Here is a 144,179-nt window from a genome sequence, read left to right as displayed (position 1 = left end):
GCCAATTTGTATGACTCATTTTGCAGATTCAGATGTTAATCTCATCCAGAATTATCTTACATATGCACACACAGAATAACATTTAACCAAATACCTGGGCACCCCGTAACCCAGTCAAGTTGACATATAACATTAACCATCACATTGATCTCAAGTACAAGAGCAACCAAACAAATTTTTAGGGAGACCCAACCACAGCCCAGACTACAACATGAAAAGACTTCAGATACTATTGCCGTCTATTATAAATGTGGTTAACAAAAGCAGTCAAGAAGGCTTTTTTGATATCGTTCTTCTCTACCAAGAACAAACTAAATCAATAAAAAAACTATGAGCTGTTTCTTAGATTTTATTCCAAAATACAAATAAAAATGTATTCTTTTTATATTCCTTAAGCTATGTATTGAATGTCTATCAAGAATACGTTGCATGTGTTATCTCACTGGGTGAAGTAAATATTTGTGTTACCAAACTGTACTTCATGGAAGGTAATGATAACACACTCTCATAGAGTGCTTCCTATAAGCCAGGTGCTATGCCAGCCTCTTTACATGTATTAATTTATTTGTCCTTTCCAAAACCTTATAAGATTATTTTATATAATAATATAACATAATATATATAATATATAATAATACAATATAATATATATTCATATATATAATTATATATAGGTATTCAAATTATATATAATATAATATCCCAATATTATATTATATATATATATATAATATCTATTATATATATATATAAAATACTTTAAGTTCTAGGGTACACGTGCACAACACATGTGAAAAAGCTGACTCCTTTACTTGGAATCACTTGGACTTCAGATGTCTATTTTGCTGTGTTCATGCACTCTCTCACTCTCTCTGCCTGTCTCTCTCTGTCTCTCTCTCTGTCTCTCTCTCAGTCACACCACACACTTGGGCACTCCTGCAATAAAGTTAATTCTACTAAAAATACCAGAATTTGGTTTCAATATGAATATGCTTCTCTTTCAAAATAAAAAAAAACTAAATTAACTTGGAAAAAAAAGAATACGTTGCAATGTCTGCCTTGCAATGAATACATTGCAATTTCTGCCTTGCAACTCTTTTCGCAAAGAGTTGGTTTTTAAAAATTTGTTGTAAGTTTACTTCTGAAGGCATTATGATAGCTTAGGGCATTGCACAATATTTACCTTGGCACAAGTTGTCTAATTTTTGCAAAAATGTGAGTATAATACTATAACCCATCATATTATAAGTTGAAAAAACTGGAAGCTTTTGAAGGAATTGTTTTTTCTTTCACTACTGCTCTGATTCTAAAATGAGATTAAGAGTGATTCTAGAAAAGTATCTAATGTTTGGCCACTTAAGAATATACCTATCAGCGATTTTACGGTATTTGATAGTCTTCTCATTTATCTATGAGTCACAGACACCAGAATTTGGTTAACTGACAGTTGTCTACACATAAGAAGAAATAATTTTAGTGGCAGAAATAATGTGTAACTATCAAGAACTTAAATCATGCCCTATTTGATTTTAGATATTCTGTATGTTTCAGTTTTGTTTTTTCACGTCAAACTTTGCCATGTTCTGCTGATACTCATCACAACTGTCTTCATGATTACATATCAACTGCATAATGGGAGGAAATTCAGACCTTAAAGCCGTACCTAATATTATTGGGATATTAAATTTCAAAGGACTTTTAGATAATCCATAAAGTAAATACATCTGTGCAGTTAATTGAAAATTGAATATACACAGTAAATCCAGCTTAAGAAAAACACTGATGGTAACGTTAGTGAATTAAGGCTTGTAGGAACACAGGGGAGCACAAATGTTCTCATCCTCTCTACTATAGGTTTCCTTGCTAACATCTGCCCGGTATAACTCTAATGCCCTCGGTCCTTCATCATGTAAGACTTTAACGGCAAAAGAGAAGAGGACAAGATTTGATTTTTATTTTTTACTTTTATTCTTGCATATTCCATTTTATTCTATTGGTTAGCCAAAAATAAAAAGATAAAACTTCAAAACAACCATGATAATTTGGTAAGCTACAATAATTATTTTGAAGATGAATTAAACACATATCAAATGGTTATTAACTTGAACTTCCCAGATTTGAATTATTATTTCAAAAATAGTTCATCTTTTTCTCTGAATCATCTTCAGTTATCTTTTATACTTGATCTTCTCTAGGACTTTTAAATATTATTTAGCCAAGTAATTACTTGCTAGAAAAAGTGTAGGGCAGAAAAAATGTAAGGATCAAAGGATTTTGTTTTGTTTTTTGTTTGTTTGTTTGTTTGTTTTGAAAGAGAGTCTCGCTCTGTCACCCAGGCTGGAGTGCAGTGGCACGATCTCGGCCCACTGCAGCCTCCGCCTCCTGGGTTCACACCATTCTTCTGCCTCAGCCTCCCGAGTAGCTGGGACTACAGGCATCCGCCACCACGCCCGGCTAATTTTTTATATTTTTTGTAGAGACAGGGTTTCACCGTGTTAGCCAGGATGGTCTCGATCTCCTGACCTCATGATTTGCCCACCTCGGCCTCCCAAAGTGCTAGGATTACAGGCGTGAACTACCGTGCCTGGCCAGATTTGTTTTTTTTAATAATGATTTAAGAAAAAAATTATCCGAGTCTCTTTTCCATGATGCCCTGAAAACTGGATGAGTAGGAGGGAAAGGATTTTCATATCTAATAACAAAATTTATTCTGTGAGTGTTCCTAATATGTCTTTATAGATAATTTAATTATTATTGGAAATGCCTCTACTTTGAATGCTGGTTAAATTACAAAAAAAGTTCAGGTATGGGGAAAGCATTAGTATATACTCTGGGTTAGGGAGATCTTGAAATGGTTTCTAATGAAAGCTTCTTAAGCATACTCCTGCTTTCCTTCCCAACCTCTTGATTTCTCTATTACCTGTTCCCAACTAGTTCTTCCTCCTTCTTTTCTTTCTCAGCCTGACTCCCATTGATTTTTCTGCTGTGATGTTTTCTTTCCCAGGTGACACCCATGCTGCCTCCCTTTGTCAGGATCATGATACTCTTTGAGGAAATCCTTTATGTCCCAAGTTTTCTTTCTCAATATCTCCTTCTTCCTAATTATCTCTCTCTAATTTCCACATATTTTGAGGTCCATGCTCCTTCAAGCTTCCTGTCAGTGGGAACTTCTTTCATTCCACCTCAGTCATGGGCCCAAAAGACAAATTAATGGCAAGTTTATTCAATACTGGCTGTGCATTTCACAGCAGGGGAGCTGGTAATAGGTCACAACATCCAGAAATCACTTTAATAGTGGAACATCTATCATGACCGAGGGCCAGGCCCTGTCTGTGCTTGGCGCCAGGCCTCCAGCATCGATTTATAACTCCCTTTAAGGCCCCTGGCTTCTGATATAATCACTGATATAGGGTGCGCAGTGTCAACCGCAATTAATACCCAAGTTCACCTTCCATTCCCAGGAAACAGACTATTGACTAACAGAATTTTTCCCCCAAAATATTAAAAACAACTATGCTTAAGGAATATTATCTATAAAACCCTCACTGTTAGGGCTAGCAAAAGGCCAATATGAATTGGATTATTTTTAAACTGATGACAACAATTTGAGACAAAAGGTAATTTGAATCTTCCCAGAAGTGCCTCTATCTTTAAACTGAAAAGCTCAAGGAGTAGAAAAAAAAATTCAGAGCTGTCAAAAGACTACGGATTGTGAAATTTTTATTCATGAATCACTGTCACTGAGTGTGGTTTTGTATTTCTTAGTCTGAAGAGAATTTTGAAGAATAAAGCAGCAACTAAGAAAAAACTGAGATTGCAAAGCAGGCATTGCATCAACGGCGGAATTCCAGGGTGATAGTGGAAAACAGTACACACTGCTTACAAAGTCAGATTATTTTTCCATCAAAATTCCCTTTTAGGAGATCTGTCAATCAAGTAAACTCCATTCATTTTTTTAAAGATAGTTAGATGCCATCTAAAAGTGCAGTCTCTCCAACTTTACCCATCTTTTTTATTGCAATCCAATAGTTGTCTTACATATCTGGATAAAATTTAACCCCCCCCCAATATCAAAGGGTATATAACATTATGTAAAATAACTTCAAACAAAATAACCCTAAATTTAAGGAAATTTTAAAAACATTAACTTACAGGATGTATAGGTGCCATATTCATTCATATTTATAGAATGGATCCTCATAAATGTAAGGCATTCCAAAGATAGAATATAACATGACTAACCTGAGGGTCCTCAAGTTTTCGGGACTTTGGAGTTGGCCTTTTCTTTAATTTCAAAATAAAAATCATTCAGCTCTCCATCCTGCATGACTGCAGTCATGCATGCCTCCTTTCACATTCCGCTTCCTTAATTTTACTAAGAACCCTGGAGAACGCTTTTATATTCCACTCGCCCACCTTGGGTGTCACTACTCACTTCTTTCAAGCCACTTTCTTTGTTGCTGGCCAACTCAAAGAATTCAAGTACTGGTGGCATCTCTTGACAACATGCTGCTACTGCCTTCCTGTCAGACTCAGAAGAGAAAACAGCTACACTCATCATGAGCTGAGTACAACTGTGGTTAAAAAACCGCCTAAAAATTTTTTTCTTCAGCAAAGTTTAAAGCAGCCTTCAATGATTAATAAGGCTTACTTATAAATTTAAGTATCAATAAGGGAATCACAACAAAGAAAAAAAATTTAAGGTCAGATATTATTAGTACTAATAAAGGTCACATGCCATGCCTTTTTTTTTTCAGAAGTTCCCTGGTTGTCATCTCCCTCTTTCTCCTGGACCCCAAGGCTGAATCCCAGACCTCAGCAAATCAGGGTATTTTACTCTGTCTCTTACCATACCCCAGTGACCTTGTCTTTTGCCCCTGTCAGCCACCACCCAGGGGAAGCAGAGTTAGCTTAACAATCTCTCAGAACCACCTGCTTAGCCAATGGATGCTGTCCTTTTTACTACTGAGCAGAGCAATTTCTTTTTCTTTGTGTAAACCTCTTTCATTAGACATACTCTGAACTTTACCTTTTCATAAGCAATATCCATGTTAAGGCTTTTTTTCCCAAATAAAAAGTGTCTTCACTCTACTCAAAACTGAATTCTGCTTTACCCAACCTCCTCTCACCACAGAATTCACAAATAGTTAAAATGTTTTCCTACTGCACGTGCATGAAATCACTACAATCTATAGAAATGTGTTCTTGGGGCTCAGCAGTATTAGACATGTCTAATTTTTGAAGGAGATAAAATGAAAGGGAGGTATGGACAGAGGAAGAAAGAGAGGGCAAGAGTTCCAGAGCTTGAAAAGAAAAGAAAACATAGCTAAGAAGGGACAAAATTGTGCAAAATACAACTGGGACTTTGCTATCCTATATACCATTAGGAAATATCCATGTAGTGTTAATATGTGTGTGTGTGTGTGAGTATAATATAACAGGCTGTGCTGAATTCAGTAGGGTATTATACATAACAATAAAACGACACTTTTATGTCATTAACTGTAAGTTTAAATAAATGTAAAAATTCTCATGGGGTTCTACTTATATCTGTCAAATTATTCACTTTTTGTAATGATAAGTTTAAATGTTTGTCTGTCACTAGACTGGACTTTTTGGGATTATAATCATATCAACTGCCAAAAAAAAACAGAAAAAAGAAATTCTCATGAATTATTAGACAGTGAAATACCAAAAACACAGCAAATCCTCCTGTATTAGTCCATTATCACATTGCTATAAAGAAACACCCGAGACTGGGTATTTTATAAAGAAGCTTAATTTCTTTATAATTGGCTTACAGTTCAGCAAGCTATACAGGAAGCATGACACCAGCTTCTGAGGAGGCCTCAGGAAGCCTTTATTCATGGCAGAAGGCAAAGTGGGAGCAGGCACTTCAAATAGCCAAAGCAAGAGAAAGAGATGAAGAGAGGGGGTGCCTCACACTTTTAAACAACCAGATCTCATGAGAACTCACCCACTACAGTGAGGACAGTACCAAGGGCACGGTACTAAACCATCCATGAGAAATGCCCACCCCCACCATGATCCAGTCACTTCCTAACAGGTCCCACCCAACACTGGGGATTACATTTCAACATGAGATTTTGACAGGGACACATATTCAAACTATATCACCTCCTTCTTCCTTTTTTTCTTTTCTAGGTTAGAGGCAGAGCAAAAGCCAGAAGAGGAGAGAATCTCTGTCCTGATATTTTCCAGCCACTTGCTCCAGCTTTCTTACATTAGGGTGTGACTCCAAGGTCATTTCACCAGGCTGATCCTTGATCACTGGGTTGTCAATGGATGGGGAATCTGGCCCAGAGTCCCAGAACAGGAGCAAAGCAAGCCTCCACAACAAAAACAAAAATATACAAATGAGACTTAATTAAACTAAGAAGCTTCTGCACAGCAAAAGAAATAGTTAACAGAGTAAACAGAAAACCTACAGAATAGAAGAAAATACTTGCAAATTATACCTCCAACAAAGGACTAATATCCAGAATCTATAAGGAACTCATGCAACTCAATAAGAAAGAACAAACAAATCCCATTAAAAACTGGGCAAAGGACATGAACAGACACTTCTCAAAAGAAAAAATACAAGCAACCAACTAACATATGAAAAAATAGAATTTATTTATGTTTACAGGTCTCTCTCTCTTCCCTGTGTCTCCTCCACTAGTCCCATCTCCTGCTTCCGCCATTTTACAGACACTGAACATCCAAATATTTACACAATAGGAAGAAACAGGAGACATTTTTATAATTGCTGTGTTTTTGCCACCCTAGCAATGGTTCTCCCCATGACCCACACCCATGATATTAGCACAGAAACTCCCTCAGTAATAAGCACCTGAGGGTTTGATTAGCTCAGACAAAGAACGTTTGAAATTTATGTATACTTCAGTAAACACAACTTCATTGAAGCCTTCCTTTTATTTGGTAGGACCAGGCATAAATATAAATATGATAATGAGATTGACCTGGAGAAAAAGTTCTTCAGAGAATCCTCAAAGGAAATGACTCTGAGAGAATAAGCAATTTGTCCAAGGCCACATAAATGGTGAGCATCAGGACTAAAACTCAGGCCCCCAGATTCCCAAGTTTTAACATGAGCCAGTGACCCTTAAATGCTGACGTGCAAAAGAATCATCAACAGTGATAGTGAGATCCCATCTCCACAAAAAAAGTTAAAATTTATTCAGGCATGATGTTGTGCAACTGTAGTCCCAGTTGCTCAGGAGGCTGAGGCAGGAGGATTGCTTGAGCTCAGGAGATCAAAGCTAAAGTGGGCTATGATTGTGCCACTGCACCCCAACCTGGGTGATAAAGCAAGACCTTGTCTCAAAAAAAAAAAAAAAATTACCAATTGGGCTCTCTAAAACCTGCAAGCTTCTTTGTCTCCTCCTCAGAGAATCCTGTTTGGGAGGGTGGGACCTGGGAATCTGTACTGCTATTGAGTTCCCAGTGATTCGAGCAACACTTGGGAAGTGGAAAGGGCATCTGGCTGCTGAAGAGGGCATCAATTTTGCTCCTGGTATTTATAGACATTTTTATTCTATCCTTGGTTATTCTCTCACATTTTCCCCTTTATCAACAAGCTCATAATTAAGATTAACTTATCAACAAATAGAAATCATGTTTAAACCAGAGGCATGATAAACTCTTATGTAGTATTTTGGGTGAGGGTAAGTGTGGAAAAGACAGTCTCCCTCCTAAGAAGATGCCATGTCTTTCAAAGAATTACACAAGCAATGCCTAAATATATGCCCATTTAAAAATTCAAACATTAAACAGTACAGAAGAAGATAAATTAAAAGTGAATTTCTCCCTTCAACCCTCCCCTAATCTCACCCTCTACCCAGAGTTACTCCTGCTAACTGTTGGTTATGGACCCTTCAGTCTTTTATATACAATGACATACACAAGTGTTTGTGCCTTTTTTGCCCTTTTGCTTTTGAAAAGTTATGTTTATGAAAGGATCAAGGCATTTTTTTATTATATAGGTGACAGAAGATGACCTCACCACCACAGTATCAAACTTAAATTAAGGGCACTTCAAGATGCATGATTGTTACTGGTAATTGCAGCATTAACTTTTGACCTTTTTAGAAATGAAGCCTTCCTGGACCTTACTCACCTCCTCAAATATATGTTGGTAAGTAAGTGATATTCATCAGTCATATAAAAAATACCTGTGAGGATGCTAAAGGAAGAGGAAAAGGCTGACAGACACATCGTGTAAACTCGTGAACACCATTATAGTCTTCGCTTGAGCACAAGGTGCTAAATTAATTCACCTCATTGCAAACTCTGCAGGACTGAGAATGTTTCCATGAGAAGGGTTGGAGGGGTGGGGCCGAGGGCACAATGGAGGATGCTTCTATGCATTCATATAAAGTGTACAGCATTCACCCTGCTTTCTCACCCTCAGCATTCCACTGAAATGGCTCTTGCAAAGATTACCAAGAAATTCTAGTTGCTTAACTTTATCCTCTTGACTTTGGCGGCATTTGCTGGTTGACCATTTCTTCCTTCTGCAAAGATTCCTCCTCCCTTCCTTCTCCTCTGGTTCTGATGAAAGTGAGTATTCAACCTCTGTTTTACAGATTTCTCTTTAATATTCACATCTCTCAGGGTTCCATCCTGGAAACCTAGGATGCTTTTATGCTTGTTTTGTATCCTCTATCTAACAGAGCTGATAAAATCCTATACTCTCAGCAATGACACCCAAATCTGCATCAACAGCCCCACGTTTGCACTGAGCTCAAGGCCCCCCTTCTGCATAGCCACCAGCATCTCAAGCATGGCATGTCTAACAGGAAATGGAAGTCTTCCTCCTCACTTTCCCACCAACCCTGTTCCTGCCACCCCATGTATTACTCATATCAGTTAAGGATAAACTAGTATATCAGTTCTTCACATTAGAAATGGCATTGTCATTCCTCACTCCTCCTCTTAACTTATTCTTTACATCAGTCAATCATCAACTCCTATGAAGTCCACCTCCCAAATATTTATTTACTCTTTCATCTCCTCTCTCCTCCCATTGCTGTTATCCTAGTCCTTGTCATTGTCACTTGGAGCAAAGGATGCCCTAGGAGGCATCCCTATGTGGAATCTCTGTCCTTCTCCAATCCCAAACATTTTGCACCAAAATGCCAGAATATTCCTCAAATGCTAGAATCTTCCTTATCTATGCTTTTGACCATTCATTTCCTTCAGCCGGAGTGTCCTTCTCTGCCAAAATACTCCTTCAGAATGTAAAGTAAACAGTTTCTCTTCTATAAATCCATGCCTGGCATCATCTCTTCACACCTCCTCATAAGCAGTGAGACCTTCCTCTGTGCTGCCACTGTGCATCTACCTCTATCAGGACGCATTCTAACCTCATCTGGCCAACATGTTAGCAAGCGCTCATAACAATATATTGTGATAACACACATCATTCAAAACCCTACTCACGCTAGCAAACCTACTAAACTGAGAACTCTGGTGCTACAAAGACACATTTTTGAACCCTAGTAACAGGTCTAAACCCTATCCTCCAAAATCTGTTCATTTATTCTTTATATATTTATGTATCCAGTAACTATCAAGTACCTACTGTGTGCCAGACATGGCTCTAGGTGTTAGGGATAGAGCAATGAGCAAGATAGATAAAAACCCGACCTCCTACTGCTTACATTCTAGTGATAAAAACAAACAATAGACAAATATTTAAGTAGAATATATCATATTCCAGGCAGCAATGGATATTAGGGAGGAAAATCAAGCAGAAAGGGGAATCGTGTTGGGACATGGTTAAGGGTGGGAGTATTCTAAATAAAGCAGTCAAGGAAGAGCTTAAGATATCATAATTCTAGTTTGTACTCTAGGGACAGCTTCCTATAAAATCCAGGGAAAGTAAGACACTGAGCCTCTGTTTCAGTTCCTTAGAAAAAACAGTGGGAGGAATAAATGGTATATAATGGTTTGGAACCCAAAGTGCCCTTCATCTTGCCACCATTTCCTGTGGATTCATGAGAAGTACGAATAGACAGAAATGTTTTCAACAAGAGAATACAGTTATGGGTCATATGTCTCTTGGGAGAACTTTGGACTTTATAATGAAGGGAAACCTTGCAGCCCTAGGGCCTTATGGGGAACTTCAGAGACGTTATGTTAGTGAGAGAGCGTGGTGTCCAGAAAGAGACCAAGGCACCAAGCTAGCGTGAGTGGGATCATCAGAAGAACCAATCCTATATCCTGACTAATGTTAAGTAGTAGAATCTGACAAAAGCAGCAGTAGTACCCAGCACAGCTGGCAAAGCCCAGCAGACACTACAGTTTCTAGTAGAAAAAGCCTGGAACAAAAGAGGGAAGAAATGGTAAATGCCCACAGGAAGCAATGAATAAAATTGGCACATAAGCACATGTGAGATACCTCTTGGGTTTCCAGAGAATTTTTAGAAGGGTGCTTTAGAGAGATTTTGTGTCCTTTGTCATTAGGAAGTGGAGGTGGGGTGGAACCAATCAAAGCATGTTATCAAGAACAAGCTTGGACCTGAATGCTCCAGTCAGGCTGAAGAAGGCTTGGTAGCCTGAAAAAGCAGAGGTAGCCCAGTTCTCAAACAAGAAAATAAATGGGTAGTAGTCTTGGGGAGGGTGTCTCTTAAATTAATATTTTTATTTTTTATTTATTTATTTCTTTTTTCTCTACACAGGAGACATGGAGCCCACTTACAAACTAGTTCCAATTCCATGAAATCCAATGTTTTTACACAATTAATTTTATGTATATTATTTTTTCAAATGTGCCAACAATTTTTATGGTATCAGGCTGATGCGTAGCTTTAGAAAACACTAATTCCAGAATTATACATATAATGTTGCATTACAACAAACAAAAGTCATTTTTAAATAGGAATATTCTAATGAAGAAGTGTTTTGTTTCATTCTCTAACAAAATTTAGATCCTTTAAATACCATATTCAACTATTTCATTGACATTCTGGTGGGCTTCCCTGAGCTTCTCTTACCTAATAATCAATCATCAAGGATTATTAAAACAAGTGTCATTACTCAAGCTGTATCCAAAGGCCAGACTTATAAAGAAATTGGCACCCTAGGGATAGTTATTTTGAAGAGATTTATTTAGTAACTGATGAAAGCTACAGTCATCATGTAATTTTGAATTTTTTTACTATTATTTAGAACTTAAATTTCTTTCAGGAAATAAAATGATATAAAGCAAGGGTTGTATGACAAATTCACAAATGTAAACACTGACACTTCCTATCCTATCATTCTAGACTATGAACTAAGGAATATCCTTGCAATAGTATATTATATTTGTAAATGATGTCATTTGGAATGATAGATTGCTCCAAAGAAGGCAGAACATTTATTGGGGGCAGGGAGGAAGGAGAGAAAGAGAGATAGAGAGAGTGAGAGAGAAGATTGGAAGACGTTTTCTGTACAAATTATTTCATTCTTGAAGTTAGTTAGAAGCAGGCAACGTACTACCCTGCTGTACAAAGTGCTTTCCTTCAGCAACTATCTTTACCTGTTCTGTATCTATCTAGGTGCAGGTTTGAGAATGAAGCTTCAGATCAAAGAGAAGAACCAAGCCCCTGCCAATGATCCAGAAACCCAGCATATCACCCAGGAGAAACAAAACGGGACTGCCATATAGTGTCTCTTAGGCCCCGTGTTTTCCACTCTGGCAGATACTCCAACTTGCCTCTACCTGCCTCTGATCAATCTTCACATAGACTAGTTCTAACCTTTAACAGAAAGAGCAGAGAGGCCATGACTCAAGACAATTTTTAGTAACAGCTTGCTTTTTTGTGTGGAGGACAAAAGAACATACCAATTGGATGCTTTGCTTGAATTCATACAACTTCTCACCCAGTCTCTTTGACCAAGTCCCTGATCCGTGACCCATTATTCCTGCCTGAGTTATGCACCTCAGTGGTTGTACTTGTAGTGTGCTGGAGCTGATTCACACTGGCTCACAAGAATGGATTGTTAAAACTTCAAAAAATATGTGAGCCTGTTCATCTCGCTGTGGTAGCTTGAAACTGGTCACAGCAGGAGTATTTACACCAGAGAAATTGGCACAAGATTTAAATCAAGGTGTTCTTCCTCTTCCTACCCTTACCTACCATCCTCCCCAAACCATATTCCTATTCTCCTGCCCAAGAGAGTTCATTGTTAAACATATACCAGAAAACCACTGCTGACCCAACATGGAAAACTCGCATGCTGATGCTTTATCTAATTTCCATGGATATATTATCTAACACACTTGACTCCTTGTCTGGCAGGATCTTAGTCCTGCTCCTTTTAACTTACTCTTCCCTGCTGATGTCCATCTCTTAGTATGGGAGTATATTCTGCCAAAAGCTGCTTCAGTAATGGTGATAAATATCTATCTTGTCTCAAGTATCATCTAGTTTCAGAGTCTGAGTAAACCTCAACTTACAAGTGGATTGTACATTCACTAGATTTTCAGGCACCCTATTCTATTTCTAATAAATGATTGCTCTTTCTTGGCATCCCTAATAAACACAACATGTTATCTTCTTAATAAAGATTCTTTTGGCAATGTAGGTGACCATTTCAAGGAGGAAAAACCATTTGGTGAAAAAAATACGTATAATTTACTGATTCTTAAAAATTTCACAGTATTTATAGGGGTAGCAAGGGACCGAAATTAAGCCTGAGTTTTAACCCTGGTCAGATTTAGTTTTGTATGCACATGTTTAATGAATCAGTGGGGTGACCTACTAGAAGTCTCTGCATAAGAAATCCTAAGTAGCCTCCTAGGATGCAACTGGCTCTAAGGAAAACGATAGTGAGGAACTATGGCTTTCCCAATACCAAAACTCCCTTACTATAGAAGAAGGGTAATTGTGAAGTGAATTCAATTCAGAGGTCAGGTAGAGTCACCTTGCTTTATAGAAACTAGATAAGAATGCATTAGCCCAGTCACTTCATAGATTTACGCCCTACGTCATTCTAAAGATTTCTGAAAAAAATTACGGTGTTTATGTTTCCGTGGTTCTATCTCAGATTTTATGCTACTGCCTTCATCAAATTAGTTCAATGTGAGGGTCATTTTGCATCATAGCTGTATTGTTCCTATTCTATATCATGTTAATTCAATTACCAGATTATTCTGTTTCCCTAATCCCACATTTCAGATGGGGAGATGGGAGCAGCAACAACAAGAGCCAAGACAGTCTTGTGCAGAAGACTTTACTGGGGAGACTCTGGGATTTATAACATAGCAACATGTTATGGTTTGCACATTTGTTCCCTCCAAAATTCATATGTTGAAAACCTAGTCACTAATATGGTGGACTAGGAGATGGGGCCTTGGTGCCTGATTAGATCATAAGGTTGGAGGCCTCATGAATGGGATTAGTGTCCTTATAAAAGATACTCCAGAAAGTTGTTTTGCTCCTTTCGGTATGTGAGAACACAGCTAGAATGCATCATCAGTGAACCAGAAGGCAGGCCCTCACCAAACACTAAATATGCCAGCACCTTGATCTTGCACTTCCAAGCCTCCAGATCTGAAAAATCAATTTCTGTTTATAAGCAACAAGTCTATAGTATTTTGTTATAGCAGCCCAAACAGACCAACAGAGAACCCAAATCAAAATTTCTAAAAACACTTTTAGGTATTACCAAAGTAATGCTTTCCTTTTACATCTGTTCTCTCTTGCACCATCTCTCTCTCTCTCTCTCTCTGTCTTTCTCTCTATCTCTGATACCAGCTCTAGAAAGGCTTAATCCAAAAGAGAAGCAGGTTCTCTGCTTTGCAAAGGAATAACATTCAACTCCAGCACCCAGGCGATTGCAGGGCACACTAGGTAGCAGAAGACAGCTGAATTTAGTGGGACAGCATGGTGCCCAGAAAGAGAATAAGGCACCAAGCTAATGTGAGTGGGATCATCAGAAGAACCAATCCTATATCCTGACCAATGTTAAGTGGTAGAATCTGACAAAAGCAGCAGTAGTGCCCAGCACAGCTGGCAAAGCCCAGCAGGCACCACAGTTCCTAGTAGAAAAAGCCTGGAATAAAAGAGGGAAGAAATGGCAAATGCCCACAGGAAGCAACGAATAAAGTTGGCACATAAGCACACGTGAGATGCCTCTTGGGTTTCCAGAGAATTTTTAGAAGGGTACTTTAGAGAGATTTTGTGTTCTTTATCATTAGGAAGTGGAGGTAGGGGTGGAACCAACCAAATGTAAGTATAGGTGGAAAATAAACGTGATAAAATTTGATCATTATTTTCAATATTCTAGAGTTACGAGTACTAAACCAGGTTTAAATAAACAGGTAAAATTTAACATTATTTATCATTTTAATCATTCACCAAGCATTTATTAATTTTTTAAATCCCATCACCAGTTAGGGCTCAGAATTTATGAGTATGGTATTGAGTTTTGTTTCTGCAGATACTATTAGTGTATGAATTTCTGCTTATCAAATTTTGCAGCAAAATTTCTGGGTCTACATAGTAAAAAGTCTTTAAGAATAATAAATCATTTGCAAGTATCATTAAGACACAAAATTCATATTTACCTAATAGGCAAAAATAATGAAGTAAAATTAAAACTTTAGGTAAGATACTAGAATGAAAGGAGAAAAGGGGCCCTATATAAGATAACAGAGGATCTGTTATGGCCATGAGTGAAATATACACACTATCTTAAAAAATGATTGTTGTGGTTTTGTTTTTATATTGGTCATAATTTTCAGTGACAGTCAGTGGGGTATGTACCACAGAATCCATATGAAACTCAATGGATTCCTTTATGATCATATGTGATGTAGTAGTTAATTTTATGTGTCAATTTGGCTGGGAGATGGGGTGCTTAAATTAAAAACTTTGGGGTATGTCTGTGAGGGGGTTCCCAGGTTACATCAGCATTGAGTCAGCAGACTCAGTAAAATAGATTGCCTTCTCCAATGTTGGTGGGTGTATTAGTCTGTTCTCACATTGCTATAAATAAATACCTGAGACTAGCTAATTTATGAAGAAAAGAGCTTTAATTGACTCATGGTTCTGTAGGCTGTACAGGAAGCATAGCACATTCTGCTTTTGGAGAGGCCGAGGAAACTTACAATAACGGTGGAAGGCAAAGGGGATGCAGGCATGTCACATGGCCACAGAAAGAGCAAGAGTGAGAGGAGGGAGGTGCTACACACATTTAAATAACCAGATCTCATGAGAACTCTATCACTGTACAATACCAAGGGGGGATGGTGCTAAACCATCCATGAGAACTCTGCTCCCACGATCCAATCACCTCCCACCAGGCCCCACCTCCAGCACTAGGGATTTCAATTCTACATGAGACTTGGTGAGAACACAGATCCAAACCACGTCATTGGTCATCATCCAATCCAATGAGAGCCTGAATAGAATAAAAAGCAGAGGGAAGAATAATTCATCTCCCTCCTTTCTGCCTGCTTGAGCTGGGACATCTGTCTTCTGGTTTGCTTAGACTGGAATGTATACCATTGGCTTCCCTGGTTCTCAGGCCCTTGGACTTGAACTGAAATTACATCACAAGCTTTTTTTGGGTCTCCAGCTTGTAGATCATGTAACTTCTTAGCATCTACAACTGTGTGTGCCAATTCTTACTTATCTATCTTTCTATCTATCTGTCTATCCTATTGGTTCTGTTTCTCTGGAGAAGACTGATTAATACATGAGTGTTCCCCAGCTGAGCCAAAAAAAAGTTAAATGAATTCTCATAAATCAATAATTTAGGCATGGTAATTCTATTTTTTGTTTTTGGAGAAAACTCCAAACTGCTTTGCACAGGGAATGAACTAATTTACATTCCCACCAAGAGTGTAGAAGCAAGCATTCCCTTTTCTCTGCAACCTCACCAATATCTATTATTTTTTGACTTTTTAATAATGGCCATTACTAAATGCTATCCCTCCCCTAGCCCCCAACACCTAACAGACCCTGGGGTGTGATGTTCCCCTCCCCTGTGTCCATATGTTCTCATTGTTCAACTCCCACTTATGAGTGAGAACATGTGGTGTTTAGTTTTCTGTTCCTGTATTAGTTTGCTGAGAATGATGGTTTCCAGCTTCATCCATGTCCCAGCAAAGGTCATAAACTCATCCTTTTTTATGACTGCATAGTATTCCATGGTATATATGTGCTGCATTTTCTTTATGCAGTCTATCATTGATGGGCATTTGGGTTGGTTCCAAGTCTTTGCTGTTGTGAACATTGCTGCAATAAACATACATGTGCATGTGTCTTTATAGTAGAATAATTTATAATCCTTTGGGTATATATCCAGTATGGGATTGCTGAGTCAAACGGTATTTCTAGTTCTAGATCCTTGAGGAATTGCCACACTGTCTTCCACAATGCTTGAACTAATGTACACTTCCACCAACAGTGTAAAACCATTCTCGACTGGTGTGAGATGGTATCTAATATAGTTTGGATGTTTGTCCTTTCCAAATCTCATACTGAAATATCATCCCAAGGCCAGGTGCAGTAGTTCATGCCGGTAATCCCAGCACTTTGGGAGGACAAGGTAGGCAGATCATGAGGTCAAGAGTTCGAGACCAGCCTTTCCAACATAGTGAAACCCCATCTCTCCTAAAAATGCAAAAATTAGCTGGGCATGGTGGTGCGTGCTTGTAGTCCCAGCTACTTGGGAGGCTGAGGCAGGAGAATCATTTGAACCTGGGAGGCAGAGGTTGTGGTGAGCCAAGATCAGGCCACTGTGCTCTAGCCTGGGCAATAGAGCAAGACTCCATCTCAAAACAAACAAACAAACAAACAAATATCATCCCCAGTATTGGTGGTGGGCCTGGTGGGAGATGTTTAGGTCATGGGGGTGGATCCCTCGTGAATGCTTTGGTGCCCTCCTTAGGGCATGAATGAGTTTTCACTCTATTAGTTCACACAGGAACCAGTTGTTTAAAAAAGTCTGGAATCTTCTCCTTTCTCTCTTACTCCCTCTCTTGCCATATAATGTGCTTGTTCCCCCTTTGCTTTCTGCCATAAGTAAAATCTTTCTGAGGTCTCACCAAAAGCTGAGTAGGTGCTGTTACTAAGTATGTACAGCCTGCAGAACTGTGAGCCAAATAAACCTCTTTTCTCTATAAATTATCCAGCCTCAAATATTCCTTTACAGCCACTCAAAATGAACTAATACAATACATCATTGTGGTTTTAATTAGCATTTATCTAATAATTAGTGTTGTTGAGAATGTTTTTCTTTTATAAAGAAAAGAGGCTTAATTGGCCTCTGTGGGCTATAAAGAAAGCATGGCAGCATCTGTTTCTGGGGAGGCCTCAAGAGCTTTTACTGATGCAGGAAGGCAAAGTGGGAACAAGCATGTTCCCGCTTACATGGCATGAACAGGACCAAGAGAGACAGGGGGTGGGGATGCCACACACATTTTTTTTCTTTTTTTAAATTTTTTTTTTTTTTTTTTTTTTGATTCGGAGTCTCGCTCTGTCGCCCAGGCTGGAGTGCAGTGGCGCAGTCTCGGCTCACTGCAAGCTCCACCTCCCGGGTTCACGCCATTCTCCTGCCTTAGCCTCTCCGAGTAGCTGGGACTACAGGCGCCCGCCACCACCCCCGGCTAATTTTTTGTATTTTTTAGTAGAGACTGGGTTTCACCGTGATCTCGATCTCCTGACCTCGTGATCTGCCCGCCTCGGCCCCCCAAAGTGCTGGGATTACAAGTGTGAGCCACCGCGCCCGGCCTAAATTTTTTATCCTAGGAATTTTTTATTATTTTTATACTTTAAGTTCTGGGATACATGTGCAGAACATGAAGGTTTGTTCCACAGGTATACATGTTCCACAGTGGTTTGCTGTAACCGTCAACCCATCATCTACATGAGATACTTCTCCTAATGCTATCCCTCCCTTAGCCCCCCAACACCTGACAGACCCTGGGGTGTGATGTTCCCTTCCCCTATGTCCATATGTTCTCATTGTTCAACTCCCAATTATGAGTGAGAACATGTGGTGTTTGGTTTACTGTTCCTGTATTAGTTTGCTGAGAATGATGGTTTCCGGCGTCATCCATGTCCCAGCAAAGGTCATAAACTCATCCTTTTTTATGACTGCATAGTATTCCATGGTATGTACGTGCCACATTTTCTTTATGCAGTCTATCATTGATGGGCATTTGGGTTGGTTCCAAGTCTTTGCTATTGGGAACATTGCTGCAATAAACACACATGTGCATGTGTCTTTACAGTAGAATAATTTATAATCCTTTGGGTATATATCCAGTATGGGATTGCTGAGTCAAATGGTATTTCTAGTTCTAGATCTTTGAGGAATTGCCACACTGTCTTCCACAATGCTTGAACTAATTTACACTTCCACCAACAGTGTAAAACCATTCCTATTTCCCCACATCCTCTCCAGCATCTGTTGTTTCCTGACTTTCTACTGATCACCATTCTAACTGGTGTGAGGTGCTATCTCATTATGGTTTTGAATTGCGTTTCTCTAATGACCAGTAATAATGAGCTTTTTTTCATATATTTGTTGGCTATGTAAGTGTCTCCTTTTGAGAAGTGTCTGTTTATATCCTTCACCTATTTTCTGATGAGGTTGTTTGGTTTTTTCTTGTAAATTTGTTTAAGTCCCTTGTAGATTCTGGATATTAGCCCTTTGTCAGATGGATAGGTTGCAAAATTTTTCTCCCATTCCATAGGTTGCCTGTTGACTCTGATGATAGTTTCTTTTGCTGTGCAGAGGCTCTTTAGTTTAATTAGATTCCATTTGTCAATTGTGGCTTTTGTTGCCAGTGCTTTTGGTGTTTTAGTCATGAAGTCTTTGCCCATGTGTATGACCTGAATGGTACTGCCTAGGTTTTCTTCTTGGGTTTTTATGATTTTAGGTGTTACGTTTAAGTCTTTAATCCATCTTGAGTTAATTTTTGTATAAAGTGTAAGGAAGGGGTCCAGTTTCAGTTTTCTGCATATGGCTAGCCAGTTTTCCCAACACCATTAATTAAATAGAAAATCCTTTCCCCATTGCTTGTTTTTGTCAGGTTTGTCAAAGATCAGATGGTTGTAGATGTGTGGTGTTATTTCTGAGTCCTCTCTTCTGTACCATTGGTCTATATATCTGTTTTGGTAGCAGTACCATGCTATTTTGGTTACTGTAGCCTTGTAGTATAGTTTGAAGTCAGGTAGTGCGATGCCTCCAGCTTTGTTCTTTTTGCTTAGAATTGTCTTGTCTATATGGGCTCTTTTTTGGTTCCATATAAAATTTAAAGTAGTTTTTTTTTCTAATTCTGTGAAGAAAGTCAACAGTAGCTTGATGGGGATAGCATTGAATCGATAAATTACTTTGGGCAGTATGGCCATTTTCAAGATACTGATTCTTCCTATCCATGAGCATAAAATGTTTTTCCATTTGTTTTTGTCCTCTCTTATTTCTTGAGCAGTGGTTTGTAGTTCTCCTTGAAGAAGTCCTTCACAACCCTTGTAAGTTGTATTCTTAGGTATTTAATTCCCTTTTGTAGTAATGGTGAATGGGAGTTCACTCATGATTTGGCCCTCTGTTTGTCTATTATTGTTGTATAGGAATGCTTGTGATTTTCGCACATTGATTTTGTACACTGAGACTTTGCTGAAGTGCTCATCAGCTTAAGGAGATTTGGGGCTGAGATGATGGGGTTTTCTAAATATACAATCATGTCATCTGCAAACCGAGACAATTTGACTTCCTCTCTTCCTGTCTGAATACCCTTTATTTCTTTGTCTTGCCTGATTGTCCTGGCTAGAACTTCCAATGCTATGTTGAATAGGAGTGGTAAAAGAGGGCATCCCTGTCTAGTGCTGGTTTTCAAAGGGAATGTTTCCAGCTTTTGCCCATTATGATATTGGCTGTGGGTTTGTCATAAATAACTATTATTGTTTTGAGATATGTTCCATCAATACCTAGTTTATTGAGAGTTTTTAGCATGAACAGGTGTTGAATTTTATTGACGGCCTTTCTGCATCTATTGAGAAAATCACGTGGTTTTTGTCATAAAATGAGTTAGGGAGGAGTCCTTCTTTTTTATTGTTTGGAATAGTTTCAGAAGGAATCGTACCAGCTCCTCTTTATACCTCTGATAGAATTTGGCTGTGAATCCGTCTGGTCCTGTGCTTATTTTGGTTGGTAGGCTATTAATTCCTTTCTCAATTTCAGAACCTGTTATTAGTCTATTCAAGGATTTGACTTCTTCCTGGTTTAGTCTTGCAAGAGTGTATGCGTCCAGGAATTTATTCATTTCTTCTAGATTTTCTAGTTTATTTGCGTGAGGTGTTTACAGTATTCTCTGATGGTAGTTTGTATTTCTGTGGGATCAGTGGTGATATCACCTTTATGATTTTTCATTGTGTCTGTTTGATTCTTCTCTCTTTTCTTCTTTATTAGTCTAGGCTAGCGGTTGATCTATTTTGTTAATCTTTTCAAAAAACCAGCTCTTAGATTCATTAATTTTTTGAAGGGATTTTCATGTCTCTATCCCCTTCAGTTCTGCTCTGATCTTAATTATTTCTTGTCTTCTAGTTTTTTAATTTGTTTGCTCCTGCTTCTCTAGTTCTTTTAATTGTGATATCAGGGCATCGATTTTAGATGTTTCCTGCTTTCTCCTGCGGGCATTTAGTGCTACAAATTTCCCTCTAAACATGGCTTCAGCTGTGTCCCAGAGATTCTGGTATGTTGTGTCCTTGTTCTCATTGTTTTCAATGAACTTATTTATTTCTGCCTTAATTTCGTTATTTACCCAGTAGTCATTCAGGAGCAGGTTGTTCAGTTTCCTTGTAGTTGGGCAGTTTTGAGTGAGGTTCTTAATCCTGACTTCTAATTTGATTACACTGTGGTCTGAGAGACTGTTTGTTATGATTTCTGTTCTTTTACGTTTGCTGAGGAGTGTTTTACATCCAATTATGTGGTCAATTTTAGAATAAGTGTTATGTGGTGCTGAGAAGAACGTATATTCTGTTGATTTGGGGTGGAGGGTTCTGTAGATGTTTATTAGGTCCGCTTAGTCCAGAGCTGAGTTCAAGCCCTGAATATCCTTGTTAATTTTCTGTCTCAGTGATCTGCCTAATATTGACAGTGGGGTGTTAAAGTCTCCCACTATTATTGTGTGGGAGTCTAAGTCTCTTTGTAGGTCTCTAAGAACGTGCTTTATGAATCTGGATGCTCCTATATTGGGTGCATATCTATTTAGGATATTTAGCTCTTCTTGTTGCATTGAAACCTTTACCATTATGTAATGCCCTTCTTTGTCTTTTTCTATTTTTGATGGTTTAAAGTGTGTTTTATCAGAGACTAGGATTGTAACCCCTGCTTTTTTTTTTTTCTTTCCATTTGCTTGGTAAATATTCCTCCATACCTTTATTTTGAACCTATGTGTGTCTTTGCACATGAGATGGGTCTCCTGAATACAGCACACTGATGGATCTTGACTCTTTATCCAGTTTGCCAGTCTGTGTCTTTTAATTGGGGCATTTAGCCCATTTACATTTAAGGTTAATATTGTGATGTATCAATTTTATCCTGTCATTATGATGCTAGCTGGTTATTTTGCCCGTTAGTTGATGCAGTTTCTTCATAGCATCGATAGTCTTTACAATTTGGTATGTTTTTGCAAGGGCTGGTACTGGTTGTTCATTTCCATGTTTAGAGCTTCCTTCAGGAGGTCTTGTAAGACAGGCCTGGTGGTGACAAAATCTGTCAGCATTTGCTTGTCTGTAAAGGATTTTATTTCTCCTTCACTTATGAAGCTTAGTTTGGCTGGATATGAAATTCTAGGTTGAAAATTCTTTTTTTTAAGAATGTCGAATATTTGCACCAACTCTCTTCTGGCCTGTAGGGTTTCTGCAGATAAATCTGCTGTTAGTCTCATGGGCTTCCCTTTGGGGGTAACTGGACCTTTCTCTCTGGCTGCCTTTAACATTGTTTCCTTCACTTCAACCATGGTGAATCTGACAATTATGTGTCTTCAGGTTGCTCTTCTCAAAGAGTATGTTTGTGGTGTTCTCTGTATTTCCTTAATTTGAATGTCTTGCTAGGTTTGAGAAGTTCTCCTGGATAATATCCTGAAGAGTGTTTTCCAACTTGGTTCCACTCTCCCTGTCACTTTCAGGTACCCCAATCAAATGTAGGTTTGGTCTTTTCACATAGTCCCATATTTCTTGGAGGCTTTGTTCTTTCCTTTTCATTCTTTTTTCTCTAATCTTGTTTTTACCCTTTATTTCACTAAGTTAATCTTCAATCTCTGATATCCTTTTCTCAGCTTGATCGATTCGGCTATTGATACTTGTGTATGCTTCAGGAAGTTCTTGTACTATGTTTTTCAGCTCCATCAGGTCATTTATGTTCTTCTCTATAATGGTTATTCTAGTTAGCAATTCCTCTAACCTTTTTTTCAAGGTTCTTAGCTCCCTTGCATTGGCTTAGAACATGTTTCTTTAGCTCAGAGGAGTTTGTTATTATTCACTTTCTGAAGCCTACTTCTGTAAATTCATCTAACTCATTCTCCCTCCAGTTTTGTTCCCATGCTCACAAGGAGTTGCGATACTTTGGAGGAGAACAAGCCTTCTGGCTTTTGGAATTTTCAGCCTTTTTGCACTGGTTTTTCCTCATCATCGTGGATTTATGTACCTTTGTGCTTTGCTGTTGGTGACCTTCTGATGCGGATTTTGTGTGGACGTCCTTGTTGTTGATGTTGATACTATTCCTTTCTGTTTATTAGCTTTCCCTCTAACAGTCAGGCCCCTCTGCTGCTGGTCTGCTGGATTTTGCTGAAGGTCCACTCCAGACCCTGTTTGCCTGGGTATCACCAGGAGAGGCTGCAGATCAGTAAAAATTGCTGCCTGTTTCTTCCTCTGGAAACTTCATCCCACAGGGGCATCCATCAAATACCAGCTGGAGCTCTCCTGTATGAGGTGTCTGTCAACCCCTGCTTAATTACAGCACCAAGGGTAATGGTGTAACTGTACATAATTGATAAAGATTTTGCAATTAAATCTAATTATTATATCTGCATGAAAAAGGATTATTTGTTTTCTAATTTGGAACATATGCCTATAGACCAAATAATGTAAAACCCATTTGGAATCCAAAAATGTAACATCTGGGATTTATTCATTTTTTTGAGTTAACATCCTGTTCTCATTATTGATGATGTTTCTGAATTAACTGTAATTCTTAGTCTGTAATCTTCCAGTTTTAAACAATTGCACAAGAAATTACGCCAAAACTTGCTTAACCATCGGAGTCCTATCAGATTCTTTTTAAAAAAATAAATAAGACTCCTGAGCACTTCTCCAAACCTACTGATTCAGGAACTCCACAAAGAGGGACTTAAGGCTTACAACATACCATTTTAGGTAATTTCATGGCCACTTAGTCTGGAAAATGTGATTTGGAATAACCTCTCCTTTTTGTTAAAGAAAATAAGGAAATTTATCTAGGAGTGAAATATACATGGCTAAAACAGAGACTGTTAATAAACTTTTCACTGTATTATGTTGGCTTCTGCTATAGTTTAAGAAAATAGAGCAGTTTAAGATTTGTAAGATATCATCTTCACAATAATAACAGATGGCTATTCTTTACAGAATGGCAAATAGATGTATTGCATGAGAATACCAAATATTTATTGTATGTATCATTTTCAGGAAGTAAAATTATAAACTACAGACAGCATAAAGGTAACATGTTTGTAGAACAGACCTAAAATTAGTCAACTAAGCAAAAGAAAAATAACTATACAAATGTTTTCTACTCTATAAGTACATGAAGTCATGTAATATAATACTATAATAAGATTATAAAATAAAGTTATTTTACATAATAAATGTGTTTAACCTTATATTATTATATCGGTCCTCACACCAAATACCAAGTGCTTCCATATCAAAAGATGTAGAAATATGTAGTATACAACAACACCTTTAAAAATTTTCCTCAGTAAGTTTAACTCCTGGTGCAAATTATTCCTCTCAGATCAGCTATTATTCTCAGATTTTTTTCATACTGACTTCACTGGCTCAGCTTTGTAATTGATTTTAATTCTCTGATTCTTTTCTCTCCTTATTTTCAAAGTAACTAAGTCCACTCCTACTCTAAAATACTTAGAAGAAAAAACAAAACAAAACAAAACAAACATAAAACTTCTCCTAAACAGCTACTGGGTCTAAGAAGAAACAGTAAGTAAAATAGCAGACTACTTAGAAGGGAATTGCATTTCATATCAAAATCTGTGAGATATATCAAAGCAGAACACCAAAGCAACTTCATAGTCTTATGTAGTTTTGATGTTTAAAAGAAATAGAGAAAACAGATGAATTAAGAACTTAACATAAGAAAAAATAAAAGCAATGTGTAACTAAGGAAAGTAGAAAGGAATAAACTAAAAGAAATTTAAATAAATGGTAGAGCATTTTAAAACAATGACAAATTAACTACTATCAAGTACTCTGACTGGGAGTGAACAAAACAGGCAAACTTTTAGGAAAAGTTTCACACGTGTTGACCATCTACTCGGGCGGCTAAAAAGGAAAGAGTGCTTGAGGCTTGGAGTTTGAGACCAGCCTATGCAATATAGTGAGACCCTGTCTCTAAAAAAATAAAACAATAAAAGAAATAAAAGCAAAAATCAAATAAAGTTCCAGCAAAACATCAGAAATTAAATATGTACATTCAAGGAAAATTAAAATGTTGTATGAATAAAATGTACAATAGAACACTAATAAACATGTAAATCCATTTCATATAGTTGATTTTGGTGAAATAAATGAATTACCAAAACTGAGTTAGGAAAAAGCAAAAACAAAGAAAGAAAAAAAAGCAATTATTAATTAAGAGAGAAATAGAAAAAATTAATAAATTTTTTAGAAACCTTCAAGCTTAGCTATTTTAATGGATTAGCTCTTTAACAGTATAGAAATATTTGAAAATAAATATAATTAATTTGTAAAATTAGCATAAACCTGATAGAGTAAACTTGTATCAACTGAACAAGGGCAAACACTATAAACAATCTCATTTCTAGAGGGAAGCATTATAAGTGGTTAAGAAGCTTGAAATCTGGAACTACTTGGGCACAATTTTATGCTCCGCTGTGCTAACCATTTGATCTTGGACAAGCTATTAATATTTAACCTTCCTAAATCTTGCTCATCTACAAAAGAGAGATAATAATAATAAATACCACATAGGGCTATTGTGAGGATGAAATTCGTTAACAAGGATGTTTTATATTTATGTGAGGCATAACACATTATAAAGTTACCACAAATATGTATTTTAAAACATAGCATTAAAAAAAGCCAAAATTGACAAATGGGATCTAATTAAATGAAAGAGCTTCTGCACAGCAAAAGAAACTACCATCCGAGTGAACATGCAACCTACAGAATGGGAGTAAATTTTTACAATCTACCCGTCTGACAATGGGCTAATATCCAGAATCTACAAAGAACTTAAACCTACAGAATGGGAGAAAATTTTTACAATCTACCCATCTGACAATGGGCTAATATCCAGAATCTACAAAGAACTTAAACAAATTTACAAGAAAAAAACAAACAATCCCATCAAAAAGTGGGCAAAGGATATGAATAGACACTTCTCAAAAGAAGACATTTATGCAGCCAACAGACACATGAAAAAATGCTCATTATCACTGGCCATCACAGAAATGCAAATCGAAATCACAATGAGATACCATCTCATACCAGTTAGAATGGTGATCATTAAAAAGTCAGGAAACAACGGTGCCAGAGAGGATGTGGAGAAATAGGAACGCCTTTACATATTGGTGGGACTGTAAACTAGTTCAACCATTGTGGAAGACAGTGTGGCAATTCCTCAAGGATCTAGAACTAGAAATACCATTTGACCCAGGCATCCCATTACTGGGCATATACCCAAAGGATTATAAACCATGCTGCTATAAAGACACATGCACATGTATGTTTATTGCGGCACTATTCACAATAGCAAAGACTTGGAATCAACCCAAATGTCCATCAATGATAGACTGGATTAAGAAAATGTGGCATATATACACCATGGAATACTATATAGCCATAAAAAAGATGAGTTCATGTCCTTTACAGGGACATGGCTGAAGCTGGAAACCATCATTCTCAGCAAACTATCGCAAGGACAGAAATCCAAACACCACATGTTCTCACTCATAGGTGGGAACTGAACAAGAAGAACACATGGACACAGGGTGGGGAACATCACACACCGGGGCCTGCAGGGGGGTGGGGGGAGGGGGAAGGGATAGCATTAGGAGATATACCTAATGTAAATGACGATTTAACGAGTGCAGCACACCAGCATGGCACATGTATAGATATGTAACAAACCTGCACGTTGTGCACATGTACCCTAGAACTTAAAGTAAAATAAAAAAAATAATAATAATAAAAAAGAAGAGTGCTCATCCCATTCATGAGGATTCCAGCCTCAAATTAATTACCTTCCAATATTCCCACCTCCTAATACCATCAAATTGGGGGTTAGAATTTCAACATACAAATTTTGGAGTGCATGAACATTCAGTCCATTGTAACTACTCTGCAATAAAAAGGAATAAAATTGATTCATGGAAAGGAAAAATAAATAAAAGGAAATAAATTGATTCATGAAACAAATTAAATGAATCTTGAAAACATAAGTGAAAGAAACCATACACTATATAGAATCATATCAATCAATTTACATAAAATTCTAGAAAAAAGTATAGGTATTGTGCTAGAAAACTATGGTTGACAGGTCCTAAGGGTTAGGGGAGGAGATTGACTGCAAGGAAACATAATAAAACTTTCTGAGGTAATGAAAATGTTTTGGTCAGGTTCAGATGTTGCGGTTAAATTATACATTTTTCAAACTGTACTGAAGCATGTACTTAAAATTGGTAAATTTTTATACATAAATTATGCTTCAATAAAGCTGATTGTATCTACATAAGCATGTGCAATAAAAACTGTTAAAACAGAAGTGGGAAGAAACAGAATGTTGATGGGAGTTTTAACATGCTACCTTTATTCTCAATAGATTCACAGATATATTTATTTTATCCAAAAATACTTGTATGCCTTGGGATTTTTAAAATGATAACATAAACTTGAATTTATTTGTGAAAAACAGAATACCCGTTAGGGTGAAAAGACTCCAAGGAAACAATGTAAGTCACTGACAGTGGCAGGCCTGGAATTCCCTGATTGTAGCTCTGTCGGGGCAGCCCCCGCTCTCCATCCCAGAATCTTCGTCTAAGTATAGACAATATTGCACTTTTGTAAAGACAAAGACATTCTGCATTTACCATCACATGCCATTTATTCTTATCCTAGTCATCCTACATACTCTTAATCCTTATCTCTTCCCAAACAATGTCTATTGTTATTGTTCATCTATAAAGCAATACATTTCATGCCATATCCACTATGTGCTCTGCACTCCTCTGGATGCTACAGGTAGGGCCATGGACAAGCAGAAGTTTCTAAACTGTGTATGTCATCATCAGAAAAAGTAAATAAGTAAATAACTAATATAGTTAAATAAACAATAAAAAATATTTTGAAAAAAATTAAGAAAGTAAGGAAATAAAGAGTAACTGGGAAAGAGGAGTTTGTATTTCTCTAGAATAAACATGAAGATGTGGCATGGCTGGGTCATATGATAAGATTATTGTTTGATCAAGTAACTGGGGACTATAGCCTAGTGAAGCTGATACATAAAATTAGCCATCACGTTAATCCCTTAGGAAATGTAACTAAAGTCATATTGAGATGCCATTGGACAACTATTAGAATGGCTAAGAGAAAAATACAATATCAAGTGTTAATGCTTCGTATGGCTAACACTGATGCAAAGCAACAGGAACTCTCAGATATTGCTGGTCAAAATGCACATTTCTTAATGTCCCCTATGTGGAAAAGGAAGTCAAAAGGGAAGTTAGTAAATATTTTGAAGTAAATAAATATAAAAACATAGCATATCAAAATATGTAGGAGGCAGTTAAAGCAGTACTTAGAAGATAAGCTGTAGCATTGAATGCTCACATTAGAAAAGAAGAAATATCTCAGATTGATTATCTGTTTCCACCTTAAGAAACAGTAAAAATAAAAAAACTAAACCTGAAGAAAGCCAAAAAAGGAAGTAATAAAGACAAGAACAGACATCAATGAAAAAGAAAACAAACAATAGTAGAAAAAAGTATTAATATCAAAATCTGGATTCTTTGAAAATATCAGTAAAATTAATAAACCACCAGCCAGAGCTACCAAGAGAAAAGAGAAGACACAAATTACTAGTATCAGGAGTGAGAGTAATAACATCACTACAGATCTTGTAGATATCTAGAGACTAGTGAAGAAATATTGAGAAGAAACTTATGCCTATAAATTCGACAATTTGAATGAACCAGACACGTTCCTTAACAAACACAAACTCCCAATGTATATTCTAAAAGAGATAGACAACCTGAATTATCTGAATTATCTTGTTGATATAGAGATATTTGTATATGTCTATAGTTGTATAGATACAAAATTCAATTAAGAATTGAATTTAGAGTTTGAAACTTTTCCAGAAAGAAAATTCTAGGCACAGATGGTTTCACTGAGAAATGCTACCAAACATTTAAGGAAAACAGCAATCATTTATTCTCTTTCATGGTTTCTATGGGTCAGGAGTTCAGGAGCAGCTCCACTGCATAGTTCTGGTTGAAAGTCTCTCACGTGGTTGCAGTTAGACGTTGAGTAAGGCTAGAGTCACCATCAAGTCTTCTTTGTTTATATATCTGGCCCTTGGCCTAGGAAGACTCAAATAGCTGAAAGACAGAACAGCTGAGTTTCCTAAAGCATTTCTCTATGTATCTTCATGGTATGTCCGTGTGGTCCCTCCAGCATGGTGGCATCATGGCAGCCAGACTTCTTACATAGTTGCTCAGGGTTCCAGAATGAGAGATAGAGAAAAAGAAAGGAGAGAGAGAGAAAGAGACTATATATTTTTTATGACATGTTCTCCAAAGTCCCATAATATCACTTCTGCTGCATTCTATTTGTTCAAGCATTCACAAAGGTCCATCAAGTTTGAAAAACTGTGTCTAGAGGAGAGATAAACTACCTCTTGGCTGGAAAGTTACAAGGGTCTGTCGGACTAGGAATATTGTTGTAGCCATTTTTGGAAAATACAATCCACAACAATGGGAGGTCTTAATTAACGTACTTGAGATTACTTTGAACTCACAGTACAACTACAAATAATTTATTTTAGTCTATTCAAATGTTTCCAAAAATGAAGTTGAATGTAGAAATAAAATCGTAGGTTAATCTAAAAGAGAAACTTAGTCAAGTGCATTTTTAAAAGGAAAGATTTCAGCATGATGAAAATGTACTATTTTGGTTATTCATTTGGCCATATCTAATCAGTCAATAAATAAACCTATACTTTCGGTTGTAAATGTGTGGGTGAATAACACGTAGCCATAACCATACCTGCCTTTCTGTCTCTCCAATACTCTGACATATATGTTTAGTGTATGTATGCATGTATATATACTCAAATATGTACACACGTGTGTATATTGTCCTATAAAGCTAATTCAGGAATGTCATTTTAATTAATAAATGCATTTTATTAGCAAATTAGATCATGGCTAATTTATATAGAGTGAAAATTTTGAAGAAGTTGCACTAGATTCTAGATTTAAAGGAACTCTAAGCTCTTTGCAATTAAAGTCACTTCTATAGGCTGAATTGCGTCCCCTCATCCAGATTCATGTGTTTAAACCCTAACACCCAGTAACTCAGAATGTGACTGTATTTGGAGATGGGGCATGAGGTAATAAGTTAAAATGAGGTCATTGAGGAAGACTTTATTCCATTCTGACTGGTTTTCTTATAGGAAGTGGAAATTTAGATACATGGAGAGCCACCAGGTGTGCACAGAGACACTGTGATGAGGCAGCAAGAGGATGGCCATCTACAAACCAAGGAAGACAAAACCACTCTGCTGGCACTTTGATCTTGGACTTCCATCCTCCAGAATGTGAGAAAATAAATTTCTGTTACTTAAGCCACCCAGTCTGCATTACTTTGTTATAGAAGCCCTAGCAAATTTAGAATACAATCACTCCATTTACTATTTAAATGCATGAATGAGGCCAAGCATGGTGGCTTTCACCTGTAATCTCAGCACTTTGGGAGGAAAAGGCACGCAGATCATTTGAGTCCAGGAGTTTGAGACCAGCCTGGCGAAACCCCATCTCTACAAAGAAATAAAAAGTTAGTCAGACATGGTGGCACATGCCTGTAGTCCCAGCTACTTGGGAGGTTGAGGCTTGAGAATCATCTGAGACCAGGATGCAGAGGTTGCAGTGAGCCATGATTAGGCCATTGCACTCCAGCCTGGGCGACAGAACAAGATTCTGTCTCAAAAATAAATGAATAAATAAATAAGGATGAAATTATGTATCTCTAATATTTTTCTAAATATTCTATTGTAAGTTTTCGCTCTCAAAAATTTAAATAAAAGGGGGGAAGTCTATTATTTTTAAAGTACTATGTCTTCACTAATTTCTCTCCTACATTTGTGCCCTTCATACACTCTTGTCTAAGGTCTTCTGGCATTGTGTGTTTGTGATCCTTTTATAAAATACAGTTCTGAGTATATTCAAAGCATTTCTTATTACTTCAGTTTCCTAGAAAAAGCACAAGATAGAGTTAAGATGAGAAGTTTTATTATCTTTAATAAACTTTAGGTTGACTTAAAGATCTTTAATGACCTTAAAACATTAAAAATAATTAAAGACCTTTAAGTCAACCTAAAGTTTAAATATAATTTTGGTTATAATCTTTTTTTTAAGAAAAATCAAGACTATAGGGTCAAGGTCAGAGCATTTGAGATTTGAGTTACTAGCCATGATGGACTTTTGTACCCCTCTATGATTATTAATGCATTGCCTTCTCTGCACAACGGCGACGCTACTATCACATAATCAATGTTGAAGCATAACCTGTAGGCAGAAACAACAATTACAGCACCTTTGTTCCCACTGAAGGAAAAGTATACTTAGATCTACTTAAAGCTGCAAGCAATTTTGTTTGCATTTTGTGTATATATGTTGCTATGTGTCTCTATATTTGTGTTGGCATATCAATTAAGAATAGTGTATTAGTCCGTTTTCATGCCGCTGATAAAGACATACCTGAGACTGGGAAGAAAAAGAGGTTTAATTGGACTTACAGTTTCACATGGCTGGGGAGGCCTCAGAATCATGGCAGGAGGCGAAATGCACTTCTTACATGGTGGCAGCATGATAAAATGAGGAGGAAGAAAAAGCAGAAACCCCTGATAAGCCCATCAGATCTCGTGAGACTTATTCACTATCACAAGAATAGCATGAGAAAGACCAGCCCCCATGATTCAATTACCTCCCTCTGGGTCCCTCTCACAACACGTGGGAATTCTGACAGCTACAATTCAAGCTGAGATTTGGGTGGAGACACAGCCAAACCATATCAGATAGATTAAACCACTGATGAGGTGAGTATCTCAGGGTAAGTTCCTTATTCTAAGCCACTGTTCCCTCATCTATAAACTGGGTTAATAAAACACTGTCTCCAGAACCTTGGACAATGGGATTAAATCAGAAAACATGTACAAAACTCTTGGTAGAGTGGCTCATACATTGCAAGAGGTTAATGAATGATAGCAACTATAAGCTTTTATTGCCATAAAGCTCAGACATTGGATTCCTCAAAGGCAGACTGTAGTTATCTAGGGAAAGCATCATGCCTGGTGGTGTAGACTCTTAATGATAGTGTAGGTTAAATTCAACTGGACTGAAATAAAATAAATAAATATTATATTTACACAATGCTGTAAATTTCTGTTACTTTCTAAAAATATTTTGATATTGCAAAGAAAAAAATTTATCAAATATTAAAGTACTTAACTGGGTAGGTAAAATAAACTATATTGAGGAATCAAAGTCAGTTCAGGCTTAATTCTATAATCCCAACACTTTTAAACAATATAGAGTAAGTAACCAATTACTCTATTCTAAATAGACATGTTTCACAGAATATTTAATAATTTTGTTGATATTCCAATTTGTTTTATTGATCAAAATATTTATCTTTCTGTAGTTACTTAGAGTAGATAAATTTGATTTGTGATTTTTTAAAATTTCAGTCTTTTTTTGAAAAAAGCAAGCATTTTGTTAATTTTCAACTTTCATGGGTCTGAAATTAGTTCAAAGCTCAAAACTGATAATGGCACAAGTCCACTCAATTTAGCACAAGTGTGTTTTCTCTGTTCCTCTCTGAATGTTACAGAGAATTTATCTTCTTTCACATTCAAAAAACTGAAACAATAAACTCAGGATAGCAATGCATCATAAACTCATAAGATGAAAGGCCATTTAATTGCATATTTCTTCTTCTTATAGTTTACTCTAACAAAGGATTTCTAGAAAAGTATGCCAGACCTATAGAACAGCAAAATAAATAAATAAATAAAAATAAAAATAAAAATAAATGGAGTAATGGGAAGATCACTAAGACAGGATTCAGGAATTCAGACTCCAGCCCTGACTTCCCTACTTAAAATTACATCATCTCTGGTTAATATCACTAAAGTTCTTTGGATCTCATCCTCCTTTTCTGGAAGGTTAGAATTATGTATGCATGACCTTCTCCATTAGAATGTGATTATGCTTTGAACAATCATGAGCACAATTCAGATATGAGATGATATTCCTGTATGTTGTCTGCTGTGGCATATATTTTTCTCTATAAAAGTAAGTACTAAGTTAATGCCACCAATAGATCTTGCATGAATTTAATAATGTAGCTCTAATATTTACTGCATGCTTATTATGTAGCATTTATTGTCTGCTTAAGAATTAGGGACCTTAAATACACTAATGCTTAACCTTCAAAATGCCACTATTGGTAGTCATCATTATTATCCTCATTTGAGAGAACAAAAACCACTAGGAACATTAGTTCTGTATGTTTTGTCCCCATGCACAGGAAGAAGTTCTAGAATGGAGCGATAAAGCATTATTATTCCCATTTAAGAGATGAAGCCTCTGAGGCATTGGGGTTAAGTTGGCCAAAGTCAAACAGAAGGTTACTGTCACACACAGGCCCCAATACTACTGTGAGGCAAGTACTGGGAGTTAAGAAGCTGCTATGAATTTCCCAGGCAGAAAGTGGTGGAGCCAGGCCTTAAACTGAGGTCTGTGTATCACAAAGCTGATGTTATTTCTACTATGGCACAGTGTAAAATGATCTATGTTTGATAAGCAAAGTGCTACCACCTTTCATTTAATAAACCATTGTAAAATAATCGTATTGTGTTTTACAACTTCCTTGTTCACTTTCTCCTCCCTCCTTGGCTAGAAAGCTCTTTCTCTGTTCTTCTAACTGATTTAACTGGACTCCAAAAGTCAAACTGGCTTTATTTATTTATTTTTCCAGAGAGGAAGATTGATGTACCATTATCTTTTTTTTTTTTTTTTTTTTTTTGCCAGCCCTGCTTAGAGTTCAAGGATTTCTTCCTTAACAGTGCCAGATCTTTGATGCATTAGATTTAAGCAGACAGTTTCAGTGCAAGGATAAATTGACAAAAAACTTTTCATTGAAGTTCAAATAGAAAAACTGTACCACTGCAAATAATCCAGATTTTAGCCAACTCTCTTTGTTCACAATGTCCTACAGTGTAGGCTATTTTTTAGTGAAACTTCTCTCCAGGAATCCTTCTTTCTTCAAATACCTTTTTTAGGTTCACTGTTAGTGCTTTAATACCTTGACTACCTATTTCTGCTCAACGCAAACTTTTTAGTTTCTCTTATTCTAGTTAACACCATTGGAAACCAGATGAAAGGCAGCTTCTCACTTTGCACTGACAGTTGATCAAGATACACCAACACAAAGGTTACAGAGATGATATCGTACAAGCTATACTAAGGTCAGTAACCAGAAACCCAATAATGGGGATTAGGGGGAAAATCAGTACAGATAATCTTCAGCTTCCAATGTCTGTACCGAAAAGGTCTAGTGCTAGCCTAACTATTTCCTTTACTCTACATAAAGGAACCTTGTTCCGCTTTCGGAGCCCTTTATTGTCATGAAATCAGTCATTGAATCAAAGTCCTTAAGGACATTTTCCAAGCTGTGAGTACTGCTTTGAAAGCTGTCTAATTATCCTGTAGTCTGGGTAGCTATCCAGCATGCCCTAGGACAAGACAAGTTACTTTTTCACCTTTTGACTACATAAGGAAACTGCAATGTAAATACTATGTTGTCTTATCAGAAATGTTTAACTCACTTCCTAGCCCATAAATGTTCCTATTTAACAACAAATTATTATTAAGGGATACACTAAAATATCATGGTTAAAAGAGTGGATTTTTAGAGTCAGTCAAACACCAGTTGAATCCAAAATTGGCCACTTTCTAGCTCTGTGACCTAGAGTAGTCACTTAACTACCCCTGTGACTTAGTTTCCTCATCTGCAAAACAGGGTATTTATACCCATCTCATAGATGGATTTGATCGTCTTTTTTCCCTTTCTCTAAATAATGACAATGAGAAGCACCACATTATTCACAGTGAGCTTACCAAAAACCAACACCAAAACAAACAACAATAGCATTCTTAAGAGTGTTGTGAGGACTATTGTAGAGAACATAGTAAAGATTAAACAATATATGGAAAGTACTTAGTGCTTGGTAAATGCTCCCTAAACAATTATGAACTGATCTTAAGTCTATTTAGTATGCATAAGTCTTAGGTTATTTATAGTAGATTATTTGGCTACCAGATCATAGAGAAAGTAAATCACAGATCAAATTCTCTCACAAATGTAGATATGACTAACCAATACATTAACAAGTGGACACAAGTCAGGTCACACAAAATATTATTTAATGCTTGAGTAAGTCCTAGTTCTTGGTACAGTTAAGTGCTTCCTTTAACATCCTAAGTGAAAAATTCACTGAATACAAACATATCATTAGAGTTTCTCTCAGTCAATGGCTAGAACCAGTTTGTTCAGGGCTCATGTCCTTAGCATCATTTCTACTGCTACAAGCTTCAGGCCTCCCTGGACTCTTATACCCTGATCATGTTTATGTCTCTAAAAGAAGTTTAACCAATCCACATGTTCTCAAGAACTTTAATCTTACCAATTAGAGCTCTCTTTTTACATTAATGATGCTGATCAGTCAGCCACTATTTTCACCTCTAAAAAACCATTTTTCCATATAGTATGCTATTCATGAATAATATCTATTAATAACATTCTTATTTTGAACATATTTGCAACATCTATGGATAAGCTACATATGGGTAATACAAGTGCTTGTATCAGTACCTGCTAAAGTTTGGATCTCTAAATTCCATAACCCTTTCTTATGCTGCTAATAAAGACATACCCAAGACTGGCAATTTATAAAGGAAAGAGGTTTAATTGACTCACAGTTCAGCATGGCTGGGGAGGCTTCAGGAAACTTACAATCATGGTGGGAGGGGAAGCAAACATGTCATTCTTCACATGATGGCAGCAAGGAGAAGTGCCCAGCAAAAGGGAAAAAGCCCCTAATAAAACCATCAGGTCTCGTGAGAAGTCACTCACTATCATGGTAATAGCAGCATGGGGATAACTGACCCCATGGCTCAATTACCTCCCACTGGGTCCCTCCCACAACACGTGAGGATTATGGGAACTACAATTCAACATGAGATTTGAGTGGGAACCCAGCCAAACCATATCAAGCATGGAACTCCTCATTAGAAAGCCTGCTGGTCAGCTATCCCATTACTGGGTATATACCCAAAGGATTATAAATCATGCTGCTATAAAGACTCATGCACACGTATGATTATTGCATCACTATTCACAATAGCAAAGACTTGGAACCAACCCAAATGTCCAACAATGATAGACCGGATTAAGAAAATGTGGCACATATACACCATGGAATACTATGCAGCCATAAAAAATGATGAGTTCATGTCCTTTGTAGGGACATGGATGAAGCTGGGAACCATCATTCTCAGCAAACTATCACAAGGACAAAAAACCAAACACCGCATGTTCTTACTCATAGGTGGGAATTGAACAATGAGAACACATGGACACAGGGAGGGGAACATCACACACTGGGGCCTGTTGTAGGGTCGGGGGACAGGGCAGGGATAGCATTAGGAGATATACCTAATATTAAATGACGAGTTAACGGGTGCAGCACACCAACATGGCACATGTATAGATATGTAACAAACCTGCATGTTGTGCACATGTACCCTAAAACTTAAAGTATAATTAAAAAAAAGAAAAGAAAGAAAGCCTGCTGGTCAGCTGTGGATTGAAATTCTTGAATAGAATGCTCTTAGCATGTGGGATGTAGCCTCACTCAAATAGCAAACACACAATACCACACTGCATATTTTAAGGTAAATGAAAGCTATCATGGCATTAATCAATCCAATTTAAGAATGCATTTTTGCTTTTTTTTTTTTTTTTTTTTGAGATGGAGTCTTGCTCTGTCACCCAGGCTGGAGTGCAGTGGCACAATCTCGGCTCACTGCAACCTCTGCCTCCCAGGTTCAAGTGATTTTCCTGCCTCAGCTTCCCGAGTAGCTGGGACTACAGGTGCATGCCACCACTCCCAGCTAATTTTTTTTTTTTTTTTTTGGATTTTTAGTAGAGACGGGGTTTCGCCATGTTAGCAAGGATGGTCTTGATCTCCTGACCTTGTAATCCACCTGCCTTGGCCTCCCAAAGTGCTGAGATTACAGGCATAAGCCACTGTGCCTGGCCAAGAATGCATTTTTTTATAAACAATAAAGGAAACATATTTAAAAATTCAGAGGTTATGACAATGAACATCTTCTTTAATCTGTGTCTCACCTTGGGCATAGTTTTCAGAATAAGAAAATTAGTTTCTGGCATTTGCCAAGAAAAATAAAGAAAAAAACAAATACGTGAGGGGAGGTAGTGTATGTGGCCAATGATGACAATGCCTGAGGCTTACTAACCAGTCTACGTTTGGAACTATAAATTCCAAAAGCCATCTCTACCCTCAAGGCCTCTGGAAAATAGGTTGAAAACTGATTAAGATCCCCATAACCTGTGAAGATGGGGGTCACTGCAGTCAGCTTCTAGCTGAGAGAAAACTCAGACAACGAGGTACATTGTTAACAGATGTATTTTATGCAAACTTGATAAGTGGTCTGATGACATTGAAAGGAGACGTGAAAAATCTACAACTTGTCTAAGTTGCACATCCACAAAAAGAAAAAAGAAAAGAAATATTACAATGCCTGTTTTGGACTGTGGAACCCAAAATGGTAAAAGTTGTCTGTTACCTAGTTGACTTAATGTCAAATTCATTCCCTATCCACCCCAACCCCCAAAAAGACAGAAAGAAGAAAGTCCCAAATGTTTGATAGCTTCTCAGTATTCCCGGTTTATAGTTTTCATAGGAAAATACACCATGGGAGTTGCATTGCAGCTTGTGACAGAACTTTCCAAAACATTGCTTTTGTCTATATACCTACACCCTTTATTAACTCTGTCGTTTCAAGAGTGATGCAAAATGAACTTGTCAATTAAGAAATAAGCCATACTCTAGGAACTTCTCATTTAAATGATTCACTAGAGGACACATGCTTCAGAAGTAGAATATGAAAAACAACATTGCCACAGTTGAAGCCACAAATCTTTTTTAAGATCAAAGAACCAAAAAGAATAACATTGCTGCCAAAACCACCAACCTAAACTAATTTATCTAGTACAAATAAAAGTTATGAGACATAGAAAAAGTCATAAACTGAAATGATGCCGAAATGTACAATTATATGATAGATTTTAAGTGGTTATGAAGAAGAGGGACCTGTGGTAAAATTTATCAAAATTGTGGTATTACATTACATTTGAGCATCTAAAATGCATGCATTCAACAGTCTCCTATATTCTGGGAATATAGAATATAAAAAAGTATATTGATAGAAATACATATCATTTAGAAAATCAATTCCACATTTTCTTCTTCTCTAGAAATTACTTTCTGAATAATCTTAAAACCACTGTCTCCTTAACAATAAGTCACTCTTTACTATAAACAACACTAGAATATTTACTCTTTGATCTTGATTCCTTGGAAGTACTGCTTCTGGACTAACCAGAAGGTTTTGCATAAGTCAAGTCTGAAGATGTGGGTTCTACTCCTCATTCTATCATAAATTAGCCTCTCTGTAACCTCAGTTTCATCATCTGCACATTAATTGTATAAACTACATTTTAGCAAAATTTCCTCCTAGTTTTAAAATCTGTGTTCATGAAATAACTCACAAACTCATAGTTCCTAAAAATCTCTAAATTTTCTCTAGATTCTAAATTCTGAGTCACAAATATTTATGTTAATAAAACTTTTAATTGCAAAAAAAGAATACACATATAGGACTTTTATCAAGTCCTATATGTGTATTCTCTCTCTAGAATGTTCCCATCACATTTCTACAACTCATTTTACTCTTTTACTCAGCACGTTTTGAGCAACAGCTTCTCCTTCACTGAGTGGAGGCTCATGTACTACAAATTAGTTTTCCCGTTAACAGTAAACCTAAGATTGTAAGAAATGAGCAACCACTCTACTTCAAAGAGAAAGTGATATTTGAACCAGGCTTTGAATGATGAAAAGGAGATTTCGGGCAGAAAATGGAGGAAAAGCTACTCCATGTTAAAGGAACAATGTAGCAGAGGAATAAAGGTGTCAAAGAGAAAATGTTGAGAAGTTCGATATCGTTATTTGGAAGGAGGTGGATAACAGATGAGCATAGAGAATGATAAATATTGTGGCCAAATTGTAAGGAGCCCTGGATTTTATTCTCTAGGTACCAAGGGTGAAAATACTATGACAGACAGAAAAGTGGCATGACCAGATTTTTACATGTGCAGCTGTAACTTTGCAGCACTGTTGAAATGGACTGTAGTAATAGAAGACCAAGGATAGGAAGACCATTGGTGAATGGTTTAGGTAAGATTCAGGAGACTCTAAAGTAGGGCAGTGACAAAAGAAATAAATAATATGTTTTGGATGAAATTATTAAACAATAAAATAAGTTAGCGAAAATCAGTTATTATTTAAATATTAATTATTAATCATGTGCTTTGAAGGAAATAGTATCATCTGGAAGTATTAACAAATATTTGCCGAACAAGGGGACTAATGAATAAATAATTGAAGTTCTCTCTGCAAAGCTGAATTTGTACTTTTGAAATATACCAGGAAATCCTATCTCTAAGATCCACTGGATTTATTTTCCCTCAAGTTGCTACTAGAATGTGTAAATAAGTTTATTCCTTTAGATGTTCTTGGTAATCTTGTTCTCTCATTGGATCGTATTCTTATTGGATCTCATTGGATCATATTGTTCTCTCATTGGATCATATATCTCATTGGATATAGCCAATACTGTAATGAGCACTTTAGCTTCAAAATACGTTAAAATTTTTCTTTTCTTTTCTTTTTAAATTTCAATAGTTTTAGGGGAACAAGTGTTTTTTGGTTACATGGATAAGTTCTTTGGTGATAATTTCTGAGATTTTGGTGCACCTGCCCCCGAGCTGTGTACACTATACCCAATGTGTAGTCTTTTATTTTTCACTCCCCCCACTCTTGTCTTCAAGTCCCCAAAGTTTATTATATCATTGTGTGCCTTTGCATTCTCATAGCTTAGATCACACTTGTAAGTGAGAACATACAATACTTGGTTTTCCATTCTTGAGTTACTTCACTTAGAATAATGGTCTCCAACTATATCCAGGTTGCTGCAAATTCCATTATTTCATTTTTTTAAGGCTGAGCAGTATTCCATGATGTATATATAACACATTTTCTTTATCTACTCATTGGTTGATGGGCATTTAGGCTGGTTCCATATTTTTGTAATTGCTAATTGTGCTGCTATAAACATGCATATGCAAGTGTCCTGTGGGTAGATACCCAGTAGTGAGATTGCTGGATCAAATGGTAATTCTGCTCTTCATTCTTTAAGGAAATTCCATACTGTTTTCCATAGTGGTTGTACTACTTTACATTTCCACCAGCAGTGTGGTGTTCCCTTTTCACGACATCCACATCAACATCTATTATGTTTTGATTTTTTTAACTATGGCCATTCTTGCAGGAGTAAGGTGGTATCTCACTGTGGCTTTAATTTTCATTTCCATGTTAATTAGTGATGTTGAGCATTTTTCATATGTTTGTTGGCAATTTTTATCTCTTCTTTTGAGAATTGTCTTTTTCTTCTTTCCTTTTTCTCCTTTCCCCCTAGTCTCCACATGTAACCTTGAAGCAAACTGCAGAAACCTTCTTTTTTTCTCCTTAGTCTTAAAATATAGTCTTGAAGTGTTCTTTGGAATGCTATGTCCCTCTCTCACTACGCACTTCCTTGATACTATGAACATTTATCTAATTGTATACTTGTTAAACTTACACTACGCACACTTAGAAGTTGTGCTTACTTAGAAGTTCCAGAAGCTAATTTTGAGACAGACCAGGCATGAAGACCCAGACACAAAATTCCAGAGATTACTTCAAGGTGGTTAGTCAACAACCCCACCATTGTTGAGATGATGCCAGACCGCACTCTAGGAGAACCGTAACTCAAGATAGCCACTAGTACAAGACACACAGACCTTGTACCCAGTGCCACTCCAGCATGCCTCCCATTCCAAGTTCCCTTTTTAAGCCCCTCTCCCCAGCCTAAAGTTTGAAATGGTTTCTTTAAGGCACTAGCCTTGGCCGTTTCCTCACTGCAAGCCCTGGAATAAAGTAATTTTCCTTCCACTGCACTTCATGCTTGTTACAAGCAGTGAGCAGCTGAGCTTGCTTCTTGATTATTTGATAGATATGGAGTATAATTACTTATCCATATCATAATTATCTGCAGGGACACTCATGCTTTTTTTATTTTTTGTCAAACAAATTCCATTTAATATGTAATTAATGTTTATTGATAAGACTAAACAGAACATTCTGAGTTAATATGAATATTTCTAGAGGTTCACAAGAGAGGTAAAAAAATAAAAATTTCTAAGATGAGTTATTATACAAGCTCAACTTTTTTCAGGAATGTAATTATTTACTGCTGATTTTTAAATCGATCATACAATTAATTTTTAGGCATAGTATAAAGGGGGAAAAAAGCCAACCACCAACAATGTAGGTATTTACTATCTGATGTGGTTTGGATGTATTGTCCCTTGTAAATCTCATGTTGAACTATGATTCCCAGTGTTGGAGGTGGGGTCTGGTGGGAGGTGATTAGATCATCTGGGTGGATCCCAAATGATCTGGGTGGATCCCGGCTTAAAAATCATATTAAGATTTTTAGCAGCATCTCCTTGGTGATGAGTGAGTTCTTGCTCAATTAATTCATGCAAGATCTGGTTGTTTAAAAGTCTGGAACCTCCTTCTACTTCCATGGTTGCTCTGTCTTGCTATGTGATACATCTGTTTCCCTTAATCTTTCACCATGATTGTAAGCTTCCTGGGTCCTCACCAGAAGCAGATTTCAGTACCACACTTCCTGTACATTCTGCAGAACTCTGAGCCAATTAAACCTCTTTTTATTTATAGAAGCTACCCAGTATCAGGTATTCCTTTATAGTAACACAGACTAACACAGAAAATTTGTACTAGGGAGTGGGATTTTGCTATAAAGGTACTTGAAAATGTGGAAGTAGCTTTGGAACTGGTAACAGGCAGAGGCTGGAAGAATTTGGAGCACTCAGAAGAAGACAGGAAGACAAGGGAAAATATGGAACTTCTTTGAGAATGGTTAAACAGTAGTGACCAAAACGCTAATAGAAATATGAATAGTGAAGGCCAGGCTGAGGAGGTCTCAGGTGGAAATGAGGAAATTATTGGGAACTGGAGTGAAGGCACCCGTATTATGTCCTATCAAAGAACTTGGTTGCTTTGTGTTCATGCCCTAGAGATTTGTAGAATTTTGAATTGAAGAGTCATAACTTAGGATATATGGTGGAGGAAATTTCTAAGCAAGTGTTCAAGATTTGGCCTGGCTGCTTCTTTTTTTTTTTTTTTTTTTTTTTTTTTCTTTTTTTTTTTTTATTATACTTTAGGGTTTTAGGGTACATGTGCACAATGTGCAGTTTTGTTACATATGTATCCATGTGCCATGTTGATTTCCTGCACCCATTAACTCGTCATTTAGCATTAGGTGTATCTCCTAATGCTGTCCCTCCCCCCTCCCCCCACCCCACAACAGTCCCCGGAGTGTGATGTTCCCCTTCCTGTGTCCATGAGTTCTCATTGTTCAATTCCCACCTATGAGTGAGAACATGCGGTGTTTGGTTTTTTGTCCTTGCGATAGTTTACTGAGAATGATGTTTTCCAGTTTCATCCATGTCCCTACAAAGGACACGAACTCATCATTTTTTATGGCTGCATAGTATTCCATGGTGTATATGTGCCACATTTTCTTAATCCAGTCTATCATTGTTGGACATTTGGGTTGGTTCCATGGCCTGGCTGCTTCTAACAATCTATACTCAGATGCAGGAGCAAAGAAAGAACTTAAAGTTAGAACTCACATTTAAAAGGGAAGCAGAGTCAAAAAAGTTTGGACATTTTGCAGCTTGTCCATGTGATAGAACAGGAAAAGTCATTTTCAGGACACAACACAAGCAGGCTTTGGAGTGGCCACCTGCTAGAGAGATTAGCATAACTAAAAAGGAGCCAAGAGCTAATATCCAAGATAATGAGAAAAAAGCCTCAAAGTCATTTCAGAAGTCTCTGAGGGACTCCCTCCCATCATAAGCCCAGAAACCTAAGAAAAACAAATGGATTTGGAGGCCAAGCCACACTGCCCTGTGCAGCCTCAGGTCACTGCTCCCCACATTCTGGTTGCTCTGGCTGTGGACTCAGCTCAAAGGGCCCCAGATACTGCTTTGGAGACCATAAGGCACTGTAAGCCTTGGTCACTTCCACATGGTGTTAAGCCTGCAGGTGCACGGAATGCAAGAGTGAAGGAGGCTTGGCAGCTTCTCCTAGATTTCAGAGAACATGTAAGAAAGCCTGGGTGACCAGGCAGAAGCCTCCAGCAAGGGTGGAGCCCTCACGGGAAGCCTTTACTAGGGCAGTGTAGAGTAAAAATGTAGGGTTGAAGACCCTAAACAGATCCCCCACTAGGTCACTGCCTAGTGGAGCTGTGGGAAGGAGGCCACCATCCTCCAGACCCAAGAATGGTAGATCTACAAGCAGCTTGCATCCTGAACCTGCAAAGCCTCAGGCACTCAACTCCAACCCATGAGAGCATGCACAGGGGCTGCACCCACAAAGCTACAAGGGCAGAACTGCCCAAGACCTTGGGAGCCCTTGCACCAGTGTGCCCTGGATGTGGGTCCTAAGGAGTCAAAGAAGATCATTTGGAGCCTTCAGATTGAATTACTGCCCTGCTGGATTTCAAACTTGCATTGGGCCTGTAGCACCTTTCTTTTGGCCAATTTTTCCCTGTTGGAATGGGAACATATACCCAATGCCTGTACTATTTATTGTTATATCTTGGGAGTAAATTACTTATTTTTTATCTTACAGGCTGATAGGTGGAAGGAACTCATCTCCAGATAAGATGGTGGACTTGGGACTTGAAACTTATGAGTTTACACTTTGGGGGACTATTGTGAAAGCATGACTATGTTTTGAAATGGGAGAAGGACATGAGATTTGGGTGGCCGAAAGCAGAAGTTTATGGTTTCTCATAATCTACCTCCAAATCTCATATTGAAATGTAATTCCCATTGTTGGAGGTGGGGCCTGATAGGAGGTGATTGGATCATGGGGGTGGTCCCCTCATGAATGGTTTAGCACCATGCCTTTGGTAATGAGCGAGTTCTTGCTCAGGTAGTTCACGAAAGATCTGTTTGTTTAAGATCTGGGACTTCCTCCCCCACTCACTCTGTTGTGCTCTCTCCTGCCATCTGACACACCTGCTTCTGCTTTACCCTCTTCCAGGATTGTAAGCTTCCTAAGGCCTCACCAGAAGCAAATGTCAGCACCATCCTTCCTGTACATCCTGCAGAACTGTGAATCAAATAAACCTCTTTTCTTAAAAATTACCCAGTCTTAGGCATCCCTTTATAGTAATGGAAGTGGACTAATACACTATCCTTCACAATATTGTTAACCCTTGTTACATAATTAAGAAAAACCCTGAACTAGACAAAAGAGTTTGATGTTGTTTTCTGAATACTAGAAAAATTATATTATTCAAAGAATACTCTGTGAACTTATTATGTATTTCATCATTTTCAAGGCTGGTAAAATCACATGCCTTCACATAGGCAAAGAGAACTTCACATTCTTACAGTTTGGAAACTCCATAGGAAGGAGATACTGTTCCCCATTAGCTCTAGCAGAAAAGTCCCACAGTGGATTCTGATTGGCCCACCTCATGTGATGTACCCATTCCTCAACCAATCAGGACTGGACAGATCAGGGTACTAAGCCTATCTCCGATAGTGGAGGGAGGTGGTAAAACAGAACCATGTGAATGACAGTCTTTCCTGAAAGATAAGGAACAGTCTGAATTCTCTAAGTGAAAGTGAGTGCTAATAATGGAAGAAGAGTGACAGGAAAGTGTGCTAAGCAAATTAAAAAAAAAAAAAATCCAAGCTGGGCATGGTGGCTCACACATGTAATTCTAGCACTTTGGGAGGCCAAGGCGGGTGGATCACCTGAGGTCAGGAGTTCGAGACCAGCCTGAGCAACATGGAGAAACCCCATCTCTACTAAAAATACAAAACTTAGTCAGGCATGGTGGCACATGCCTGTAATCCCAGCTACTCTGGAGGCTGAGGCAAGAGAATTGCTTGAACCCGGGAGGCGGAGGTTGCATGAGCCAAGATCATGCCATTGCACTCCAGATTGGGCAACAAGAGTGAAGCTCTGTCCCCCCAACCAAAAAAAAATTCCTAACCACAGTCCATATGTCTAGGTTAGATCATGGTTTTCCCACTTACCAACTGAGGGATCTTGAGCAAATCACCGTACTTCATTGATCCTCAGTTTCCTTATTTATCAAGTAGAAAAGTTAAAAATTACCTCTCTTACATGATTGTCATAAGAAGTTATTGACAGAATATAAACTAAGGGCTTAGACCAATTCCTGGCTTATATGGGCCACAGCAACCTAATTGACCAATATTTAAGGGATTCGCTCTGTTCTTTTCCCTGTGATAGATATTGACAATAAAATAATGAGCAAGTGCAGTCATAATTACTTTAACCAAATAGTCAAACAAACAAATATAAAACTGCAGTTGTTTTGTAAAAAATAGGTAATTCATGCTTGACTTTATAGTAAGAGGAAAATTGAACAAAGCAAAGAGATTAGGGAAAGCCTCCCTGCGGAAGAAAATATAGGGAATAGTGAGTTGAGATCTACATGATAAATGCATACTTACTAGGCACAATGATAGGGCGAAACAAAGTGGTCCAAACAGAGGCAGAAAGAAGGGTATTTGCAAATGGTCTGAGGTGAGAATTATGAGGACAGAAGGGCCTTGGCCCTGGAAAAAAGGGAGCACATAATGAATTGACCTTGGAGAAGGAGGGAGAGGCGAGATCCTGGAGGCCTTGAAGGCTGTGCTAAGGTGCTGACTTCTTTATTCCAAGAGCAATGGCAAGCCACCAAAGAGCTTTCAGCAGAGGAAATTTCATGATCAAAGAGGCATTCTTCTCCTTTCCCCCCTCCTCTAGTCACTCAAAGACAGATATAGACAGCCTGTCTCCGGTCTGGCTTGGTCAGGTAATAAGTTTCAGTTTGTGAGAATCATTTTTTAAAAGAAAAATATTGAAAACAATATGTGTGTCTAAAAGAAGATATCCACAAAATAGTGAATGAACAAGAGATATTTCACATGCACAAAGCAAGATAAGACTTATTTGGTAAATTACAACTGCCTCTTAACAACAAAAACGATAAAGCTCAGGAAAAAAGCTTTTCAAAATTGGATTAATCAATAATAGCATGACTGACGAATAGTATTGAAAGTATTCAAGTAAAAATTAGATAATTATGAAATAACTTTCTACCCAGTGTGTTAAATGTTTAACTCTCTGAGTTGTATAATGGTAGCTTGCTACTTCCATAAGAAAACATCCCCCATGCCTCCTGTCCACCTGGGACACAGCCTTGCCTCTTGTTCAGTTTAAAGGAACTCCCTGTTTTTTCTTCTGCAAATCAACTGAATGCTGGCCTGCATCCCCTATCAAATGCCAGTCTTAAGGAGAGATCTCAGTCATTCTGACCCATTTGTGACTTCCATATAAGCCTACCCAAAATCTTTCATTTGCATATTAGCTCTTTCTAATCCCTTGGATATTTGCTTTGACATTCTCTTGATTTAATTTCAAGTAACATCATTACACAACAAAACTGTAATGCAGCAGTATGAGGGAAACAAAAGATACAGTTATGGATGAGAAAGTCAGTGATATTAACAAAGCTAGAACAAGGGAATGATGGAGGTGGGAGGAGGAGACAGAGAGAACTGAGAGGGAAAAACATGGAAAGAGGGAGAAAAGAGAGAGGAGAATGAGAATACATTGTAGGAGATGAACGTAGCATGTATTATTGAGTTGAATGAAAAGAAATAGAACTGAATTTCTGTTAGGAACACTGCCTGGTTTCTTCAAACCTGGTCCAACAAATTAGGCCATTCCTTTCTATTGGTCTCATAAAATCTGTATGGTTAGATCTATGATTCCCAGGCTTCAGTAATTCTCATACCATTTTGATTATTTTTGTTGTATCTGTCCTCCTTTAGTACTACTTGTTATTTACTTAATGTTATACATTAAACTGAATTTATATTGACACTAAATATTTCTTTTTTGGGGGAGAAAACCGTGGTAAAGGGGTACAAAGTTTTAGTTAGACAGGATGAATAAGTTCTGGAGATTTACTGTACAGCATGATAACTACAGTTAATGTACTGTATACAGTTAACCCTTGAACAACACAGGTTTGAACTGTATGGGTCTACTTATATGCAACTTTTTTTCAAACTCAGAAAATACAGTATTCTAGAGACGTAAAACCCATGTATAAGCAGGGCTGACTTTTGTGTCTGCAGGTTCTGCAGGGTTGACTGTGGGACTTGAATATATGTAGATTTTGGTATACCTGAAAGGTCTAGGAATCAATCTCCTGAATATACTGAGGTACTTCAAAACTACAAAGAGTAGATGTTAAATACTCTCATTTCTCAAAAATGATGAGTATGTGAGGTGATGTATATATTATTTAGCCTGATTTAATAATTTCACAATGTATACATAAGCAGAACATCACATTGCACGTGGTAAATAGATACTATTTTTGTCAGATATAACTTAATAAAGCTGGAGAAAAAAATAAAATTCTTGACTTCAAAAAAGCCTTAAAGAGGCCGGGCGCAGTGGCTCATGCCTGTAATCCCAGCACTTTGGAAGGCTGAGGCAGGTGGATCACCTGAGGTCAGGAGATTGAGACCAGCCTGGCCAAAATGGTAAAACCCCGTCTCTACTAAAAAAAAATACAACAACAACAAAAAATACCTGGGCGTGGTGGTGGGCGCCTGTAATCCCAGCTACTTGTGAGGCTGAGGCGGGAGAATCGCTTAAACCTGGGAGGCGGAGGTTGCATTGAGCCGAGATTGCGTCATTGCACTTCAGCCTGGGAGACAGAGCAAGACTCCATCTAAAAAATAAAAAATAAAAATAAAAATAAATCTTGAAGAAAAAGAAAACAATCATTTGCTATGCCTCCAGTATCCAAATTAAGCAGCTCATTTTGATATTTGATGTTCCATATATTTGTACTAACAGTACCTAATGTATAAAAATCTTTCTAAGCAACTATCAACTTGGAATCATGATTGATGTGCTGTCTCTACATATTTTTTCTAACATGAGAAAGTGAGAACGCAGTCCCCCACTAAATTATGCAGTCGAATTTCCCACATTTGGGGAAATCACAGAGGTCAGCACATCTGGAGTGAAATAAACAAGCTTCGCTCTGATTACAGGTTTGGCATATTCATGTTTAACAAACGCACCAGAACTAATTAAAGCAAATTTGGAATTCTACTCTATTATTAAAATAACTAATTCCTAAATTCATACATTACTCTTTCTTTTAAAGATCACTGATGTTAATGTTCAGCTAATATTTTCTTTTAAAAAAATTAATGAAATGCTTTGGAATGTTCTCCAGTTATACAAACAAAAACAGACACATTTTGGAGAATCAATAAAATATTTGAAGTATTTTTTTAAGACTGTACAGCTGGAGCTCCAGGTTTAAATTAGAGCTCTGCCATTTACAAGATATGGTTGGTCAAGAAAATTAACCTTGTATTTCATCGTCCATAAAATGGGAATAAAATAATAAGATCTATACTAATAGATTTGATGAAAGAATTTAATGAGATAATCTATGCGAAGTTCTTAGTCTGGCACCTGGCACATGAATAAGCGCATCACATAATGATGTTAGCTATTATTACTGTGGTTGCATTATCTGTCCGTTCAAAAAAGTACAACTTTCAAAGCCTTGCTGTGTTGGCGACCTATAGTTTAATTATCTATCGCTTCTCTTTCAATCTTAATTTCTAAAGACACGGTAACAAACCATTCCAAATGAAGCATCTCCCCTTGCAATACTTAACCTTGAGTCAACAATTCTTGTAATTATTAAATATTCATTCACCAAAGTAATTGTTTTTTTAAAAAAATAGAGGTGATAGGACAATGGCCTAACTACAGATCGCAATTAAACTTTATTTCTCTAAGGCAGGCTGGGTGAATTCTTTGCTCCGAACCTCCCGGACTCCTCTCCCTCTCCGACTTTTTATAACAGAGGTAGCTCAGAGCCCTCTCTGGCGCGCGAGGTATTTCGTCTGTCCCCGGGGGCAGGTGAGCCCCAGCGGATCCGGGAGGGTAAGCTGGGACTCGTCGCGAGCAGTAGCTGCAGGGCACCAAGCTTCGCCCTCTGCGTCCCCGCGCCTTGGCGGTCTCCCGCCAGTGCAGGTCCGGGGCCCCCAGGCGAGGGGACGAGGTTGGCCTAATCTGCCCAACTTCTGGGGCTTTTACCGTGCTCTGGCCGCCCTCCCGAGTCTTCCCTCAGCGCCCTTGCCTGCTTCTCGCCTACCCCGGGCTCCGGAAGGGAAGGAGGCGTGTCCGGAGCAGGCGGGAGGGAACTGTATAAAAGCGCCGGCGGCTCAGCAGCCGGGCTTCGCTCGCCGCCTCGCGCCGAGACTAGAAGCGCTGCGGGAAGCACGGACAGTGGAGAGGGCGCTGCGCTCGGGCTACCCAATGCGTGGACTATCTGCCGCCGCTGTTCGTGCAATATGCTGGAGCTCCAGAACAGCTAAACGGAGTCGCCACACCACTGTTTGTGCTGGATCGCAGCTCTGCCTTTCCTTATGAAGAAGACACAAGTGAGTAGGGCGCGCCCGGGAGCTCCCAGGCTCTCCAAGAAAAATCGCGCCCGGTGCCCTGGGGAAGCCGGCGCTCCCTGGGACCTGCAGCTGGGGCGTGCAGGGCTGTGCCTGCCGGGTGAGCCAAGAGGATGCGGGGGAGGCCGGCGTGGTGTGCTATCCCGAGCCGGGAGAGCCAGGGAGAAAAGGAGTGGGAGTGCTGAGAGGGAGCCGGTGTCAAGTTTGGAGCCTCAGCAGTTAAGTTTTGAGCTGTCAGTCGGAAACCGCAATTCCCGTCTGGTGGAAAGATTGGCTTTTGGGCCATGGAATCTTAAATTATCACGGGAAGGCATGTCTTTACATAGGAGACGGTTTCCCCGTGTATTCCAGGAGATTATGAAACAGCACCCCACGCGCCACCCTCACTGACTCTCTCACTCAGATTTATTTGTGTAGCCCTGAGGTGGGCGCCGGGCACCGGGAGCGGCGCGAACGCGGGTGCAGCCGCGGGAGCGAAGCCAACGCGGAGCTCCTAAGCAGCAGCTCTCGGCGGGGCGGGAAACTGCCCGCCTGCCCGGGAAACTTGGCTCTCGGCGGTGTCTGCCTAGTTTGCGGCTCTGTGTGGGCTCTAAAGAGCTCTAGTACCTCCGCAATGCATGCAGCTTTTCCCATTTCAAAAGGGATAGAGGCTTTTTATAAAATAGGCACCTCTAAATGATAGTGATTGAGATAATTCCCAGTGCTGCTAAATTCTGCATTATACATAAAGCACTTTGGGTAAAGCGCTGCCCGGGGGGACAATTAGATTTTTTTTTCCCTTGAAGAAAATACCTGGTTCGTCGTTTAGAAAGGGCCGCCACGGTGCCCCTATCCACAGTTCTCTTCACCATTGTTGATTCTTACCTCCTCTCACTTCTCCCCCTTAGAAATTGTTATGTGTTATCTGCCGCGGATTGGGTAAGGGTTGCCCTTTCACCCCTCAGAGGTTCTGTTGGAGATTGCAGTTCCTGAAATGTGTGGAAGGGGTGGAAGTGGTGGGGAAAAAGGAAATCGGGGTGTTTGTACACATCGTTTGTCTAGAATGAAAGCATCAATGTGCTCAAAATGCTTTATCAAATGACCTGCTTAGCATCATATTTTAAACAGATATCTAGGCCTGCAAAAGTTGCAAGGCTCTAGCCCCTTGTACCGGTGTGGTAAAAGGCAGGGGAAAGGGACATTGCCTGGCTAAAAGAAGCTTGCATAGTCTCTAGAGCACTCTCTAAGAGAAAAGAAGTGATGTGCCTCTCCCCTCTCTTACAAGCAGGTTAGCTTTCAGGCAAGGCATTGAGCACCACACCTGGAATCACCACAGCGTGCTGTCGAAATGCAAATGTTAAAGATTCTTGCAACAAAATAAAAGTTTTGTTGTAATCTCTTGATTTAGACAAGCTTTCTGCGGAATTATAAGGAAGGGTAGAGACCTATTCCTTTTTATAGTAGCATCTGCTCCCATGAATGGTGGTGAGATCTGGGGGAAGAAGCTGCTACCTTCTAGTTCAGGAAAAGAGCCTAAACCTTCCTATTTAAACAAGAACACAAGAGACAGATAAGGTTAATGTCCAACACTCCAAAGCCAGGGGATGTACTATCAAGTCACTTTGAGAGGCAGTAGGATTGATGATCCTTGCACCCTTGCTTTGCAAAACAAATGTGAGCTCTGTAATCTCCTTTCTCGCTTTGATTAAATGGCTGTGTAAATCGGATTACATGGAATAATTCCATTGAAAACTAGAAAGAGGTCAATCTAGTCTGAAACATTGTGACTGTGGCATTAGTGACTCAGTGCTGCCGACCAGAGACATTTGAGAAAGCTAAGTATTTTAGATATGTGACCTGTTCAGTCACACATCACACAAGTTAAAGTGCAGGCCCTTTGGGGGAACTTGCTGATGTTCAACGGCTTGTAGGCAAAGGAGGGCAGTACTCTTGTTGAATGAAGGCATTCATTGCCTAGGATCTAATGACCTTCAAGGTTTTTTTTAAGAATACTTCTGGGGTTTCCACAGTCACTGAAAAAGGGGACACTGGAAATAGCCCAAAATCAATAAAATAATCTGCAGAAATGGAGGAGGGGACTAGATCTTCTTTCATATTGTTAAATTTTCTAATCCAAAAATTACAAAGACATTTTCTGTGCAATGCTGCATGGATAGAAAGTAGCCTATGTAAATTGGACACTAAGAAATAGGATCAATTGTTCCGAATCTAATGTTATCCTCACCAGGGAAGAATATCTCTTAATATTTAGTAGTTTAAATAGTCATTTATAAACATGGCATCAATACCATGGTTCTATTATAAAGCAACTGGTTCTGTACTCTCCTACTACCCCACATATAAAAAAAAAATAATATTTTAAAATGGGCTTTGATTTGAATTACACAGCTCTCCAAGAATCATGGGGACTCCAGGTATTCTGGCCTTTCCGTCAAGCTAAATAAGTGTGAAAATTCCATCAACAACCACTTGGGGTTTGATGAATGATTCATTCATTTAGCATGTGTGGTACACTTCAGTATTTCCAAATAATGACACAGGCAATAAGTTTAGTCACAGTTCTACAGAAATGATTGTCTTTTGAATTTTTCAGATTTCTGTTTGATTTTATTTTATTCAGATTGTATGGTTTTACAGTTTCTAGAGGTTTTTGTGGCTTGGGCTTAGAAAAAACATCTCTTTCAATGTGTAACTATTTTTTAAACATAATATTCTGATACATCATATTGGATAACAATCAAGGCACCATATTTTGCAACACTGATTAAGATTTGGTTAAAAGTGCCATTAGCTTAATGTGCCGGGTGTTACATTTATCAATGTTGTGCTTACATTTTAGTTTGGGGATGGTTTGTGAGAAGTGTCATAACTGCTGTCAATTTCAGAAATACTGAGATAAGAAAGATTGATCTTGCAAACAATGTAAAAAAGGCCATTTTAGGCACACTAACTCTCAGAGAATAAGCAAATAGAATGCTAGTTTTCACTACTCCAAAGAAAATATCTCTTTTATGTCTGTATGAAGTTTGTCATGTGGGTGACGATGCAAGTTTACTTTGTAGAAGGAAATTAACATATTTATGAAAAGAGCATTTTTTTAGTCTTGTCCTTAAGATCACTCAATTTGGAATGTATGCTTTGAATAATTCTAATTTATGTAGCTTTTAATTGATACATTCTGCCAAGACTTTAAAACCCAAGTGCTAAGTTGATTACATTTAACATAAAACAAGGAAAATAACCATATGGAAATCTGAAGGTCTGGGCCAAACCAATTAAAATTGCTAAATTTTATTTACATCTAACTGCTGATTTGAAGATAGCAAATTCTGGGTCACATTTGTTCTTTAATAATAGGTGACTGAAATGTTTCCATCACCATCAATCACGTAAAAATTTCTCACTCATATAGCAAGTCTGGGTATTGGAGGTTTCTTACATGGATTGGCAAATTCCACTACATGTGGCCTTCACTTTATATCTGAGAATAAAGCATATCCGAGCATATCTGAGAAACACCTAAAATATGGTTGGTGGAGGGATTCTAGGCTCTAGCTTCTGAAGACTTAGATTCTGATTCCTGTTTTACTACTCATGAGACAAATGACCTTAGGCAAATGTTTGTTAAACTTTTTGGGATTTCTGTTTTTTGTAATCTGTATGATGATTATAAAAGTTATAAAGATTTTTCTCACATGGTGGTTTTAAGGACTAAGTGAAATTTTATATGTGTCTTCATACTAGCATAGTAGCTTACTATATGTACAGTTTGAATTTACTGTTCCTGAGAAGAGAGTGCCTGCTGGACTACTTTTACAAGACAGAGAAAAACTTACTTATTGCAGGTAAATTATGCCTAATGAACCAAGAACAGAGACCAAGTTTTCCTAAATCTACATCTGTCGATTTGGTGACTGTCATGATCAGCTAATATCTGTTTATAGACTATAATTAAGACACATCAATCCAGGAATATGTGAAGATGAAGGTGATATGTGGGCGTAAGAGATGCTATGTTCCTGAAGGTTTTTCTTTTAAAGTACAAATGAATGAGATAATTAGAATAGAAAATAGAAATGGAAAGTGGAAATATTATCATTATCGCTGACTCAGTTTCATATTTCCACACTCTTGCTTTCTAAGTTCTCCTTGTATGATTCTAAGGAATTATTTCATTTTATTTTATTTTGAACTAAAGAGACTTGGTCAGTTTCCCATCCCTAATGTTCTCGCACTTGCTTTTCTGAGTGAGGCCATGCATTCATTTCTGTGGGATGTCTTTGTTGTCTTTACCAGGCAACGTACAGTGACATTTTTTTTTTCATTATGCTAGTTTGAGACTTTTTTTTTTTTTTTCTGGATTATCTTAATGTTCCCTTTTGTAAATTAGGGCAAGGCATTTGGATATAAATCTCTGAGGAGTGATCTTTTATCTTTCTTTCTAGCACATAAATCATGAGCAGCTGCAAGAAACTGTTCTTGGTCTTACACACTGTTCTTGGTCTTAGTCACGTGTGTAGCCAGAGCAATTTACAAAACAAGTTGAGGGAACACCAAGATAATTTTATAATATATGCTGCTTTCAGGGTTCTTTTGTTTAGGCTGTGTTTCATAGAAACAATTGACTGTAGCCTTTCTGATTTATAGATGCAGCAAGATGTGTTTGCCTTTTCACTTAATTATGGGTATACTAAAAACTGTTTACAGGGGCTGGGAGTTTAAGAGAATTGTCATGATCCCATCTCTACCTATTTCTTTCTCTGTAGAAAAAAGAGGTGGGGGAGTGATTTTCTCATAGTTGGGGCTCATGGTTCTTTCTTTAAAATCATAATGTGTGTCATCTAAAGGAAGACTGTTCTTTATGTACCTGTCTTTGTCCTTTGGCTACATTTTACTCTTTTTGTAGGCTGCCACTTTGGCTTGGGTATTAGGAGGCTGATTTCTTTTATTAACCTGGATACTAAGTAGTAGTAATTTGGGAAATTGTTTGAACTCCAGATCTTAGTTTGCTCAACTGTAAAATGAGTAAGTGAGACTAGGTGATTTCTAAGTGCCTTCTGGTTCTAAAATTCTCTATTTCTAAAGTACTAGTAAAATAGATATTTGAACCAGATGGTATTTAAGCTTCCTTCAGTTCTCAGATTTATGTAGCCATTGCTTCAGTGTGAATACACATTATAACCATTGTTTTATGATTATGAATAAGCCAATGGAGAGAAATGAAGGAGATTTAAATTTAGACTGTTCTACTTTTATCCATTTCACCTACTGCTTGATATTTCTGTGTAAAAAGAATGGTATTTACACTTTCCTGTTTTAGCAAAATCCGTAGTTAAAGAGGATCTTTACTTTCTCTGTTCTAAATTTTTAAGTTCTATGAAAAAGAATTCTAAGATAAAGTCAGCTAACCAGAGGAGATAATCTTACAAAAGGTAATGCTTCCCTGTATTTGCCTGTCTTTTTCTGTCCCTTTCTTTAACTTCTGGTACGTGTGTGCACGGAGTTGAAATGGAGAAAGAAAACCAAGAAGGGATCTGATGATGCAGTAGAAAGAGCACTGAGGGGAGAATCAGAGGAACTGATCCTACCCTTTGGTCTGCCTCAAGATGTGTGACCTTGGACTAGTCTCCCAGTCTTAGTATCTCTGAATCATGCCCAAGAGTTAATCCTGAGAAGATAGTGAAGATGAGAGGCTGCAGCTGGAGACACAGAGGTGGAAAGAGGAGGGAGCCTCAGGGAAAGGCAGTTCCTGCAGATGATACTATGCCAAGTCTCTCCTTGGCTGGCTTTTGTCTGGATCCAGTACCATCCTTGAAACAGTGCTTGCTTACCTCCTTTCCTTAGCTGAGATCTGGAGCAAACCCAGTAACCCAGTAGCTAGCTGTAGCCTTTTTTTCTTTTTTTTTTTTTTTTTTTTTTTTTTTTTTTTTTTTTTTTAGCAGTCAGAAGCTATGGCAGTCTTTTCTTGTTGACATGAGAATATTCCAAGATCAGCGGGACCCTCCTCAAGCTAGGAGAACACACATTTCTCAGCAAACAGGGCCATAACAATGAAGATAATGCTCTTCTCTAATCACTGGCATTGCCCACTGAGCTATCCACTAAAACAAAGTTTAGAATTGAAGCAATAGTCTAGAAAATTAAAAAAAAAAAAAAAAGTAGCAATGGCTATTATTGGGATATTTGGATGCAGAAATTCAGCACTTGACGTTGTGCCTGTAGCTGTTGCCCTGGGGCTCTTGAATGCTTCTGATTAGAACATGGGTAAATTGGGAGGGAGTGGGGCAATAAGGTAGCCTTTTCTGTGTTCCAGGTACACAGACAGCAGCTCAAACTTTGTCTGTTGCTCACACAGAATGCCTTTGCTCTTTAGGGTGACCATGTAAAAGGACATGAAAGGACCACCGCAAACTCATCGGTGCTCACTTGAAAAAGCAAGCCTTGTTCACCTTTGCAGAAAGGGCATCCCCACTGCATAATTGCATCCCTGTGCAAACCTGGGAAGAAAGAGCACAGCTAGAAAGGGGCGTTGTGTTTGTCTTGTATGCCCATACTGTGTTGCCTTTTCAGGAGCAGAAGTTCATCTGCTGAACATAAAACCTGTGAGTGCTTACAACTTTTCCCTCTTTTTCACCTTGACATAAAATCCCTAAAGCAGAGGACCTTTCCCTTTCAGTGTCTTCACTCTGCTCCAGGGCTGAATCGCATCTCATTATTGGCTTGTTTCACCTAAATGTGAGTATTTGAGTGGCAGTGAACCAGGCTGCCTCTAAGGAATACAACTGAATAGTGGTGGTCGATTGTGAAGGAACCTCTTAGGGCCCTACAGTGCTGAGTTTTCTACTGTTTACTTGGAGTTCCTTTCTCAGTGCCCTCCCAAACAACTGCCTTGGGAAAACACACAGATTCTTTTGCTTCCAAGAAGAGTGTGACAGAGAAAGTGTGCTTTGTTATAAAGGCCTTGTCACCCTCCTGGGATGTGTTATCCATATGGATGTACTGGCTGTTAAAATTCATGTTTACTGCAGAACTTAGATGGAGGAGTGGGAAGAAGGGAGGGTAGAGATGTTTTCATATAAAATTGTTTCTAATGTGATCTAGAAAACCCAAGGATTGCAAAACAGACCTCAGCAGTCGTACATCATTATTTATGGTTCTGTGTAAATGTACAATTTAACGCTTCTGAAATAGTAAACACATTAGGGATTTCCTTTTTTGATGAACAACCAAAAGCTCTGTGATTGCTTTAGTTTGGATTTCTGGCAACTTTAGAAAACTGTTGTATTCCGTGGGCCCTACTCAGAAATCTTTGATGTGCTCTGTTAGTCAGAGGACTGACCTTAGCACATATGTCATTCTGCTGTTTGAAAGATACATTATCACAGTATAGGAGAATGGCTGGTGCTTTCTACTTCCAGGTGGTCCAAAGTGGGAACTAAACAAAATGGGGGGATAATAAAGGGATTAGGCAACATTCATGAAAAATTCAGAGGAAGTTATTAGCATAATGTTTTTACTATTTGGATGACATCAATTCTATGTAGAAAAGCACTGAACTACAAAATAGGGCTTACATAATTCTTCCACTATCTTTGTAACAAATTATATATATATATTATTATATATATAAAATATATATATAATAATATATAATATATAATGTATGTATTTATATTTATTCTTAGCCCCTGCCCAGAAAAGTGTTTTTAAAACTTTAGTTCCTGTTTGTAATGTACTGAAGCCACAGTACTCTATGCTTTAATAATACTTTAAAAATAATGTACCTTTTTTTTAAATTTGAAACTAGAGTCTTTAAGAAAAAAACGTATTTAGGCATTTATTAAGCTTGCTTGATTTATTTCATATATAGACACACATATGACTGTAGCTAATTTTAATTTAAAATTATAAGTAGATTCTAATAATACTAGCAAATCCTTATATAATGCTTACAATATAAGGACCTGTTCTAAGCCCTTTGCATTTATTTATTTATATTTTTCAATAATGAGGCTTTTAAATCCAAGACTGATTTGACCATTTATTGTTTGCACTTCTGTACAAATGTCACACATAATGATTCAAATTGAAGAGATGAAATTTACTGTACTATGTGTCAAGTGTTTGGCATTTAAATGTGTAGCCATTTTAAATAGCTTCTATCATTATATTATAAAAATCAAACCATCCTGATTATAGATCATTATTATTATTATCATTATTATTCTACCAAAATGGCACTTAGTAGAAAACAGTTCCAAGATTAATTAATTCACAGCACTTCTCCGCTGAGAGGTAGTTATTATTTTTTTAAACCCCATTTCACAGATAAGAAAACTAAGACAAGGTCTTTCTCCTGCCAATCCCAGGTGTTTATTGCAAAAGAGACTCAGCTGGCATTAACCACAGTGCATTAGTGTGGCTTATTTAATACCTCAAAGATATGCATTCTGTTAACATGAACATTGAATCAAAAACAAATGCAACTCAGATATTCAAAAAAGCTGCCAGTAATAGAATCTGGACAACAAAAATTTCATGATTGCAGTTGCCTCAAAGAGTGGCTCCTGCCAGCTGCTCAGTAAATACGCTTGGAATGTTGTGAAATGAATGGAGACCTAATTCAGGTTGTTAGACACTGATACATTTTTTATAAGCCTTTTTTTTAATGGCAAAATTTTAACAATTTTGCTAGGTCTGTTATACACACAAATGTGTTTGGTGCATGACTGGCAAGGCTACTTTGTTCACTATTTTACAGCATTAATTTTCAGTGAATGTGTAACATCATTTACTTAGTGAAACTGGAGACAATGTGAGAGAATAGCAAAGGTTTGAATGGGTATAGATCAAATGTAGTATTGGTTCTGCCACTTACCGACCCCAGTAAGTTTTTCTCTTTGAACCTCACTGTCTCAATATTTAAAATGGGCACAGAAGTAACCACCTAGTAGTAGTATTGGTGTGATAATTAAAAGAGATAGACTGTCTAACATCACAGCAACTGGCACTTACTTAATAGAGCATCGTTCCCTTCTCTAAAAGAATAGTCACACAGAACATTAAACAAATCTGTATGCTGTAAGAAATAACTTCAGTGTTAGTAATTCCTGGCTTTGGCTATAGGGCTTTCATAAATAAAAAAATTAAAACCAATCCTTAGAGACTAATAGCTTAACTCTCTTGTTTATACATTATTTATCTTATTTAACACTCATAAACACCCTTAGCAAATTTTTAAAAAATTTTCCCAATTTTATCTTCTTTACTTTTCTTCCCTTTCTGTTGAAAGGAAATAGCTATACAAAGTAGGCCAAAGACAAGCTGTTTAAGAAGTAAAAGAGCAGCTTACTGAATAAGGAAATAATAAGACAAATTAATAAGTTAATAGCTGTGAATTACTCCCCATGGGTGAAGCACCATACCACAAACTGCACAAGTGTATCTCATTCGATTGTAGCAAAATGTCGTAAAGTACATATTATTATTTGGCATCATTTTTTTAACAAAGAAAAAAAAAAAACTGAAGTTCAGAGAGATTAAGAAAACTTGCCCAAAATGAGAATTTAAAAAGTGCAGGTAAGTGGAAGAGTTTGTATTTGAAGCCAAGCCTATTTAAATCTAAAGGCCAGATTCCTTCTAATCACTACAATATAATGCACCAATATAGACACGCATACATACACATACAAACTGTAAGGCTTGAACTTCTTTGTTTCTTCTGTTGTTGTTGTGGAGATGAAGATGCATTTTAACTTTACACCAGAAAGACTGAGAGCAGGCAAAGCTGAGTCCTCTGGTTGAGTGATGAGTTGCTTCTGACCCCACACTCCTCAGAACTTACCAGAAGTGTAAATGGTTGTATATGAGCAACACTCCCACAGGTCAGGGAGCCTGGGTTTCCTCATCAGGCTTTCCCACCCATCTCCCCAGCAGTCAGATGGAAACCCCTTGCCTGACTCATCTGACTGTTGTGAGGGAATCTCATTGTAAACTCTAAAGATGTCATCTTACTCTATGGAATTAGGAATTACTTCATTGCCAGAAAGCTTTCTGTCTTTCAAATAAAGTGGTATTTTGTTGGCAGAGGGCAGATTTTAAAATATTTTAAAGTTATGTTTCAAAATAACTTCTTGGAAATAGAAAGATACTTCAGAAATTACTTTTATCAATTTGCTCTGACCCTCTTTACATGCTGTTTTGGAAGATGGTTTTAAACGTCTGTGATCACATTAGGAAACTATTTGATAATAATGTCGCTTATGTCTGGGTTTTAAAGCTACCAGCCATTTATATTGTGGCCTTTGTTTTGTTCATTTCTTATCAATCCAACTGCAATAATAGTAAAAAAAATATTTTCTGCACTAATATCGCAAGATTTTAAATGGGTGATTGTCAGCACATCCTTATCAGCAGCATCACCTTGTAACTTACTCAATAGCAGTTTAATACAAATGAAAATGTTGGCTGAAAAGTCCTGGCATCATCTCAACACAGGTAAAGGAGACAACAGAACAGAGATGTGCTTAACCAAACTCTGCAGTCAGATGGTCTGCTTTGATTGCCTAAGAACGAAAACCTCTTTCCCCATCTGCCAAACAGAATGAGCAATGGTACATTTATCATAGGTGGTTATAAGGATAAAACGAAATAATCCACAAAAAAGCACTTAGTCCAGTGGTGGACACCAAGAAAATACTGAATAAACATTTATTCTTGCTATTGCCATTAAACAAATGGTAATGTAATGCTTATCAATAGTGATGGCTCCTTTCTTAAAGAAAGTGACTTTAACTGCAAAATCTCCACTACCAGTGTGAAAGGGAAAGTTGACGCAATTTATCCAAGTAACTCCAGCCTCAAATTCACTTTTGTCCTGAGTAATGTAGTTGTTTTTATTCTTTTTTTAAAACGAAAACTGAAAAAGAAAAATGTGTATAATTAGAATCACAAAAGAGTTTACCTAGAGCAAAGTTACTTCTTTCTATCATGTGCCCAAGATCACAGCACCAATATGTGGTGGCTGGCTTATGAAACAGATTCGGATTCAGAGCTCGCATTCCCAAGCTCTTTGCTTTACCTGGAATTAGGGGGACAGAACATGAGTCATTCCCATTTTGAATCAGTGAGTGATTTCCTACTTTTCCCTATATGAGTGAAGTCATTTTCAGCATCCATAGAAATATAGCCACTTGTCAAAAGAAAATGGAAAGAACATGGCTTTTGTGTCAAAAGCATATAGATTTTACCTCTGGCTCTTGACTCTAGCTTGACATGGGACCTTTGGCAATTTATTTATCTTTCCTTAATCTTCTCTTAACCTTCTGTAAAATGGAAGAATAATACTTTGCAGCTTCCTTCTCTTGCTTCCTCACTCTTTTTTTTCTCCCTTCTTTCCTTGTTCTTTCCCTTCCTTTTTTAAAAAACCTGGAAATAATGTTATATACCTAATTTGTAATCATGAATCACAATCACCCAAATAATTGTACTATTAGAAAACAATGTTTTTCAGAATTAACACGGTTTCCTGCTCTACTTTTAAGCAGTAAATTATATTTCTCAAAGTGTTTGGTTCATTGGCCTTGTGTAGACTGGAAGAAGCACGGGGTTTGGAGTTAGACAGAATGAGGGTTAAATCTTAGCTCTACTATTATGATTACAGCATGATATTTATTTCCTTCCTCTAGGCCCCAATATCCTCATTGGTGTAATGGGGTTGTAGGGATAATAGTACATAGTTGGAAGAACACAAGAATTAAATGAGATTATAGTCTGGGCATGGTGGTTTATATCTGCAATCCAAACACTTTGGAAGACAAAGGCAGGAGGATTGCTTGAGCCCAGGAGTTCGAGAAGAGCCTGGGCGACATAGTGAGACCTTGTCCTTACAAAAATATTATAAATAAATAAATAAAAATAAATAAATAAATGAGATAATATGTGGAAATTGTCTGACCCAGAAGTGATGCTCAATAAATTGTATCTGTAAGCTTTAGGGAATGGATTATGCCAGCAGACACATCAGTATGTATTAGACTGTCTGCTCTGTGTCTGTAAGGATGTTGACATATGTTGGCAACCTCACAAGTTGTGAAAGTCAAGAGAGTAATTAACTGAGCAGTGCTCTACATACTATACTGTCCATTCAGAGGCCTAGTGTTGTTGTATTGTTCTCAGCCTTGAGCATTAAAAAATTTAAATTTTCCAAGTACATGAAAACTTTTGTTTATTAATGTCTTCTAAAATGAGCCTCAAATTACTTTTTGTATAGTATGATCATGAATAGCTTTGGAGACTCATAAATCTGGAATCATCTCTTCAAACTGTATGACTTTGAGTCACTTGATTCTTCTGATAACATTCTGATTTTCTCACTTGTAAAATGAGGTTTATAATAGTATCTAACTCCTAAGGTGACTGGGAGGATTAAATGAGCTAATGCATAAGAAGGGCATTAGGACAGGTACCAGAAAACCTCGGTAAATGTTAGCTCCTTTCAAATAAAATGCAGTTTTGCATTCAAAGGTTGTTCGTTTGTTGTTTTTATTTTTTTTTTGCATGTGTTGAATTTAATAACTGTATAGAATCAACAGTTTGGAAATGTTTCCATTATGAATTCAGGTTTTATTTTCTTGTCAGTGATTCTGTTTAGTTTAAGGGCTTGGTTGTCCGGATTCATCTCTGAGTAAATTTTGTATCAATCAAGACAGACGCAAGTTACTTTTATCAGTCCATTACTTCAGGTAAACAAGCATTCCATTCTTTGACAGAACATTAAACTGTTATGCTCTTTTTGATGGAGTGCTGATTTGTTCAAAACACTTGTGAAAGAGAGAAAACAGCTCCTGTTTTATAACTCTTTTGTAATACAAAGTTTGTTTCCAAAGGTTTTCTGGAAGTTTCTTGATTGAATCTTTGATTGTGGATACCACAGTGATTAATTTACCAAGCCGGAAAATGTGGGAAGTAATTTTGGGTTCAGTTCAGAGTGGGATCTAACACAACAGTTTGAACCAAGACTAAAATGCAGAAATCTCTTTCAGATATTGAAAAAGAAAAACAAATATATATATATTAAAGTCCCTGCTTTTAAGGCCCAAAGGAGAATGTAGTAGAAACACTGACATGTGTTATTTTTGTGAATTGCTTAGGAACAGAATTAGATTTAAAAAGGAATTCCTTTTGCACTTTTCCCTGAAGATTTGTGTCCTAGCATTTGAGGGGTAATACAGGAAAGTCAGAACAAGAACTTGCTGACAGCACAGGAGATCCATGTCCTAAATTCATGTATGTGGTACTGTATTGCTATGCAGCTTTCAGGATGTCCATTTTGTTGTCTATCAAAATGGGGTAGATCCTATAATTTTAAAGGTTCTCTCTAATGCACACAATCTAGAGTTATTAACAGAAGTCTGACTGTGTCATTACCCTGGCTAAAATCCTCTACCGACTTTACATTACCCTCAGGATAAAGTCCAAACCCTCAGCACACTATACAAGGTCCTCTGTGGTTTGGCTGTTGCTTATCTCTACCACTCCCTGAGTGGTAAGTTTCATTCCAGCGTCACCTAACTATGTACAATGACATACCCATGTTACTGCACTTGGTCTCCAAGGCCCTGAGGGCCTCGCATTTGGGTAGCTGTGACGGTCTCTCCTCCAGGAAGTCCTCACTGACTTTTGTTTGCTCTTCTTCCTCAGCCCCACTCCCTACTATGTTGTTTAGTGATCTTACCCTGAGCTCCTATAGCATTTAAAAAAACAATCATATCACTTATCACATTATATTGAAGTTATTTTTTTACTTACCTAGCTAAGTTGTCTAACACTGGTATCCCTAGCTAGTGGCACAGTGCCAAAATATTGATAAAGGTTTTCTGAACTAAACTATGAATTTAATGCCAAATGTCTCTTTAAGGGACAACATCCACCTATCAGCATTCTAAGAATGGATCCAGACATTTGACAATTTTGTGCCCACTGACCTCAGCAGACACATGAAACTGTGCATATAACACTGTCCTGTATAAACATACATACATTGTTCAAACATAATTTTCCTCAGAAAGAGAAATGATAAATGAGCCACTTGGGGTGGTAGAAGAGAATGGAGACAGTAAATTAAAAATAAATAAATAAATAAAGGAGAAGGTGAAGCAATTGCCATTCTTAAGGAAATGACACAAGAGGCTGAATGACAAGGGCCAGTTAAAACTTGCTAATGCCAGATATATGAAGACTTAAGAACCAGAAAGGGTTTTAGGGCAGAATATTGTTGATGATGATGAAGAGGAAAAATGTTGATTTCTGTTGCTTATTCTCTGTGCCAGGTCCTGAGCTAAATGTGTTACATACTTTATGTCTCCTGATTCTCTCCACCTGTGAGGGTGGTGGTAGTGTGATTATTCCATTTGATACAAGAGGAGGAATGTGAGCTCACAGAGGTTGAGCAAATTGCTCAGCATCTTACAACTCTCAGTCATCAAACCTGATCTGTTTGTTCCTAATTTCTTACTTAGTATTAGTACTGTTGACATTTTGTTTTCTCACCTAGAGATTTTGTTTGTTTGTTTGTTTGTTTGTTTAAATGGAGTCTCGCTCTGTCACCAGGCTGGAGTGCAGTGGTGCGATCTCAGCTCACTGCAACTTCCGCCTCCCAGGTTTAAGTGATTCTCCTGCCTCAGCCTCCTGAGTAGCTGGGATTACAGGCACGTGCCACCACGCCCGGCTAATTTTTGTATTTTTAGTAGAGATGAGGTTTCACCATGTTGGCCAGGATGGTCTCGATCTCTTGATCTCGTGATCTGCCCGCCTCAACCTCCCAGAGTGCTGGGATTACAGGCCTGAGCCACCGTGCCCAGCCGAGATTTTTTTTTGATACATAATAATTCATGAGACTATTACAAATATAGTAAATTCATTCTTCCTTCCCAGCTCACCCACACTCAAGATGCTTCCTTTAAAATTCTGTTAACAATTTGTGCTGGTTAATAGGTAGCTAGTGCAATACTCAAGTAAAGGATGTTGTGTAGTTTTGGATACTGAGATGTATAGTCTTTGTCTAAAAGGGGTCGAAAAACAGAAATATGACAATATGAGAGGGTTTAGATGATTCTATTAGAATATTTATGTATTTAAGACAGATATGGTTAAGGAGTTTAGCAAAAATAATGTTTCAATACATAAGATCAGAGATTAAGTGTGGAGGAAGAAAGCTGGAGAAGGATTAATAAGAAGTGATGTTTTCAAATTTCATGTGTGGTTAGAAGCCATCATCTTAGTGACTCAAGGCAGTAATACTACTGCTTTACAATATAGTGCTCTAAAATAATGTTACAGAGGTTGCATGTACTTTAAAAAACATATATCATTTTGGGGATACTCTTTGATGCTAAGTTTTAAAAATTCTAAAGTGTTTAAAATGATACAAACTTAGAGCATGATCTGTGTTCCTTTTTTGTTTTTTAAATCATATAAGCTTCTTGTTTTTGGGTGTAGATCTGAAAAGTTAACATTTCTTGAACCAATAAAATGTTTCTAGTTTTATATAATTATATCACAGAGAACAAAGTCTACCTTCTGCCTTTATTTGCAAAGAAAAGCTCCAAAAAGGACCATAAAGAAGAGGAGATAACACACAAATAGTGAGCAATGAAGTAGATGTACAAAATGGTTTCTGCAGATTTGGCACTTAAAACATACAGCAGCTGAAGTACATCTTAAATTTCATTTAGTGAATATATTGCTCACGAGGCCCTCTCTTCATTTCCTGAGGAAGTAGATCCCTATTCTCTCCCATATGGTGAGAAAATCTCTTTGCTATCCAAACAGTTTCCATGTTTACATTTGTTCTTCCATCCCCTTCTGATTCCTCAGCAAAGCAGCTGCTTTGAAAAGAAGCTCAAAGGATTATCTTGAAATGGTTACCCACTCTCCCTCTTTTCTGCCCCAAGAAGAAAGTTTCTTTCTGTATTTTCCCAGCATTATTAAGAGTCAAGACTTGAGGCCTTAAGGTACATTTCCTGTAGTCTTCTTTTGTTTTAAACTTGAAAGCAAAATAATCTTCCTAAGTCTACCATGAGGATGAATTTCAGAATGTACAATAACTTACATTTACCATGAAAATTGTTAAGTCAGAATCTTCTAAAATAGAGATAACAATAACAAGTGTGATGCCAGTACTCCTATCCTGATACATTGTAAAAAATCATCTCCTTCCTTACTCTGTCCTACATCCTTTTTTCTTTTCTTTTTTTTTTTTTTTTGAGATGAAGTTTTGCTCTTGTTGCCCCGGCTGGAGTGCAATGGCGCAATCCTGGCTTACTGTAACCTCTGCCTTCCGGGTTCAAGCAATTCTCCTGCCTCAGCCTCCCTAGTAGCTGGGATTACAGGTGCCCACCACCACGCCCAGCTAATTTTTTGTATTTTTCGTAGAGATGGGGTTTCACCATGTTGGCCAGACTGGTCTCGAACTCCTGACCTTAGGTGATCCACCCACCTCGGTCTCCCAAAGTGCTGGGATTACAGGCGTGAGCCACTGCACCCGGCCACATCTTCCTTTCTTAATGAATTTAGAGTCTCCTCCTACATCATAACGGTATTAGAGAGAATGCTAAGCATAATTCCATGGATCTCATGCTAAACAATTGGAATAAAAGAGCTTGCCACTTAGTCATGATTATTAGCATGAAACTGTGATGATGCAGCCTATTTTAGGGGAGGGATGAAGTGTCATTGAATCAGCTCATTAGTAGTCTGGCATGCAACTTTCTGTTTCTTGCAAACAAGTTGCATGATAGGGGAACATCAACACTATGCCAGTGTGACCCTGAAGAAAAGGTAGCTGGTTTTATTTTGGTCAAAGTAGGAATGAGTCTGGAAAGGGATTCAGTTTTATGAGCATTGTTTTGCCTGCTTTAGAAAAGATGACAGATAGATAAGAGTCAACCAATGCTTTGGGAAGAGATAAGATTAGCGTTTAAAAGCTTAACCCATGTCATCACTTCTGGGTATGTCTTTCCTGAGTGAAATCTTATTCTTTGCATGCATTTTGAATGCAGAATCACCATGAATAATTTTTATGAATGGCTACTTTAGAAATGTTGATGGATTGCAACTCAATGGGGAAATAAGAAATTTATAGTTGCGTGTTACAATAAATTCTAAATAAAGCAGTATGGAATTGTTGACTTCTCAGAGACTTCCAGTGAACTTACTGCAGGACAGTGTCTACATTTCAGCTCTATGGGATACTTTCAGTGTTTTTGCTTTTTTAGTATGCCCCTTTTTGTCAATAAAGGAAAGAAACTCCACTTTATACTTATGTAGTTTCTTCAGAAAGGGAGCTCTGGGGATTTTATAGCCAAGTCAGCACTTCGATTTTGGGCCACATCTACCAGGAGAGGCATTTCTCAATGATTGTTCATTCATTAAAATTGTCTATTTATCATTTACTACAATCAAGGCACTGTGCTAGAGGCCGGAGATACAGTAGTAAGCAAAACAGTTACGTTGTCCCTGCCCTTGGAGCTTATAGTCTATTCCTGGTTTTATAGCCTAGTTTTCCACTTACATGGACCTAGAGAAGTATTAAAGGTACAAAGAAAATGGTTGAAAGTTCAAACTGAGAAGCATTTAGCTAATCGTCACTATTTGAATTTAGCAGTTATTGAACCTAAGAGTGAGAAGGATGACAATGGTTTATATCCAACTGAAGAACAAAACCCTCCTGTTTATCCTTCACTCATTCATTCTAAATATATTTAGGAGGGGCTTCTTCACACCCGGCATTGCCTTAGTCAGTCTGACAAAACAGGGAGGGCCTGAAAGTCCATATGGCACCTTATGGTGCTCACAGTCAAGTGTAAGAAACAGATAATAAGCAAAACTGGTTGGCGATGTTGCAATTCTATTGTGTAAATATGGAAACCACCTGCTGAGGATTGAATTGTACATTGTCCAGCCTTCATCTCTGCCCCATTATATGTACCTGGGTTTATTCTCTAGTCACACAATTTAGATAGTGCCAGTACCTTGGTCTGTACCATATAAAAGAGAATTTTATTGAAGGAGCACTTTTATGAGCAATTCAGTAGCAGTTAGTAATACATGCAATCCACAAATATGGAGGATTATGTACTATGAGAAAGGACCAAATCAAGGTGCTAGAAGTAAGAATGACGGATAAGAATAATATAATCCTCATTCGTATACCATGTATATTCTTATTGGGAGGAACAGATGATAAGAGTAAACTAATTGGATTATCAAAATAATTTCTGAGAATGAAAAGTGCTTAAGGGAAAGCAAAACTGTGATGTGATGTGATAAGAGGTGCTCCTTAAGACAGGTTACCTGGGAAGCCTTCTCTGAGAAGGTGATATTTGAACTGAGTCCTGAATGATGAGAACAACTTGCCACTGGCAAAGCCCAAAAAGGAGAAAACTGGCAGCAGCAGGTACAAAGGGCTTGAGGCAGGAATTACCTTCCAGGTATTTCAGGAACATAAAGGAGGCCAGTGTGGCTAGAGCATGGTGGGAAGATAAAGGTTACTAAGGCGTAAACGTGGAGTTGGACAAATCTGTGTTCCGAAGGTCTCTGTAGGCCTTGATTAGGAGTTCAAGTCTTACTATAAATGTAATGGGAAGGCACTGGGAGATTTTAAGCAGGTAGTGGTCATGTTTTATATATTCCCAGAAGAAGATACTATTGTGAGTAATAAGTCTGAAAGCAAAGAAGGCTATTTGGAGGATCCCTGTAATCTTCCAGTAAGAGTGTGCTAAGAGCTTAGTGCAAGCTAAAGTTGTACAAGATGAAATGGAGAGAAATGAGTTTTGAGATTTATTTTGCTAGTAGAAAATATGATCAGATGTGGAAATAGGGGACTGGGAAGAATCAAGGATGGTGCCCAGATTTTTGGCTTAAACCACCATTCTTCAAGTTTGGGCATGATGTTACTAGGAATGCTTGTTCTAGACAGCAATGACAATAGCCATAGCAAACATTTATAAAGGTGCATTATTTGACGGGTACTATACTAAATGCCTACTTACATAACTATATTTAATCCTCAGCAAACCTATAAAGTCAGTTCTGTTATCATGCCCATTTACAGATGAGGAAACTGAGGCCGAGGGTGATAAAATAACTTTCCAACGGCCATAAGGATTGTATCAAAGTAGAAATTAAAATATGGGCAGTCTCATTCTAAGGTTGATGTTTTCCAACCCCCTACTCTATACCACTTCTCTGTGCATGAGTAAACACACTGTTTTCTTTCCTTTTTTTTTTTTTTTTTTTTTTTTTTTGAGACAGAGTCTCACTTTGTTACCCAGGCTTGAGTGCAGTGATGCGATCTCGGCTCACCACAACCTCTGCCTCCCAGGTTCAAGCGATTCTCCTGCCTCAGCCCCCCAAGTAGCTGGGAATAAAGGCGCATGCCACCATGCCCAGCTAATTTTTTTATTTTTAGTAGAGACGGGGTTTCACTGTGTTGGCCAGGCTGGTCTCGAACTCCTGACCTTGTGATCCGCCTGCCTCGGCCTCCCAAAGTGCTGGGATTACAGGCGTGAGCCACGGCGCCCGGCCAACACAGTTTTCTAAAGCCGTTTTGGATATATTAGTGAAGCTGAAGTTGACTTTTGAAACTTTGCTATTTAGGTTAACATTCATCTGTTGCCCAATTTTTGCCTCACTTTTATACTAGGTAGAAAAGAGCCTTCCTGCTTGGAAGAGCAGATCCAAATCCAAGCTCAGGGGGCAGTTTCACAACCTCTTTATTTCACTTGCCTGGGCTGATCTTTAATCTATGGGGAAGCAGAGGGTAAATGAGATTGTTTACAATTATTATGTGCAATTAAAAAGAAAATACATTTTTTAAAAATGGGTTGTATTGTGAATGATTGTATAGTCATTTACTGTTAGCACGGCTTTTAGAATATTTAAGAGATTAATAAAGATAAAATTATAACTGTAGCATCAACTGTGGTTTTAACTGTAGCTAACTGAACTAGCTGTAGTTAACTATTAGCTTTAATTAACAAAATAATAATTAGAGCATTAATAGTCATGTAATGATCTCATAGATCTGCCAGTTGGCTTGTGAGTGCTTTACGTAACATTGTCTTATGTAATCTTTTCAAAACTGCAAAAACATGTTATCATCACAAGAAAACTGAGTCGGAGAGGTTACATAATTTGCTCTGGATTACAACACGTAAGTGACAGCACCAGGATTTGAATTCATGTCTTACTTTGATAACGTTCTGTGTTTTAAATATCATCACTTTCATAAGCAGTGAACCTGCAATTGACATATATTGTTATCAGAAGAACAAGTCCTGGGCATGTCATTGAACCTGCAGTTGTAGAGTATTGTTACCAGAGAAACATGTCTCAGGCGTGTTAATGAATCTGCAATTGAAGTTTATTGTTACCAGAGGAACTTGTCCCAGGCATGCCAACTGCAAATGCTTTGCTGTGTTTCAGCTGGTAGAATTGTATTAAACTCTCATGGATTGCCTATAAAATATTGGTCTTTTTAAAATTTAAAATAATCCTTATTTTTCAACTTGAATTGTAAAATACTAATGGGAAATTTGTAGGGAAAGTTTTGACCACCCTTAGAAGAAATAAATGCTTAATTACTTGGCTTTTTCCCCTTGTTTTGCTTAGGATTTAATTTTGGACAATATAGTCCACTCTGCCTGATTGAAACCTGGAATATACTTCGAAGAGTATATTGAAGTGCATTTGATGGCCTGTGGAATTTTTGGAAGGGCCGGAGGAGCAGACTGCAAGCTGAGCTTCCAGAAAACTCCCAGCACTCAGAACTTAAGTCCACTGCAGTCTGTAAATATGTTGCAGCCAGTGCAGAAAGCTGTTACTGCTGCTGACTGGAGGGTCTTGCTGCCCGCAGTACCAACTAAGCCAACAAAATGCATGCCCACAGCCAGCCTATCTTCTCAAGTATTTCCTTCCCATATCAGATCTTGCAGTCATGCCTAATTGACAGAACCAAAGTCCCATCTACAATCCTGGCTAACTTAAAGGGCATCTGATAAATGGAGTTTTTAGCTTTCCAGCCATGGTAGTTTAGAGGGATATGCTAGGAGAATATTGGAATGGCAATTGAAAGAGACAATCAACAGTATTCTGTGCACTTAATACACTTAACTTTTCTTATCTTTTTTTTTTTTTTAATTTCCATAGGTTATTGGGGAACAGGGGGTGTTTGGTTACATGAGTAAGTTCTTTAGTGGTGATTTGTGAGATTTTGGTGCACCCATCACCCAAGTAGTGTACATTGCACCCAATTTGTCATCTTTTATCCCTCACCCCCTCAAGTTACTCTAAATCAAGAGCACCTAGTATGTAGCCCTTCAATCAAATACAACGTTGTATACTTTTTAAGACATTTTTGTTTTGTTTGTTTTCTTTAACAATATAACACTCATGAACTATCTAAAATATTGTATCTCAGACTTTATAGAGTACCTAATAATCACATAGAGGGCTTATTAAAAGATGTGCTTTCCTGAGATGCACCCTTAGAAATTTGGATTCCCTCTGACATGCAGGAATCTGTATTTTAAGTAAACACCCCAGATGATTACACTTTCATCTAAACATAACACAGCTGACTCCCTTGGTTTCAGTTGGAACACCTTCAGTGAAAGAAGGAACATTTCAACAGTTTATTCCATCCCACGAAAAAGGCAGTTGGTATGTCTCGCACACATTGCATAATTCGGAAAGCCAGTTTGTGACCTTTGCCAATCAAGCTTGTCATCTGATGTGACGGAGAAAACGATCAAGATTGTGAACGTTCTTTGAGCTCATGTCTCTAGCTCCACTCATTTTGATGATATTTGGAAGCAGTTAAAGTAGAGTATAAAGATTTAGTTTATTCTCATGTAGTAAAAGATCCAGGTTGGTGGGTGGTGGGATGCAGCGGGTGGGGGGAACTTTGTTGAAAATTTTCTGAGCTGCTTCCTCAGATTTGTATTTATTTATTTTTTTAATTAAAAGGTCTTGTGAAACTAAACTTGTCAGATTTTCAGTAGCGGATGTGAAAATACATATGAGCACATTAATTACATCCACAGTGGAAAAAAACACAAAAAGGTTCTAGGAAATTCAGGCATTCAGTCTCAGATTGGGCACTTCGGATCAGATGGCAACTGAAGCCTATGCTCATTTCACATCACTAAATGGTTTGGAGTTCAAAATATTTTAGAGATTTTAAATAATTACATAATTTTTGATTTACATCAGATCTCACTTTCAGAAGCAAGTCACGTATTTGAAAGAGTGTAAATTATGATTTATGTTTCTGTAGCTGTTTTTAGAGAGCTACAGCCCTCAGACTCTTGTACATCAGGGTGATGTACAACCCTCAGATTCTTATACATCAGGGTAGTTCAATTTTAAGAGCAGCTAGTTGGCATAAGAGTAAATGATGCCAGTGTCCATGGAGTGCTGAAGATGCAGATTTCAGAACTTTCATGAATTTTTAAAATTATGTTTCCATACTTTGGCCGGTGTTGGGGGAGGTCTGTTCGTCTTATTTCTTTGAAAATATACACTTATTGCAGAGAGTTGGCAGGAGATATATAAACCTAGCTAACTTAAAGGGCATCTGAGAAATGGAGTTTTTAGCTTTCCAGACATGATAGTTGAGAATTAAACTAGTACTCCTCAGTTTTCCAGACTAGCTCAGTCTGTTACACATCATTATCCTCATAGAAATTAGAATTAGTTATTAGCTCTCATCTCCTTAAAATTAAGTGGATTATACTGTGTGGGGGATTTTTTTTTCCTCTGCTTTGTATAACTGCTAAAGAGCTTTATTTATGAATAGCTAATGATCTACTTTTTAAACCATTGTTACTAATTAAATAGTCTATACTGCTGTCACAAATGCTTACTCTATTATGTACATCTTTATTAAAATTAGTAACAGTAAAAACCTGAACACTCAGGCCCTATATTCTTGCCTGAGGTACCAATCTCTTATCAGGGATTTTTACACAGGGTCAAAACTTCTGAGCTCACCTGGCTTTGTTAACCCCAGGTAAGTTGTTCCCTATTCCTAGGCCATTTAAAAAAGAGAAATGCTGAGTTTATTATTTTAGTCCCACTCTTTCAGGGCTGTGTTCCCTTTTACCAAGACCAAAGTGAACTTTTCTAGCCCTTCCATGATCACTCACTCTCCTCTTTCTTTTTGGCAAACTGTAGTAATATACCCTTGAAATTCCCTCATACTCATTCACTCCTGTAATCCATCCATTGTGGTTGACTTTTAGTTCCATTAACTCAAAGGCAACTGCCCTCATTAAGGTCAGCTCCATTAAGTACTCTTTAGTAAACATCATATTGACATCTTTTAGTGCTTGTTTTATTCATTGCCCTCTGCCTTTGTTTTTTTTTCCATTGGCTGCTGTACTCCACAATCAACTGATTTCCCTCTCATGTATTTGGCTTCACATTCTCTCGTCTCCTACACAGATAGTTCATGATAGAACGGTATCTATCTATGGTATGGTAGTATTCTCTAAGGTTTTTGGTGATAAACTCCCAGACTCCTGCTGCCTCTTCTCTTCCTACATATCTGGATCAGCAAATAGCATCACTTTTTACACAGTCACCCAAACTGGAACCTGGAAGTCATTTGTGCCTCTTCCCCTTTTGACCCTACCCTCTTTTCATTAGTCACCAAGATCTTCCGTTCTACTTCCATATCCTGTTGAACATGTTCATTTCTCTCCATTCTCACTGCCACTGCCCTAGTTAAGGCCCTCATCATCTCAGCTTTGGATTACTTCAGTGATCTCCTAATGGGCCTCATGCCCTCAGGCTTGTTGCCCTCTCTCCCCCAGTCCATCCTTCATTCTGATGCCTGATAAACCTTTTAACAATAAATCAGATCTTGACACTCCCTTGCTTAAAATCATTCCGGGTCTCCCCAGTGCTTTTAAAATGAAATCTAAATTAATTAGCAAAATTAGGAGGGCCTCTACATATCTCTCTAGCGTTGCCTTTTTTTTTTTTTTTTTTTTTTTTTTGCTTATTCTTTGAAACTCATTTTCTAATGGAGTAAAAAATCACAGAATTCTAAGAACATGCCTTGTTTCCACACTTCTGTGGGCACCTGCTACTTCCTCTGTCAGGGATCTTCTCCCTCACTGTCTTTGAGTTGGCTGCCTCCGATCACCTTTGGAGAAGCTTCTCCCCCCAGAAACTATCAGCCCCTTCCTCGAATGCCCCCCTCCCCCATGTGCCCCCCTCCCCAAGTCAGGTTTAGCTGTACTTGGGGCAGGGGGCAGTTGAGGGAGGGGCTGGGCCTTTTCTCTCTGACTCCCACCACTGTGCTGTGTTCTCCAGTAGCTTGAGCTTCCTGAGGCCAGTGACCATAGTCTTTCTGTCTTTAGCTTATGTATTTATTAGATACTCCATACATGTCTGTTAAATGAAGAAGTGGCCCCTGGGATAATGTTACTAGAAGTCTGAAAGCACCCAATTTTGTTATTATAAGAAGAAACAACTTATCGCTTTATTTTTTGGGTTTCTCCCCTCCTTCTAGCTATGTAAATTTTTGTTTAAGCTATAGCTAAGTGTAACTTGATTTACCTGCACGACTCATTTATTCAACCTAGTAATAACTTGACATGTAGTTTCAATTTGAAACTGATTGAGTTAAAGAGACCTATATGCCTTCTGTAACATGACCCTTTTAAATAAAGTTTAGTAGTTCATGGCCGGGCGCGGTGGCTCAAGCCTGTAATCCTAGCACTTTGGGAGGCCGAGGTGGGCAGATCACGAGGTCAGGAGTTCGAGACCATCCTGGCCAACATAGTGAAACCCCGTCTCTACTAAAAATACAAAAATTAGCAGGGCGTGTTGGCGGGCGCCTGTAGTCCCAGCTACTCGGGAGGCTGAGGCAGGAGAATGACGTGAACCGGGGAGGCAGAGCTTGCAGTGAGCTGAGATGGTGCCACTGCACTCCAGCCTGGGGGACAGAGCCAGACTCTGTCTCAAAAAAAAAAAAAAAAAAAAAAAAAATTTAGTAGTTCATTAAATATAAGTGAAGTCAGTTTTATTATCTAACTGGTCCAGTATTTTTCTTTCCAGCATAGATAGTGTAGGCTTTGGTTTATATCCAATCCAGCAATTTCCTAGCAAAGTGGCCGTAAGGAAGTTACCTAATCTCTCCGAATTGTGTTTTGCTCACCTGCAGAATAGGGTAATAATATCTACCTGGTTGATGGGAGGATTACAGGAAATAATATCTGCAAACTGCTTGTCCTATGTGCAGCCCCTTAGAAGTCAATATATTTTGAGTTATTTCCCGCTTTAAGTAGTATTTACATATAGAACGAAGACTGGTTATTAAAGGGTGAATTTCCCCAAATTTTTCTCATACATTGAATACCTTGAAATCTTTAAATTCCCCTATTACATTAAATTCCCTTATTATATTACATTGTCTCCCTTTTTATATTAAGCAATTTCTTTCTAGTATGTTGTTTTTTGTTATAAGAGCATATTCATTACATATTTTAATGATCACCCATAGTTTAAAACATTTTTAGCTTACTTCTTCACAAAAGGGAAGTTAGAAGAGTATCTTTACAAGATTTTGGCACCCACCAATTTGGACTCCAAGTTGGTCTGAGTTTCAATTAGTTACTCTGGTAACATCTGCTTTATTGATAGTAGTTAAGTTTCAAAAACTAACAGATCTACTAAATGTTTCATTTGTCCCTTTGAGATTACTTAACAGTGCTTAGAGAAGAATTTTAGTCTGTGTAAGATGATTGGGTATTTTCCTTATAATGTTTAATGGTAAATTTTTAAGCAATTAAAAAGATCTGAAAAAAGAAGTCATATAGAACTGAATGGTTATTCACCAAATGAGGATCCTGTTGTTGGTTTACATAGATTATTTTTGGAAGATATGGTTCATATGAGTTAAGAAGACCTGAACTCAAGACCAATTACCATACCTGTATCTTGGTAACTTGCTTTCCTGTCTTTGGGTAGTTGAGCCAGTTGGCTCTCTTCCAAAATACATTTGGGCTACAAGGGAACTGCCTGCTTCAATAGCTGGTATGCAGGATTAAAGAGAAGATGAATGTTGTTTTTGGCAGCAGCTGCTGTTTTGTTCAGGGCAGCTCTAATACCATTTCGTAGGTCTGTGCATAAAGAAAATGAGCTACACAAACACTTCACTCTCTTTTTGACTTTGTGAAGTCTGTAATGTGGACCCTGACAATGCATATTTTAAAATCACTTCTCATATTCGTAGAGAAAAAAAGGCTTTTTTCCTGTATTTTATTTTTTTGTTTTCCCAAGTTTAGAGGATTGGTATCTTCTGGTTTCTTGAACAGCATATGTCCCCCTGATGTTCTTAGGCTGCATGCATTTTAATTTCTACTGAAGGAAAGGAATCTGCAGTGTGACTTATGTGTTGCAACACACGTTCAGATTAAGTCCATGGTTTGTTTTGGGGGTTTTGTAGCTCCTTTTCCCGGCATGTGGCCTTTTACTGTAAGGAAAGCTCTGTGTTCAGGAGGGATTGATTATTGAGTGAATAGTCCACTGGAGTCTGCTGATGTTTGTTCTCAAGGAAAATGAAAATTAAGCAAGACCTTTGCCTTTGAGGTCTTCAACCTCTTCTTATAAATTCCTCCCACCCCAGACTTCTTTAAAGTACTTGTCTAGTACTGTCTGCTACTGTTAAAACCTGCTCCCAGAAAAGGACCAGCCACATCTGTCACTGATGTTAACATACATTTTAGTCAGTATTACTTCCCTCTACCAGAACTGTTTCTGCTGCATGCCTTGGTTGTAACCGTGCACACAGATTTCTCGTTATTTTTTTTCCTAATCATGTAAATAATTTGAAGGCAACATTTAGCAATGAAAGGATTATTGGAATTTCGTGTGTTGTGGGGAATACACGGGGGACAATTTTGATGCATGTTTCTAAAACAAAAATCAAGAACTACCCAGGACAATATGTGTCTATACAATGAAAGACTATCCAGAAATAAGAGGTTATCACACAATGAGCTTGACCTAGAGAGAAAAGCTGTACAATGATAAAACAAAGTAGCCAAAGAAAAATGTCATATACAGCTGCAGAGAATGTTAACAGAAAAAAAAATAGATGATTACCCAAACTGAAAAGATACATTTTAGAGCAGAAGTCACAAACACAGGGACATTTTGCTTCAGGAGTATATCTCCATTAGGGTGTGTGTGAGCGTGTGTGGACACCCACACATTTAGGCACCCTATTCCCTCAGAGTTTCCAGAAATTGGAAGAACAGGAAGAGAAAACAAAGATAAATATTTTGTTGATATATTGGAACATCTCATTTAATTGGAAGTCAATTATCTGTTAACTGAAGCTACTCTAAACACGGTTCAGAACTAAGAAATAAATGAAAAAGGTGTGTGAACTCAAAGTCAGTGTCAAAATATTCATGTGCTAAAGGTCATACTCTTTGTTCATGGGAGATATACTCTATAAAGTCTTCCTCAGAAAGTTTTACTCAAACATTTTTGAAGTACTTGTCTCCTGGTTTCCTAGCCAATGCAAAGCCAGTAAACCACACAACAAATAATTGCATAGCACCCATAGTTTGAATAGTTTCTCATTTGATTCTTACTACCAGTTCATGAGGTGGGTAAGGCAAAAATTATTTTTACTCTCATTTTATAGGCTGATGAATTGATACTCAGGGGGATTAGCTGACTTGTTTGAAGTCACATGGGAAGGGACTGAGAGGTTTTCTGGATCCATGTTCTGCATGGTTTCCAAAAGCGTTTTTTTTTTTTTTTTTTTTTTTTTTTTAATTTCTTCTTGCCCTTGGAAACCTTTGTTTAAACAGAATCTTACTCAGAGGCATGAACAAATAAAACAACAAAAAAAAAGCTGAGCTGCTCTGCTTAAAATAAAGGGTGCGGGCCAAGAATTCTGGCAGAGGCAATTCACTTTCCTCATTTGGAATAGCTTGACCATCACTACACTACACCATTCATTCATTCGCTCATTCATTCATTCCAAAAGTATTTCAATTGAGCTGTGTTTTATTTTTCTATTGCTGCTGTAATAAATTACCAAAAATTTAGTGACTGGCTTGGTGCAGTGGCTCACGCCTGTAATCTCAGCACTTTGGGAGGCTGAAGCGGGTGGATTACCTGAGCTCAGGAGTTCAAGACCAGCCTGGCTAACATGGTGAAACTCCGTCTCTACCAAAAATACAAAAAAAAAAAAAAAAAAAGAAAGAAAGAAAACGGTCAGCCGTAGTGGCAGGCGCCTATAATCCCAGCTACTTGGGAGGCTGAGGCAGGAGAATCACTTGAACCTGGGAGGCGGAAGTTGCAGTGAGCCGAGATTGCACCACTGCATTCCAGCCTGAGCAACAGAGAGAGACTCTGTCAAAAAAAAAATTATTATAATTTTGAAGATCAAATGTTCAAAATAGGGCCCACTTAAATCAAAGTATTAGTTGGACTATGTTTCTTTCCAAAGGCTCTAGGGGAGAATCTATTTCTTTCTCTTTTCCAGCTTCTAGAAGCTGCCTACATTTCTTGACTCTTGGTCCCTTCTCTCTATTTTCAGTGCCAGCAAGGACGTGTTGAGTCCTTTTCAGGTCACATTTCCCCGACCCTTCTTCCATCATTGCACCTCTCTCTGAACAGAGCTGAAAAATAATCTCCATTTTTAAGGACCATGGGGATTAGATTGGACCCAGGGAATCTAGGATAGTCCCTTCATCTCTAGTTCTTAACGTAATCATGTCTGGAAAGTCCATTTTGCCATGTGTGGTTATATATTCACAAGTTCCAAGAATTAGGACATGGACATCTTTGGGGCCATTATGCTTCCTGCTGTAAGCTCCCATATGGGACATGTGTTGTGTTCATCATCAAGAGCGCAGGAGACTAGAAATAGGCATGTTAGCAGTAACAATATGTTGCAAGTAATGACCTGACAATCTGGGGGAAACAGGAAAACTAAGGAACAAACAAATGAAATCTAAAATAAATTTTTAAAAGTTATACAAACAAGTACAGTAATTTAGAACCACTTGGAGAAGGGAAGTTACAACTACATAACTGAGATGCTTTGAAAGTCTTCCTTTTATTTGATGAACCTGAACCGTCAAAGAAAAGCAAAGTTTAATATTTCAGTTCACTGTTTAAGAAATCAAAGTGTGTGTACAATATTAGAAAGATTTCTGTGTAGAAAAATTAATACTGAAATATTTCTTTTTTATATAAAGAAGTAAGCTCTGCATTTCAGCTCTCTCCTGAGTATACTGATGAAGGAGGTGTCATTACTGCTTGTCAAAAATCTCAATATTTCTAACTTGATTATCCCCCTGTCCTAATGTTTAGATATGCCAGAATGAATAATTTTATGAAAGGTGGATATTTTTAATGGTAGCAAAGTATATGCAAAATTAAATTATAATATGAATTTATTTATAATGAGTTTAAAATAAAGGGCTTTAAGAAATATAGGTTTTTCAGAGATATTTGAATGTTCATAAGCTAACGTAGATTTAATTTTAGCATTGACCCAGTGGATTTTTACAAAATGAACAAAACCATGTCTTTGTAAGATATTTGAATTTAACTGACGCAAGAAAATATTTATGTTGCCCTGATCAAATCATTCTTCAATTATTATAGCAGTCTGTGTTGATATATTTTAAGAAACTATCAAAGGACATATATTAAAAATTATGATGATTTGAATAATGTAGAATATTCAGCTGTGGCATGGAATATGGAACAGACTTGTCTCCATATGCTTGATATTTGCAAAAGTATTAAAGTTTTAGAGATCTGCTATTGCATCACAGTTCTCACAAATCATCTAACAAATTTGCAGGAGTTCTGGGACAGTGTAGAGGGGCTAAAAGGACAGGAGTTAGAATTGGACAGACCTGGGCTTACTGATTTCACCACTCAGAAGTCACCAAATCTCCCTGTACCTCAACTCCTTCATCTTTAAAATTAGGATATATGAACGTTATTTTTTTCCTTATTAGATATCCAAGATGCTTGGTATATAGTAAATGTTCAGTAACTTTTAGCTCTATTCATGGAATTGTTCCCAAAACACCACCAGCATCTGCATTCACATTCCAGCACTCTGCCTGATAGCATTGAACTACCTATACTCCTATTTAAAGCCACACGTTCTACTTGAGAACTGAATCTCACCCCTTCTTTCTTTCTCAAGGCTGTTGCCCAAGTCTGCTCTCTTCTGACCTATACTGCCAATTGCTTCCTCCTACTGGATCATTCCTATAGGCATATACACATTCTGGTATTTCAACCTTCTTACAAATAAAACTCTCTTCACCCCCAATTTCTTGCCAGCTACTTCCCCATCTTGTTTTTATTTATTTATGTGTTTGTTTATCCAGTTGCTCTCCTTTGAAGGAAAACTCTTCAAAACAGCTGTTCATACTCACTGTTTCTGGTTAGTCTCGTCTCTTGTTTTCTAAAACCCACCATAGACTGGCTTTTTCCCATACTACTTCAATAAAACTGCTCTTGTTAATATCACCAGTGACCTTAATGATGCCAAACCAGCAGTCAGTTCTCAGTCCTTGTCTTACTCGACCTATAACCAGCATTTGACATAGTTTGACCCTATTTTCCTTAAAGTACTTTTTTAAAGTCTTGGCTTCCTTCCATGATCTTTTTGCTTTGCTCTCTTGGACTCTTTTGTGGGTTCTCACTCTTCTGTCAGATCCCTTAAAGTTAGAACACTATAGCATGCTCAGTCCTTTGTTCTTTTTTATACTTTTACTCACTCCCTTGGTGATCTCATCCACTCATTTTGCTTATATATGGAAGGCTATCATATTTATATCTGCACCCCAAGTTTCCCTCCTAAGTCCAGATTTAAATATCTTGACCTGGCATTATCACTAGAATATCTCAAAGACATCTTAAACTTAACATACTAAAAACTTAACTCCTGATCTGCCCCCAAAACCTTCTCTACCCCCAGTCTTCCCCATATCAGTTGATGGCAACACCATCTTTCCAGTTGTTCATACCAAAGTTCTTATAGTCATCTTTGACTCTTTCTCTCAAATCATACTCTGTCAGGAAATTCTCATGGTTCAGCCTTCAGAAGATGTCCAGAATCTAACCACTTTCAGTCAATGTATTACTATAACCCTTTCTTGATTGGATTACAGCAGCAACCTTCCAACTTGTCAGTTTCATTTTCTACCTGTTGTCACCCTAAAGTCTATTTTTATTATAGCAATCAGACTGATCTTATTTAATTAATTTATTTTTATTCTGAAGTGTATATCCCTCCTCTGCTCAAAATCTTGCAATGAATCCTATTTTATTCAAGTAAGAGTCAACGTCTGGGCAATAGGCTTCAACACCCTACATGAGCTGTCCTCTCCATTGTCTCTCTGACATCATCATCCTCTACTGCTCCCTAATTTACTCTTGCTATGTCTTAAATAACAGATGCCTTAAATGGACCTTAAGACCTTGGCACCAGCTTTTCTCTCTGTATGCAGTACTCTTCCCACAGATGTCTGCGTGGATCACTGCCTTAGCTTTGTCCAATCTTTGGTGAAATTTTGTCTTCTTAACGATACAGTTATCAATATTACCCTGTTAAAAATTTCAAGCTGTTTCCACCCATACTGCGATCTTTGGAAAGAAAAGAGTACAGTTAGTTCTGTGGCACTTCTCTAGACTCAGAGATGCCTGGTGATTTGACCCTCCCTGTAAGTCTTCTTTCAACAAGGACTCAAGAAACTTTTAGGTGTACATCTATACTTCCTCCAAGAGAATTCAGCTGAAGTTACTAGGTAGCAGGCACTGATGTGTGCTTTATTACAAGCATATATCATGCACTGATATGTATTAATATTTTATTGTTGAGATTGGTACTGGTGGGGGTAGCTGCTCTAGAAAATGAATAGAAGTTCATGCCATATTCCTAAAAAGCTACTCAGCTAGCAAGGTATAAGCAGAAGGAATGATTCTACCTACCCAACATCACCTATCATTGCCACACATATCTTGAGTGTTCAGTGACTTTCTGATATTAGAAATGGCCTGGGAGTCTGCCATGTGCAAGTTGTTACCTAACCTTTTATTTTGAGATGGAGTCTAGCTTTTGTCGCCAGGCTAGAGTGCAGTGGCGCGATCTTGGCTCACTGCAACCTCCGCCTCACGGGTTCAAGCGATTCTCCTGCCTCAGCCTCCCGAGTAGCTGGGATTACAGGCACGCACTGCCACGCCTAGCTAATTTTTGTATTTTTAGTAGAGATGGGGATTCACCATGTTGGCCAGGCTGGTCTCGATCTCCTGATCTCGTGATCTGCCCACCTCGGCCTCCTAAAGTGCTGGGGTTACAGGCATGAGCCACCACACCCGGCCAACCTAACCCTTCTTAAAACCCCGCAGTACACTTGGTGCTGGGCAAAGCCTCCTGTGACTCATGACTGTGATTGTCACTCTGAACCCAAGATCACCAGTAAGGCAGAGTAGACATTATGATCCCGATCCCCTTTACCTTGCTCTAATCTTTTTTTTCCCATAGCTTTCGACACCTTTTGACATTCTATATAACCTAGTTATTTATGTTTGTTGATTAAGCCTTATGAGGGCAGGAATTTCTTGTTCATTATATAGGCCTAGCACCTAGAACAATGCTTGGTATACACCAGGTACTCAATAAATACTTATTAGATGAATGAGGGAACAAATGTTTCTTTAGTATTTATTCAATGCCAGGTGTAAAGGATTGTGAAGACCAGTAGCAGAATTTCTGCCGTTACATTTCTTTGAGCCAAGGATACGATTATGGTCATTTCTGAGATTGGTCCATTACAGAGATCCTTGGAGAAAGTTCCCAAATCACATCAGAAAGAGGGGCTTAGAGAAATATATTTCCAGGGAGGTTATGTCTTAGCAATGACAATATAAAAGAAAGCTGAGTTTAATAAATTATATTTACCCATGTGAAGGAAGACTGTGTTATTAAGGGAGAGTTTGTATGTAGGGGTTGTCTGTCCAAAAAGAAGAATCCTCAAACAGAAATAATTTATACAACTTTGTCTTCACTGTGGTCCAAGAAAGATGATACGATGAAGAGTGTGACCCCACAATGCTAGAAGTAGCCTTAAATAAAATTATGCAGGATTATTGTTAAATAGACCATGGTGGTAAGGGACTAAAAGGATTTTAATTTTGAATACAAACCACTATATCTATGTAATTAGCATTGTAGTTTTAGAAATTTTAGCAAATAATAATCATGATTTGTTCTAGTATAATATCTAGTTAGCATGCAGATATTAATTGAAAATAATAATCCAGTTCCTTTTAAATATGGCTAGCTATGTAAATAGAGAAGATTTCTAGCCATGTGCATCTGGACTCTTGTGTAATTTTAAGATTTTACAGAAGAATGGTATCTCATAAAAGAATTTGCACATATTTTAAGATGTCTTCACATCTCCATGGTTTTGTCATGCTGTTTATTTTTCCTGGAACGTTCATCTTTTCTTTGTCAGCCCTTGCAAATCCTCCTTGTCCTCCTAAATCCAGCCACAGTCACATTTTCTTTCTGGCTTTTCTTGGCACTGTCTTCCTGCAACTGGTTCTCCCCCTTAAAGTTAATTGATTAATTGCTTCCTCTTCTGTGTTCCCAAAGTGTTTATCACAAGATGTGAGTGTTATTTATTTACCTGCCTCAGAGTTTCAAGGACATCTTCATCATCTTTGTTACCCTAGTGACTGGCGCTGTTCCTGTCGCATAATACATATTCAATAAATGGTTATTGAATTTGAGCATCAGAATATATTTTTACCTTGACCACTGATTGACCCAGCAAATATTTATTAAGGACTTTTTATATGCAAGACACTGTGTTATGTGTTGTGAAGATACTACAAAGATAAATCAGTTGCGCAAGTTCTTGAAGCTCTATAGTGTAATGAGGAAAAATAAGTCATGCGTAGAAACAACTATAATACATGATAGAAAATGTTATTTTCAAGCCGATGTGTAGGTTATGTGTGTTCGAGAGAGAGAAAGAGAGAGAAGACAGATTACTTTCTGCTAGGGTTCAAGAATGCCTTCCTATTGGCTAAGGAAATATTTTCCTTAAGTGGCTAAAAAGCTGTGTTTCAAAATATTCTTTTGATGTCTCACAAATTAAGTGGAATTCTCTTAGGTCTAAAAATACACATCTCTCTCACTTTAACTTGGTGTGCTGTCGTAGATTATTGGATTAAAGCACTGCTCAGGGGTTATGCTGCTACTTGCCAAGCAGTCTACATTTAAAGTAGAAATAAGATGTTTCTTTTGGTGCCATAAGGTATACATTTTATGCATTCTCTAGTTTTTAGAAGACACCCTAAGGGCTAAGTCTTTAACATGCTGCTACCAGTTTATTCCTAATTGCCATTGGGAAATTGGCTGAAGAAAGTTTTTGACAAAAGTTAACAATATTGTCATTGAGAGAATAATTAAAAATGGATTTTAACTAAAAGCTTTTTAAAACTTTGGTGAGCATAGCTTGAATGCGTAATATTTAATTGCATTTAAGCCAATAACATATATTAGACTGGTCTTTTTGTGCATCAAGGCATTAGATGTTAAAAGTTTGAACGATTACAGATTTTAACTGATGATCACCAAGCAATTTTTCTGTTTTCATTTAGACTTGGATTCTCACTTGCATTTATCTTCAGCTGCTCCTATTTAATCCTCTCGTCAAAACCGAAGGGATCTGCAGGAATCGTGTGACTAATAATGTAAAAGACGTCACTAAATTGGTAAGTAAGGAATGCTTTACTGTGCTGTGTAAAAAAGAGCTGTGGCTCTTTTTCCTGTGCTTGTTGATAAAAGATTTAGATTTTTCTTGCCCCAAAGTAATGTTTTCCTAAGGTCGGAAAAGGAATCACTGGGTTACTATAAAGGGTTTATAGAAGGCAAGTAGTGAGATATTTAGGGTCATGGATAATTTGTTGGTAAAACTGGCTAGTTTCACATCACTGCTGTGACTGCTTCTTTGCTGGTCTTCTCCCCGTCCTTCATAGGCAGTGAAGGACCATGGAGAGTTCGCTGTGTGCTGATGGGCTTGCCCCAGCTTGTTCCCCATAATCTCTCCAGTGGGTTCCCCAGCATGTTCTATTTCTCCTTCACATGCCTTCCTACTCTTCTTTAAAAAGCCTAACGAAAGGAAATCTGAAATGGCTATTCTCCCCATTCTATCAGCAGGAAGACCCTGTCACATGTCAGTGGGTGTTTGCTCCTTCAGGGAACATAGAGAGGTGATTCATTGCCCACATGTTGAAGGGACTCATCTCCCTGGTTTGTCACATTGAAATCTTCCCTCAGCAAAAGTATTTGCATTGCTGCCCCAAGTCACTGCCAGCTCCATGCTATGCTTCTCCAGATGCTTTCTCTCAAGATCAAGCCACAAAGAGGGCATAGCACATCTGGAATGCATCCTTCCCAACCCTCACGATCTAAGGGAGATCTTACATGCTTTTTTGAACCATATATGATTTCAGGATGAACAAAGCTTGAGAAGCAATTTTTTAAATTCCTGGTTATTTACTGACTAGAGAACCGAGGTGATGCAAGAATAGGTAAGAAATGAGGGTTGTGATCTGGAGAAAAGGATGAAAAGTTTATTTTTTTGAGGTACTGGGATAAGGAGTAGAAGGGGCTTTATTTATCTTCCCTCCTCTTGATATATATTTTCTGGTGTATATGTTTTTTTTTTTTTTTTTTTTGAGACAGAGTCTCGCTCTGTCGCCCGGGCTGGAGTGCAGTGGCGCAATCTCGGCTCACTGCAAGCTCTGCCTCCCGGGTTCACGCCATTCTCCTGCCTCAGCCTCCGAGTAGCTGGGACTACAGGCGCCCGCCACCGCGCCCGGCTAATTTTTTTGTATTTTTTAGTAGAGACGGGGTTTCACTGTGGTCTCGATCTCGTGACCTCGTGATCCGCCCGCCTCGGCCTCCCAAAGTGCTGGGATTACAAGCGTGAGCCACCGCGCCCGGCTTTTCTGGTGTATATGTTTTATTTTGGGTTTACAATAGAACTTCAAACGAGAAGTTTAAGGCCACTGTTGAAGTCTTGCTAGCTTAGCCTCAATATAGAATTAGAAACACACACACAATTTATACAAATTCCTTAGGACCCAGAGAGTTCAGGTTTAAAAGCATTCTTCCATGCAGCAGCAGCAGATGTATCAGTATGTCTTACTTGAGGGAATTGTGAGCAAAGCCATGCAAGAGTTGCCTGCTATATACCCAGTTAGCTATTGTGTAAAGGGATGGGGGTGATGGGGGAGTATTTAAAAAAAATACTGTTTAAAAATAGATCATGTTTTTTTCCTTGAGTTACTTGTTAGTTTGTGACTTAAGAAACAATACTAAAAGGACAGTATGTGTTTAAAATCTAACTTTTGTGAATGACCCGGGTTCTAGTCTAGACTTAACATGTGATGGCTGTGTGACCTTAGTCAAGGCACTTGACCCCTTCTAGCCTCACTTTCTTCATCTGTTGAATAGAGGCAATATGTCAGCGGGATCTGAGGATAAATTGTAATAATGCAGCCTAAGCCCATAGTGAGCACAGTGCCTAGCACATAGCAAATATTTGGTACGTGTTAGACACTGTTACTATTTTATGATTATGTGAACTTAGGGAAGAGGAACCATACTAAGTGCCTCAGTTCAGAGCTGAAATGAGTGTCAGGTGGCATTACTGGAAGTAGGATGGTAGTAAGCACCATGAGATCAGTTACTACCTTAGCTCCCATCTGACTACTTATGCCCATGCCTAAATTCATTTATCAATAAATTGTTCTCAGATTCTAGAAGCTATTGACAAGACCAAGCAGAATCATACAGAAAATGTTATGGTAAACTTGTGCGAGATGACCTAGTCTAGCAAACATGCACATGATCTTAGTTTTCTATAAAGAAAATAAAGTTTTTGGAGACAAGATGAAGGAAAAAACAAGTCTACAAAGCAAGATAGACCCTTGAAGATGTAATGGTACAAAACTACTTTTTAACATATGTTATCTTAATACCCAATGAGCTAAGTCAGTTGTTGGCTAAATTATTCATCTGGGAATTTTAATGGTTATATGAGAAGGGCGGGGAAAACAAAGTAGATGATGTTCATTAAATGTTTGCTGGGTGAGTGAAGAAGAAGAAATTATGTGTTTTACTTTAGTGAGCATCACAATCACCTGTCATGATGATGAAAATTATGGGTGCCTCTATTCACAATAGCAAAGACTTGGAACCAACCCAAATGTCCATCAATAATAGACTGGATAAAGAAAATGTCGCAAATATACACCCTGGAATACTATGCAGCCATAAAAAAGATGAGTTTATGTCCTTTGCAGGGACATGGATGAAGCTGGAAACAATTATTCTCAGCAAAATGTCCCAAGAACAGAAAACCAAACACCGCATGTTCTCACTCATAAGTGGGAGTTGAACAATGAGAACACATGGACACAGGGAGGGCAACATCACACACTGGGGCCTGTTCGGGAGTGGGGGCCTGGAGGAGGGATAGCGTTTGGAGAAATACCTAATGTAAATGACGAGTTGATGGGTGCAGCAAACCAACATGATACGTGTATACCTATGTAACAAACCTGCACGTTGTGCACATGTACCCTAGAACTTAAAGTATAATAATAATAAAAAAAATTACAGGTGCCTGGGACTACACCAAGAAACTGCCTTGGTAAGTCTGAGAAAGGGATCCAAACATCTGTATTTTTAACAAAATTCTGAAAGGAGGCTTAAGAGCAATTGCTCTAGATGGTCTCTTCTGTCATTGTTTAGAAACCAAAATGTCTTGACTCTTATTTAACCTCAATTCCTATTATGACTAGTTATCATCTGTGTTGTATAGATTTATAAGGATGCCAGAATAATACAAGTCTTCAAAATATGTTTAAAGTAGGTCACTACTTTAGAACCAGCAGATCACAGTCTCTCAGGGACTTATTTAAGGTACAGCTGTAAGGGCATCACTATACCGAATCTCAACTTGTGGAGATGGGGTGTAAGAACCCTAATGTTTCCAACTAGCATCTACATAACAGTTATTTATGTAGAAGTATCATGACTGCTTAGGCCATAATGTTTATAAAGTGTGTGTGTGTGTGTGTGTATGTGTGTGTGTGTGTATGTGTGTGTGTGTATTTTAATGTTTGAAAAGAAGTGGAGTCCTATCCTAACTTACTAATTTCATTTATTCATACAGCAACATGAGTGACTGTTGAGATTTATGGATGTAGATAATCATAGCCTTTCTCTATACATGGTGGGGCAGAGCATCTTGATGGAAGTCGGGAATACTAGGTTGTTTTAATACCATCTCCACTGTTACCTGGCTGTGTGGCCTTGGACAAATCACTGAATCTTTCTGGCATTCAATTTCCTAATTTTTCAAATGAGGAACAGGGATATGATCAATAGTTATTAATCTAAGGCTGGTAAACTTCAAATGCTTACACATGAAGCTCAGAATTGTGCTGCCTTCGTATGCCTTATGTTCATTTCTGAGTAGAGTGTGTAGCTTTTATCATTTCTCAGAGAAATTTATGACCCCAAAGAAGATAAGAACTACTAAATTAGAGAAATTTGGAGGCCCTTTTCAGCTTTGAAATTATTTTATTCCATAATGATGTTTTTTCAGGTTGCACCTCTTGGAATAATTCAATAATGACTCGAATAAAGGAGGTTATATAGGATGAAAGGAATTTGCTTTGCAGACATAACCTTGCTACATTTTATGTGAGGGAAAGAAAGTGGCCTGACAGTCCATTTTTGCCTGTGCTCACAATTATTCCTTCAATGGAAATCATTCCTTTGCAGCCCCTACCAGTTTCATCTTTGCATTAGGTGGCAACCTGCACTGTGCCCACACACGTTAAGTTTTTTTGCTTGAAGTGATTCTCATGTCACAGAAGCACAGGATTTATGATTTTAATGTCAATTTTTTTTAAAATTTCTTCTTGAACACTTTGTACTGCTCCTACAGTCCCCAGGGTTTTCATTCGAAATGCTTCTGGCATGTTTACTAAGCATAATAGTTCATCTATTTACAGAACATTTTGCTTTGTTTCTAAAAAAATGTTGCAAGACTTGTTTTAAATGGCAAACTCAGACTTACCTAAAGAAAGGGTCAAGTATCTCGGAAGAGGATGAATCAAGCTTTTATAACTTGTGTCTATGAGATAGTTAGGTTGCAGCTTTTAGTAGCTGTAATTGTTCATATAAGAAGGAAATCCAAATATTGAAAAATTTCAAACTAGTTTTCTCTGTGTATTCTCCCTACTCTTCTCTTTGTTTGTAATGACTTTGTTTCTTCATTTGAGGCAATTTAACTCAATATGATTTTGTTGCTAAAGAGAAAAACTGTTTTTGTCTTTAACTTTCTATTGAGTAGAAATGTTTCTTAAGGTCCCATCCCCATCTCATAAAGGTGAAATTACTCTGTCTTTTCAAGGTCAGTCTACAAATTAGTAAGATAGCATTAGAACAAAGGAATCTATTGTTTTCCTGGTCTTGTGGTAGGCACTTATTTCAAGTTGGCTATATTTATACATGATTCATGGAGATTAACATAATGAGAGATTGTAAAAATATCCTCAGATAACACATTTTCACACTTTGAATAGACAGTTTTGATTAATTCTGATTATTTTTCTTCTTCAAATATTGTGTTCCTCAAATAGAATTGCCACTGCATTAAAGTGAAGAATTGGAGTCTCTGAATGTCCCCATTTCTGGATGAATTCTAAGCTTTTCTTCAAATAACCTAGGTATATCATTAATAGTGAAGATTTCACATAATTTTGTTTGACCTTTGAAAAATAATAGTTTGAAAGATAGTTTTCAAATTTTATTTTATTAGGTTGCAATATTTAGCAGTTTAATTTCTGCTCCTGTGGTCAGCAGAAAATTCTTTCTCTATTTAAAGCTAAATTTAGGACATTTTGTATTTTTAAAAAAGGACTATTAGGAATAATATTTATTAAAACTCAGATAGATTGCTATATTATCAAGCATATCAGTCTTATTGCTAGGAAAACATTGTTCTTCCTTTATAAAATAAACTACTTGGATAATATGTCTTCTTTTCCTTGAATTTTTATGTTTATCTTTTGTAGAGATGTGGGTCCCATTATGTTGCCCAGGCTGGTCTCAAACTCCTGGCCCCAAGAGATCCTCCCACCTCTGCCTCCCAAAGTTCTGGGATTACAGGTATAAGCCACCATGTGCAGCCTGCTCCTTGGTTTTTTAAAACAACACACCATGCAGAAACACTTTGCATGGATTGTCTCCTTTAATTTTCATAACCTTACAAGATAACTATTTTTAGCCCCAGTATATTGGTTAGAAAGCTGAGATCTGGTGGTATTTAGCAATCTGATCATCATCACTTGGGAAATAGTTGAGTAGAGGTTTGACCCCTTAACTACCTATCATTGAGGCACAGTAATGCAGTTCATAATTTATAATGCCTTCCCAGTAGTTTAAGATGTAAGTTTCAACTACAATTAATGAATTATCATTGTAACCTATTGAATTTTATTTCCTGAATAGTAGTCACCTTATCTTACTGTGATTAGGAAGCTATCATATTGTAGAAGCTCAGTTAGTTACTTAATTGGAATCATCATCATAAGGTCTGTCATCATCATAAGGTATGTCATCATCATGAGGTATTATACACTCCCTAAATATTGCAGTTTATAATCTCTTCTATTTGAAAGAAAAAATTGTTATCTATCTTTATTTAGATATTCTTTACTGAGGAAAGATGACCTTGAAAAGCCTCCTGAAGTTGCCATCTTAATTTTTTTTTTTTGAGACAGGGTGTCTATCACCCAGTCTGGGGTACAGTGGTGCAATCATGGCGCACTGGAGCCTCAAACTCCTGGGCTCAAGTGATCCTCTGCCTCAGCCTCTCTAGTAGCTGGGACTCCAGAGTGGTTGCCACCATGCCTGACTAATTTTTAAATTTTTTTTCTTGAGATTGACTCTCACTTTGTTGCCAAGTCTGGTCTCAAACTCCTGGCTTTAAGCAATCCTCTCACCTTGGCTTCTTAAAGCAGTAGGATTACAGGCATGAACCACTGTGCCCTGCCAATTTTCTTTTAAATCACTAATTGTTACCATTTTTAAAAAGTCCAGTTACATTTGAAAACTATAGGTAATACACCTGGTTGGTTAAATTTTTAGTCAATATTAGTGGTAGATAATTTTTTAGGAGAAACGAAGCAAAAAGCTTTTTTGGGGGGTGTCATTTCTGAAGGCTGAACAACTAACATTATAGTAAGCTACTGTACACAAGTGAATGATGACATTTAGATAGAAGTGTAGAGCTTTTTTCATCTACAGCCGTGATTATTAAACTTTGCTAGGTCTGAAAATAATGGACTCTTTCCCCAGAAAAGTTGACATATGCACAGCATTTTATAAAAGTGTCAAAGGAGTCATAGATAACTACTGAATTTTGATTCCTGCCTTGGACTTGGGAGAGACAGCATAACAAGTAAGGGTCTTGCAAAGATGTCCAAAGTGGCCACTGATCTCATGAGATTTAGGGACCTCAGTGACCCTTGAACCATGGGATCCAAAGGTTTTTAGATCAGTGATCTCGAGAGGAAGTTAAGTATTCTGGCTTTGAGTTATTTTTCTTCTGAGTCCAAATACCTGCAGGGTGTGGTATGCAGCCAGTGCCAGTTTGGCTTGCAAAGACTTCTTCTTGGCCGAGTCTCCAGCATTTCCGAATGCTGTTCTCCCGTGGATGTTTTTCCAGTGTCACTGGACATGGTCAATCCTTAGGACATCCAAAGAAGACAGTAAATGGGGCCCACCTAGCACAGTTAGCTCATCATCCAGTAACTTGTTTTTGCAGTTTTTTATTTTACAATCTGGCATAGTATTGACATCCTTGCATTCCAAACCAGAGCTCATTAGAATGAGTTGGCCTTTGGTAAAATTTTCCGTCAATTATTATTATTATTTTTTTTGCCATGAATTTCTTTTAGTAGAACAGATTTGTTTTTTAAAATATGTAGCCTTGGTTACTTATCCATTTAACCCTACCAATAGGGAATACCTCCCTGGACTCTAGACCTGGTTCCTGCTTTTCTAGTTTCCAGTTTACATGTAAATATTTAATGTATATTCAGATTCCTAGTGGTCTTCTAATCTTTTGTCTGTCTCTGTTTTCTCTTTGCTCCAAACTGTCTTACCATACTAATCTTGGTATTTTACTACCATGTTACTTCTCTGCTGAAACATGTTCAGTGTTGCATCACCACTTACATAAGTAAGTCAAACCAGACTGAATTTATAGAAATTATCTAGTTTGCCCTCTTTATCTTACAGACAAGGAGTAGAACTTCCACAGAGATGATGCTATGTGTCTAAGCAGAAGCGACTTGCTGTGGAGTTCTGATGGTAGAACTGTTCCTACTGTACCTTACTACCTCCCATTTGACTTCCTTAGCTCAACATTTGGAGGGTCTCTCTCAAATGCAGTTTTCCTGGAATATTTATTATCTCTTATCTGGTCTCCCTAACACACTATGAGCTTTCCCATTTCTTTGCCTTTGCATAAGACCGTTCCTCTATCTAGACTGTCCCACTCCCTTGCATTTAGTATTAATAGAAATTCATACTCATTCAAATACCATGCCTAAGCACTTAGTATTTTACATGAGTTATTTAATCCTTATAAATCCATCAGCTAGATTCTACATGATTCCCATGTGATACATGTAAAAATTTAGGCTGAAGTAGATGAAGTGACTTGCCCAAGACTTCTGAGTTAGCAGGTTGCAGGGCCGGGATCCAACCTGAGTTGTCTGTCTCCAGAACCTGTGCTATTAATCCATACATTAAATTCACTGCCTCTAAGGAGTATTTTCCAAGTTCCAGGCCATGGGCTCCCTCTACTCTGTAAAACTTTCCACAGTGACATATATCAGAGAAGCAGAATTTATTTCATGGTTATCTGTGCTTTCTGGAAGGTGAGTCAGTATACTACAGGGTTGAATATTTCCTACCCAAAATGCTTGGGATGAAAACTGTTTCAGATTTCATTTTTTTTTTCAGATTTTAGAATATTTGTGGTTTTTTCTTTTTAATACACTTTCAACTATTATTTTTTATTCAGGGGCTACATTTGAAGGTTTATTACTTGGGTATATTGTGTGATGCTGAGGTTTGGGGTATGATTGATTCCATCACCCAGGTAGTGAACATGGTACCCAATAGGTAGTTTTTTTAACCCTGTCTCCCTGCTTCCTATCTAGTTGTTCCTGGTATCTATTGTTGCCATCTTTATTTCCACGTGTATGCAGTGTTTAGTTCCCACTTATAAGTGAGAACATGCAATATTTGTTTTTCTGTTCCTGTGTTAATTCACTGACAATGATGGCCTCCAGCTGCATCCGTATTCCTGCGAAGGACATGATTTTATTCTTTTTTTGTGGCTGCATAGTATTCCATGGTGTATATGTACCACGTTGTCTTTATTCAGTCCATTGTTGATAGGCACGTAGGTCGATTCCATGTCTTTCTATTGTGAATAGTACTGTGATGAACGTACAAATGCATGGGTTTATTTGGTAGAAGGACTTATTTTGGATATACACCCAGCAATGGGATTGCTGGGTTGAGTGGTAGTTCTGAATTCTTTGATAAATCCCCAAATTTCTTTCCACAGTGGCTGAACAGTGTATATGCGTTCCCTTTTCTCTGCAGCCTCACCAGCATCTGTCGTTTTTTGACATTTTTTAAAATTATACTTTAAGTTCTGGGGTACAAGTGCAGAACGTGCAGTTTGTTACATAGGTATACACGTGCCATGGTGGTTTGCTGCAGCCATCAACCCGTCACCTACATTAGGTATTTCTCCTAGTGCTATCCTTCCCCTAGCCCCCCAGTACCCAACAGGCCCTGGTGTGTGATGTTTCTCTCCCTGTGTCCATGTGTTCTCATTGTTCAACTCCCACTTATGAGTGAGAACATGTGGTGTTTGGTTTTCCGTTTTTGTGTTAGTTTACTGAGAATGATTGTTTCCAGCTTCATCCATGTCCCTGCAAAGGACACGAACTCATCCTTTTTTATGGCTGCATATTATTCCATGCTGTATATGTGCCACATTTTCTTTATCCAGTCTCTCACTGATGGACATTTGGGTTGGTTCCAAGTCTTTGCTATTGTGAATAGTGCCGCAATAAACATACATGTGCATGTGTCTTTATAGTAGAATGATTTATAATCCTTTTGATATATACCCAGTAATGGGATTGCTGGGTCAAGTGGTATTTCTAGTTCTAGATCCTTGAGGAATCACCACACTGTCTTCCACAATGGTTGAACTAATTTACACTCCCACCAACATGACAGCCATTCTAACCCATATGAGATGGTGCCTTATTGTGGTTTTGATTTGCATTTCTCTGTTGATTAGTGAGGTTGAGCAATTTTTCATATGTTTCTTGGCCCCTTGCATATCTTCTTTTGAGAAATGTGTATGTCTTTTGCTTACTTGTTGTTTATGGGGTTATTTTTTTCTTGTTGAATTGTTTAAGTTCCTTATAGATTCTGGATATTAGATCTTTGTTGGATGCATAGTTTACAAATATTTTCCCTCATTCTGTAGGTTGTCTATTTACTCTGTTAGTAGTTTCTTTTGTTGTGTAGTAGCTCTTTAGTTTAATTAGCTCCCAATTGTCATTTTTTGTTTCTGTTGGAATTGCTTTTGAGTACTTAGTCATAAATTATTCCCCAAGGCCAGTGTCCAGAATGGTGTTTACTAAGTTTTCTTCCAGGATTTTTACAGTGTGGAGACTTACATTTAAAAATTTAATTCTTTTTGAGTTAATTTTTGTATGTGTTGAATAGTAGGGGTCTAGTTCCATTCTTCTGCATATAGCTAGCCAGTTTCCCCAGCACCACTTATTGAATAGGGAGTCCTTTCCCCACTGTGTATGTTTGTTGACTTTGTCAAAGATCACATAGCTTGTATGCATGTAGCTTTATTTTAGATTTCAGATTAGAGATGTTCAATCTGTATAAATGCTTAGAAAGTAATATTAACACAATAATTTATTAAGCAACCACAAATATCTACAACTTGACTTTCTAAGTTCTCTTCCAAATGTAATTAGAAGGAAACCAATGAAAACCAAGAATGTAATAATGGGAGACTGCGCTATAGGTAGATGTGCTGAGCCCCAGCACACAAAGCCAGGATTTGCATCCTACCTGCACCAGTTACTCCTAATGCGTGTACCTTGGGGATACCGGTTAACCTCTCTGAGTTTCCGTGAACTCATTTGTAAAATAAGCTTAATATAATCTCTCATGGGGTTGTGGTAGAAACTGTACGTGAAAACTTGTTTTAAATTATAAAGCACGTTTCAAAAACAGTATTATTTTTCAGTCTCACCAGAAATTGAGTATCAGTAAATCAGCTTAACGAATAAATTACTTTATTATTATACACTGCCCTACCGCCAGTGGTAGAGTGTAGATTTCAGTGTTTTTGTCAAGAACTTCCTGTAAGCCTTCTTTGAACCAGTATTTGTATATAAATTATTCATGAAATGGAATTGGTCAGCATACTCTTTACATATTCTTTACTTTTTAGACATATACTCAGATCCCACACTTTCTAAATACTAATCTAGTTGATTGTATTTTTGTATTTTTAAAATAATATAAATTATGCTTAAGAAAGGGCTGGATTGTTAAGCAGATTGTGTTCAGAATACTTGCCACTTCTTCCTGCATTTTTCTATCTGGAATGCCTTTAATTTACCTGGTTTATTCAAAATGAGATAGAATATTGCTGCTTAGTTGTTGCTTTCACACCTGCAACAGGTCTGCTGTGTCTTTGTCACTAGGTTTTACATAAAATGACTAGACCGTTTTTCCTTTCAAAGATGAAGATGAAGATTAAGAAGAGAAAAGAAATTATGGAAGCTTGGTGGAAAGTTTGAGAGGAAGAAAGTTAAGTTTAAAGAGTAAGGGAGTTAACGCCAAAAATAAATGAACAAAAATGCCGTCATGTCTAGTAGCTCAGATGTGTTTTCAATAAGCAGCAATGGAATGGACACTGTGGCTCATGCCTGTAATTCCAGCATTTTGGGAGGCCAAGGTAGGCAGATCACTTGAGGCCAGGAGTTTGAGACCAGACTGGCCACCATGGCCGCCTCTGCTAAAAATACAAAAATTAGCCAGGTGTAGTGGTGCGTGCCTGTAATCCCAGAGGCTGACACATGTGAGGATTCCTTAAGCCCAGGAGGTGGAGGTTGGAGTGAGCCAGGATCATGCTACTGCACTCCAGCCCAGGTGACAGAGTGAGACTCTGTACCAAAAAAAGAAAAATAAAAGCAGCAATAATTCTAATATTTTATTTAGGGTGGCATGAAGAAGGTTGATGGTGAAGATTCAGAAGTGGAAAATACCTAGAACAAGTGCCCAGAGGGTGTAGAGTGTGAAAATATGTAGTGGAGCTAAGAGACAAGGGAGGCTCTTCTCTCAAGGGACCTGAGTTCTAGTCTAGACTTAACATGTGATGGCTGTGTGACCTTAGTCAAGGCACTTGACCCCTTCTAGCCTCACTTTCTTCATCTGTTGAATAGAGACAATATGTCAGCGGGATCTGAGGATAAATTGTAATAATGCAGCCTAAGCCCATAGTGAGCACAGTGCCTAGCACATAGTAAATATTTGGTACGTGTTAGACACTGTTACTATTTTATGATTATGTGAACTTAGGGAAGAGGAACCATACTAAGTGCCTCAGTTCAGAGCTGAAATGAGTGTCAGGTGGCATTACTGGAAGTAGGATGGTAGTAAGCACCATGAGATCAGTTACTACCTTAGCTCCCATCTGACTACTTATGCCCATGCCTAAATTCATTTATCAATAAATTGTTCTCAGATTCTAGAAGCTATTGACAAGACCAAGCAGAATCATACAGAAAATGTTATGGTAAACTTGTGCGAGATGACCTAGTCTAGCAAACATGCACATGATCTTAGTTTTCTATAAGGAAAATAAAGTTTTTGGAGACAAGATGAAGGAAAAAACAAGTCTACAAAGCAAGATAGACCCTTGAAGATGTAATGGTACAAAACTACTTTTTAACATATGTTATCTTAATACCCAATGAGCTAAGTCAGTTGTTGGCTAAATTATTCATCTGGGAATTTTAATGGTGATATAAGAGAAGGTTGGGGACCGCAAAGTTGCTACATTGTGTAGGAAGGAAGAAAACCTAGAACTCTGTAACTTACTAGGGTTATATGCCTCCAGTCAGTTGCCAGTATAGCTCTCAGTAAAGAACATGGATTGAGTGTTTATAATGTGTTTGGCACATTCATCTATCTTAATTCTAAATGACCATTTGACATAGGTATCTTGATCTTCATTTTATAAATGAGAGGAACCAACATACAGAGTTTAGATTTGTCCCAGATTCCTTTGTCCCAAACCTATTGCGTATTCACTTATGCCAGAATGACTGATGTAAGTAAGTCAGACGTTACTTAAAGCCTTCAGAAGAACCTGGGCAAACATTTGAGACTTCTCAAATGTTCAGCCCAAGGTAAGAGAATTAAGTTACATCACAAAATGAATCTTTCTAAATTATTTCTTATAAAGCATTTTCATCTCATAAGTAGCATTGTTCTTGTGAAGTTTCACTGATCATTTTTTAGGTTCAACATAAAGTAGTAGTTCTCAAATTTGGATGCACATCGGAATCACCTGGAGGACTTGTTAAGTAAGATTCAGTAGGTCTGGTATGGCCTGAGAATATGCATATCTGACAGGTTCCCTATTGCTGGCACATCACTTTGAGGTACACATTTTGAGAACCACTGACATAAAAAGCATATATTTTATGATTAATCCTATGGAGGAACAAGTAGGAAAATAGTCCTGGAGGAGAATTCCAAGATCACAGGTGGAAGCTGAAATTCAGATCATGTTTCCAAAACTCAGTAGGTTATACCTAGCCAGGCATAACTGAATTTGGAGTCTAAAAGATTTGTATTATCACTTTTTTATTTTGAAGGATGCCTTTGATTACAAAGGGAAATCAAGGATTAAAAATCAATATGCATGTAAATATTGAAATTCATTGGTAACTTTAAAAAGCACAAGTTTTGTATGCTTTTCTCCAAAGCACTACAAATATGATTAATTGATGTATAAGAATTTTCTTATGGAATTTTTTTTTGTCTCTGTAGGTGGCAAATCTTCCGAAAGACTATATGATAACCCTCAAATATGTCCCCGGGATGGATGTTTTGGTATGTAAACTACATTTCTGAGTTTCATTTTAGTAGATCATAGAAGAAATGGGATCATTCATATTGAGATAGTACACTAGCTGCTATTTAGGAGTTTGCTTATTGTCAGGATTTGAAGAATTTATCTTTGGAATTTGACTTGCAGGTTTTTTTTTCCCCTCTTAAGCAACTGTTAAACTTTATCGGTGATCATTTCAGCACATATATCCTAGACCTGTATAGTTGTTCTTCACTATCCTTAGGGGATTGGTTCCAGGACACCTTCCAACCCGCCATCCTCCCCACTCACTCCACCATCAGGATACCCAAATCCTAGGATGCTCAAGTCCTTTCTATGAATGGCATAGTATTTGCATATAACCTATGCACATTCTTCTGTATACTTTATTTTTAAATTTTTATTTTTCACCATGGAAGGCACACTGGAACTCCTGTGTGTTCCAGGAGTTTAGTTCCAGGAATTTGGAACTAAATTAAAGTATTTCTAAATTAATTCTAAATTAATTCTAATACTGAATATAATGCCTATATTACATAAATCATTGTTATACTCTGCTTTTAAAATTCATTTTATGTTTTCTTATTGTTTGAATGTTTTCCGTCTTCTGTTGGTTGAATCCATGGATACGGAGGGCCATCTGTACTTCCAAAGTAAATACGATTATCTTCTTTAGACCTAGCCACAGATTTTCTCATTTTCTTTAAGCATTGCCCTAAAAAGGACTTGGGTGTAAGTTTATGTAAATTCTTTTTCATAGCTGACCTATCTCACTTGTTTAATTTGAAAACACGATTTGATTTACTAGCAGTGCAATAGATTCTTAGAACTTACAAGTGTATGTGTTTACTATTATAAGTACTACTCTGTTGCTGAAAACAAGAAATTTTAATTATTTTTCTCATTACACAGTATCAGAATTCATACATTAATATTTCAAGCATAGAGAATAATATAATACCTGTATACCCATCACAGAGCTTATCAAACCTTACCATTGTGCAATACTTGCTTCAAATATATTTTTAATAATGAAACATTACAAATGTAACTAATGCCCTATGTATGCTCCTTCTCCGTCTTCATTAATCCCCACTTTGTCTCTTAGTGGTAACACTTATTCTGAGCTGGACTTTTTCATTCCAATGTGTGCTTTCAGGGCTTGTAATGTGGACAGCATTCCCTGGTGTTATGTAGAGCAGGAGGAGCATTCTCTTATATGTTTACTGCAATGTATGCACCCATACATAAGACATGGAACTTTTTGAATATTGAATAATTTTATGTTAAGCTTCTATACTTTGAAGTTCGCTTATATCTTTCAACATGCTTTGACAAGTTGTTTTATGTTGACTCATTTCAACTGCTGTACTGTGTTTCTTGAGTAAATTTAAAACCATTTGAGTTACTCTCTTCTCTACAACTCTCATCTTTCCATAATCTACCAAAACTTATTATACATCTACTTTGTGCAAGTTGTTTTAGGTTTTGACCAATTTTTGTGGATCAGTCCATCAAAGTTGTTACCAATTTAAACACATCATTATGTGCTTGTGCTTAAAATGCATTTCAAAGACTACAAGGCTGTCATTTCAAGAGAATGTCAAAGCTACATTTCTTTTTATTAGTAAGCATTTTAGCATGAACTACCTAAAGTTTTTTTTAGAATTCCTTAGAACATGTATCTTCATGTTGAACCATTTATCCTCAAGACTACGTCAATGTCTATCCTATTGGGTTAGGGGGAGTTCTCTGGAAATAGAAATGGAAAATTATTAGCAGCCTGAAAGTTAATTAATTTTATTATTTGATTACTTAGCAAGTATTTAGTTAGGAAAAACTAACCAGGAGCCAGCACTTTGGCAGACACTTGAAGAAACAAACACACATCAATTAGGCAATGATCTTTTGATCAAAAAGTTTAGTATTTGGGAAGGCAGGCAGGGGGGATTATGTGGCCTTTTTATAACACTTTTCTATTTGCAAAATGATTTCACATATTAATTTTCTTGGCTGATTAGAAAAACTCTGAGGAAGGCAAAATAGCTATTATGATTCCTATTTTACAAATGATATATTGAGCTTTACAGCTCAAAAGTATTTTGCCGAAGGTTATACAATTAGAAAGTGACAGTCTTAAAAAGAAACCCCTAGGTCATCAGACTCTTAACCCTGGGTTACAGAAAGTGAGGATCTAAATAATTACAATACTTAGGGAAAGTGTTTGAAGGGAAGCCTCTAGGTAATAAAGACCCACCCCAGATCCTTCCTGACTGCAGCAGCATTTAGAATTGTGATTGCCAAGCACTCAAAGATAACCTGCTGCTCTTTAAAAACAAATGTTAAACTGAAAACAACTAAATAGAATTTTTTGTGCTGATATAATCATAGAATGTGCTAAATCATATATTTCAATGTCGGCTTGTGATAGCAAGAGCCAAGCTTGTGAAAATAAAGCTGATTCACTGCCACATATTTTGTGCTTGTTTCTGTAATTGAGAAAAGTCTACTATTATTTGATTCTGGCATGCTGTCCTGGCACAACTGGAGAAACACTGTTCTTCTTGGCCGCCACTGTGGGCAAGAAAAACAAGGCCATGTTTAGAGCATTGGACAGAACCAGGGGTCTCACCCTTTGTTTTACCTTCCTTTTGAAATGTTCGTTTCTGCCAAGACCAGAGGAGTTTCCCAGTGGGGAGGCCTCTGATTATTTGCGAGTGGTCAGAGTCCCAGCTGCCTTATCTTTTGTCTTTAAACAATAGAGGGTGGAGTGGGAATGGATGCCAAAAAGATTCTTTGGTGCCAAAGCAATAAAATTCTGCCCATGGGCGCTGGGCAGAAGAAAGCTCTAGAATAGAATACACTTTTATTTTTATTTTGCCTTCGTTTTGAAAAACAGCTAAATTCTCCTAGAAAAGGGAGTTCACTTTTCCAAGGTCCTTCTTAGAAAATTACCTAGCAGATTCTCTCTCACAAATAGCAGGGTGTGATCAACCACTTAGTATTTAAATCTAACGATAATCACCAGTGCTATTTTAAACTCTTTGAAACTATTATATTGCCGGACTGTTAAACTTTCCTTTAACTTCCTAACCTTAAAGAATACCTAGATATTTCTGGTCTTTTCCATTTATTAGTAATGTTATTGTAGAAAGAATAAAAATGGCATTGCTGAATTGTTGCCACACATCTTCATTCATTTGAACTTCCATAGCATGACATAAACTGTGGGTTGCTTGTAATATTTGAGTTTAAAAATCTTCATTAATTTTTTTAATTTTTTTATTTTTAGCTATTATGGATACATAAGAGTTTTATATATTTATGGGGTACACGTGATATTTTGATACAAGCATACAGCGTGTAATGATCCAATCAGAGTAACTGGAATATTCATCAGCTCAACTTTATAATTTCTTTGTGTTAGGAACATTCCAATTCCACTCTTTTAGTTATTTTGAAACAGACATTTTTATTAACTGTGTCACCTGTTTTGCTACTGAACACTAGATGTTGTTCCTTCTTCAGTTTTTACTTGAAGTATATATTCATCAGTTTTCTTTTAGTTTTTTATTTGCAAATAATTTTAAATTTACAAAAAAGTTGTAAGAATATTTAAAGAACACCCATGTGTCCTTTAATCCAGATTCACCTATTTCATGTATTTTTAACATTCTGCCTCATTTGCTTTATCAGTTGCTTTCTTTCTATGTATGCATGTGTGTTTTATTATGTTTCTGAACTTCTTGAATAAGTTGTATACTGATGCATACATGGCCATTTACTCTTAAATACTTCAGTGTGTATTTCCTACGTAAAGGATATTTTCTTACCTAAACACAGTACATTTGCAACTTCAATAAATTTTACAATAATTATAGTACTTTAATCTATGTCTGTATTTCAATTTAGCCTTTTTTTTTTTTTTTTTTTTTTTTTTTTTTGCATTTCCTTTCCTTCAGTATAAGATCCTATCTAGGATCGTAATTCTCATTTTGATACCATGTAAATAATGACTCCCAAAGATACCTTGTTTTGGGAATATATAACCTGACATGGCAAAAAGGACTTTGCAGATGTAATTAAATTAAGGATTTTTAGATGGAAAAGTTATTTTGGATTATCCAGGTGGTCCCACTCTGATTTACATGAGTCTTTATAAAAGGGAGGCATGAGTGTCAGAGCCAGAGAGAGAGATTTGAAAATATTACACTGCTGGCTTCAAAGATGGAAGAGGCATTCACAAGCCAAGGAATGCACGTGGCCTCTGGAAGCTGGGAAAGGCAAAGAAAATGATTTTTCCTTTAGAGCACCCAAAAGAAACACAGCCCTAATGAATACCTTGGTATTGGCCTATTCAGACCTATTTTAAACTTCTGACCTCCAGAACTGTAAAATAACAAATTTTTTCTGCTTTAAGCCACCAAGTTTGTAGAACTTCGTTATAGCAGCAATAATAAGCTACTACATCCTGTCTCTTTAGTCTCCTTTAAGAGTTCCTCAGGCTTTCTTTGTCTTTATGGCACTGATATTTTTGAATGAGACAGTCCTCTCCTTTGAGAAAAGTGTTTCTCTTTGCAACATTTGATTGATGTTTCTTAATGCTTCTGTAGAGCTTATGCAATTCAAGTGACAATGCTACATATGTGATGATTTGTGCTCAGGTTACCACATCCAGAGGCACACAGAGTCCATCTTCTCCTCATGGTGCTGTTTGTTTTGATCATCTGGTTAAGATGTTCAACTATTTATATATATTTACTCATTCACAATTTGGGGAGAGACACTTTAAGGCCATGTAAGCAATCCTTCTCCTTATCAAAGTTTCTCCCACGGATTTAGCATCTATTGATGATACTTACCTGAACCAATCTTTGCTATCATTGTCAGTTTTTCATTCAGACTTTTTAAAGGCACAGCTAAATGTGGGAGTGATTGGCAGCATGTGATGCCACTCTAACAATAAGGCTTCCAACCTTCTTCCCTCTTCAGTACCCTTCCTCAGGTATGCACAATTTCACTTCTTGGCTATTCTCATCTTCTTTTGTCTGGCCCTATTACTTACCTCTGGGCTCTTTCCATTTTCTTTGATACCTCAGGATTTATTATTTGATGTTTTGATTCTTCCTGAATAGATAGAGTGATTTAAAAAGAAATACATCCAATCATTTCGTTCCTCTTTTGTTATATTCATTGAATGGCTTTTTGTTGCTCTTAGGAAACAGGATAAGGAGCTGCTTCAACAAGGCCTCCAAGACTATAGTGATCTAGCTGGGCACAGTGGCTCACGCCTGTAATCTCAGCATTTTAGGAGGCCAAGACAGGTGGATCACGAGGTCAGGAGATCGAGATCATCCTGGCTAACACGGTGAAACCCCGTCTATACTAAAAACACAGAAAATTAGCTGGGCATGGTGGCGGGTGCCTGTAGTCCCAGCTACTCAGGAGGCTCAGGCAGGAGAATGGCGTGAACCTAGGAGGTGGAGCTTGCAGTGAGCCAAGATCTCACCACTGCACTCCAGCCTGGGGGACAAAGCGAGACTCCATCTCAAAAAAAAAAAAAAGACTATACTGATCTGACACCTTTCCATATCCTTTTTCAGTCCTTTATCGTTACCGGTTCCTTGCTGCCACATAGCTTCTTGCCTGGCTTTCTCTATACCTGGAATCCTGATTCGTTCTTTTGTCTAGCTAACACCTGATTCTTTTAGATTTCAGTTTTGATTTTTGATGAAACCAAATTGTTCTACTGGAAACTCTTTTCATAGCACTCCTCAGAGTAGCAGTTTTGGATGTATTTGTGGGATGATTTAATGGATAATCTTCCACCAATCTGTAAACTTCACGAAGGTAGGAACAATATTCTTTTTGCTCTGCATTAGATTCTCAGTGCCTCATGGATGCTCATAGGCATTTAATGAATATTTGCTGAAAGAAAGTGAAGAAAGGAAGGAAGAAGAAAAGTTCCCTACCATATAATCATTTGTAATTTCCTTGAGGCACAGATTTGAACTGAGTATAGTTCACAAGGTTATAATGATGAGGTGAGTGCCTATAACTCATCACACAGTATCTGCACTGCAACGTTATAATCTTCTTTTAGATACGTGTGAATTTTTAAAAATATTTTAGGTGTAAGAATTGTATTATGCAATTTTGGGGAATCACAGCTTCTTTAAGCCTTCTGTTCTACTGCTTTAATTGAGTTATTTTTGCATTCAACAACTTGCTTATTGTTCCCATTTACTAAAGACTGAGAGCCAAATTCCTGAACCTAATGTTCATGACTCTCCGTAATCCTGCCCTACCCAAACCAACTCATCTGAATACCCATTATTCCCCAACACAAACTTGCCACCTCAGCCACATGCATCACTGCCTCCTAAAATCAATGCGCCTGTTCTCAAAGGATGCCCTTTCTTCTCCCATCCACTTATCCCAAATTCTACCCACAGAATCACGCAATATCTTGGGGCTTAACCCATCTTAGTGGTCATCTCCTCCAAGGTCAGTTTAAGATTTCCCTTTCACACAAGGACATTTTCTGCTCTTTCAGCCCACATTTTCTCTCCCTTGTATCATTTGATCAGGTGAAATTGGCATCACATCTACTCTGTGCTGAGTGTTTTGCTTGATGCTGGGGCTTGGTGGTCAGCAATACTAACATTGCACCTGCTATATGGACCCTATCTTTTAGTTTATTATCTTGTGACTTCTATGGAATTTGTCCAGAGGCTATTCATCTTGGGTACATGATCATATATTGCTTACATAGAGCTTAATATTTTAACTGTTATATATTTGTCTCAAAGTATTCTTGTGAGAAATAATTAAAATACAAAAAATATGAGTTGTGGTGTGCATATAATAACATCAGATACCACCATTATTATTTTGTTGTTGTGTTCTCTTTTTACTATATTTTGACTATCTACAGAGCAAGGTTGAAATCTTTTACTCCTGTGTATCTCCTCACCATTCTTTAGACAATCCAATGCATATAGTCGCTCCTCAAAAAATAGTTATGAATAAACATTTAACTCTTGGCAAAAATGCTAGATTTCCAAATCTTGAAGGAGCCCATCTTATTAGATTCCTGTGGTTTTCACTAATAGTAAAAGTCCCATTATTATAAGGACACTAAAGAATAGCATGTCACCTAAGGGCATGGGTGCAATAGGCTTCATGAAAAGACTGGAACCAGGATTGGAAACTATCAGTTTTTCCTTCTCCATCTCTGAATCTCTGTTTCTCTGCCTCATTCTATTTGTGCAGATTTCTTCTCCTTTGTTCCAGTCACTTGGTAGAATGTAACTGCCCAAGAGCTGCCAGATTTACATAATTCAATTTCAGCCCTACTCAGAGACTAATTATCAGTTTCTAATGATCAATACCAATTTTGGGGAGGAACTTTATGATTGGCCCATCCAAGTCAGGTGTCTACCATCATCCAACCAACTGTGGCTACAGGGAAAGTTCACTGTTTGTAAGCATGGATTCTGAGGCTCCACTCCTATGATGTGGCATTCTGTTTATAAAAATAGACGTCAGCCAAATAGAGACTTGTAGTCAACTATTTATCTGCCTTGATCTCCCATGTAATAAGAAAGTATTTATTTAAAATGAATAAGCATAAAATGTTAGTTGAATGAATAAAATATGACATTAAATGCTATTTTAAGTAGTTCTTTTGTATACTGTACTACAGCATAGGGGCCCGTCTTCCTAATAAGTGATTATATTAAGATGCTGTTCAGATTATCTAGGCCATTATTGTCTGATAGAAATACAATAGAAGCCACATTCATAATCTTAATTGTCTGGTAGCCACACTAAAAAAAAATAAATAAAAATAAGCAGCTGAAGTTAAGTATAATGAAATTTATTTAGCCCCATGTATCCAAAATATTGTCATTTTACCTTAAAATCAATCTAAAAATTATTAATGAAATGTTTTATATGTTTCATATTATTCAAAATCCACAGTGTGTTTTACACCTGCAACATATTACAGTTCATACACTAAATTTTCATTAGAAGTAGTTATTCCATATTTAGATTTTTTAATAAAATTTACCATTGAGAAGATAGTCACATTTCTGTGTTTTCCAAACATACTTAAAAGTTTTCCAGCCTCTAAATAGGGTGATATTATTGACTTTTCAATTTAAAGAAATTATAGTTAAATGAAAATTTTAGCTCTGCAGACACGTTCAATGCATTTTGAGTGAGAGGAGCTGCGGATAGACAGTGGGATTCCCATATTGGCCAGCACTCATTAGACAGGCCCCTTTATTTTATAGATGGAGAAACTGAAGCCCTGAATAGATTTGCCTGAAATCACAAAGTGAATTGACAGAGTTGGGACTAAAAACTGGGCCTCTAGTTCATCATTGCTGCCCTCACTCCCCAAACCCCTGTGCTGTTCCTTCACTGTTCTATTTTAGGGCTGGCCTAGAGGCCATTTATAGGTCTGCCCTGGGAAATAACACATATTTAGAGTGCTTTGGTTGATTACCATCTTAATCAGATTGAGATTTCTACATCACTTTAATTCAAACAAGAAATGCAAAGTTAGATGCCTAAAGTGAACACTGAAGACCCAAATTAATTGTTTAGGGAGAGGACTAAAATAAATCATTACAAAACCCAGCTAATCCAAAGAGAAGTTAAGATTTCGGAGACTACACTGGCAACATGAACATGCAATATTTTGCAAAGTGCTTTTATAGGAAACTTTTAAATTTGCCTGCCCATGGAATGTTTGAGAGTAGAATGTCAGCTTTCTAGCCACAACGATAAAAACCAAAAGAACAGTAAATAAAGTCCACAAATGGCAATTGTCATGATTCCTCAGAGAAATTTACCTTCATTGGTATGACTCTGGATTAATTGAAATGAAACAGAACGAACCATTTCTATTCCAAAGAGATTTCTTAATTGAGCCTAAGAATCGTGTCTGGTCCAGACGTGAGACCACATGGGTCATAGTGAATTCAGCAGAAAAAAACACTTCAGTTTTATGTGCTTTCACTATTCTCATGGCTGGTAATGCTGGTATTTAGATTAATCAGATTAGAAGGCTGGGTGAATACTACTTGTGAATATTCTTAGAAACATCATCGTTTATGAGCCAGGCTTTTCTCTCTGAGAATCTCTAATTGGTATTTCACCAACTCCTGTGAAAAGAACGCTCTCACTGGGTAGATACTAGCTTTAGGCCCTATAAGAAAGAACATAGATATCTCTCTGTGAATAGCTACCAAATGGAAAGTAGTGTAAAGTGCCTCAGTGAAGAAGTGTTATAGTATTATTTTGTCTACTTTCAGCTTCTTAATCCATAAATCTTACCATGACTGCTCTTAAAGACTGTCTGTGGGGCGGGTGCAGTGGCTCACGCCTGTAATCCCAGCACTTTGGGAGGCCGAGATGGGTGGATCACCTGGGGTGATCCTAGCCAACATGGTGAAATCCTGTCTCTACTAAAAAACAAAAGTTAGCTGGGCGTGGTGGCAGATGCCTGTAATCCCAACTACTCGGGAGGCTGAAGCAGGAGAATCGCTTGAACCCAGGAGGCAGAGGTTGCAGTGAGCTGAGATCACGCCATTGCACTCCAGCGTGGGCGACAAGAGCAAGACTGTCTAAAAAAAAAAAAAAAAAAAGACTGTCTGTGCATCTAATACCAATGTGGAATAATGTGTCAAATTACTTCACCTCATAAACCAGCACAGTTTCTTGAATGAGGCAGGAGATGGAGAGGAGAAAGCATGCCAGAATTAGCAAATCCCCAGGATGATTTTAAAATACATGGTTTATTTCAGCCAGTTTCTCAAATTTACTGGTTCTGGAACTACAGAGATTCTGTATCACATATTTTGTGGAATTAATATATTACCTTTTAAAACTTTATGCTTAGTCTTAGAATGTGCATATATTTCTGTTGTTGGTCTTTGGAAACAGTCATATTCCTAGTTATGTTTAGAATACTTTTAATTTTATTCATTTTAAATTATATATTTTATTTAATCATTTAGTGAGATCATGATTTGGTATTCATGGTACTTTAAAATTCCTAAGGAAGTTCACAGTTTTTAACTGAATTGTCAGTGGTAGTGAGATGCTAGCAGTCCAAGGATATTGATTCAATATCATTGAGTCAGTTTGGATTCTAGAATAATACATGTTATAAGTACATAGGGATAGAAAGCACATGTTTTTGGTAGTCCTAGCTAGAGCTGCTATAATTAACCAAGAAAACATAAGACAGAAGCTATCAAGAAAGAAGGTAAGAAATTGAGAGAATGGAGTCAAGAAAAAAATTTTTACACTCAAAGCAGAATCTATATGTTTCTTCTTTTGGAAACTATACATACAGGTGAATAAAGCATCAAATTACTGTACACGCACATCAGGAATTTAAAAGCCATCATTTGTGTCACCTTTGACATCCTGTATGACTGTCAATTTTCTTAATCCTTTATATTTTCTAGTGAGAGAACATTATATCTTACTTTCTTCTAATGAATATCATTGAGTAAATATTTATATAAAACTATTTAATTTAAAATATCTCTGAAAAATAAGAAACAGTGATAATGTCATTTATTAAGGCAAAGGAAAAAGTACATTTGTAAATTTGACAATCTGTAATCATTTATTTCATAATCATAATCGTGGAGGAATTGAAAAACAGAAAGATGTGCTATCACCTCACAAATGAAATACTTAGTTCATTGTGTTTTATTCTCCTTGCAAATCATTGACGATATTTAATTAAAAATGACAAAATTGCTAGACATTCCAGTCAAAACTAGTTTCCTCTCTTACAAGCAGGCAGATCAAAACTGACTGACATTTAATATTATTTGTTTACCTTCATTTTATCTTTAATAAACTCAAGAATCTTTTAAAGCCAATATATACATGGTTAAATTACTGAAAAATAGAACTTTGAATTTATGATTCAGCCTTTTCCAAAGAAACAATAGCACAAGCAAAAATAAAAAATGAATGAAACATGATTGCAAGGGTTTTAGAAATACACAGTTTTTCAGCTGCGTAGGCACATAGTTTATATCAACTATCAACAAATTGTTCATGACTTTAGAAGGGTAAACATTAGAGTAGGATTAGATTGTGGAATTTCCATGGTTTAACTCTAAGAAAGCACAGGATTGGGGTTGGAAATTTTACTGGAAAGAGTTGATTGTTTAGACTGTTGATTTAGGTATGTGAAAATGGGAGGAGGTAGAGTAATAGCTAGGTAGGGTAATAGGAACTAGAATATAAAATGTAAACATAGAGTTCGGTTGAAAACAGTGATCAACAGAAGTGGCAGTAAGCACCCCAGAATTCCCCAGCTTAAAAATAAGAAACAAATCAACAAAATATTTTCTACTTTAACCACAAAAAAAAAGCAAAATGAACAAAGTACCCATTCATATAAGACAACTACCACAGAAACTAAAGGAATGTCTTAATTCAAAACAAGGAATTTGATTTTGGTTCTTACTTGCCAGAGATCGTAGGCTAGCATATTCATAAAGTAAGGAAATAGAGTCCTAAGAGATTAATACCTGGAATTTCATTGTTAGAAAAATTTGCACAATTTCAACGGAATGAATTGGTGAAAGCTACTCTATCACATAAATACTATTCAAATAGCATTTACAGTGTATGCTGTGTTCCATATCCTAGGAAATCTGTTCATTGTTGATAGGGCTGACGGTCTATAAGGAATTATCACTCCCTAAAAGGAGAGAAACTTGCAGAGCAATTCAGCATCCAAGGAAAGACTGACAGCTTTGAAAGAGACCTGATAATGATGCAAGTAGGAACTTGCATGTGCTTGAAGTAAGCATTGATTTAACAAAACAAAGACTCTATTCTGCACATACTTTGGAAACACATATTCTTTGAGAACTTGGTTATGACGAGTTGAAATGGCCACTTGAACTAAATTCCCATGTTGAGATTTGTTTATCCTTCTTATCTGAAGCCAGAGCCAACAATCCTAAAAGTTTTGAGTGACATTTAATGGTTCCAGGAATTGGGGCTTACCTATCTGCAGATAAACCTGTTTCCTTTTTGGCTGTATTATATTAAGTAAAACTGTTCCGTTAAATGAATATAAAGTGGTCCCTTCTATACTTTATAATAAATAAATGACTTGAGCCAGATGCATTGACTCACGCCTCTAATCCCAGCACTTTAGAATGCTGAGGAGGGAGGATTGCTTGAGGCCAGGAGTTCAAGAGCAGCCTGGGCAACAAAGCAAGACCCCATTTATATAAAAAAAAATAAAAATTAGCCAGACTTGGTAGCATGTGCCTTGTAGTGCCAGCTACTTGGGAGGCAGAAGTGGGAAGATCACTTGGGCCCAGGAATTCAACATTGCAGTGAACCATGATTGCACCCCTGCACTATAGCCCAGGACTCAGAGAGAGAGCCTGTCTCTGTAAAAAATTAAAGTATAAATAAATAAATAAAAGGCTTGACTTTCCCCACAGAGATATTCTATTGGTAAATAGAGAAATAAAGCTTAGTAGTTTGATTTATTTTCCATGACATCAATTACTCTGAGTACAATATTTTTGTTAAAAGTTGTATTAAATTATTTGTGTTTTTAATGAGCCAATTCAATGTTAGTTATTTCTAATAATAATGTTATTTTTGTCACTGCACCATTTCAGCAGAGTTCAAACTACATCAGAGTTTCCACTTAAAAGATCTTTATAAGAGAAAATATAACACGTTAAAATCATATAAAGTGTGCAAACTTACAACCTCCTCCTGTTACAAGAGTCCCTCCTCCTCCTGTCACACTAGTCCCTTCTCTTCCTGTTACAATAGCCCCTGTCCTCCTATTACAATATTTTAAGTAATGTAATATTAATTTTAAAAATCTGGCCAGGCACGGTGGTTCATGCTTGTAATCCCAGCACACTGGGAAGCTGAGACGGGCGGATCATTTGAGGTCAGGAAGTTTGAGACAGCCTGGCCAACACGGTGAAACCTCCTCTCTACTAAAAATAAAAAAGTAGCCAGGCATGGTGGCAGGCACCTGTAATCCGAGCTACTCGGAGGCTGAAGCAGGAGAATCACTTGAGTAACTAAAACGATAGCTTTGAAGAGTACTCTGAGTTTTATGGCACTTATTAAAATAGCTGTTTTGTCTCCTTTTTCATATCTTGCAGCCAAGTCATTGTTGGATAAGCGAGATGGTAGTACAATTGTCAGACAGCTTGACTGATCTTCTGGACAAGTTTTCAAATATTTCTGAAGGTTTGAGTAATTATTCCATCATAGACAAACTTGTGAATATAGTGGATGACCTTGTGGAGTGCGTGAAAGAAAACTCATCTAAGGTAACTTTGTGTTCATTGGGATTATTTTTCATTACCCTTCTCTAAAAACCCATGCTTCTTGGTGCGTTGGGGAAAATGAGGCACCTTTATTTATGATATTTTGATTGTATAAACTTCAAATTTAAAAATCTTGTTCAGATGAGCAAAGAGAACAAGTATTTGCAGTTATACTGCAATATTGAAGTGCACATTCAGACTTAAATATTGTCATCTAATATAAAAATAAAACTTACTTACATTACAATGCAAAATCAGTCCTGCCTTTATCTTTATTTTTCATAAGTGAAGTCCTCGAAACCTTTCTATTAAGTTACAAGTGTTCATTTAAATGGAAAATTGTCTGTAATAAACACATATCCTTTTATCCGTAATGTAATCACCCCATATGTCACAACAAAGGAATACATTTTGGCTCTTCAAAGTCATTGGATAACTGATCATCACCAACTTCAGGATATGGGCATGACATATGGAATAGGCAATATACTCCAGAAAATAAGAGTGAAGTATTGGAATTTAAATTCTGGCTCTGTCACTAATGAGTTTTGTGAGCATAACTTCTTTGTACCTCACTTTATCTTTAAAATGGGGACAATGCCAGAATTCATCTAACAGGGTCGACATTAGGTGATTTGTCATGAGTACTTTAACACCCTACCTAGCGAAACAAATATTAATAAAATTTGACGTTTTTTCATCACACTGTGTCTATAGCAGAATCATGCTTAGGAGACCTGATTTGGTATACAGTTCAAATGGCCAAAGGTTAGCTTAGGAGACTTCTATAAGTTTAAATTCAAAGTTTTAAGCAGGATTCTGTACCTTAATACCTAAATGCTTTTTCCTGTGTCCCATCTAAATTCCAGCTACTGTGTAAGACCCAACTTCAATCCCATTTGTGCTCTCCTATTTTATAATTATTACCATACTAATAATCCAATCACTACCTTTGATCTTTGTATTGTTTTATTTTCTAATTTCCAAAGTCAGAATGTAGTGTTAACCACTCTTTCATATTACTACCGCATATAGTGTGCCGATGGCATTCAAAAGAAGTAGAGATCACAAAAAGTAGAGTGTATCACACAAGGTGTCACAAAGGAAATAACGTGCATTAGAGCCTTAAAGATGAGTTAGGTAAATGAGTTAGGTCAATGGTGATGTTGGGAAGAACACTGCAAACAACAAAGAATGTGCATTTACTAATCATGACACTTTGGTGGGAACCCAGGAGATTACCGATGATATTTCTCAGTTGTTTTGGAGATTGAGTTAATGTATATAAAGCTCTTAGAATAGTCCATAGTGAGTAACAGACAGTTGTTTATTTTTGTTACCTACTTTTCTTTATAATCCATTATGTATCCCTACAACATAGCTTTGATTTGCTTTGGGGAATTTTATATTAATTTTATATCAATTAATCATACCATTTTTATTATTTTGGGACTTGCCTCTTTCACTCAGCTTTAGGTTTAGAAGATGTATCCACTTTAAAGCATATAGCTGTAGTTAACCTTCTCTTGAATTGAACTCCACTAATTCAATATATCACTAGTTATTAAGCCACTCTCTTTTGGTTGACATAAGTGATACAGATATTGCTGCAAAAAAACTTTTTTATATGTCTGATGGTATATATGTGCAATAGTTTCAGTAGGTTATTTACCTGAGAATGGAATTTCTGAGTCACAGGATGGGCACATGTCTAACTTTATGGGATAATATCAAATGTACCAACTTACATTATCTCAGCAGTATATAAGAGTTGCCTTGCCAATATTTGGTATCTTCTGACTTTCTAATTTTTGGATATTAGAGCATGCATTATGTAGAGGTTTTTTTTTTTTTACTAAAGACTGGAAGTTCTTGTAACAGAGGGGTCTTTTTAAAATAAACCCTCATGTTTTTAATGAGCATCTCTAAAGAAAAATAACCCCAGCTTGTTTTTAAGGTTATTTGTTTTATTTTATTTTTTCCCATGACGTTGTGTTCACTGCCCCAGATTCAACTTGTGATCCCACTGGGATCACTACCCTACATTACCAATCTGAATTACATACATTAAAACAGCCATCTAAAAATGCTAGTTGTAAGAGTCTAAATACTTGAATCTTTGAGGGACATATTTATAGTCTATTATCTTCACCTCAGTTAAGTCTAAAGACTATTTGAAAAATGTAATCCTATTTTTTCTTCTAGGATCTAAAAAAATCATTCAAGAGCCCAGAACCCAGGCTGTTTACTCCTGAAGAATTCTTTAGAATTTTTAATAGATCCATTGATGCCTTCAAGGACTTTGTAGTGGCATCTGAAACTAGTGATTGCGTGGTTTCTTCAACATTAAGTCCTGAGAAAGGTAAGACATGTAAGCATTTCCAGTTCAAATGTAAACAACAAACTTAAATCTTCCCTATGTAGTAAGAATCTACCCCTGAGTTTAGCTGTAGCAAGATACGTGCATGTACGTCTAATAAAAAAGCAGGTATCAATAGCACAGAAGAAACTAATGATTGTAGATTTGTTGGTTTCCAACCCAAAGCAATATTCATCAGTTTCAAATTAGTGAGCTGTTTGTGAGTAAACAATATATGAGATGGCCACTCATACCTTTTCTCATCTAATATTTGCCAGTAATTACAATTATATTATTCTGTACCTCCAGTCTACTTAATGTTTTTCTCAAATTTTTTTCTTAAGAATCTAACTCTAAGTCACAAATTCCGATCCTCCCCAGTTACTCTATATTAAGACTCTTTTTTCCCTTCACTGGGTCCCTATAATACAAACCTGGATTCATTGCTTTCTTTTTTTAATGAGAAATTACCATCAATGTGTCATTATTTGTATTTATTTACATATTTATTCAGTAAGTATTTGTTCTACAAGGTGATATTGGTGAATTTCTTAGTAAAATAGAATAGCAGGACCCAGTATGAAATAAATAGGATCTGAATACTCTAGACTTGGGAAACAGACCTGGCAAGTAATCTGGTATTGCACTTCACCTTTCAGGGACTCTATAACTCATACAAATCACCATATAACACTGACACATTATTGCTTTCTATTTAGATTCCAGAGTCAGTGTCACAAAACCATTTATGTTACCCCCTGTTGCAGCCAGCTCCCTTAGGAATGACAGCAGTAGCAGTAATAGTAAGTACATATATCTGATTTAATGCATGCATGGCTCCAATTAGCACCTATAGGAGTATTGCATGGGCTTTCAAGGAAACTTCTACATTTGTTACTATTGATACTGTTCTGTTACTGTTATTCCTTTTATGGTCTTCCTGAGACTTGTAGAATTAAATTTCCCTAGAGCTGGAGATAATGTTTAGAGAATTAGGCCAATAAATTTTCTGTTGAGGTTATTTTAAATAAGACATAAAATTAATTTTAGAAACATGATTTATGCCTTTTGTTGAATCATTAACATATATTCTGTGTGGAATGTGTCTGACAAAAATGGAAGTTTAAAATTAAGTGTATAAATGCTGGTTATATAGAATTCCAAAGATATTTTCAGATTTGTGTATATCAGTATATACTATTGCGCATTTGGAAATTTGATGATTTTGTTATTTTACTACAGAATTATATGCTTGATGAGAATAGGCTTATTTTTCTGAAATTTCTGTCCTCTTTGGCCAAGAACCCAGTTTTCTTTGAAAATCCAGGCAAAGGTCATTATAAAGTTTATTGTATTTACTAAATACTCTCTAGCCTCATGGAAGGTGCAGGAAGAAAAGAAGCCATCTTGTGATCTAAGCTAAAAAAGTCATCTCTTAAGACTTATAAATGGGGCACTGTCATTTGTTCAGGGACTTAGAAGACCTATCTGTGAAAAGAAGTAAGCAACTTATTACTAATTCGTAATCGCTTGTTACAATGCAGAACATTTAAAAAAAAACTCTAAAATACAATTTACTTATTTTGGAATTTTTTGCCACCAAAACCTGACCTGAAGTGATTTGAGGCTATTTATAGTCTTTATTTATCTTTCTAAAAGTGAATATATATTTTACTAATGAAATATTAATGTATTTGATTACAGAATGCTACCCAGGATTCACTGGGGATAGTATATGTTATACATTATGTGCAGGACAGAATCTTCTGAAACCTAAAATTCTGAATTACATAGCATATCAGTTCTAAAATGTGTCAAAAAGGGACTAGAGCCCTGTTTGTGTGTTAGTCAATTAAGGGCTTTCTTACTAACTATGGATTTTATTAACATTTTCAAAGGAGCAACTTTTGTCTTCTTAAATTCTCTGCTTATATTTCATTGATTTCTAATCTTTATTATTTCCTTCCATTTGCTTTGTGTTTCATTTACTCCACTTTTTCTAGCTTTTCAAAGTGGAAAAATTAGATCATTGATTTTAAATTATTTTTGCTAATTACAAGCACTTAAAGGTATAAATTTTCTTATATACACTGCTTTAGCTGCACCTCGCACATTTTTGTGTTGTGATTTTATTATTTTTTTCCAAATATTTGTTAACTGTGATTTCTTCTTTGATTCATGGATAATATAAAAGTGCGTTGTTTGATGTCAAAAAGTTTGAGATTTTCCTATATATCTTATTGTTACTAGTCTATGAATTTTGTTGTCAGAAAACATACTCTATAATTTTTTTGAAATGTACTGAAACTATTTTATGTATGTTATTTAACTATTGAATGCAGCACTCAAATTTGGCCAAAATGGTTGATAGTGTTGTTTATATCTTCCCTTCCTTATTAAACTTTTTGTCTAATTTTTATTAATTATTGAGAAAAGGGAATTGAAAATATTTACTTTTGATTGTGGATTTGTATGGTTTTCCTTTTGGTTTTGGGTTTTTTGCTTCATATATTTTGAAGCTTTATTATTATGGGCTTATACATTGATTATTGTTAGATCTTCCCTGTTTAATTGACCTTTTAATCTTACTGAAATATCCCTCATTATCTCTGATAGTGCTTTTTGTCTTGAAGTTTGTTTTGTCTGATATTAGAGCAAATCTTTCTTATGCTTACTGTTTTTCATGGTATATGTTTGGCTTTCCTTTATTTTCAGTTATTGTCTATATTTTTAAAGTACATCTCTGGTAGACAACATACACTTGGGCTTCACTATTTTATTTAGTGCATCTCTGATTGTTAATTAGAGTGCTTCATCCATTTCTATGTAATAAATCATTGGTATAGTTGGATTTTAATCCCCCATTTTCTTACTTGTTTTTTATCTGTCCCATTTGTGTATTGACCTTCTGTTCCTTATTTCTAGCCCTTTTTTTGGGTTAATTATTTTTTTCTAGTGTTTAATTTTAATTACTGTTGGCTTTTCAACAGCACCCTTTTGCATTATTTTCTGAATTAAAGTATGCACTTTAACTTGTAATATTCTACTTAGAGTTACTATTGTAGCGCTCGAGAAAAAAATACAAGAACCTTGAAACAGGATAGTTTTATTTACCCATACACATCTTGCGTGTCATCATTGACATATATTAACGTATCTACATCAGGTATAAATTTCACAATACAGTCTACAATACACAATGCAGTTCAATTATTGCTTTGAACTGTCATACGTATTTTAAAGTAAGAGAAGAAGAAATATATTGTCCTTTAGATTAACCTGCATATTTATTATTTCCTGTACCCTTCATTCCCTCTTGTCAGTCCAAGTTTCCATTTGGTATTAATTTCCTTCAGGCTGAAAAACATTCTTTAGCATCTCTTATAATACAGATCTGCTGGCAACAAATTCTTTTTTCTTTTTAATTGGAAAATATCTTTGTTTTGTCTTCCATGTAGCAGGTACTTTTTACTAGATATTGAAGTCTGGGTAAACAGGATTTTTTTTCTTTTAGTCTTTTAAAAATATCACTTTTGTGTTCCTGCAGTTATTGCTTCTGAAAAAAATAAAAAAGGTAGCCACCATTTGTCTTATTTTTTCCCTGTATGTACTGGGTCATTTCTTCCTCTGCCTTCTTTCAAAGTGTTCTCCTTTTTAACAGTTAAACTAGAATATGCCTATGAGTGGTTTTCTTTGTATTTATCTTTCTTGAGATTTGTCAAGCTTTTGGATCTATATATTTGTTTTCCCTCAAATTTAGGGAAAAAATAGCCATAAATTTTTCAAATGTTTTAATCCATTTTATCTGTCCTCTCATTCTGAGATACTACTTGCATATGTATTAGCAGATTGCTAGTGTGTCATAGGTCACAGAAGTTTTGTTCATTTATTTATCCTCTTTTCTGTCTGTTCTTCTGAGTAATTTCTACTTGTCTGCTTTCAAGTTCATTGACCTTTTCTTCTGCCATCTCTGATCTGCTGAATTTTTCATCCAGTGAATTATTTTATTTATAAATTTATATTTTGTGTTCTAGAATGTCCAGTTAATTGTTTAATGTATTTTATATTTCTCTGCTGGAATTTTCCATCTGCATACTCACTATGAAAAAAAAATTCTCTTTTGTCACTTAAACATAATTATAGTAGCTTCTCTAAAGTTCATGTCTCCAAATTTCAACACATAGGTCATCTCAGAGTTGATGTCTATTGACTTCTTCCTCTCTGATTAGGGGTCACATTTCCTTTTAAATGGTTAGTGATTGTTTAATATATGCTGAATATTACGAATTCTATGCTGTTGAATATCTTTCAGATTCTATAGCGTTTCTTTAGAGGCTATTGAATTGTGTTTTGGTAGGAGGTTCGAATACTAGCAGATGAGGTTTATCTTTTCTCCCAGCCTTGTTTTTAAACTTTCTTGGGTACAAGGAAAAGTAGCCTTATTGCTAAGGCATGGAATATCTGAGATATCTGTAAAGTGCTCAGAAAATCTCTCTAATATTGCTTGTCTTAACAATTTTGTCACCATTGTTCTGTGACTGCTAGGGCCTCTACTAAGATTATAGCTTCCCACGAGTTTGGTGTTTGGTTATTTTTTTTTATTATTTTATTTTTTGGTCAGGTTTTGTGACTTCTCTACTAGTGCATATACAGCTTATTATTGGACCAGTAACTTAAGGAGATTCATCTAGAGATTTCTGATGCTCCTTCTTTGCACAGCTCCCTTCTTCCAAATAACCTAGATCTAGAAACTCCAGCTGCATCAGCAGCCCTTAACTTCAATCTCTGACTCCCTAGCTTAGTGAGGCCGTTGGTCCTTGCTTGGACTCTGTCTTCCACACCTCAATCTGGAAGTGCACCCCAGACAGGAGAGCTGAAAGCCAGAAAGCCAGGGCAAACATGAGCCTCACTTAGTGTGGATTCCCTGTCTTGCGAATTACACATTTGTGCTGCTGTTCGTTAATTTCTGAAAAGAGTTGCCTCATAATTTGTCCAGAATTATAATTACTTAGGTTGGAAAGGCTAGTCTGCTACCATCGTGTTTGGAAACAAAAGTCTTTCCTACTAATTTTAAAAGACAAACTAAATATAAAATACCTATTCAATCCCATGCCTCTGAATCTGAGATTACTTTTTAAATTGCAAGATGGAGAGCCTTCTTTTTTGTTCACTGTTTCTTTTTTCTTCCTTTTTAAAAAATTTTGAGTCTTGCATTGTCAGCAACCTTTAGCTAGGTGATGTCACTCATGAATATGCCACTTAGATACCTATGCACAAGACAAGATTTTGTGGTGCTCACATTCTAAGAGAAACAGATGTAAATAAAATACTCATAGTACAGTATACAATATGTATCATAATAGAATTATGCAAATGTTTTTAGTTGTAGCACAAAGGGGGTAAGACTGTCTTTTGGGTGAAGGGTTAGGGAAATTTGAAGAAAGCATGCTAGTTTTCAGGGATAACTCAAAAGCTGGCCATGTCAGAGGACCAGGGCATATGAAAACTTATTACAGAGATGTGAGTGTGTAAGGAAAAGTCATGGGATAGTGGAATAACATACAAACCTACTAGTTATCCAAAGGGAATTATGTTTATAGCATAACAGTAATATCCTTTATGATAAGCAAAGAGAATGTTTAAAAGATGTTTTATGTTTGAGATTCTTGCAGACAGTACCTAAATGATAGAGAAAGAAATCCTAACTTTGACATTACCTTATACATTTTCTAGAAATAGTCTTGACCCAACCTTCCTGGACTCATATACCAGTCAAGTTAAACTCTGTTGACTCTTCGGTCAAATGGAAGATCATAATACCTCCTTCACAGAGTTTCTGTGAGTTTTAAGTGAGTTAGTACACGTGTGCTTGGAGACATAACTGATGTCTTGTAAGAGTTCATCATTAAGTACTAGAACAATGAGATGCAATAAGACTTTGGATCAGTAATTATATTGAACCTTTAGTGAGCTCTGGATCTGAATCAAGGAAGAATACTCATTTGCTTGTTTCATAAGCACCAAGATAACCATGTCACAGGCATGGTGTTCCTAAAAATGCTCACTCTAAAAAGAAGTTCAGCAAAATTATAGCACAATTCTTTGTGTTCTATATTTCTACAGATGTTGGTTATTATTAGTCAAATGAAACAAGTCAGTTCCCAAGATTTCTGGACAGTGGATAGTTTTGGTAATAAGGAGATACAATTAATATGGTAATAACCCAGGAATTTGGGATTACTCAAATCCTGCCCAGATGAGCTTCCTCTCCACACAGATTCTCTGCAGGCTATCTTTGCATAAAATCAAAACTTTGTTGTCAGCTTAAGTTTTGTCCCCAAATACCCTTCATTTGGGCCTTGAGGCATACGATTCAAATCTCATTGATTCCTACTCGATAGCTGCAGTGGAAAGTATTGAAAGTCATTCCCTGCCCCAACCCGGGGGGGGCGGGGACAGCATTAGGAGATATACCTAATGCTAAATGACGAGTTAATGGGTGCAGGAAATCAACGTGGCACATGGTTACATATGTAACAAACCTGCACATTGTGCACATGTACCCTAAAACCTAAAGTATAATAATAAAAAAAAAAAAAATTTATAGAAAACCATAAAATACCCAGAATGGCCAAAGCTATCCTGAGCAAAGGGAGCAGGGCTGGAGAAATCACATTACCTGACTTCAAGTTGTACTACAGAGCTATGGTGACCAAAATAGCATGGTACTGGCATAAAAACAGACACAGACTAATGGAACAAAATAAAGAATCCAGAAGTAAATCCAAAAAAAAAAAAAAAAAAAAAAAAAAGAAAGTCATTCCCTGGAGGTATAAGCAAATCTCTTCTGATAAAGTTCTTTTTGTCTGCCTGCAAGAGGGACAGTAGTATCCCTGATGGACCAAAGGCCTGGTTCTTAAGCCCCACGCATGAACAAGTGAAATTAAAAAAGTGAGGTAACATTGACCTCTATAGGAGGTGGAGCTCAGTAACCTATGGGCGCTTCCCGCAACCCTCCCCTCCATTGCCGCCCCGCCATCCCGTCTTTGCTATTTCTCTGCCTCCCTTTCTCTTGCAGGAAGATTGCTGCTGTGTCTTAGTCAGATTCCAGGATCGTGTATTGGCTCACAGTCTTAGGGATGGAACTGTCAACATGGTAGTCACCGTACTCTCAGAGAGCAAGTCTGAGCTTTCTTTAGTGAGGTCTCCCACACAGCTTTGTTTGAAGCACCTTCCTTAGATGCTGTCCTTCTGCCTGAGAAAGGTTTTAGGTAGCAAATTCCAGAATATCTCACTCTTTGGTAAGCTGCTGTTTGCTTTTGAGTCTGGTCTTTCCTTTGGTCTGAGTGGTGAATTTCAAGACTTAGGTTTGGTCTTTGTATAGAACAGGAAGAACATGGTGTTTGGCTACTTTGATTCCAGGGCATCTGGCTGACCCAACGCAGATAATGGAGTTCTCCATAGCATCTTCCTAGCTCGTTAGAGTTTTCCATTGGATTTTAAGGACAAAATCTTGATTAATTTATTTGTTCTCTCTGTGTACATTGATTATGGCCTCTTAAGAAGGTAATTACTTAGTAAATCTATTGTAATTACATACCAGCAATCCCAATAGATAATGGGGGCCACAGCAGATTGGCCTTCAAGGAGAACCACAAACAGCCAAATGATTTATTTACAAATAGTATTATTAAAATTCCTCAAATGGTGGAAATTGTTTGTAACCCTGAATCCATTTCATACAGAGAACACTTTTATAGATAGTAGTTAAATCCCAAACTAGTCCACGTAATCTTACATAATCCTTAAAATAGCTCTGTTATTGTTATGATAGTACTTTAATTATACCAAATCCCATTTTATAACTCAGATTTATTTTTGTGAGAAAATTCACGTTGGGCTCCAACTTGAGATGGTAAAACATATCGCCCATGGGGCTATAGGATGTGGGGTGGGCCAGGAGGAGGAATCCTAAGGAAGAAATTCATAGTTATGTGAATGGACGACCCTATTTCTGACAGCTCCCTACCTGGGGATCACCAGCACCTTATTGTTCATCCCTCACTGTCTCCTCCCCCAACACACACACAGGCACACACACACACACACACGTGAGCACACATGCATACATTCCATCATTAGAGTCTCCTTGGAAACATACCATTTATAGGATGAGGGAATTTCCTGCTCTCAGTTCACATATGGTAGAGGAATGGGCTGTTCCTGTCCTCACCATAGTATATAAAATCTATTTCTGACTTACCAAGTTAAACTATGAATTAATTTTTCCCTATAAGATGTTGATACACACATAGTAGATCCATTATTTTATATTATGTACTCTAGGTACTTTGTATGTTAAATAGGTATAGGTATATAGAAAATTCTGTCAAAATAAGTTTCATGTTGGAAGAGACCCTTGTGGGAGATGTGTTTTGTTTATTTAATTCATGAATCATTCTGCTCCTTTTTTTTTTTTTAAAGACAGAGTCTTGCTCTGTTGCCCAGGCTGGAGTGCAGTGACATGATCTCGGCTCACTACATCCTCTGCCTCCCGGGTTCATGCGATTCTTCTGCCTCAGCCTCCGGAGTAGCTGGGATTACAGGCATGCACCACCATACCCGGCTAATTTTTGTATTTTTAGTAGAGACGGGGTTTTACCATGTTGGCTGGGTTGGTCTTGAACTCTGGACTTCAGGTGATCTACCTGACTCGGCTCCCAAAGTGCTGGGATTACAGGTGTGAGCCACCACATCCAACCTAAATTCATGAATCATTTTGCTTCTCGTGGAAGAGCCAGGCAGGGTCAATAAAGGTGTCCCAAGCCAATTCCATATGTGTTCTTTCTTATTGAGTTTCTTATTTAGACTTAGTATGGGACAACACTAGTGCCTTCAACCATTCCCCTTAGTGTTAGTCTTAAGCTTTCCAACATTAAAAGTCCACACTCTTAGTCCGTTGCATAGTGACATCCAATAAATGTGTATTGAAGATATGAATGTGGAAACAGCCATGATTCTAAGCATGAGATACCTAAAAATACTATAACCACAGTTCACATACAATTATTGAATATTTTCAACAGTCCAAACATAGCTGAATGCGTACAGATCTTGATCCAGGTTGTAAAATGTCATGTTTAAAATTTCTGAACAAGCTGTCAAGAGTGAGAAAGCAAAAAGGCTTTAGAAGATAAAGGCATGGGAGATAGATTTGCTTGATAGTATAAGTCATTTTCCCCCCAGAAATATATTAAGTCTGTGTTCCATATGTGTCAGAATTACCCAAGCCAGATCTCTTTCTGTCTCTGTGATTTTTTTCTTTTTTAATGCATTCATCTTTTGGAGACTACATGGACTTACATTGCCTTGCAAAAGCAATATTCAGCAGAAAAATCAATCTTTTGAATACTTTAAACAGATATAGGTCCAGAATGTGTTACAGAAACAGTTAAAAACAACCACAGCATAAGAGCAAAACTTCTAGAATGGATATGCTGTATTCATCACTGTGTTCTTTAAATTATAGGGAAGGCCAAAAATCCCCCTGGAGACTCCAGCCTACACTGGGCAGCCATGGCATTGCCAGCGTTGTTTTCTCTTATAATTGGCTTTGCTTTTGGAGCCTTATACTGGAAGGTAAGTGGTACCATTCCTTTTTAAAAAAATATGCTATGTTTACATAAATTATTAATCTTTTTTTCCTCAAGAAACGATCCTTTAAGAAAACAGTGAATTCTACCTTAGCTTATCATCTAAACAAAATTTAAATTTTATAAAGTTTCCTGTTTCTCATTATGTCTGGAGACAATCCCTCTAGCTGATAATTCACACTTAAGAATTAGGAACTGGTGTTAATAGCCTGAACTAAATATGAAAAGGAAGATCTGACAAAAATCATATGATATACTTAAAAGACAAATAGAAATGTCATTTGTATTATCTGCTATTTTGGATTTCTACTCTTTTGTTCTCTTCTTATTGAAGCCTGTCTAAAATTTTAAAATGTGCAAAAATCATTGTGACTCAGCTTCTTGAAATGTCTTTTGAATTTGATTAAATGTCAGCTTCTTTATTACTCTTTAGCCCCCAACATCCTAAAAATGTTGAGTTGATAGCACCATGCAGCTTTCATAACTTTTTATTACAAAAATATTTTGCATGCTACATGCTGAAAGAACTGTTATTGGAGTTATTGACATAAAAGATAAAAGTGGAGTCCACTTACCTCTTAAATATTAGACCATTCATTGATCATTTTACAGCATGTGTCTTTCTTCTTTTTCCAGAAGAGACAGCCAAGTCTTACAAGGGCAGTTGAAAATATACAAATTAATGAAGAGGATAATGAGATAAGGTATTTTATTTGCTAAATGTGTGCCCAATCAAGCATGGCATTGCCATTTCACACACTGTGTACCTGCCCATAATGTCTTTAAGAAGTCCTTCACTCATGACAGTAGCTCCTAACCAGTGAGTCCCAACTCTTTATCCGTGTTTCTGATGTCTCACTCTCTCTTCAGTGCTGCATCTCCATTTACCTATAGAATACCTTCACACAATTGTCTTCATGACTCTTCTTAGGGTTTATAAAGGGGTTACCTCTGCTTTCTTATTTAAGTAATGCAGCAGAATCTTCTCAGACTCCTGGTTGTGGAGCTCTGGAGGCACATTTGCTCATGTTCTTTCTTTTCCACACTTTTATCAAAACATGCTGATTCAGCTCTTGGAGCCTCTTCCTAAGCTTAGTTCTTTTGGTAGGAAGCATTATCATCACTGACATCTTTATGATCTCATGAGTTGCTGCCACTGATCTTTTCTTTAGCCTTTCTAAACCCAACCTTTAGTCACACTCTTCTGTAAACCCTGGTTCATAGTGTGACTTCTTATTCAAAATACGTTCAGTGATTTTCTCTTGTATATTTTACATATCTTTTATTTTACTCTGGCTTTCAGAGCCCTTAACTATTCTCAACATACTTGTTGTTTTCTCTAAAGCCGAATACAAAATTTGCTGTAAGATGACTTTCCATTCACTGTAGCTGGCTCTTGTCATTCTTTCACCTTACCCTATACTGCCCAGTACTCATATGTTCCCTTACCTTTGATTATAATTTTCATTTGGTGTGTTGTCTTCTTTCATGTCATGCCTGTATGTATACACAGACACATATGAAATGCATATAGGCATGTTTGATATGTATATATACATATGCAGAGAAAGAAATGTTTTAACAACTTGGAAAGACTACCTTAAGACAAATGAAGTCTTCCCTCGTCCTTATAGTAATAATAAGGTAAGCTCCCCATTCAATTTTGCAATCTTCTGCTACTATATTTACAGAAAAGCTGCCTTTTACAATGCCCAGATCATGGTGTACCTCAGAATCTCTGACCAAGAGCAAATAAGTATTTTTTCTTATTGTTTTTCAGTATGTTGCAAGAGAAGGAGAGAGAGTTTCAAGAAGTGTAATTGTGGCTTGTATCAACACTGTTACTTTCGTACATTGGTAAGTTTTTTTTTCTTTCCTTTTTTTTTCTTTTTTTTAAATTGTACTTTAAGTTCTAGGGTACATGTGCGCAATGTGCAGGTTTGTTACATATGTTTACATGTGCCATGTTGGTGTGCTGCACCCATTAACTCGTCATTTACATTAGGTATATCTCCTAATGCTATCCCTCCCCCCTCCCCCCACCCCACGACAGGCCCCAGTGTGTGGTGTTCCCTACCCTGTGTCCAAGTGTTCTCATTGTTCAATTCCTGCCTGTGAGTGAGAACACGCGGTGTTTGGTTTTCTGTCCTTGCGATTGTTTGCTCAGAATGATGGTTTCCAGCCTCAGTCATACATGTGCATGTATCTTTATAGCAGCATGATTTATAATTTTATAATCCTTTCGGTGTATACCCAGTAATGGGATGCCTGGGTCAAATGGTATTTCTAGTTCTAGATCCTTGAGGAATCACCACACTGACTTCCACAATGGTTGAACTAGTTTACAGTCCCACCAACAGTGTAAAAGTGTTCCTATTTCTCCACATCTTCTGCAGCACCTGTTGTTTCCTGACTTCTTAATGATGGCCATTCTAACTGATGTGAGATGATATCTCATTGTGGTTTTGATTTGCATTTCTCTGATGGCCAGTGATGATGAGCATTTTTTCATGTATCTGTTGGCTGCATAAATATCTTCTTTTGAGAAGTGTCTGTTCATATCCTTCGCCCACTTTTTGATGGGGTTGACTTTTTCTTGTAAATTTATTAAGTTCTTTGTAGATTCTGGATATTAGTCCTTTGTCAGATGGGTAGATTGTAAAAATTTTAATTCAAACTGAAATATTTAGCAAGAACTATACAGCATATGAGATGCCAAAATTTAGAAAGAAACTTCATTAGTAAGTCTTCTGTCAAGCAGATGTCAGTATGTTGGCTGAAGTTGTTACATAATTGAAATGTACATATCTAATTCATTGTGTATTCTCCAGTTTTGAAAGGTAAGCAGTGTTTGTCCTGACTAGTGGATTCATCTAGTGTGGGAGATGCACTAAAATTAACAGTTGTATGTTTACTTAGACTGTTTTTGAGGCCAGAAAATTAATTAGACAAGGAGAATATAGCAAATTAGGACTAAAATTAAGTATTACTAATAGAATAAAAATATATGGAATCAATTTTATTTAGGTGTGACCACTATAACGTGACTGTATCCCATGTGTTAGATGCTGAAACAAGAGAAAACCAGAATGTTTCCCTGCCATTTTAAGGAAAAAGAGAAAATGTCCAAATATCTTACAGTCAGGAGAGTAAGATTTTCCAGGTCAATTGCCACCTTCCACATGACTAGTAATAATTATGCATTATAATAGTTCAGAGCCCAGGATGCACTGAACATAAACGCATAGCAGACACGTGCTGTGATTGTGTGGGTCTGCGGAGGGATTGTGGGAGAAAGGAGAGTAAGACATGGCTAGAAGGTACGGTATCATTATCTCCTGTCCCGTCTACTTTCTCTGCTCCCTTGCTGCAGATACTGTTTCAGGAAGACCCACAGCTGCATTAACTTAATCAGTATTGATTCATGCTGTCCCTCACTTTTGCTTCTGCTAATTGGCTGTTTTTTTGTTACTAGCATGGAATCCTGAGAGCATTTACCACAGTTGCATGCGAATATACTGTCCTCTTTCTAATTCCTCATTTCTTCTGTGCATTCCCTCATTGTCAAAGGATTATTTACTCTCCTCTTTATTACCTAGATAGTCTGTGGTGAGTTCCTTCTTTACCCTGCAAGTCACTGCTCTTCCAGCTTTAACTCCTGTCCCAGGTTCAGAGATTTGTCTCTAGACTTAATCTTCTTCAGTGGAGCTGAGTCATAAAGTATCTTGCCTCCTGTATGAGCTTACTTTTATGGTTATACAACATTTTTTTAACAACTCAAGATAACATGATATAATTATGTTGCACATTTCTCTAACACTGTAATACTTTATTCTACACACTCTGTCACTTTTACCTTCAATCATACTCTTGATTAACATGTTTGTAGCATGAATAGCACCCTCTATTTTCTGCTGCCCATTCCCACTTCTTTCTAGGCTCATTCTTCCTGTCAAATAATGTAAATGGATAGACCCTTTGCTTGACACTTTTTATTTTCTGGAGCAATATTTCCCAAGCTGAAACCATGCTTTTTCCTAGAAATTCATTTTTTTGCCTTTGAACCATAAGATGAGATTCACTGTTTTCTTTATTTTTTCCTTCCTTTTCTTCTTCTTCTTGACAGCCATTTCAGTTCTCTCAAGCAGCATTCACAAACCACACATTAAATGGTTAGTTGAGTCTTAACTGCTCAAATGCTCAAGTAATATCCTCTGTTGTTTGGTTTGGGATTGCATTGCTGGGATCCGGTTTTGGCACACAGGTCTTTAATCATGTGGTTTTAATTATGACATTCGTCCCATGATATTTGGGAGTGGATTAGGATACAGAAACCCAGGCCACTTGTTTAGGAGGAAAAAAGATGGTATTTTAAAGCAACCATAGTCAAACAACTTATGCATGTGTTGAATAGTCAGTTAGCATTCCAAGACAAGAGCTAGGTCTTTCTGTTTCTTGCTGTACCCTCAACACCTAACTTGCTGTCTGTGCATTGTTGGCTCTCTATAAATGTTTGTTGAATGAGAGACTGAGTGAGTGACCCAGCCCTAAATGAAAGTTTAAGCAAATGGCAAAGAAGATTGTTCTTCTGAAGTAGGGTTTGTTTTTATCTTTTGTGTGAATGTGTGTGTTTAATTTATTGGGTTGGATTAATGAGACAGCAAGGTATGCATATCAAGAGGGAATATAATCACATGGGAAATTAACTAACAAATTATTTTTCTTAAGGTATGAATTATTACTCATGTATAAAGTGAATCACATTAGTCAGGTTAAAGAAGCCAGAACTATCCAGAAAAAAACCCAGCTCATTTATTCAGTAGTCAATGGGGAATAGATGGCAGAATGAATGAAAACATGACTCATTCTCCTTCACAAAGTGCCTTACTCATCATCTCTGCAAAGCTCCACCAAGGCTCAGGTCACATACTGTCACCTACAAAAAGCGGACTTCCCAAATGAAAATAATCTCTATTTGTGGCCCTCTAAATAGATTTCATATGACACTTGGTAGGACATCACAGTCACTTAAATGAACATTTTGTGCCCTTTTCAAAACCATAAGCTCTTAGGGGGCAGGGTTTTTTTCTTAATTTAATTTTGGAGCCTCACTAAACAATGTCACTTATACTGTGCACATATAAATGATGAATAACTATTTGTTGAATAAATTAATGGAAAGATGAATGAATATCTCAGAATTACAATAAGATGAGAGTAAAATATATGAAAATAAAAACAGAAATAAACTTGTATGTGTCTATGAGTACATAAGAATTCAAATGCTGAGGGAAAAGTAGGAAAAGAGGGAGAAAAGGGCCAGTTCGTCATCAGAATCTGAAAACCCCAGAGTAAAAATGTGTGTATATCATTTGTAATCATCTGCTGACTACCCATTATATGAAGCAAACCCTTACATTTGGCCTTCTACTAACAGAGATGGAAAACCCTCCAAGGAACTCTTTTTTTTTTTTTTTTTTTTTTTTTTATAAAGAAAGGAGGTTTAATTGGCTCACATTTTCACAGGCTGTACAGAAAGCACCGGTGGGGAGGCCTCAGGAAATTTCAGTCATGGTAGAAGGCAAAGGGGAAGCAGGCACATCCTACATGGCTGGAGGAGGAGGAAGAGACAGAAGGAAGGTGGTGCTACACACTTTTAAACAACTAGAACTCGTGAGAACTCACTGTTATGAGAACGGCCAGGGGGAAATCTGCCCCTTGGTTCCAATCACCTCCCATGAAACCCCTCCTCCAACACTGAGGATTACAATTCGACATGAGATTTCAGTTAGAAAACAAATCCAGGTCATATGAGACACATAGGTTGATTCTATAGCTTGGCAATTGTGACTAGTGCTGCAAAAAACAGGAGTGCAGATATCTCTTTGACATACTGATTTCAATTCCCTTGGATATACAGTTATATACTGCTTCACCATGGGGATACATTCTGAGAACTATGCCATTAGGTGGTTTCATCACTATCCAAAAATTATGGAAGGGATTTACACAAACCTAGATGGTATAGCCTACCACACACCTAGGCTTATATGGTATAGCCTATTGCTCATAGGCTCTAAACCTGCTCAGCATGTCACCGTACTGAAAACGGTAGGCAACTGCAACACAATGGTAAGTATTTGTGAATCTAATCAGAAAGGCATAGTAAAAATACAGTATTATAATTTTATGAGACCACCGTGTATATGCAATCTATAATTGAGTGAAATATGGTTATGTAGTATATTGCTGTATAACCAAAAATATGGATTGCTGGATCATTTGGTAGTTCTATTTTTTTTTTTTTTATTATACTTTAGGGTTTTAGGGTACTCTTAAGTCTAGTTCCTAGATAGGTGTGGAGTAGAGGGAAGGTCTGGGAGAACAAACTATGATGTGGTTGGAGAGGAAATCTTCTAAAAAATAAGAATAACTGTAGTAAAAAATACCAAGACAGAAATAAAATGTGGAGTTGCAATTATACATTTAAAAAATAGACATAGTTTGGATTATAATCATTTTCTTGGTTAGCAAGGAAGGGGAAAATACAAGGAATGACTCAGGTTTACGGCAAGGATTTCTCCCTGAAATGGAATTTTCACCAACTAAAACAAATTAAATCAAGACAAATATTGCAACACTAGAATAGAGAACGTATGGACTAGTTCTCTGAAGGAAATAACCTATAATTGGAAAATGAAAAGAAGGAGGGCTTAATATCTTAAATACAAGGAACAAACGTGGAAGGAATGTATTGAACTAGAAACAGCAACAAAAAAAGTCGCACCTAGGAATAAACAGGCCAGGAGTGGTAGCTCATGCTTGTAATCCCAGTACCTTGGGGGGCTGAGGTGGGAGGATCACTTGAGCCCAGGAGTTCAAGACCAGCCTGGGAAACATAGGTAGACCCCATCTCTACAAACAATTTAAAAATTGGGTGGGCATGGTGGTGTGCACCTGTGGTCTCAGCTACTCAGGAGGCTGAGGCAGGAGGATTGCCTGAGCCCGAGAGGTTGAGGCTGTAATAAGCCATGATCAAGCCACAGCATTCCAACCTGGGTGATGGAGCAGGCCTGGTCTCAAAATATAAAAATAAAAAATTAACTGAAGTTGTGTTTATTTGACACCGTGCATGAGAACAGCTATGTGAAAAGTTAAAAATTTACTTGGTCACATAGCTTATGCCAAAGATCCATAGTAGCATCCTACAAAACCTTTTTTCATATTGGGTTGTGTATAGCAAAGATTAAGATAAATAAATAAAACAGATAGATTACATTAAAAGCTTTATTTATGTTGATACATTACAGGAAACTTTTGCTCTTTACTCTTCCCACAAATGTGATTCCAACAAACTCTAGTAGGTGCATTGATGGATGCAAAGCTTAATATAACTTTGTTGTGTCCTCAAATTGTTTATAGCCTACAAAAGGAAATCAGACATATACATAATAACCAATTTTTAAAAGTGAACTAAAAGTTTACAGAGTTACTTTGATTAAAGTCCAGGCCTCTGCATATGGTCATACAAGTTGTAAATTCAACACAGTTCTAGATAATGGCATGGATGACATCTTAGAATTGAGCACACCCAAATACAATTACCTAATTTGAAAGGAGAGAGAAGTCACTAACAATTGGAGAAAAGCTTCACTTTGCGAGTGATGGAGGTAGTATCTGTACTGAGCACGTGGCGTAAACTAAGTCAGGAAAGTCCCAAAGTAGAAACTATGTTCAAGGGTCAGTTTGGACAGTTGGATTCCAGTGGAAGTCACATATAAAGAGTTAAAACGCTGAGAAGAAAGGGTGAGCATCAGTTTGAGAAAGGGTTTGAATTCCAGGAATGGGGCTTAAATGCCTTGTGTCACATAAGGAGGTATTGGGAGAAAATGGTGTAGGAAAGATGTGGGTGACAAAGCAGAGGTGTGGGAAAACTAATTGGGTGTTGGTATGGCAAGATGTACGGGAGTGGTTAACTAGAGAAATGGAGTCCACTTACCAGGCCAGTCTTTAAATAAGATGTGAGAGAGAATGACAACTGAATTAGCATCAGGGCCAGGAAATAAGAAAGCATAGACCATTCGAAGACATTGCAGTAAAAGAATCAACAAATCCTAGTTACTAATGATGTGAGACTTGGCATCACAGGCAGAACTCAAGAATGATTTGGAGACTATGGGACTTACCAGAGTGCGGTGGCATTAACAGGAAATGGAAAATCAGGAGAAGAAGCTGTTGGTAAATATTATTGAAACTAGAAATACCATTTGACCCAGCCATCCCATTACTGGGTATATACCCAAAGGACTATAAATCAGGCTGCTATAAAGACACATGCACACGTATGTTTATTGCGGCACTATTCACAATAGCAAAGAGTTGGAACCAACCCAAATGTCCAACAACGATAGACTGGATTAAGAAAATGTGGCACATATACACCATGGAATACTATGCAGCCATAAAAAATGATGAGTTCGTGTCCTTTGTAGGGACATGGATGAAACTGGAAAACATCATTCTCAGTAAACTATCGCAAGGACAAAAAACCAAACACCGCATGTTCTCACTCATAGGTGGGAATTGAACAATGAGAACTCATGGACACAGGAAGGGGAACATCACGCTCCGGGGACTGTTGTGGGGTGGGGGGAGGGGGGAGGGACAGCATTAGGAGATACACCTAATGCTAAATGACGAGTTAATGGGTGCAGGAAATCAACATGGCACATGGATACATATGTAACAAACCTGCACATTGTGCACATGTACCCTAAAACCCTAAAGTATAATTAAAAAAAAGGAAAAAAAAAGAAACTGACCAGTGTCCAAATATGTTAGACTGGAACTTCAAAAAACAGTAGGCCTGGAAAGAATGATTTGCAATTTGAGAGTTATCTGCAAAGAATCTTATTTGAGACCTTGAAAGAAAAATTGCTTAGTCACAGAAATGGCCCCATGTGGTTGATAGTAAATAGCATGGGTTTGATTGTGGAGAGGTTCACTAAAGAAATACAAACAAAATTTCTGTATATCTGAGTTAAGGGGGAAGAAAATAAATCTTAGAATTGGAATAAAGGACAAGCTGAAGTCAAGCTTGGAAATTTAGGTCTCAAGGCTTGGGAATGGTTGGTTACCAAATAGCAAGATCTGTGATTCTTTGCTAGATATTTCCTAAGACTTTCCAAAGCTTTGGGAGTTTGGTTTCTGTAGATACATTGTAAAGCAGATGATCAGAAAGGATTAGACTTGGGTTCAAGCCTTGACTCTTTGGTGTAGAATACTAGATGAGTTTATATCAGTTATCAGTTCATGTCTTTTAAACTCTGGTTTTTGATGTGTAATGAGGGTTAATGATAAATTTAGACTTATTTCACAAGGGTTCTTGCAAGAACCCAGGTTATCATTATAAAAATTGTAGTTTTGTTCTATGGGAAAACAGGTGTCAGTCTTTAAGTTTATTTTCTTTGCTAAGTGACCTGGGAACAAAATCAAAAATGCATTTCCAATCTTCTCTACATTTAATTTTCTCTTTCTTTCCTTTCTTCTTTTTTTTTTTTCTTGTTTTGTTTTTGTTTTTTTTTTTTTTTTTTTTTTTTTGAAAGTCTTGCTCTGTAGCCCAGGCTGGAGTGCAGTGGCATGATCTCAGCTCACTGCAACCTCCGCCTCCTGGGTTGAAGGGGTTTTTGTGCCTCAGCCCCACGAGTAGCTGGGACTACAGGTGTGCACTACCACACTCAGCTAATTTTTGTATTTTTAGTAGAGACAGGGTTTCACCATGTTGGCCAGGCCAGTCTCAAACTCCTGACTTCAGGTGATCCACCTACCTCAGCCTCCCAAAGTGCTGGGATTACAGGCATGAGCCACCATGCCCATCCTACATTTAATTCTCTACATTAAGCTTTGTGTTTCAAATTATTTATACATTTAAAAAATACATTCTTTTGCTTTTTGTGATTCCCTTTTGCTTTCTAACCATGCTTTTAAAATATCTATATATTTTGGATTTCTGAAGTTTTATCTTAGTATCTCTTAATTTTTGTTCTAGATTTAATTCTGATTTCCTAAATACAGGTTGTCTAGCTTCTAGAGTTCTCTGCTTGGTAAATTGTTGTATAAGACAGTTTTTAATATATTACATTTAGAGAGACTGGAAAATATTGCAATTCTTATTACACTATGGAATTTTATGGCTAATCTGTGTAATGATCTCAATACTTTAAAAACAGTGATCTGTGATGCTGGGTTGATAAACAAGGACAAAAGTAGTGAAAGAGATTGAGCAGAGAAGATGAGAAACGCAAAACATGTTTATTTAGAGACTGGGATTGAAGATGGGATGATGATACCATCTATATATATTTTTTTTTAAGTAGAGAAGGAAATACGAATACTTTACTGGAAAGTTGAAACATCTGAAAGCTAGTAGATTAACACAAGTACTGAAGAACTAAAACAAAATATGGCTTTCATGCTTCAACAAGTACAATAAGCTATGCTGAGGCCAAATGAACCTTCCCCAGAACTTTGTTGGTATGTGGTGCCAGGATTTCGGTCTTTCTTTTTTTGACTGGAAGTATTGAATGAAATCTTTCTGCTGCTATTTCCTCAGCTGGGATAAATGATTGCTAGAACCTAACTAGATAGTCAAGATACTAGAGCAGCTCAGTGGCCATGTGAGGCTATTACTTGTTAGTGTCCATGGGCCAGCTTTTCCACCTGTCCTAGGGGTCTCTTTCATGCTACTCCATCTCTCTCCACTTCTCTAGTCTCCACTCTCCAGACACTTCTTTGTTCATCAATCCTTCTCTCTTCACCCCTGTTTATAACCTTTTATAGTCTTGCTAGAGAAATTCAAAGCTAACTAAGTTGATAATTATATTATCACAAACTGAGATCATTGGTAGAATGTCAGGAGGTATGAAAGCCACAGGGTGAAATACTTATTGAGTGTCTATTAAGTGCCAGACATTATTATAAGAGTTGAGGTACAGCACTAAAAGAGATAGAGAAGCTCCCTGCCGTCATGGAGCGTACATTTTAATGGGAGGACATAGATAATAAGCAATAAGTAAGATTGTTTCAGATAATGTGTTACTAAGGAGATCATAGAAAATGACTGATCACTGCATCTAAGAAAACATTTATCAAGTTCTTTTATGCTATGTAAGTGAAGCATACATTGTAAATCTGTTACTCATTCCGTGGTCATATATGATTTCAGCTATTGAGATTTTTAAAAAGGCAGAAGGCAGATACACCATAATCTCTCTTTTTTTCCTTCCTTTCTAGGCTGGTAACAGTTCATGTTTGCTTCATAAATGAAGCAGCTTTAAACAAATTCATATTCTGTCTGGAGTGACAGACCACATCTTTATCTGTTCTTGCTACCCATGACTTTATATGGATGATTCAGAAATTGGAACAGAATGTTTTACTGTGAAACTGGCACTGAATTAATCATCTATAAAGAAGAACTTGCACGGAGCAGGACTCTATTTTAAGGACCTGCGGGACTTGGGTCTCATTTAGAACTTGCAGCTGATGTTGGAAGAGAAAGCACGTGTCTCAGACTGCATGTACCATTTGCATGGCTCCAGAAATGTCTAAATGCTGAAAAAACACCTAGCTTTATTCTTCAGATACAAACTGCAGCCTGTAGTTATCCTGGTCTCTGCAAATAGATTTCAGCTTGGATAGTAGGGGTAACAATTTTTCTCAAAGGGATCTAGAAAAAATGTTTAAAACTCAGTAGTATCAGCCACTGTACAGTGTAGAAAGCAGTGGGAACTGTGATAGGAGTTGGCAACTTGTCAGCTTTATAGTTGCTGATTAGTGATATGGGTCTGATTTTGATCTCTTCCTGATGTAAACCATGCTCACCCATATCCCACTAAACAAATGCAAATGGTTGCCTGGTTCCATTTATGCAAGGGAGCCAGTACTGAATTATGCCTTGGCAGAGGGGAGACTCTCCAAAAGAGTCACCGCAGGAAGAAGTTAAGAACACTGAACATCAGAACAGTCTGCTAAGGAGGACATTGGCATCCTGGGAAAGTCTGCCTTTTCCCTTGACCACTATAGTGTGTATAAATCGTGTTTGCAAAATGTGTTATGACGTGTTTATATTCTAAAACTATTACAGAGCTATGTAAAGGGACTTAGGAGAAAATGCTGAATGTAAGATGGTCCCATTTCAACTTCCACCATGGGAGAGAATAAAAATAAATTATGACATTTAGTATCTAAGGTTAGAAAACCACGCCCACATGCTAATATGGGTGTTGAAAACTAGGTTACTTGGAATGCAAGGAATCAGGAAACTTTAGTTATTTATAGTATAATCACCATTATCTGTTTAAAGGATCCATTTAGTTAAAATCGGGCACTCTATATTCATTAAGGTTTATGAATTAAAAATAAAAAGAAAGTTTTATGTAGTTATGCATGTCAGTTTGCTATTTAAAATGTGTAACAGTGTTTGTCATATTAAGAGTGAATTTGGCAGGAATTCCCAAGATGGACATTGTGCTTTTAAACTAGAACTTGTAAGACATTATGTGAATATCCCTTGCCAATTTTTTTTATAATCAAGAAAACATCTGACTAAAGTCAAAGAATTATTTCTTATGGTTTATTTTGATGAAAGTTCTTTTAACACATCTTGAATGTACACATAAAGGAATCCAAAGCTTTCCATTCTAACTTAATCTTTGTGATAATATTATTGCCATGTTCTACAACCACAAGATGACAGTTTTCAATGTAGTTTCATTTCAAAAGTCCAAGAATTTCTAGTATATTTGGATTTTAGCTTCTGTTCAAAGCGAATCCAGATGCAACTCCAGTAAGTGGCCTTTGCTCTTTTTTGTACCAAAGAGCCCAGATGATTCCTCCAGTCCCCTTCTTCTCTAACATGCTGTGGTTCCTTAAATATGACTAATTTCTCTAAGATACAACCCAGCTGCTTTGAGAAGCTGCATTAAGGTGTTCAGGCCCTCAGATATCACATGGTACACTTGATTAGTAATAAAACCAGAGATCAATTTAATTGCTGATAGGTCCTGTCTCAGTGTGTAGCATTGATTGTTTTCAGCAAAATTGATACAGATTAATATGAGTTATGCATGTAGGTTGTGTATAGATTGAGAAGACAGATACTTCTCAATCTAGTAGTTTGATTTATTTAATCAATGGTTTCAGTTTGCTTGAGCATATGAAAATGCTGCTTAATATGCTTAAGAGTGTAATAAATGTACTTTTGTCCTCAAACCTAGTAGCTGTTTTAACACTCATGGACATGGTCCTAATTAATGGGGTTAAATAAACAAATTCAGCAAGTTATTAAATCTGACATGGTAGGAGAGGGGAGATATGTCCTGCTTATTAAATGTATTGATCCATTGAAAGTTACATGGATTGCCAATTTTTAAAACACTAAAGTTGAATAAAATGCATGAACAATAGAAAAATGCTGAACATTATTTTGGATGCTAGCTGCTTGGACATTAACTGTGTCATTTCTGCTTTGAGATAAAAATATATATTTATCTTTGCTTATTTTATCCCAGATGTGTTCTGAATATCCTTCTTCATAAATCATGGAAAACTCACTGCTGAGATAGGAAACCATGAAATCGCCTTTTCAGTTGGTGCCATGTATCTGATAGTTCCATCTTAGAAGGTTTCAAAATTACCTTTTAAAATGATCTCAGAAGTCTGTAGATTCTCAACGATACTGAAAGCTTCGCACCTCTTTGGTAGAAACCAAGTCTATTTAGAAAATGGCTTTATGATAAATGATGCCTCCTGAGTGATAATGAAGTGTTCCTGGATATTGTATTGTAATTTAATGTGCTTACTACACTGCCACATTTTAGTGAGTCAGAGACAAATTGATTTTTCTTCAATACAATAATGGAACAAGTAGCCTATTCTCTTAAAAACTATGTGAAAAAATGAAAATTATGAAAAATTATGCATACCTAATGAAGTATTGGTTTTAGTAAGAATTAAATACATTTCGTTGAGTTTTAAAGTACTTTGGAGAAACTTTGGGGCACGTTTTGCTACTCTAATTCAACTGAAGTTATAAATAAAGAGAAAAATTCATTCAGAAATCATGGATTTTAAAAATGTTTTGCTGCAGCCAAGTTTTCATTTCAAAATGTAATTCCAGTTTGGAGCTTTTAGGCATTCTGTATATTTAAAAAATATATTCTTCAAAAATGCATTTTGGCATGGTGGGATGGATGTTGCAAAAGATATCCGGAGCCTCCAGTCTGTCATTAACTGATATGGTAAATCACCTCTCCTCTTTGGATCTCAATTTTTTATTTATCTATACGGTAAACTCAGAGATCACTCCTTAGGGGTGAGTCCTATTGCAATATGACTGACAAAGAAGGTAAAATAGCATTGAAACTAACCCATACAAAATATCCAACTCTGGACTCTCACAAATTTTTATAGTGAGAATTATGCCCAGTCAGAGCAGTCAAGACTTTTTATCTTGACCATAAAAGGTCATTGCTGTTCTTATTTCTAATGTAAATAGTGTCCATTAGTAAAAGTGAAATTCAGTCTCAAGTAGGGTGAATTTGATCACCATTTACACAAGAGATGGCTTTTTCCTTTGCTTGAATAAACATTTTGGATCACCTCCAAAGAATGAAAACCAGTAGTACATTTTAGTCATATTAGTCAGGATGAGAAACTATAAGATGTACGTAACATTTGGAAATGCACCAAAGTGAGCGTTTAAATCTTCTCATTTTATTGAAAACTAAGGGCAGAAAATGTAAAATGCTCATGAAGTTTTTGAATGCCAAAAGATATTTTAGAACCAATTTATAAAGGGGTAATTCATTAATTACACTTTAAAATTGGAAAGTGGGATAAGAATTCTAAAGTAAACCAGCTTATCTTTGAAACAATATTATTTTGAAATTGGCTTTAAAATAAAATGATTCAGATCGAATTCTAATTAGTTCATTTGTGGAACTTGATCACACAATTCATAATGTTGCTGCTTTCCATTAACTAGTCTTGAAATGCCTCTCTTTGTAAAAATAAAATAATGGTACTTTCATTTTATAACAAGGTGTTCTTTTTAAAGAAATAATCCATGCTAAAACGGATATTTGTGATCCTGAAATGTTTACTAAGCATTGTAAATTTATTTATAACTGCCATCTCCAACTACATCCTTATGATGTTTTTAACAATAAAATTAAAACAACTGTTTAAACTAAAAACCACACTGTTTTCCAGTACTTGATCTCTGAGCTACAATACTCACTAAATATAATTTTCCAATCAAAATATTCTATTCTATATTCTAAGGGTTAATACGTGATTATAGTGTCCACTTGCCACCATTTTTTTAAATCAATGGACTTGAAAAGTATTAATTTAGATGGATGCGCAGATATACCCTTAGTTCAGTCATAGATTGGAGTTTGAATATAATAATGTAAATGTATGTCAACACTATTCTAAATAGTTTTATTATGACTGAAATTTAATTAAATAAAAAAGTTTGTAAAATGTGATGTGTATGTGTATATACTGTATGTGTACTTTTTAAAATAGGTGTATGTCCCAACCCTTTTTTATACAGGTTTGAATTTAAAATTACATTATATATACATATACTTTATTGTTCTAAATAAAGAATTTTATGCACTCTCGTAAATTTGCCCAGTCATTTTATATCTTAAGGTTATCACATATGTTTACAACATGGTTGAGCATTTATTAAGCTACAGTCAAAATTTTCTATGGAAACTTTTGTCATTAATCTAGATTTTGTTGAAATATGGACACAAGGGGATAACAAATCATTTAAATTCAATAAATATTTATTGATTACTAAAATAAATAATCAAGGAAAATAAAAAATGAATTAACACGACGTTTGCTTTCAAGATATTTATAACTTGGTTGGAGAAAGGAAACGCAATAGATATATAGAAAAGCACTATAATAGATATAGATACAGAAAATAGATACAGATATAGATATAGAAAAGCAGTATAATATGTATAGTCCCCAAAGTAACTACCTACATGCAAAACAGAGGTCCAGTTAATGTGCTTAGGGCATGCAGGAAGGAGAAATGGATACAGAATAAGGAGGACTGTGGAGGAGTTGATGTTTGGGCTAATACTTAGAAGGATGAGACAAATTTTTGTAGTGAGAATTATGCCCAGTCAGAGCAGCATTTTCCATAGAAAGAAGTGATAAAATTTCTAAGCTTATTTTACCAAATCAAACAGGTATGTCCTTAGCATACACCAAATAAAAAGACACACGGAGAGATAAGACCAGACCCTTCAATGTAACAACAGGGAGTGCAGACACTATTCTTAGGGTCCCTGAGAAGCCTAGGCTCCTTTGCTTGTTTCTGAGAAGAGGAATGACAAGATCAAAATGCACTACGGCTCCTGTGATTTAGGCAGTAGATAACCATCCTGCTTAACCACTGGTTGCTATTTGACTCTCAAGCACATACCCTTGCTATGTGACACCACACTTACACACCCACCATTTCTTTTCAGAATTTGCTGATTCTCTGTCCTCTGTTCACCTTTTGTATTGCCAACTTCGACCAATATATGACTAGATAACTAGAATAGCCTCCTAACTGATCACATGATTCTACTTTCACCCTTTTTCAATCAGTTCATCATATTATAGTCAATAATAGGGAGACATCTGAGGTGTGTGTGTGTGTGTGTGTGTGTGTGTGTGTGTTTCTGGCTAAAACACTTGGATGGCTTCTCATTATTTTTTAGATAAAGCCCAAACTCTTCAACATAGCCTATAAGGCTCTACTTGAGCCATCTCATCTTTTTTGTTTTGTTTTGTTTTGGATTGCTCATTGTTTTTGCCTTTAATCCATAAACAACATGAAGGTTGGGCCCATAAATACTAATATAACTGCAGTCCTCAAATTTAGTGCAAATAATAATTAATGGAATTGAAACAAAATGTGATCTAAATAGCTATCGCCTATCGCACTGAGAAGATATGTTTTAAGATTTTTATTATGGACAATTTGAAATATATGCAAAAGTCGATAAGATAGTGTAACCATAACCCTACTTCAACCTTACTCAACTCCTGAATAATCTTGTTTTATCTAAACTCCCTATCCACTCCCCATTTCATATCATTTTCAGAAAAGTACTTAAAAGTATTTGATCTGGAAATATCTCTATGTATATCTCTAATTGTTAACTTTCAGAAAGCGTAACCCTGATACCCTTGTTATACCTAAGAAAAGTTATTAATAATTTCTTAATACCAAGGAGCCAACAAGTATTTACATTTTAACTCTCTTACACTGTACACTGCTGTATTGCACTAGAGTAGGGTATAAAATACAGTTAAAAGTCCCTCTTGAACATTAAAGTTAGTTTCCCTGGAGGTAAACACTGCTAATTATTACTCATTAACTTCTAGAATTTTTTGGCATGTACGAACTATATATACATGTATATGCAATACTAGTCTCTAACCTTATTTCTTTCATTTATTAGGAGAATGCGCAACACTACATCAGCCTACATAAATCTTTACCCACTGCACCATAATAACCAGGAAATTATAGATAGGCATTATGATTGTAATATAATGTGTGCCCTTTGGAATTTCAGTACTCAGCAAAATCTAACATACTATCAGAACTTCTTTTTTATTACCTAACTCAAAATTAAAATGAAGCTCTCTTTCAAGGACGTATCAGCCTCAGCAGCACTCTCAATTGGTGGCTCTCTTCCCCCTACAGGTGTTACTAGGTCTGGAGGTGGGTTCCCTGCTCCTCATTGCAGCTTCTGGGTCATTCTTTACTCATCCTTAGACCCTTGTAGATTAGAATCTCCTGCTATCAGATTATATACCCAGTGCCACTCATTTCTGCTTTCATGTACTAACTCCCAGGTTTTTACACCTGGTTTCTTGATGGGTTTAGCACCCAGATGGATCACTGTCACTGGATTCATTTGTATAATACTATTGTTTTAATTCTTGAGGATGTTAATATAACCATAAATGGGCCTTTAAACGTTCTGCACTTTCAGATTATTGAACTTCTGTCCTCCTAGGAAACTTGCCTTCAACACTATTCTAACCGATCGGTCTCATGGTCTTCCTATACACCTTGCTGTTGCCATTAACTGCAACCCATTCGTATGTCAATTGCATTCATTCCATCTCTGAGCACGACTTTGTATCTTTCCAGTTTACTCCCTCATATACCCCAATCCTAACAATCCTTTAACTCACTGGGACTGTCAACCTATTGATTCTACCATTTTTTACTACTGTCAATCTCTGATGCCCTCTCTTCCCTTCCTAGGCAGTTATTAAAATCTATGGTCTGGCATTATCATTGTCCTTCTGCATACACCTTCTTCACCCTTGGTCCCTCTCACTTTCTAGTATTTGTTTGGTAAACCGTAGTCCGTCTCAAATCCCATTCTCTACTCACTCTTTGTCTATACTTGCATGGCTAACATGGCTAGAGCACAATGCACCTTCAGGTCTACTGGTCTCCCTGTAAATTCCTTCCCATGAACCTCAAATAGGCACTATATTTCCCTAGTCCATTTGCTTTTCTATTCTCAAAACAGACTATTTCATACATTATTTTCTCTTCCAAAACACGCACCTTGTTCCCATTCTTACTCTTAGCTTATTATCTTGACTACTATGGCACCTTGAATATTGAAGAAAAGAAAAGATAACTTTCAAAGACTCCTAGAAGCTAGAGGCTGATTTTCTAAAGCTTACATTTCAAAAACTCTTACCTATCCAGGTTATTTATAAATTCCAGGAGGGAACCTAGGAACGTGTTCACATCGTAATACGTTTTTGTAAAATTTGCAGCGACTTCTATTTATCAGTGGCTGTTCTGGTGTGGGAATGGCTTTCAGCGACACTCCTACTGATCATGGCAACAGCTCACCAGGGCATTATGACCCAAAGGTGTGTGGCCGGAGGTTGTATCATGATGTGAACATGTCCTATAGACCTGGCATCAAAAGCATGTGTGTAATGGAGGAGAAACAAGGTTTGAAATGAATGGACCCAGCAGCCCATTATGGAAAATTCTCACAATCATTAACAGTCCCCTGATGGGTGAAATTCTAAGTAGGAATTCAGCTTTTATTAGTGCTTGACCAAAACAGAAATTTTCTCCTGTCAGGAAAATAGTAATGTAGAGTATACAATTATAAACAAACCATAAAAAAAACCTTTTTTTGGCTTTTAATAATTAAGAAACACAATAGAATTTAACAAAACTGCTGTAGTTATAAAGCTAGAAAATATGTACGTCAGGTCACATGTTTTATGCTCCTGAAAGTACATTGGAAGCATAAAACAAGTGACCTCACATACATATTTTGACAAATGCATAATGTCATCTATCCACCATTATATTATCATACATAATTATTTAAATACCCTTTAAAAAAATCCCTCATTCTTCATGTATTCAGTGATTCTCCCCTCTCCCTGAACTTCCATGAACCGCTGATGTTTTAACTGTCTTTTACCTTTTACAGAATGTCATATAATTAAAATCCTACAGTATGAACCTTTTCAGGCTGGCTTCTGTCATTTAACAACATGCATTTAAGATTCATCTATGTAGTTTGTGCCTTGATAGCTCATTTCTTTTTGTCAATGACTAGTGTTTCATTGTAAGGATGTATCACAGTTTATCGATTCACTTAAAAGAAAAGACATCTTGGTTGCTTTCACTTTTTGACGATTATTAATAAAGCTACTGTAAACATTAGTGTGCAACCTTTTGTGTGAACATGTTTTCAATTCATTTTGATAACTACCTAGGAGCACCATTGCCAGATTATATGGTAAGACTATGTTTAGATTTATAAGAAATTGCAAATCTGTCTTCCTAAGTGGCTTTACTGTTTTGCATTTCCAGCAGCTATAAGTGAGAGTTCCCGCTGTCCTTCATCTTGCCTAGCAATTGCTATTGTCAGTTTTTTGGATTTTAGCCATTCTAATAGGAGCGTAATGTTATATCATTATTGTTTCAATTTGCAAGTCCCTAATGACAAATGATGTTGAGCATCTTTTCATATGCTTATTTGCCATCTGTGTATCTTGTTTGATGAGATTTCTGTCCAAATCTTCTGTCCATTTTTAAATTGGGTTGTTCTTTTACTTATTGTTGGGTTTTAAGAGTTCTTTGTATATTTTTATACAAGTTCATTGTTAGGTATGTGTTTTGCACATATTTTATTCCAGTCTATGGTTTGTCTTTTCATTCTCCTGTTTGTCACAGACCAGCTGCAAGCATTTTTTTAAAACGTAAGAACAGAGTATATATCTTGATTGATTTATTCCCTAATCTCAGAGAGAAAAAGCAGTCTCCACAGTACCTGAAGTTGATTACTTTGATATTTTGCACGTATCATATTTTCTTTTCAAGTTTCTCTTTTTGACGGAGTATTTTAAATACACGCAAACTTTGATTTTTAAGGGTTTTTGTGTAGTGAAATGCTCTCTTATTATAAGACTTTGCAACATAATTAACAATATTTTAATTACTTCTAAAATATATTTTTATCTTTATTTCTTATTTTTTTTAGAGACAGGGTTTCATTGTTACCTAGGCTAGAACTATATTTTTAAAGACTTAAAAAGCTCCAACACACGAGAAGTAAAAAGTTGGCGGAATTCATGTACATTTAACTCCAATTTTAAAAGTTGCTTTAAAAGTTTTATAAAAACAAATATGAAATTATGGGCTCCTGATTCAAACA

General features: G+C 37.0%; 1 protein-coding gene across 2 annotated transcripts; it reads left to right on the top strand.

Moving 5' to 3' along the window:
- The first annotated feature begins 49,377 nt into the window (after positions 1-49,377).
- KITLG (KIT ligand) lies at positions 49,378-136,832 on the top strand. 2 transcript variants are annotated; one of them, XM_055237664.2, is made up of 10 exons: positions 49,378-49,565; positions 84,324-84,437; positions 97,939-98,001; positions 111,196-111,366; positions 113,569-113,725; positions 114,442-114,525; positions 123,252-123,361; positions 124,012-124,079; positions 125,156-125,232; positions 134,668-136,832. In XM_055237664.2, exons 1-9 carry the CDS (start codon positions 49,551-49,553, stop codon positions 125,193-125,195), a joined length of 822 nt encoding a protein of 273 aa, XP_055093639.1. In that variant the 5' UTR covers positions 49,378-49,550; the 3' UTR covers positions 125,196-125,232; positions 134,668-136,832. The 2 variants fall into 2 exon arrangements, with proteins under 2 accessions (XP_055093639.1, XP_055093640.1); XM_055237665.2 differs by lacking the exon at positions 114,442-114,525.
- The last annotated feature ends 7,347 nt before the right edge of the window (positions 136,833-144,179 follow it).

The sequence above is a fragment of the Symphalangus syndactylus genome, chromosome 13 (assembly GCF_028878055.3).
Source record: "Symphalangus syndactylus isolate Jambi chromosome 13, NHGRI_mSymSyn1-v2.1_pri, whole genome shotgun sequence".
NCBI classification, from domain to species: Eukaryota; Metazoa; Chordata; class Mammalia; order Primates; family Hylobatidae; genus Symphalangus; species Symphalangus syndactylus.
Note: the sequence above shows the minus strand (reverse complement) of the source record. Positions and strands in the feature narration are given on the sequence as shown.

What these genes read in the sequence shown, in the direction of transcription:
- KITLG (XM_055237664.2), top strand. An exon ending in AACATTAAGTCCTGAGAAAG is followed by an intron (nt 113,726 to 114,441) that starts GTAAGACATGTA and finishes CTTTCTATTTAG; the next exon opens with ATTCCAGAGTCAGTGTCACA. An exon ending in TTGGAGCCTTATACTGGAAG is followed by an intron (nt 123,362 to 124,011) that starts GTAAGTGGTACC and finishes TTCTTTTTCCAG; the next exon opens with AAGAGACAGCCAAGTCTTAC.